The 144179-nt window shown below is 38.3% G+C and overlaps 2 protein-coding genes across 2 annotated transcripts; one reads left to right on the forward strand and one right to left on the reverse strand.

Annotated features, from left to right (window-relative positions):
- Positions 1–15170: 15170 nt before the first annotated feature.
- On the forward strand, positions 15171–37379 carry BIRC2 (baculoviral IAP repeat containing 2). Its single transcript, XM_046685524.1, has 9 exons — positions 15171–15545; positions 16746–18931; positions 19030–19129; positions 22092–22170; positions 22783–22831; positions 33401–33643; positions 35978–36232; positions 36504–36545; positions 36653–37379. Exons 2-9 carry the CDS (start codon positions 18094–18096, stop codon positions 36844–36846), a joined length of 1800 nt encoding a protein of 599 aa, XP_046541480.1. The 5' UTR covers positions 15171–15545; positions 16746–18093; the 3' UTR covers positions 36847–37379.
- A 20668-nt stretch (positions 37380–58047) lies between these two features.
- On the reverse strand, positions 58048–111270 carry TMEM123 (transmembrane protein 123). Its single transcript, XM_046686046.1, has 5 exons — positions 110964–111270; positions 106632–106691; positions 64515–64826; positions 63192–63345; positions 58048–60629 (listed from the first exon to the last, which is right to left on the reverse strand). The coding sequence occupies exons 1-5, from the start codon at positions 111061–111063 to the stop codon at positions 60605–60607; spliced, it is 651 nt and encodes a 216-aa protein (XP_046542002.1). The 5' UTR covers positions 111064–111270; the 3' UTR covers positions 58048–60604.
- Positions 111271–144179: the final 32909 nt, after the last annotated feature.

The raw sequence follows: 144179 nt of genomic DNA on the forward strand, positions 1-144179 counted from the left end.
CACGCCAGCCCTACCCATTGGGAAAAGCCCCTAGGTTTGTTGGCACCACTTTGGTATTAATTCTGGGACTTAGAAAGTATACTGGTTAGCAGCTTTTGGAACCGACAGCTTGTCCTGGTAAATAAATTTGTTCTGTACTGTCTGTGCAGCAAAATTTCCCCCTTTGCATTAGTTTTTGGTACTTAACACGTCCAATTCATAATTCTCTATCCTTTGTTTCCTATGGAGTTATTAGGGCTTTAAAACTAGAAGTAACACTAAGAGGGGGAATATTTTGGGGAGACAAACAAAGGCCAACCATCTAAACCAGTTCTAGATATCTGTTAGGGTTCTACAGAGAAGGATTAGAAATCAAACAAGGAGGGAGAGAATCCATCTCTTCATTCTGATGCTGGGAGACTATTTCTTTGGGATGCAACTGATTTTGCCACTCTGTTAAAAGGTTCAGTTGGCTAGCCACATGCTAACCACAACGTCGTCCTGGGCAGCTAGGCTGAATTAATAGCAGTACTGCTTAGGCGATTTGTAACTCAGCATGGGTAAATGTTTAGACAGTATATACCCTTTTTGCAACATCTATTTTTTATCTGGTTCTTATTGCATGCTACACTCCATCTTTACTGTGAAACTCTTGTTCATTTCTCATTTTGGTAATACATAGCTAACATAAACAACTTATTTATTCAAATATTTTGTTATTTCCCTAAGTGTTAGTTAAATTGAAATTTTCTTTTAGAAAAAATAAATCACTGTAGATAATAATGGTAGCTCCACTTGTTGATTATATGTCAGGTATCGTTTTTGGGTTGATTTGATTCTCTCCAACCTCACCCTCCATCCAACCCGACCTTTAGTTCCCAGAATTGGGTAGATAATTTAAACCTCAATATACAATATATAATAAGTGTTATAATTCAGAACTTTGTAGTGGGCTTAATTTCATACTTAGGTCATACTCATAACTTCCATCAACTCTTTTTACTCATTTCCTTATATTCTTGGTACTATTAGCCATTAAGTTCCTTTGTGGTCACAGGCAATGTCATTCAACTATCTTTATCTCCTTTTGATGTCTTCCACATCATAGTAGATAGCGTAGATGTTTACTAAGTAAATTCCAGGCAAAACTATCAGATATGATGTTTAAAGGATTCACTATTTTAGAAGCAACATTAATACCCTTGAAACAGAGAGTATCAGTGGGTCAGTATTACTCATTCTTTTTAAAACTGTGCCTACCTTCACCCTTCTAGTCAAGAAGAATTAGACAAGATCTAATTTCCAGAGTTCTTACTGTGCAAATAATAGGTATCTTTTTCAAATTGCACAGTGTTTCTTCTCATTAGATTCTGACATGGCCCTGCATAGTTTTCAACCCCATTTTCTGCCACTTCCCTCTTGCTCACTATATTCCAGCTACCTTGGCACTCTTCACTTTCTAAACATGACACGCTCTTTCGCTTCAGGGTCTTTGACTGGAATGTTCTTTCATTCAGTCTCTCAATGGCAAATCCCTATTCATTCTTCAGGTTTTACTTAGCCTACATGTTACTTCCTCAGAGAGACTTTCCCTAACTTCCCCATCTAAATTATATTCCTTAGACTGTCTTTCTAATGGCCTCTTCATAACATTTATCACAATTTGTATTTATATATTTATTTGTTTAATGTCATATTCTGTCATTAAAATTTCCATGAAAATAAGAACCATGTATTTTATTCACCAACATACGTCTAGCACCTAGCACAGCCATAAACCAGAAGACCCCTTACAAATTCTTTAGCAATCTTCCTGCCACCAGGATATTTGAATCACCTCTATAAGGAACCTCTCAAAAAGGCCTCATCTGTCAGCTTTATTGGTCTTACTGCAATGGGGGTGGATACAACACAACAATTAAAAGTTTCCTTCAGGCTCCTTTATTGTCCCTGTGCTTGACTGTATGATAGCACTTATCAGTTTGTATAGGGCTTATTTATTGGTCTCCTCTGCTAGTTTGTGAGCTTCTGGGCAGGGACTGGTTTTTATTCTCCCTGTCTTTAGGATTTATGCACATGGTATGAATTCCACTTTTCTTAATTTGTTCAAGGCCATGTAACTCAAGGAGAAGCAGCAGAGATTAAAGGAAAACCTATTGTACTTTAACACGCAAGTTTTCTGCATTGTGACGTATTGCATAAACTTCAAAGACTAGAATGATTTGTTGTCATCTTTTTATAAGTATGTGTTTTCAATACTTAATATAATCTAGTTTACCTAAGATGTGAGGAGAACTCAAATTTCTAAGTCACCTAAAGTGTTGTTTATTTATTTACTGCACTTTTCTAAGACTTTTGAATAATTCTACTACAGATTCAACTGCTCAGAGTCACTCATGATTGCTTTGTGAAAAACCACAGGAAAAGCCATCCCTGGACTCACATAGCTTTTGTGGATCCTAGAAGTCTTTTATCTTCCCTCCCGTGACAGGAAATACACGGAGAAAGAACAAAGTCCCCTATGTCTTGTGTTTGCCAGCATGTTCTTGTGGTTATTTTTCTCCAATCACAAGACTCTTCCTTGTTATGAATTTGAGGATTTGGGGGAAAAGACCACAAGATGGCAGTAGCACACAAGGAGCTTTATTTTGGTGGCACTTGTCAGGTTGCATGTGAGGAGGAAGTCCCTCACAGCAGGCGACCTCCCCCGAGACAGAGGTGTAGGGCTCCACAAGAAGAGGAAGAGGGCAAGGGAACTCGCAGGCAAGAGGGGAACTCGAGAGGAGGCGCATATGTCTAGGTGATATTGCCCAACAGCTAGACAGGGAGTCTCTGAGCCAGGGAGCTCTGAAGGGCAGCAGCAGCTTAGGGTCTTTTATAGCCTAAGGGTTTGTCTTGAGCTAGTGGTTTGCAAAGCAGGGAGGCTCTAAATGGCTTAAACTATGGTTATTTGGGATATATTTAAAGCAATTAGATGTGGAAAAATTTGAGTTCGGCGCAGGCAAGCTTTTGACCTAATGGTCCCAGTCTTCTGTGAAGAAGTAAACAATTTGAGGCCAATACATAGGGGCCATCTTTAGCCTATTTATATAAACCTTTATCATCCTAACTTTTAACTCATTGATTTTTGAGATTAGAGCTGCTGAGCTTCTAATTTACATTAAACGATGAAAGTTCACTAAACTTGTAAATAACGTTTCTGAAATTTAAAAAATTTGACTTTTGATATAGACGACAAAATTTCAAAGCTGTCACGAACATTCAGATTGTCCAGAATATAACCCTAGAAATCTTTCCCACAGTTATTTTGGTCAAGTCCAACCTGGTGGTGTAATGGTTAAATTCACATGCTCTGCTTCAGTGGCCCGGGCTTCTCAGGTTTGGATCCCAGGTGCAGACTTAGTGCCGCTCGTCAGGCCATGCTGTGGCAGCATCCCACATAAAACAGAGGAAGACTGGCACAGATGTTAGCTCAGGGCCAATCTTCCTCACACACACAAAAAAATAATAAAATAAATTTATTAAACCAAGTGAGTTTTCAGATTCTTCCTAGTTCCAAAATCCTAATGAAAAGGTTTTATGGAAAAAAAAATCCAAAGTCTTAAGACAGATAAAGTGATGTTTTTTCAACAGATGGAAAGGTAATGCTTGGAATGCTTGTAAGTAACTAAAAGTTGGGGAAGGAGTTGGAATGTGGCCAAACTTTCCAAGTTGTTAACGTGTTGGGCTCTGTTTGTTGAATTTTTTGATGAAATACTTCAAAAATTCAGGAAAGTATACATTTCATCTGTGTACTGAGGGGAACCGCCTCAAAATGAGCCTCTTGGCATGTGGTTTATTCTGAGCTAGAGGCCATTAAGCACTAGCATGAAAAGCTCTAAAAACAGGACACAATTTTTCCTTTCCTAAAAGAAATTTTACATTTATAAATTTCCATTTGTAGAGATGTCTCCCTCTTCAGTATCAGGAAGAGAAGGATTCTTAGCAACTCTTATCAAGGGAGAGGGCACGGACTTAAATCTGCCTAACAAACCTTACTGAACAACTCCTATTTTTTCCCAGTTTTATTGAGAAATAATTGACATACATCACTGTATAAGTTTAAGGTGTAAAGCATGATGATTTGATTTACATATATTGTGAAATGATTACTACAATAGGTTCAGCTAACATCTATCTTCTCATATAGATAAAATAAAAAGAAAAGAAAGCAGAAAAATAAAGGAAAAAAATTTTTCTCTTTGTGATGAGAACCCTTAGGATTTACTCTCTTAACAACTTTCCTACATATCACACAGCAGTGTTAACCATAGTCATCATGTCGTACTTTATGTCCCTAGTACTTATTTATCCTATAAATGGAAATTTGTACCTTTTGACCACCTTCTTTCAATCCACTCCCCACCTCCACTCCCATCTCTGGTAACCACAAATCTGATCTCTTTTTCTACAAATTCGGTTTTCCTTTTTTTTTTAAGAGTCCACATATAAGTGAGATCATACAGTATTTGTCTTTCTCTGTCTGACTTATTTCATTTAGCATAATGCCTTTAAGGTCCATGCCTGTTGCAAATGGTAGGATTTCCTCATTTTTTTTGGCTGAATAGTATTCCAATTGTTTGTGGTGTGTGTGTGTATATATATATATATATATATATATATACATACCACAACTTCTTTATCCATTAGATTGTTTCCATGTCTTGGCTATTGTAAATAATACTGCTATGAACATGGGTGTGCAGATATCTTTTTGAGTTAGTATTTTTATTACCTTTGGATATATTCCCAGAAGCAGAATTGCTGGACCACATGGTGGTACTATTTTTAATTTTTTGAGGATCTTCCATACTGTTTTCCATAATGCCTGTACCAATTTACAATCGACCAACACTGTATAGGATTTCCTTTTCTCCACATCCACACCAAACATTTGTTAACGCTTGTCTTTTTGATGATGGCCATTCTAACAAGCATGAGGTGATATCTCATTTTGGTTTTAATTTGTGTTTTCCTGATGAATAGTGATGCTGTGCATCATTTCATGTACCTGTTGGTCATTTGTATATCTTCTTTGGAGAAATATCTGCTCAGGTCCTTTGCCCATTTTTCAATTGGGTTATTTGCTTTTTTGCTATTAAGTTGTATGAGTTCTTTACACGTTTTGGATATTAACTCTTTATCACCTATATGGTTTGCAAATATTTTTTTCCATTCCATACATTGTCTTTTCAACTTGTGGATGGTTCCTTTTTGCTGTGCTGAAGCTTTTCAGTTTGATGTAGTCCCACTTGTTATTTTTTGTTTTGTTGCTTACGCTTTAGGTGTCATATCCAAAAAATCATTACCAGGATCCATGTCAAGGAACTTTGTTCCTGTGTTTTCTTCTAGGAGTTTCATGGTTTCAGGTCTTACATTTAAGTCTTTAGCCCATTTCGAGTTCATTTTTGTGAGTGGTTTAAGATAGAGATCTAATTTTATTCTTTTACATGTGAATATCTAATTATCCCAGCACCATTTATTGAAGAGGCTGTCTTTTCTCCATGGAAAGTTCTTGGTTCCCTTGTTAAATATTAGTTGCCTATATATGCTTGGGTTTACTTCTGGGCTCTCGATTCTGTTTCGTTGTTCTATTTGTTTTTACACCAGTACCATACTGTTTTGATGACTATAGCTTTATAGTAGAGCTTGCAATCAGAAAGGGTGATACTTCCTGCTTTGTTCTTTCTCAGGATTTCTTTGGCTATTTGGGGTCTTTTGTGGTTCCGTATAAATTTTAGGAGTGCTTTTTCTACTTCTATAAAAAATCCCATTGGAATCTTGATGGGGATTTCATTGAATCTATAGAAGGCTTTTGGTAGTATTGACATTTTAACAATATTAATTCTAATTAATGAACTCGGGATATCTTTGAATATATATGTGTCTTCTTCAATTTCTTTCATCAGTGTCTTATAGTTTCAGTAGAGATTTTTCACCTCTTTAATTAAATTTATTCCTACTTTATTGTTTTTGATGCTATTATAAATGAGATCAATTTCTTTATTCCTTATCAGAAATTTTGTTGTTTGCGTATAGAAATGCTACTGATTTTTGTATGTTAATTTCATATCCTGCAACTTTACTGAATTCATTGATTAGATCTAACAGTTTTTTGATGGAGTCTTTAGGATTTTCCATGTATAAAATCCTGTCATCTTCAAATAGAGACAATTTTACTTATTCTTTTCCAATTCTATCTTTTATTTCTTTTTCTTGCCTGATTGCTCTAGCTAGGACTTCCAGTACTGTGTTTAATAGGCACGTGGTGAGAGTGGGCACCCTTGTCTTGTTCCTGATCTTATAGGAAATATTTTCAACCTCTAACCATTGAGTATGATGTTAGCTATGGGTTTGTCACACATGGACTTTACTATGTTTAGATATCTTCCCTCTAGGCCTAATTCGTTACGAGTTTTTATCATGAATCGATGTTGAATTTTGCTTTTTCTGCATCTATTGAGATGGTCACGTGATTCTTTTCTTTCATTCTATTAATCTGATGTATCACATTGATTGATTTGTGTATGTTGAAGCATCCTTGCATCCTAGGGATAAATCTCACTTGATCATGATGAATGATCCTTTTTTTCTTTGGTGTGGAAGATTGGCCCTGAGCTAACATCTGTTGCCAATCTTCCTCTTTTTTTTCCTTCTTTTCTTTCTCCCTAAAGCCCCAGTACATAGTTGTGTATCATAGTTGTAAGTCCTTCTAGTTCTTCTATGTGAGATGCCACCACAGCATGGCTTGATGGGTGGTGTGTAGGTCTTGGCCCACAATCCGAACTGGTGAACCCCAGGCTGCCAAAGCAGAGCACGTGAACTTAACCACTATGCCACCAGGCTGGCTCCTGAATGATCCTTTTAATGTGCTCCTGAATTCGATTTGCTAGTATTTTATTTAGAATTTTTGCATCTATATTCATCAGGGTAGTTTTCCTTTCTAGTAGCAACCTTTTCTGGTCTTGGTATTGGGATAATGCTAACCTTAAAAAACGAGTTTGGGAGTGTTCCCTCCTCTTTGATTTTTTGGAAGAGTTTGAGAAGGATTGGTGTTAATTCTTTAAATGTTTGGTAAAATTCACCAGTGAAACTATCCCGACTTCCTCCGTTGGGAGATCTTTGGTTCCTAATTCAATCTCTTTACTAGTAATTGGTCTATTTAAATTTTCTATTTCTTCCCAATTCAGTCTTGGTAAGTTGTACGTTTCTAAGAATTTTTCCATTTCCTCTAGGTTGTCCTGTTTTTTGGCGTATAGGTGTTCATAGTAGCCTCTTATGATCTTTTGAATTTCTGTGGTATTTGTTCTAATGTCTTTTTTTCATTGACAATTTTACTGTTTTGGGTCTTTTATCCTTTTTCCATGGTTAGTCTAACTAAAGGTTCTTCAACTTTGTTTATCTTTTCAAAGAACCAACTCTTAGTCTGTTTAATCTTTTCTATTGTTTTTCTGTTCTCTATTTCATTTATTTCTGCTGTAATCTTTATTATTTTTTTCTTCTGCTAACTTTGGGCTCAGTTTGTTCTTTCTAGTTATTGAGATGTAGAGTTAGGTTGTTTATTGAGGGTCATTCTTGCTTTTTCTTTCTTTCTTTCTTTTTTTTTGTTAGCCCTAAGCTAACTATCTGTTGCCAATCTCCCTCTTTTTTTTTTTTTTCTCTCCCCAAAGCCCCAGTACATAGTTGTATATCCTAGTTGTAAGTTGTTCTAGTTCTTCTATGTAGGATGCTGCCACAACATGGCTTGATGAATGGTGTATAGGTCCACACCCAGGATCCAAACTTGTGAACCCTGGGCTGCCAAAGCAGAGTGTGTGAACTTAACCACTTGGCCACAGGCCCAGCCCCTCATTCTTGCTTCTTATTGTAGACACTTATTGCTGTGAACGTCCCTCTTAGTACTGTTTTTGCTGCATCCTATAAGTTCTGATATTTTGTATTTCCATTTTTGTTTGTCTCAAGAATATTTTTTAATTTCCCCTTTAATTTCTTCTTTGATCCATTGATTGTTCAGGAGAGTACTGTTTAATTTCCATGTGTTTGTGAATTTTCCAGTTTTCCCTTGTTATTGATTTCTAGTTTCATGTCATTGTGGTCAGAGAAGATACTTGGTATAATTTCAATCTTCTTGAATTTTCTAAGACTTATTTTGTGGCTTAACTTATGGTCTATCCTAGAAAATAGTCCATATGCACTTGAGAAGAATGTGTATTCTGCTGTTGCTTGATAGAATGACCTGTATATATCTGCTAGATCCATTTGGTCTATAGTGTTGTTCAAATCTGCTGTTTCCTTAGTGATTCTCTGTCTAAATGATCTATCCATTGTTGAGAATGGGGTATTAGTGTCCCCAAATATTATTGTATTACTGTTTATTTCTCCTTTAAGCTCTGTCAGTTTTTACTTTATATATGTAGGTATTCTGATGTTGGCTGCAAAATATTTACAATTGTTATAACAATGTACTGACCCCTTTATCATTATATAATGACTTTGTCTCTTTTTACCATTTTTTAGTTTAAGTCTATTTTGTCTGCTATAAGTATAGCCATCTTTGCTTTTTTGGTTTTGTTTTGTTTTTGTTACCATTTGTTTGAAATGGATTTTTCCATTCCTTCACTCTCAGTCTACGTGTGTTTCTTGTAGGCAGCATATTGCTGGATCTTTTTTTAAATCCATTCAGCCATTCTATGTCTTTTGATTGGAGAATTTAATCTGTTTACATTTAAAGTAATTATTGATAGGTAAGAACTTACTATTGCCAGTTTGTTAATTGTTTTCTATTTGTTGGGAAATCTATTGTTCATTGTTTCTTATCCTGCTGTCTTTTTCTGTGTTTTGATGTCTTTTGGTATCAATATGCTTTGACTTCTTTATTGTGTTCTTTTGTGTAATTACTACAAGATTTTCCCTGTGGTTACCATGAGACTTACATAAAATATCTTAAAAATATAACACCCTATTTTAAACTGATAACAAGTTAATTTCAATAGTATTCATATACTTTACACATCATCTTCTCCTTTTCACTTTTACTGCTGTTACAATTTACATATTTTTTCTATTGTGTAACTAATAACAGACTACTGTATTTAAGGTTATTTTTGTTTGTTCCTTTCTTTTTTAACTTTTAAACTAAAGCTATAAGTGAGTTACACACCACTATTACCACATTGCAGAATCTAATCATGTCTCTATATTTACCATGCTATCTTTTTGTGTTTTTATGATGTTAATTAGCATTCTTTCACTTCCAATTAAAGATCTCCCTTTAGCATTTCTTGTAAGACAGGTCTTGTGGTAATGAATTCCCTTAGGTTTTTTTTGTTCAGGAAAGTTTTTATCCTTCCTTTGTTTCTGAAGGACAGCTTCACTGGGTGTAGAATTCTTAGTTGACAGTTATTTTCTGTCAATATTTTGAATATCATCCCACTCTCTTCTGGCCTGAAAAGTTTCTGTTGAGAAATCCTCCAATAGTCTTAGGGGGGTTCCCTTGTGTATAACGTCTCTTGTCTCCTGATGCTCTTAAAATCTTTTATTTGGCTTTGACTTTCGACAGTTCAATTATAATGTGTCTCAGTGTAGCCCTATTTGGGCTCAACCTATTTGAGGTCTTTTGGGCCTCATGGATCCGGATGTCCATTTCTTTCCCCAGGTTCTGGAAGTTTTGTGTCATTATTGCTTTAAATATACTTTCTGTCCCTTCCCCTTTTTCTTCTCTTTCTAGAATTCCCATAATGCGAATATTGTTTCTTTTCATTGTGTCCCAACATTCCCATTGGCTTTCTTTACTCTTTTTCATTCTTTTTTCTTGTTGCTCCTTGGAATGAGTAATTCCCAATGTCCTATCCTGCAGGTCACTGATTCTTTCTTCTGCATAGTTGAGTCTACTTTTGAAACTCTCTATTGAATTCTTTGGTTCAGTTATTGTATTTTTCAACTCGAGGATTTCTGTTTGTTTTTGATGGTTGCTATTTCCTTGTCAAACTTCTCATTTTATTCATGCATTGTTTTCCTAGTTTTGTTTAGTTTCCTGGGTTTTCTTATAGTTCACTAAACTTCCTTAAGAGGATTATTCTGAATTCTTTGTCTGACAGTTCATAGATCTCCTTTTATTTAGGGTCATTTATTGGAACTTTATTAGCTTCCTTTGGTAGTGTCACATTTACCTGACCCTTGATTCCTTACATTGGTATCTGTGCATTTGAGTAATGGGGCTCTTCTTCCAGACTTTACAGGTTTGCTTTGGCAGAGACAGTTCTTTACCAGTCAGCTCAGTTTGGGTTTCTGAGTGTCTGCTGGTAATGTCTTTGGGTAGGTGGGACCTGCTAATATGGTCTATTTTGGGGTGAGGCAACTGTTTGAGACCTGAGGACAGGGATGGGGATGTGTGGTACTGGCTGAGAACAGTTGGATAGGACTGCTGGCTTGGTTCTCTACCCAACTGAGGCTGTAGGATGGGCACCCTTGTTGCCTGAATTTTCTGGTCAGGTTTACTAGATGGTAAGGACCAGGTACTATATTCAGTAATAGATGGGACTGTGAATTAGCTCCCCTGCCCCAGCAGGGCAGCAGGCTAGGGCCCCAGGCTTGTACAGCTTGTTGTTTGGGGCCCTGAATCAGGCCTGAATGTGCACTGAATTCCTTGGTAAGGTGAGGCTACTGGTTTTGCTCTCCAGACAGTGGGAAGCCATGAGCTGTGCTCTGTGTTCTGGTGCCACTGTATGTAGGGCTGTTGAATGGGCTGTGCAGCTTCCTGTGTGCTCTGGCTGGTTCCCTGGTTGGACAGGCTGAAGGCTATATTCAGCAATGAGCAGGGCTATGAATTAGATTCCCTGCCCTGGTGCAGCAGGAGAAGCAGCTCTAAAACCAGTAAAGCTCTTTATTTGTTGTCTTAATTCAAGCTGACCACACCCCAATTTCCCTGGTTGAATAGGGCCACTGGCTTTGCTCTGCAAACTATTGGTTCTGTCTGCCCTCCTCTTAGCTAGCATGCTGCTGGGCCACATAGCTTTCAGGGATTTTCAACAGCCCTTCTGGTCAGATAGCATTGGAAGACACACTCCACAGGAGGTGGGGCTATGTCTCAGCCCCCTTGTCTGAGCAGGGGGAGGGGCCCCTCCAGGCTACTCTCCATTTCCCAAACAGGCTTTCTGGTTGGGAGAGGCCTGGAGCTATCCTCAGCCTTGTCTACTAATTAATTACCCTGCCTGTTTGTAGCTTGGGGAGCCTCCATGCTCAGTACTGGCTTTGCTCTCACTTGTACATGTGCAATACACATGTTAATAAACTTCTATTTGTTTTTCTCCTGATAATCTATCTTTGGCCAGTCTAATTTACAGGACCCCAGCTGGAGAACCTAAGATAGGCAGAGGAAGAGATTTTTCCTTCCCTATAGTATATACTGATATATGGGAGAAAAAATAATTTTCTCTCTACCCTTCTGAGTTCTTGGCTGAGATACCCATAATAAAAAACAGATTAAGAAGAGAAAAACAAACAGAAGTTTAACATGTATACCTCATGAATACATGGGAGATACCCAGGGAAAAATGAGTAACTCCCTGAGGTGAATTAAGCCACAGTTCTAAATACCATCTTCAGCTAAAGACAAAATAAAGAAGAGCGTGGGTAGGCCAGTTATGGGGAGGTTACCAGGAAAAGTATGGTAAACAAGGGTAAAGTTTGTCATGCAGATTTGTCAGTGCCTTCTCCATTTGTCACCTCCCACCCCATTTTTGGCCTACCTAGCCAGATCTTAGCAAGAATCTTGCTGTAAGTCAGGTTAGTGAGAATGCCCCCACCCTTGCTATCTGACCAAATTCTTTATCTTCTACCTTTGATGTGTAAGCCCTTGGCCTATAATCAGCAAGAATCCCCCTGCCCTTGATGTCTCCACTAAGTGATTTTACATCCATTGACTCCCCTCATTCTGCTGGCTGGCTATAAATCTTCAGTTATCTTTGATGTATTTAGAGTTGAGCCTGATCTCTCTCCCCTACTGACACAGTCCTGAATAAAGTCTTCCTTCTGTTGTTCCTTACTTGTTGACATTTTAACAAGTGTCAGAATAATTTTTTCTTTAACAATATCACATAATCAATTCTAACATTCTTTTATACTTAATTTTTTAAAGTAAATGTTACACATGCAATTGATGCACATGAAAAGATTTTCAATCTCATTCATAATAGAGCAATGAAATTAAAACTACCCTGAAATACCATTTATCTAATAGACTGGCAAAAATTCAAAAGTTTTACAACATACTCCCATGGTGAAGCTGTGCAGAAAAAAGGAAATTACACATATTGCTGGCTGGATTGTAAAATGCTAACATCCCCATGGAGGGGGAGGGGTATTTGGTTATATTTAACAAAATTACATATGGAATTTACCATTTGACCTAACAATCCAACTTCTGGGAATAAATCCTAAAATAAGATATATGTCCATGACTATCATTACAGTACTATTTGTAATAGCAAATGATTGGAAACCACCCAGATGTCCATCAGTAGGGAAGTAGTTGAATACATTATGGTACTAGTTGAATATATTATGGTACATCTACACAGTGGAGTAGTGTGTAGAAATGAGGAATATCTCTCTATGTATACTAGTACTGAGTGATCTCCAGAATTTATTATTAAGTGAAAAAAGGTGGGAAAAGAATGCTATCATTTACCTAAGAAAAAGGAAGATGTAGATAAATATAGATAATTAACTGTCTTTTAAAGATTAAAAAAATGACCATAACAAATGTTTAAATCATTACCTACGGGGCAGGAAAGGAGTAGAGGTGAGAATAAGGATTTTTCAGGGTGAAGGGAGGGAGTTACAGATGTACAATCAATGCGGTTAAAAACCTTGAATTCCTTAATCTGAATTGGAAGAGTTCATGATACATTTTATTAAAAAAACAAAAAGCAAAACAAGATCATATTACTCAGCTCTGTCCATGGAACAGGTTACAAAAACAATACAACTCAATGACAATTAGTACCACAAACATTCAGATTATGGTCTTTAAATACTATTTCCCATTAAAAGAAACAGGGCACTTTGAATAAATGGCTTAATATAGGTATGGCGTAAGAAATGTACAAAACCAGCCTGAAAAGCAATCAAAGACTACTAGGGCCATGTCAAAGGGACTCAGGAGCCAATGTGAATAAGCTCCCATTGGCCTAAGATAAAACAACTTGGGCACCAATAATGACAATAACTGCAATAGATTATAACTCACAAGATATGTTTAAATCCTCGGATTCATAATGGTAGCTGTTCACTTTTAGAGTTTTTATGCACCAGGAATTGTTTTAATAGTTTAAGTCATGATGTAATTCTATTTTTTATTAGAATAACCACTTACTTGACGTTACTTATTGACTAATCCTTTTGAATATGTAATATCAATGTCATATATCAAATTCATATATATATGTCTTTTTTATGAGCTCTTTATCTTGTTCATTTGTTCATCCATCTTTGTGCTAATACAATACTGTCTTAATTACTATGGCTTTATTATATAACTCGTTATCTGGTGGACAAGTCCCCTCCATCTTAGTTTTGTACCTCAAAATTGTCTTGGATCCTGTAAATATTTTTTTCTACATAAATGTGAAAAATATTAGCATGCCAATCTCAGCAGAAATATATACCTTTTAAAAGATCACCAGCAACTCTACACTCAAAATATGAAAAAAATTAACTGAATAAATGAAACACCAAACTACAAGGTTATACAAGGCTAAAAGTTATAAAGCAGTAATATACATGGAAGTTATTACACACTTTTTGGGAAAAATATCTAAGGCTTTTGGGTTTTTGAAATTTGAATTTTTCCCAATACTGAAGTATATTCATTATCTTACTTTTTGGTCAGGACAAGAACTAAAAAAGAGAAATAATCTTGAATTCGGAATGAACAATTCTTGCTATATGTATTTTCCCACATATATAAGGAAGGTCCTGTAACTTTCCGAGAAAGAGTGACTTGGACTAAATACTGAACTACTATCAAAATTCATGTGCATATTTGGAAGTTTTAGTCACTGGGAGCCATGGCATTTCTTTTCTCTGTATCACCAACTGTTACAAATACTTTCTTTTTACTATTATCACTGGAACAGAAGACCTCCTGTTCTGTGACGGACTGGCAGGCCGAAATGACAGGGACAGGAAATGGGAAATGGTTCAGGGTCTTGGAATTCCCCTGGCTGCCTAATTAAGTAGCTTGTTATTTGGAAGTTTTTGAAATGTTTGCCCCCTGGAGATCCCCTGAGAGAAAAAAGCATCTGATTTCATTGACAAAGAGTGTCTTCACAGACATAAATTAAAAAATTCTTTTCCTGCAATACAACACACACACACTGCATGCCTCTGCGGCACGCAGAGAGGAGGGACACGAAACGTCCTCGGCTGGTAAAACCAAGATTTTTTATTTACAACTTTTCTATCACTTAACTATTTAAAATATCATTGATCAGTGGGCTCCTCTGCGGCACATGTACGTTTTATATATACGCATGCATATATGTGAATGTACACATTCCATTTTAATCACATTCAGAAAAAACTGGGAGCGAGACCTGGCCTAAAATACCCATTCATGTTGCTAGCAATGAGCTAGCAATGATCTTTTGAAAAATAAGGACACTTTTTCGTTAGTGCATATGTCTCCAGAGCAGAAAACCAAATGCTTAAAGACAAACAAAAATTTATAAATAAAAGATATACTGATTATAAAGTGGCTATAATCTCATCCTCAAAAGATGATAAAAATCAAGCCTTCAAAAAGAAGCTCCTGACGCTGTTGTATTTGCCAACACTCGGCTTTGTTTCGTTTCCACGCCTGCTACTGAAGGTTGATGCTGCGCAGCTGAGCTCTGAGGCAAAAACGGTTTCAATGGTTTAAAACGGTTACAACTGTTTACTTAATTAAAGCAAAAATGCCACCAGGTTGACTTCATTCTCAAACGCTGTCATCTAAGACGAGCGGAGGTGTCACCCTAGAGGAATTTTGACCCGGGCTGGATCAGAACTCGGAGGTGACGCGGGGGCAGAGGCGCAAACCCCGGGGCAGGGGCGTTTCCGCAGGGTTTCCCAACCTTCAAACTCCACGGCTCTCCGTTTGCCACGTCCCCCTCAGGAGAATGTCAGGGACAGAGAGAGAACGAAACGTCAGCGCGCTCAAACCGCAAGGGCACAAATCGAAACGCCGAGATGATGTGGACCGTGCCGTCTCGCCCGGCGGGCTGGCCCACTGCCCGCAGCAGGGCGCGCGCGCCGTCCGGCTCGGCGACCGCAGACTCCCCGGCGCCCCCGAGCGGCGCTGACGCGGGGCCCGGCAGGGCGCGCTGACGTCACCGTGCGTCAGCGTGGGCCCAGCTTGGGCTGGGGGCTTCGGGAGCGCTGGAACGAGCCGGCCCGGCCTCTCTTCCGTCGCCGCCGCTTCTCCAGCGTCTGTGGAGGCCGCCAGGCAGCCGCGCTGTTTCCGCGTTTGCTGCGCCGGCACTGCGGTGAGTGCAGCTCTTCCGGGCCCGGGCGGCGCGGGCCCGCGGGGACCCATTTCCCCGAAGCGGCGGCCGGGCGAGGTGGCAGGGCTTGGGGCCCGGGCCGGGGGGCGAGGGTCGCCGGGAGCTCTTTGCATCCTGCTCTCTACTCTCGCCGAGGCTTTAATTTAATTCGGAAGCCCCAATTCCAAGACTTGAAGTCGGAAATAATTTTTTAAAAATTGAGCTGTCGGCACGCCCGCCCTGGCCGCCGCCCACTTTTCGCCCCTGGCACTCTGACCAAGATGTTTTCTCATAGTTTTTGCAGGGTTTTAAGGTAACCCTCGGTATGCCTTAAATTTAATGTAACGAAAACAGTTGTGTGGCGGCGAGATCTCGTTTTTTAGGCAGTTCCAACTGCGGTCCGCCGCTTTAGTGATCTGTTGTGAGAAGTAACTCCGGGAAATTAGTGAGTGAATCCCATAGTTTCTCTTCTTTTCTAATCTATCCCCCCGCCAGCTACAGTTTGCATACAGACGGCAAAATCCACAGTACGGTGCTTGTAGCTACAAGTCTAAAGATAGGCTGTCAAGTCCTGGTGGAAGGAAAACATTTATGCAAGTGGTCACGTTCCCAAGGCCAGTGTTTCGCAGCCCGTTGTGCCATGTTTTGTTTTCGAGTTGTTTTCTGTGGTTGTTGCTGGGGAGTTGTGAGGGAATTGTAGAGTTTAAGGGTTTATATTGAGTTCTTGATACGTTTTACGCTGACTGGTCAGTTTGCCTAGTCCTGGAAAGGTTTGACGCTCAAAAAATAACGTTATTGCCTAATTATTGCTGTCCTGTTGCTGATGGGGTGTAGTCTTTTTCACCACTGTCCTCTTTTGCTTCTAGAAAACTGCCAGAGATGTTATCTTTAAACTTTTAAAAGTTGTCACGAAGAAAGGGGAGGAGACCAAGGACACAATATTTTCCTATTTGAAAATGTCTGTCTTCAAAGTTGTATGTTTTAAAAAAAAATGTATAGTTAGTGCTAAGGGGAGTATATTGCATTTCTTTTAATTAAGAGATTTTCAAGTTAGAAAGTTTTCGTGACAAAGTGTTGAAATTAAGATGTAGTATTATCTAAAGTGTAAATCATTGTTAAGAGTTTACTGAATAAATTGAATTTGTAAGTTCTATTTAACATGAAAATAGTCTTCTAAAAGTAACTTTTGTTTTTTCTTTTCAGATTTACAGCCCCGAAGAGTCTACTTTTTTCCCCTTATTTTTTTTTCTCCTGCAGTAATAAATCCCATTATGGAGACCCAGAAACTGTATAAAGGGATATAGTTTGAATTTTGTGGAGTGTAATTTTGTGTATGAATAGGGTATTCAGAAAGAAGGCTAGAAGGGATAATTACTGGTACATTTTGCAGAAGCAGTAATTCTGTTGGTAATACAATATTTTGTTAGGCGTTTGTGGTAACATAGAAAGGATAAGCTGTATCTTGATAAATTGATTTATCTTTAATTACCAAATGAGTATATAGTAGATGCATGACCTTAAATGAGAGACAGGTTATTTAATTTTTAAATGGAGTATAAAAAGTTTCAGCTGTGGAAATTTTATGGTTAACTAGTTAAGTTTATGGAGAAAAATACTTCCGTTGATCAGGTGTAATAAAGTGGTATGCAAAGTTAGGAAGAAAGACAACATAATAATGGTTGCAGGAAATGGAAACAAATATAGACAATATTTAACAAAGATGGAAGAGTTAGCAGTTTGTGAGATTTAAGCAAAATAAATTTCATTTGACATCATACACACTATAAGAAGCGTAAGTTCAGTAAAGCTTGTGGGTGTTTACGTCCCCAAAAGTTGTTAGCTGAAGCTAGTATAACCCACTTACGTAAATACTATGATGATAAGCTATATGAAGTTAGCCTTTAGATAATGTGACCATATATAGCCTAGGCAAGGTGGTTTTTTCTGATATCATATTAAAGTGCTTGTAGGGAAAGAAACCTGAATATAGGTTTTTCCTCTTATAGCATACTTAGTAATTGGCTTGGTATCCAGGCTTTGTAGCTTATAATCAAAAGCAAATTAAAGGCATAATTTAGATATTCTGTAGTTGTTTGGAATTTTGGGAATATAAATCCCCTTGGAAAATCAAGGAATTTTAACTTATTTTCACAAGTGTGTCAACTTAATTCAGGCCCTTAGGTTAGTATTGCACCAAATAATGAGCAAATAACACTTGAGTTACCTAAAAGAGTTAATATAATCCCCAAGAGTGCTAAATACTACCTAATACTAAGTACTAAGTACTAAATAGTCTCTTGGTAATTTAGGAGAGGGATCATCCTACCTGAGTGTAAACTCAGGTATAAATCCAGTAAAGAAGGTTTAGTGAATTTTACATAAGTCGGAGCCTATCATTTGATTCTTTTTTATGGTAAAAATCTAATTAGTGTGAAGAGATGAGAAATTTCATGTGAAGCTTTTTAGCCATCCAAAAGTAAAATCACTCATGCACAAAACTACCTCCCAAAGACTTGTCCCAGGTCCCTAATATCAAAAAATTAAGAGTATAATGGAAGATAGCACAATCTTGTCAAGTTGGACAGTCGGCAACAAACAAAAAATGAAATATGACTTTTCATGTGAACTCTACAGAATGTCTACATATTCAACTTTCCCCACCGGTGTTCCTGTCTCAGAAAGGAGTCTTGCTCGTGCTGGTTTTTATTACACTGGTGTGAATGACAAGGTCAAATGCTTCTGTTGTGGCCTGATGCTGGATAACTGGAAACAAGGAGACAATCCTATTGAAAAACATAAACAGCTATATCCTAGCTGTAGCTTTATTCAGAATCTGGTTTCTGTTACTAGTCTGGAATCCACCTCTAAGAATACTTCTTCTCCAATGAGGAACAGTTTTACACATTCATTAGCTCCCACTTTGGAACATAGTGGCTCATTCAGTGGTTCTTATTCCAACCTTTCACCAAACCTTGTTAATTCTAGAGCAGTCGAAGACTTCTCCCCTTTGAGGACTAACCCCTACAGTTATGCAATGAGTACTGAAGAAGCTAGATTTCTTACTTACCATATGTGGCCATTAACCTTTTTATCACCATCAGAATTGGCAAGAGCTGGCTTTTATTATATAGGACCCGGAGATAGGGTAGCCTGCTTTGCCTGTGGTGGGACTCTAAGTAACTGGGAACCAAAGGATGATGCTATGTCAGAACACCGGAGGCATTTCCCCAACTGTCCATTTTTGGAAAATTCTCTGGAAACGCTGAGGTTTAGCATTTCAAATTTGAGCATGCAGACACATGCGGCTCGACTGAGAACATTTATGTACTGGCCACCTCGTGTACCAGTTCAGCCTGAGCAGCTTGCAAGTGCTGGTTTCTATTATGTGGGTAAGAAACTAATATTTAGCTTTACATTTTATCTAGTTCATTTTGATTTACATATCAGAATATGTGTATATTCAGTTTTAGTTTTTTGTTTTGTTTAGGTCGAAATGATGATGTCAAATGCTTTTGTTGTGATGGTGGCTTAAGGTGTTGGGAATCTGGAGATGACCCATGGGTGGAACATGCCAAGTGGTTTCCAAGGTAATTGTTTTGAAAGGTATTTCCACACAAAACTCTACTTAAAAGAAGTAGGCATACTTGCATGATTAATTACATTTCACTATAACAGTTGTTTTACCATTGGGGAATTAACCTTTTAAAATACCAAATTTTAGCATTAATTATTTTGATGAAACATGTTGTAGAATGTCCTGTGTTTTCTTCTTTTGTAAGCCATGTATGCAGGATATAATTTAACTTATTCTTGATGACTCATTTACAATTATGGTCATACATTTCAATATATTTCCCATTTTACTTTAAAGAAGACTTAAGGATTACAAAGATAGGTAAAATAAAACAAAAAGAACCCAAGTTAGGAAAAAGAAAGAAGGGAAAAGGAAAACAACAAGGGACATAAAATGGATCTAGGAATAAGACAGGATATAAAAATGCATATAATATAGGCTGATTGTTAAGTCTGATTATAGCCATTTTTAATTATAGAGTTCTTTGGCATTACGTACATTCACATTGTTCCTCAGTCATTACCACTGTCCATTTACAGACTTTTTCGTCTTTTCAAACTAAAACTTGTACTTATTACGCTAACTCTTCAGTTTCTCCTCCCCCCAACCCCTAGCAACCACCATTCAACTTTCTGTCTGTACGTTTGACTACTCTTGGTACCGCATATAAGCGGAGTTGTGTACTATAGATAATGTTTTGACATGTGAGTGCCTTTCACAATAATGAGGAATCTCTTGAACCCCTTCAGAAAATTAAAAAATTCTTTTGTTGTTTTTGTATAATATAAGATAAAAAAGAAGTATGAAGTAAGAAATATTTTATTACGGGTTAGTACATTGTTAAAAGTTGTGTTTTAAAATTATGTCTTTAATATTCATAATATATCAAGATAAATTTTGACTTTAACTCTGGAAAGTAACATATTTTGTTTATTTTTAATTATGTAGGAAAAAGCATGTTTATTGTCACAATTTTAAGTGACCTGATTATGCCTAGTTCTATGGGATTCTCTACATATCATTTGAAATTTAACTAATATTGTGTCAAAGAGACCAAAACAGCTTTCCAATTTTAGTGTTTGAATTGCTGCATTTTGTCCTTTATAAAATAAAACAAAACAAAATCTTGGTTTATTTCTGTAATTTGTGTTTTGTTTTAAATACTTAAATAAGGGAAAAGGCTTAGGGGTGCTTTTTGTAATCACTTCTGAAAACAACAAATTCAGTTGTGGATAATCTTAAATCTCAGTAAATGAAAAACCAAAATAGATAATCATTATTTACTATATTTTTACACAGTTTATTTATTTATCAAATATTTGGGTGCCTACTGAGTACTATTTTAGATGCTGGGGATGTAACAGTGAATAAGACAGACAAAAATCTGTGTCCTCATAGAATTGATTGGAGAAGAGAAATATGGGGCAGCCAGGATTTGTTATACTTCCTGTCTTTAATCATTATGAATATAAGTTAATCAGTCCCAGAATAAAAATAATTTAAGACTGTATAAAGATCAGGAGCACAATGACAGGTAGCTATGTTATCTGGGTGATAAACTTGAGTCTTGAGCATGATTGTATGATCTCTACTAATTCTACCCATTCACTAGTTGAGGGACATTTGGGTTATTTCCAGTTTGGAGTGATAATGAATAAAATCACTATGAACATTAATAAACATTTGTGGACATGAGTTTTCATTTGCTTGGATAAATATTTAGGAGTGGGAGTGGTGGGTTGTATGGCAAGTTTGGTTTAACTGTGTAAGAAACTGCCAAATTGTTTTCTGAAATGGCTGTGCCATTTTAAATTCCCACTGGCGATGTATGAGACTTCCAGGTGTTCCGCGTTTTTGACTGCACTTGTTATTGTCAGTCTTTAATTTTAGCCATTCTAATAGATGTGTGGCGGAATCTCACTGTGATTTTAGTTAGCATTTCCTTAATGATTAGTGATGGTGAGCTGCTTATTTGCCTTCTATATATCTTTTTTGGTGAAGTGTCTTATTCAAATCTTTTGCCCATTTTAAAGTTCTTTTTTTTAATTACTAGGTTTGAAAGTTCTTAATATATTCTGGATTCAAATCCTTTATCAGATGTGTTTTGAAAACTGTCAGACTGTGGCTTGTCTTCATTTTCTTAACACTGTCTTGATGAACAGAAGTTTTTAATTTTGATGGTGTCTCTTTATCAGTTTTATCTTTTATGGATTATGCTGTTGGTCTCTTAGCTAAGAAATCTTTACCTAACCTAAGGACAAAGAAGATTTTCTCCTATGTTTTCTTCTAGAAGTTTTATTGTTTTCGGTTTTATATTTAGGTATATGATTCATTTTTGTATATAGTATGGGCCTAGGTCAGGGTTCTTTGGTTTTTGGATATGGATATTGAGTTGTCTAGCATCATTTGTTAAAAAACAAAAAAGAGTGATGTGGAAACAGATGTTACGTGAACTTCCTGGAACACCTTTGAGAAGTTCTAGTAGTTTGAAAACAAGTATTTGGGAAACACTGTCACATTATGTATAGATGAAAATATTTGATTCAGTATTTTTGGAGGGAGAGTTTATGCTTCAAATGTAATGAAAGAGTGGACACTGGGGAAAGATGAGCAGTTATTATATTGTAAAAGATCACATTTTCAATACTGAATTAGTTTCTGAAACTATGTTAAGCCCCAAAAGTAAATTGTCTAGAATAGCATTTTTCAAGCCTTAGCTTGTGCTCCTTTTATTGTTGTTATTATGTTAATGCATTTAAGTAGAAAATATCAGAATGCATCAACACATAGTTAAGAGTTTGTAGTGTTTTTTTGAGAATTTTGTTCCTGTTGGATGTGTGTGTGCGCCAGCTTGTGATGTAGAACGTTTATACTATGGGATACATCAAAGAGTTGGAAAGCCAATTTTCTAGAATGGTCAGGTTATATTTTGGTATAAAAGAATTTTTAAAAATAATTTTCCTCTTGTGTTTTAGATGTGAGTTCTTGATAAGCATGAAAGGGCAGGAGTTTGTTGATGAGATTCAAGCTAGATATCCTCATCTTCTTGAACAGGTAAATAAGTTTTTATAATTGGCAACATTGAATGAAATAATACTTAAAAAAAATATTATTAGAAGTGACATTTATATCTGTTTCCTTATTAATTATAGTTACATGTTTTGTGTCCATATTAATGACACCTTTATTTTTGTTTTTGTAACCACCTTGTTTGTTCAGGGCTAAACAAAAAATTGTTTTCTATTTTTAGTTTTTTGAAAAATCACTCAGCTTGCCATTGTACAAATTTATGTTGAGGTGGAGGAGGATCTTTAGTGTCTCCTCCATCTTTTCCAGGAAAACCATCAAAAAATAACTTGTTAGGAGTTTAGAACTCCTGAGAGTGATCTAACTGAAATATGACCTTCTAAATGGAAAAAGAAACTATTAATACTTTTTCCTACTTTCCTGAAACTAGAGAAATACTTGAATTTTAATTTGGAAGTAGGTAGAGTTCAAGGAAATTTTTGTGATGATTAAGGTAAAACAAAGCAAAATGAAATATGTAAAATACCCAGTTTTCAAAACAGTATGTACATTACTTAAGATAAACTTATCTAACTGTTGCTCTGTTCAGGTTGTTTGAGATTTCTGATTTTACCTATTAGTTTTTCTTCTGTTTCCTAGCTGTTGTCAACTTCAGACACTCCTGGAGATGAAAATGCTGATCCACCAAGTATGTTTGAAAATATTTCAGATATGGAATAGGGATTTTTATAAGAATGTTAAGAATGAAAGTATGTAAATAAAGGATTTCTGAGGTCATAGGAAAAAATGCTAGGAAGTTAACTGATAAATATTATGTGTCTACCAAGATTCATGACATTTTTAGAGGATTCTACAAAGTATACTAGTCTTTGTTCTTAAAGTGCTGATGTTCCAATTGGAGAAAGAAGAAACGTGTAAAAGAAAACCAACTATAGCAAATAGCTCAAAGAATAAGAACTGCAAATAATAAGCCCTCCAAAGAGCAAGAGTTTGCTATAAGCTAGCATGTGGGAAAAGGCCCGGTTCACTTATGTTTTAAGAATTGGTCTAGATGTTAGGTATTTGTCAGGTGTACAGTATTTTAGTGCAATGATAGGAGGTATAGCTTATGGCTAAAACTTAATTTAGCCACATATGGCATTTAGTTAATGTATGTAATGTACGTATGTTATGGTGTCCAAAATAGTCCACTGTTTTTGTTTTTGTTTTTTTTTTAAAGATTGGCACCTGGGTTAACAACTGTTGCCAATCTTTTTTTTTCTTTTTTTTTCCTGCTTTATCTCCCCAACCCCCTGTACACAGTTGTATATCTGAGTTGCATGTCCTTCTAGTTGTGGGATGTGGGACGCCACCTCAACGTGGCCTGACGAGTGGTGCCATGTCCACACCCAGGATCCGAACCCTGGGCTGCCACAGCATAACGCGTGAACTTAACCACTCAGCCACGGAGCCGGCCCCAACACTGTTTTCTGCACTGCACTAGAAAGAGGTGTTCTATTCTTGGCATCCCATTTCAAAGAGGGATATTGGCAGATTTGTAGCAGAACCAGAAAAAGATGACCAAGATGTCTAAGGGTCCCAGAAACTGACTCAGGAGGATTGTTGAGGGTTTGTTATTATTTGACTTGGAAAAGGAAGAGTTACTTGGGTACATGATAACTATCTCCTGGGTAATAAAGCTGGAAAAGACAGTATCTTACTTACTTGATTGTTCTTACTTTGAATTTATAACTACAGCTTTCTAGTGAGCTGCCTTGCAATCCTGCTGCAGTTCCCTAATAAAATCACTTTGCTAAACTTCCATGTGACTGTTTCACGTTTTCTCTCTTCATAAGTTTAACACTCTTTCCTACCTTGTTCCCAGCTCTTAACCTTGCTTCACTGAGAAAATAAAAACAGGGAAGAGAGGACTACTTTATCTTCTCACCAGGAAAACCACCAGTTTACATAATGTATCCGTATACTTTCCTTTCTCTTGTTTTATAAAGAATGCATTGTCCTTCCCTTGTGTAAGGCCAACTCTTCCACTTGTCCTCTGTCCTCTGAATCTCATCCCTTACCGTCAATCTAAGGATTTTTCTTTGGCAGTGATCTACACTTTTTCACATCATCGATTTTTCAATCTGTCCAAATCATTTATTTCAGCATGCAAACAGAATGTACTATAGCCAATCCTAAGAAAACCTTTCCTTGAACCTGTGTCCCCATCCAGCTATTGTCTCGTTTCTCTGCTTCCCTTGACAACAAAATGCCTAGAAAGCTTTCTGTGCTTACTCTCTTCTTCATCTTCCGTGCTTTTTTTTAACTTGTTCTACTAAAAACTGTTCTTGTCAGAGTCACCAACAACCGCCATCCTAGCAAATCCACTACTTGACCTGTTTTCAGCATTTGAAATAGTTGACTGCTTTACTCTTTTTCTTCCCCCAAGCTTTATTGAGATATAATTGACACATAACACTGTGTAAGTTTGAGGTGTACAGTGGCCTGATTTGACACACATATATTGCTAAATGAGTACCACATTAAGGTTAGTTAACACATCTGTCACCTCACATAAATAGAATTTTTTGTGTGTGATGAGAACATTTAAGATTTATTCTGTTAGTAACTTTCAAGTATATAATTCAGTATTGTTAACTATAGTCACCACGCTGTATATTAGATCCCCAGAAATTATTTATCTTATAAGTTATTCATCTTATAAGGTCCATCCATGGTGTCACAAATGGAGGGATTTCCTTTTTTTTATGGATAAATAATATTCTGTTGTATATGTATATTATCACATTTTCTTTATCCACTCGGCTGTTGATGGATACTTAGAGGTATTTTCCATGTGTTGGCTACTGTGAATAATGCTGCAGTGAACACGGAGGTGCAGATATCTCTGAGACAGTAATTTCATTTCCTTCGGATCTGTACACAGAAGTGAGATTGCTAGATCATTTGGTAGTTCTATTTTTAATTCTTTGAGGAACCTCCATACTGTTTTCCGTAATGGCTGCACCAATTTACATTCCCACCAACAGTGTACAAGGGTTCACTTTACTCCACAGCATTGCCAACACTTATCTCTTGTCTTGATAATAGCCATTCCAACAGGTGTGAGATGATATCTCCGTGTGGTTGTGATTTGTGTTTCTCTGGTTATTAGTGATGTTGTGCATCTTTTCATGTACCCATTGGCCATTTGTCTGTCTTTGGACCTATGTCTGTTCAAATTCTCTGCCCATTTTTTAATTGGGTGGTTTTTTTGCTGTTGAGTTGTATGAGTTCCTTATATATTTTCAATGTTAACCCCTTAGCTGATATATGGTTTGCAAATATGTTCTTCCATTCTGTAGATTGCCTCTTCATTTTGTTGATTGTTTCCTTTGCTGTGCAGAAGCTTTTTAGTTAGATGTCATCCCACTTGTTTTCTCCTTTTGTTGCTTGTGCTTCAGGTGTCATATCCAAAGAATCATTGCCAAGGCCCATGTCAAGGAGATTTTTCTCTGTATTCTAGGAGTTTTATGGTTTCAGGTCTAAAATTTAAGTCTTTAACGTATTTCAAGTCAGTTTTTGTGAGTAGTGTAAGATAGGGGTCCAATTTTATTCTTCTGCATGTGAATATCCAGTTTTTTCAGCACCATCTATTGAAAAGACTTTTTTCCCCATTGAGTATTTTTGGCTCTCTTGTCAAATAGTAGTTGACCTTATATGCCTGAATTTATTTCTAGGCTCTTTATTCTGTTCCATTGGTCTATATGTCTGTTTTTATGCCAATACCAAACTGTTTTGATTACTATAGCTTTGTAATATAGTTTGAAAACAGGAAGTGTGATGCCTCCAGCTTTGTTCTTTTTTCTTTCTTTTTTCTTTTAAAGATTGGCACCTGAGCTAACAAGTGTTGCCAATCTTTTTTTTTTTCTTTCTGCTTTATCTCCCCAAATTCCCCCAGCACATAGTTGTATATCTTAGTTGCAGGTCCTTCTAGTTGTGGCATGTGGGACGCCGCCTCACCGTGGCCTGATGAGTGGTGCCATGTCCGTGCCCAGGATCCGAACCAGCGAAACCCTGGACTGCTGCAGCAGAGCCCGTGATCTTCACCACTTGGCAACAGAGCCAGCCCCATGTTCTTTTTTCTGATGATTGTTTTGACTCTTTGGGGTCTTTTGTGGTTCAGTGTGACTTTTACAATTGTTTCTTCTATTTCTGTGAAAAAGTGTTGTTGGAATTTTGATAGAGATTGAATTGAATCTATAGATGGCTTTGGGTAGTATGGTTATTTTAACAATATTAATTCTTCTAATCCATGAACATGGGATATCTTTCCATTTATTTGTGTCTTCACTTTCTTTCATCAATGTCTTATAGTTTCAGTGTCCAGATCTTTCACCTCCTTGGTTAAATTTATTCTCCAGTATTTTTTTTCTATTGAGATACAATTATATTTTAATGTTTTTGATAACTATTGTAAATGGAGTGGTTTTATTTATTTCCTTTTCTGATATTTCATTGTTAGTGTATAGAAATGTAACTGATTTTTGTATGTTGATTTTCTTTTATCCTGCAACTTTACTGAATTTGTTTATTCTAGCAGTTTTTTAGTGGAGTCTTTAGGATTTTCTATATATGAGATCATGTCATCTGCAAATAGAGACAACTTTACTTGTTCTGTTTCTGTTTGGATACTTTGTATTTCTTTTCTTGTCTAATAGCTCTGGCTAGGACTTCCAGTACTATTTTGAATAAAAGTTGTGAGAGTGAGTAGCCTTATTCCTATTGTATAGGAAAAACTTGCAGCTTTTCACTACTGACTATGATGTTAGCTGTGGGTTTGTCATGGCCTTTATTATGTTGATGTATGTTCCTTCTGTACCAAATTTGTTGAGAGCTTTTATCATGGAAGGGTATTGAATTTTCTCAAACACTTTTTCTGCATCCATTAAGAGGGTCATATGATTTTTATCCTTTGTTCTATTAATATGGTTTATCACATTTATTGATTTTCATATGTTTAACCATCATTGCATCCCAGAGGTAAATCCTCTTTGATGATATGTGTGGTCCTTTTAATGTGCTGTTGAATTTGGTTTGCTGGTACTTTATTTAGAATTTTTGGATCTATATTCATCAAAGATATTGGCATGTTGTTTCCTCTTTGTGTAGTATCCTTATCTGGCTTTAGTATCAGGCTAATGCTAGCCTCATAAAATGAATTTGAGATTGTGTCCTCCTCTTCAACTTTTTGAAAGAGTTTGAGATGGATTGGTGCTAATTCTTTTTTAAATCTTTGATAGAATTCACCAGTGAAACCATCTGGTCCAGGGCTTTTCTTTGTTTGAAGGTTTTTGGTTACTGCTTCAATCAGCTTAGTTGTTATTTGTCTATTTAGATTTTCTATTTCTTCATGATTCAGTCTTGGTAAGTAGTATATTTCTAGGAATTTATTCATTTTATCTAGATTATCCAGTTTGTTAGTGTATAATTGTTCAAGGCAGTCTCTTTCTATTTTTGGTGTGTCATTTGTAATGTCTCCTCTTTCATTTATAATTTTGTTTGAGTCTTTTCTCTTTTTTCTTAGTTTGTCTAGCTACAGGTTTGTCAATTTTGTTTACTTTTTCAAAAAACCAACTCTTAGGGACTGGCCCCGTGGCCGAGTGGTTAAGTTCGCGCGCTCCGCTGCAGGCGGCCCAGTGTTTCGTTGGTTCGAATCCTGGGCGCGGACATGGCACTGCTCATCAGACCACGCTGAGGCAGCGTCCCACATGCCACAACTAGAAGAACCCACAACGAAGAATACACAACTATGTACCGGGGGGCTTTGGGGAGAAAAAGGAAAAAATAAAATCTTTAAAAAAAACAAAAAACAAAAAACAAAAAAAAACCCAACTCTTAGTTTCATTTTTTTTTTCTATTGTCTTTGTAATAATATCATTTATTTGCTCTTCACTATTTCCTTCCTTCTGCTAACTTTGGGCTTAGTTTGTTCTTTTTCTCTATTTTTGATGTATAAAGTTAGGTTGTTTATTTGAGATCTTTCATTTTTCTTAATTTAGGCATTTATTGCTATCAACTTCCCTCTTCTGACTGCTTTTGCTGCATCCTCTAAGTTTTGATATTTTGTGTTTTTATTTTTGTTTGTCTCAAGATATTTTCTGATTTCCCCTTTGATCCATTGGTTGTTCATGAGTGTGTTGTTAAATTTCCCTGTATTTGTAAATTTTTCAGTTTTCTTCCTGTTACTGATTGCTAGTCTCATGCCATTGTGGTTGGAAAAGATACCTGATATGATTTCAGTATTGTTAAATTTGTTGAGGCTTGGTTTGTGGCCTAACATATGCTCTATCCTGATGAATGGTCCATGTGAGTTTGAGAAGCATGTGTATTCTGGTGCTTTTGGATGGAATGTTCTGTGTATGTCTGTAGGTCCATTTGGTGTATACTGTTATTCAGGTCTGCTGTCTCTTGTTTTCTGTGTGGATGATCTATCTAATGATGAACATGAGGCATTGAAGTCTTCTACTCTTTATTGTATTGCTCTTTATTTCTCTCTTTACTTCTGTTAGTATTTACTTTAAATATTTATGTGCTCCATTGTTTGGTACATTTTTAATTGTTATATCCTCTTGATGAATTGACCCCTCTGTCACTGTATAGTGACCTTCTTTGTCTCTTGTCACTGATTTTGACTGAAAGTCTATTTTATTTGATGTAAGTATAGCCATGCCTCATCTCTTTGGTTGCCATTTGCATGGAATATCTTTTTCATCTCTTTACTTTCAGCCTGTGTCCTTAAAGCTAAAGTGAGTCTGTTGCAGGCAGCATGTTGTTAGATCTTGTTCAGCCATTCTGTCTCTCTTGATTGGAAAATTTAGTCTATTTACATTTAAAGTATTTGTTGATATGTAAGGACTTACTATGATTTTGTTAATTGTTTTCAAACTGTTTTTTAGTACCTTTGTTTATTTCTTCCTCTCTTGCTGTCTTCCTTTCTATTTTCTGTGATAGTATGCTTTAATTCCTTTCTCTGTATATTTTGTGTATCTACTATAGGGTTTTTGCTTTATGTTTACCATGAGGCTTACATAAAACGTCTTATAGATATAATTGTCTGTTTTAACCTGGTAGCAACTTACCTTTAATCATATACAAAAACTCTACACTTTCACTTCTCACGCCACATTTTACACTGTCATATTTACGTTTTTTATATTATGCATCCGTTAACAAGTTACTGTAGGTATAGTTAATATTATTGTTTTTTAACTTTTTTACTTGAGATATAGTTACAGTATGGAATATTCTCAGTTTGGTACATATTTACTTGTACCAGTAAACTTTATACTTTTATATGTTTTCATGTTGTTACTTAGCATCCCTTTATTTCAACTTGAAGAAATCCCTTTAGCATTTCTTGTAAGGCAGGTTTAGTGTTGATGAACTCCCTCAACTTTTGTCTGGAATGTGTTTATCCCTCCTTTGTTTCTGAAGGACAGTTTTGCTAGTATTATTGGTTTGTGGTTTTTTTCCTTTAGTACTTTGATAAAGCAAGTCACTCTGTCTTGGCCTGCAAGGTTTCTGTGGAGGAATCTGCTAATAGCCTTAGGGAGTTCCCTTGTATGTGATGACTCATTTTTCTCTTGCTGCTTTTATAATTCTCTCTTTGTCTTTGGCTTTTAACGTTTTGACTATAGTGGGTCTTGGTGTAATCTTTGGGTTGATCTTGCTTGAGGTTTTTTCAACTTAGTGTTTTTGGATATCCATTTCTCTCCCAAGATTTGGGAAGCATTCAGCTATTATTTCTTTAAAGAAGCTTTCTCCCGCTTCCTCTCCCTCTTTTTCTGGGACTCCCGTGATGTGAATGTTCATTTACTTGTTGTTGTCCCATAACTCATGTAGGCTTTCTTCACTCTTTTTCATTCTCTTTTTTCTTTGTTCCTATAACTGGCTGATTTCAAATGATCTCCCTTTGAGTTCTCTGATTCTTTTTTCTGCATGATCAAGCTCTCTATTGAATTTTTCAGTTCTGTCATTGTATTCTCAGCTCCAGAATTTCTGTTTGGTTCTTTTTTATGGTGTATATTTCTTTATTAAACTTCTAATTTTGTTCATGTATTGTTACCCTCATTTCATTTAGTTGTCTTGTTCTCTTGAATTTCATTGAGTTTCTTTAAAATGATTACATTGAGTTTGTTGTCAGGCAAATTGTAGGTCTCCATTTCTTTGGGGTTGGTTCCTGAATCTTTATTAGTTTCCTTTGGTATTGTCATAGTTGCCTGATTTGCATGATATTTGTAGCCTTGCCTTGGTGTCTTTGTATTTGAAGGAGGAAATGCCTCTTCCGGTCTTTGTGGACTGGTTTTGGTGGGTAAAGACCTCTTTCTGTTGGTTCCCTTGGCTGCTGGGATTACCTCAGAAATCACAGTTGTGCTTAATTGAAGCTGGTGACAAGGCTGTTGCTGAGTCTGTGGTGGGATACATGGTTGGTGGGCTTGTCACAAGGGGCTCAGGCTGGCATGGATCCTGTCTCGTCCCTTGATGGATAGGACTGACTCCAGTACATTGTTTAGCAGGATGTTATTGAGACAAAGGTCTGCTTCAGGGTCCACAGTTTAGTCCTCAGACAGCAGGCCCGTGACCAGATGTGCGGATGGGTATGGCTCCCTCTAGGTCCCTGGGAAGGCTCCTGTCTGATCACTGATGGGTCCCTTGATGGGTAGAACTGGCCCTGAACTGTGGCTGAGAGGGGCTGGAATGGAGCCCCAGGGCTATTTCATGTGCTGCAGCGAAGATTGAGGTCTGTGGACTTGGCTCTGGAGGCACAGATGGGCGTGTCTCCTGCCAATCTCTTTGGTGGACTAGGCTGCTCCCTCACTGTGGTCGGAGAGTCTGGAACTGTTTCAGGATCTCCTGAGGTGCAGACATGAGTGTCTCCCACCGGCTCCATGTGCCAGCAGTACTGCTTGTGGACTGTGGCTGGGATGGACTGGAACCAGATTTAGGGTCCTTTCAGGAGCCTGTGGTGCACAGCCAGAGTGTCTCTTGCTGGGTTCCTGTGTCAGCAAGACTGTGGACTGTATCTGGGGTGGTTGGAGCCCAGTTATGAGGCCATTTCAGAATCTATCGTCTGACTGAGTGTGGCTGATTTACCTCCAGCGGCTCCCAAACCCTGGCTGAATCTGGTTCACAGGCAACTTCAGTGTCCATAGCTGGTCTGAGGTCTGTGTGCCTGTCACCCAAAGCATGGACTCCTTCCCATTCCCTTGGTATATGGCGTTAGTGACAGGACCAAGCCAAATGGGGCTGTAGTCAAGTCCTGAGAGGTGTGGAACTGTTTCTGGGTCTGTAGCCAGGACCATGGTCAGTGAGTCAGCCACCTGGGTATGGGCTTGTCTTCTCAAAACGTCTCTCCCTGGTGTTGAACTTCACTGGGATTTCATAATCTACTCGGATCCCAAAGCTCCCATGAGGCAGTTTTGCCCATGGATGGATTCCAAATTGTTGTTGAATGGAGATACAAGCAGGGGACATCTTATTCAGCAATCTTGGCTGACATCAAAATCCTGCATCCTTCATAAGACATTTTCTTCACTTCCTGATGCCACATTCTTGGTTTCCCCCATTTCCCTGCTTGATCATGAATAGTCTCTTTTAGAGGCTACTCCTTTTTCAAAATTCTAAATGATGGAGTACCTGTCAACACTCAGCCCAAATTTATTTCTCTGTTTCCTGGGCTCTAGGCTGGCATGTCCAACTACCCATTTAAATCTCTACTTGGCTATAACAAGTATTTCAGAGTTAATATGACCAAAGCAAACGTTTTCTTCTTGTCCTTTATCCCCCAGATTTGTTCCTGCTCTGGTCTTCCCCATCTCAGTTAATGGTACCCACTTGCTAAGGTCAAAAAGTTGGCTCAAGTTAGGTTAGGCATCATCCCTGATTCCTCTCTTTACTTTATATATTTAATCTGTTCTAAGTCCTGATATGTCCCAAATCCTACCATTTCTCTCCATCTCCACCACTATCAACCTAATCCAGACTGCCATCATCTTCTGTCATAATATCCTAACTGGTCTCTCTGATTCCATTTTGCTTCATAAAAGTTTGTTACAGAGCTGCCAGAATAATCTTTTGAAAAGACAAATCAGGTTTTTCAGTCCTCTGCTTAAAATCCTCCTAGAATATTCTAGCAAACTTAAAATATGAACTCCCAAGACTCTACGTGACCTGGGCGTCCCCCTCGTCTCTGACTTTCTACCATCTTCTTTCTGTTTCTTGAATATATCAGACTTTTCTCTTGACTTAAGACTTTTATACTTGCTATTCTCTTTTCCTGGAAGACTTCTCTCAGATATTCCCATAGATCACTCCTTATCATTAAAGTGTGTGTTCTGGTGTTATCTATCAGGTAGTGTTTCCACTTATGTTTGAACAAGGGAGCACAGTACACATTGTAGCCATTGTATATTTGTGTGTTTATTATAACAGCTTTCCAGCAGATGGCAGTAAGGTATCTTAAAGAATGATGTCTTTATCTTTTTCACAGAGATGCCCTATTAGCCAGCATTGACCCTGTTATCAGAAAATGCCTCCCTGATTGCCCTGAGTTGTCCTCCTGCCTCCTAGTTTGTTGTAATCACCTTACACTGCTTTATTTTCTTCAGAGCATCTGTTGTTGTCTGAAATCACATTACTTTACTCCTTTAACCACATTTTTAGACATGTCTTGCATGAATTAGTTGTCCATTTTACTGTTCTTCCCTTCATGTTATTCTCTCTGCTTTATCTATCCACCTTTCCTAGATTCTGCTCTTGTCCATCCTTCAAGTCCAAACACTAATGCCATCTTTTCCATGAAGTCTTTGTTGATTTCCCCAACTTTCCTGGCTGAAGTGAGAAATTATCTCACTTCTCACTATCTGAATTTGTGTGGCATATTGGTTTTCAAAACTGACTGTACATTAGAGTCATTTGGGGAATTTTTTAAAGATACAGATTCCTAAGCTCCATCTCTAGAGAGTCTCTTATTAAGTAGGTCTAGGATGTAGCCTTGGAAGTTGTATTTTTAAAAAGTATAGCATACTCTTATACTTTGATTTGATCCTTATCAAAAGTTCAAACTTTTGTTGGAGTTATAAGTAATTGGTGCATATGGCTCATCTCCCTTACTAGGATATAAGCAGCATGACATAAAAGATTGTGTCAAAGTAATTATTTTTCTCCATATTTTATGTTTGTAAAATTTAACATGGGTACATGTCTTTTCAAATAGTTGTTCATTTTGGACCTGGAGAAAGTTCTTCTGAAGATGCAGTCATGATGAATACACCTGTGATTAAAGCTGCCTTGGAAATGGGCTTCAGTAGAAGCCTGGTAAAACAGACAGTTCAGAGTAAAATCCTAACAACTGGAGAGAATTACAAAACAGTTAATGATATCGTGTCAGCACTTCTTAATGCTGAAGATGAAAAAAGAGAAGAGGAGAAGGAAAGACAAACTGAAGAAATGGCATCAGGTATTTGGGAGTGTTAGTCACCTGCATTATTTCTCAGTGGGGTTCATAGGACTGTCTCACATGTTGCAGGACAGCTAGCATCCTTGTCTGTCCCCTAACTGCTGATAGCAGCCACCAGTCATTTCCAGACTGCATATTCCCTTCTCCACTGTGGGCAATGTACTACTCTAGTTGAGAACCGTTGACTGCAGCTTTTTTCTATATGCTTATTTTCCAATAAGATCCCTGATTTATGCTAACCAGAGGATTTTAGTATAACTCTTTTCTTGAGCTGTATTGCATTTCTTCCTCACATATAACAAATTTAAATTGGTTTGAAAAAGCAAGATTTTAAAGTTGGATCTAGGTCTTGTTTCTACTTTGTTTTTCTTTTAAGTTCCTTCAAATCATATTCTTAATACGGTGTTTGACTTTCTAAACACTTGCTAAGTGATTCTTATACAAAAGATAGGAATGATGATGAAATCCTAGAGCTTAACAAGTAAGTAGCCCCTGCCCAACCCAAAGATAGTAGGGAACTGATTTTGGTATTCATATCAGTCTGTTAAGCCTCAGACTCCCAAAACAAGTCTTTTGAGTTATCATTCCTTCAGCAAATATTAATTGAGTGTGAGCACCTATGTCAAATACTGTACTGATCATGGTGCTTGCTCTGAAGAAGCTTATAGACTGGTTCTGGAGACTAGTGTACCAAAAGGCATGGTTAAAGAGCCAAGTGAGGTGAAGTTTGCATATATAGTGTGAATTAGGGTATTTGGGCTGGAAGACACTTTTTCTGTTTAAGCTCGTAAGTAATGATGGGAATAGTTTAAGAGAACCTTATTGTGGGGCCATCTAGCAAAATGTTTAAAGTCTGACTTCTAGATTGAGACAGATTTGTGTTTAAATCCTGGCTCTGACAGTTGCCTGTTTGGTAGTTTATTTAACCAGACCTCAGCTTTCTTTTTTTTTTTTTTTTTTTTATTAAGATTTTTTTATTTATTTTTTCCTTTTTCTCCCCAAATCCCCCAGGTACATAGTTGTATATTCTTCGTTGTGGGTCCTTCTAGTTGTGGCATGTGGGACGCTGCCTCAGCGTGGTTTGATGAGCAGTGCCATGTCCGCGCCCAGGATTCGAACCAATGAAACACTGGGCCGCCTGCAGCGGAGCCCGCGAACTTAACCACTCAGCCACGGGGCCAGCCCCAGACCTCAGCTTTCTTATCATAAAATGGGGAAGGAAAATGGACTTCTCTTTTTACAACTTATTTCTCACTAAACTTGTAAATATAGAGATGTACTGTTTTTTTTTTTTTAAAGCTTAAAAGAGGCAATTAAATGTTATGGTGATTGGGACAGCAAAAGAAGGAACTTTTTGAAGGCTATCTCAGGAGTTCATGCCCATATTCCATAAATGTAGGGAATTTAGCATGAATTTTATGTGATTTGGGGTTAAAGGAGAAAACATTTGCTTTTATAAAAAGATTAGGCTTGATTCATATGCAGTTTGTTTTTTTTAAATTGATATAAACCTAGACATTTATAAAATAATATTGGTAGCTAGCTATGTGCCAGGTATTGTGCTAAATACTTTTAATGTATTATCTCATATAATCCTTGCAACTCTTTGAGGAAGGTACTATTATTATCTTATTTCACAGATGAGGAAACTGAGGTAAATGGAGGTTAGGGCACATAGCTGGTGGTAAGTGGCTAGGCGGGCATAGGGCTCTAGGTCTGTCCTGACCTTACACTCAAACTTTTCAACGCTGCAGTACTGCTGCTTAAGCACGGAGTTGAAAAGAATGCTAATCTAGGAGACCTCATTCTGCAACTGATTCTTTCTGTGACCTTGGACAGGTCACTCATTGTTTTCTGAGTCTTTTTCTCCCTATCTGAAAATTAGATGCCTTGTTTAATTGACAGGATCTTTGTATCAAGTGAGACAATTTACTTGAAAATGCTTATAAAAGTAAAGTGATATAATACAATTAGAAGTCAGTATTACTAATGGCATGGGGGAAAGTACAGAGGTGGGAAATTTTTACTGTCCTCTAAAATTCTCTGCTTACTTTCAACAGAATAGAGCAGGGTTTTAAGGTATGTAAATATATAGACTTTAAAAAGTGACGAAAACAGAAACCATGTATGTATTATATAATATGCCGTAGCTAAATATTCTGCAAGTTTTCCAAATGCCAGACATTAATGTGCAAAGAAGTAATTTTGTTCTTTTTCGAGCTCCTGTTTGTTGAGTGCCTAAATTGTTTGTAGGGTTAGTTGTTAGTGACTGTATGAGTATAATTGAAGCAGTTTAAAATCTAATGGATTTTTTCTTTTTTTTTTTAAATGAAGATGATTTATCATTAATTCGGAGGAATAGAATGGCCCTCTTTCAGCAGTTGACGTGCGTGCTTCCTATCCTGGATAATCTTTTAAAGGCCAATGTAATTAATAAGCAAGAACATGATATTATTAAACAAAAAACTCAGATACCTTTACAAGCAAGAGAACTCATTGATACCGTTTTAGTTAAAGGAAATGCTGCTGCCAACATCTTCAAAAACTGTCTAAAAGAAATTGACTCTACTTTATATGAGAACTTATTTGGTGAGTTTGTTGATAAAATTATTTTAGAAATCCTTGGGATTATGTTTATCTTTGTGTTTGACAAACAAATCCAATTAGTGGACTGTAGTCTATATGTTGTTGTAAAAAAGTGAAATCCTTTATTGCCCAAGTAGTATAGCTAAATAAAACCTGATAATATATAGCTAAAAGCTATGTCCTTCAATAGATGGTGGTGGAAAAAAACATGTAGTAGGTGAAGCAGTCTTGTATTTGGTAGAGTGATGCTTTTCGTATGTTTTTCTTTCCTCAGTGGAAAAGAATATGAAGTATATTCCAACAGAAGATGTTTCAGGTAAAACAAAATAAAGACTTAAGACCAGCATGAAATATTCTTTTTTTTTTAATGGGAGGTAAAGTAGAAACTGAATTTCACTAAAGTTTTTTTGTTGTTGTTACTAGGTCTGTCACTGGAAGAACAGTTGAGGAGGCTCCAGGAAGAAAGAACTTGTAAAGTGTGTATGGACAAAGAAGTTTCTATTGTGTTCATTCCTTGTGGTCATCTGGTAGTATGCCAGGAATGTGCCCCTGCTCTAAGAAAGTGTCCTATTTGCAGGGGTATAATTAAGGGTACTGTTCGTACATTTCTGTCATAAAAGAAAAATAGGCTATATATTAGCCTATATGTAAAAAAGTCTTTAAAATATTGTTGAACATTTGAAGCCCTCTGAAGCGAAAAAAGAATTGTGGGTTCTTTAATAAGTAGCATTTGTATTCTACTCTGCTTTGGTACCAGTAATCTTGTATTAAAAAAAAAAAAAACCCCAGATAGTCTCATATATTGTATTTAATCTTAATCTCTGTTTAATGAAAGAGAGGATTTATGATTGATTGAGCTATGTTAGTGTACATGTGTAAATGGGAGGAATTAAAGGAGGTGTCTCAGTGCTATTATGTGTCATTTCAGGAGAGACTGGATTTGGCATTCTTTCTGAAAGCTTTGATTACTAGGTAAGAGTGTAGTTTAAAAGAACTGGAAACCAGGATCTCTGGAGTTTATCAAAGTTATGGTGTCAAGTTCTCTGGTGTTTTTTCACTTGTGTTATAAAATAAGGATTTTTCTCTTACTGATAAAAAGCTTTTCCCTAATTTGTGAGAAACGTCTTAATAAAGTTCTTTAAAAAGACTACATCATCAAAAATTTCTTTTCTCCTGATTTAAAGAGTAATTTCCATATGTTTTCATAGGGTTATAAGGATTAAATGAGATAATGTACACATGCAGAGTACCTGTCACATCGTTAAGTACTCAGATGCTAGCTATTAAATAAAAAATTAAATTCATGCAACAAATTGCTAGGAAGTGTTTTTAATAGTAATGTGATTTATGAGAATTCCTTTAGATGACAGTATCTATTTAGTTGCTTTGTATATTATAATTTGAATTAAAAATCTGTATCAGGAAATTATTAACAAATAAAACTAGGTAAATCTGTGTTGGGATTTTCAAAAAATAGTGTAATTGCTTTGTTGCATAGCTGTTGGTGAAATGCGGGGGTAGAATACAGGCAATGGTAAGTATCTCCTTTTTGAGCCCACTCATATTTCATCTTTCCCAGATCAGGGTCTATGGCAGACTTCTGAGGCCAAGGGGAAAGGAGGTCTAAAATGAAAAACTCTCCATTTTCTTCTTATCCCACAACTCCTTTAGAGCCCTTTAAATAGAGAAGACACTGGAAGAGTGACAATTTCTCCATCGTTCAATCTCTTTTCTTGCCTTTATTTCCATTCTAATGTGCTGTTGCATTTATGTAAGTCCAAATGCATACTTTTAGGTGCAAGACCTCCTGTCAGTGAATGTGGCTTCCTGCCATTATAGAAGGAAGGTAAGGAGGGAATTAAATCATTTTAGAAACTGTTCTCTTTTTTCTTTTTGCTTAATAATAACTAGTATGTATTGAGGATCCACCATATGTCAGACACAGTGCTAGATTCTTTCACCTATTAAGATGTGTTAAGGGCTGAATTGTGTCCTCCGCCAAATTCGTATGTTTAAGTCCTAATCCCCAATACCTCAGAATGTGAATGTTTCTAGATAGAGACTTTAAAGAGGTAGTTAAGGTAAAATGAGGTCATATGAGCCCTAATCCAAAATGACTGATGTCCTTATAAGAAGTGATTAGGACACAGACACCCAGAGAGAGGATCATGTGAAGATACTGGAGGAAGATGACCATCAACAAGCCAAGGTGAGAAGTCTCATGAGAAACTGAATCTTCTAACATCTTGATCTCGGCCTTCTAGCCACCAGAAGTGTGAAAATACATTAGTGTTGTTTAAGCCACCTGATCTGGTACTTTGTTATGGCCTTCATAGCAAACTTCTACAAGGTGCTAGGTATTTTAAAGCACATTCGCTCTAATCCTTTCAACAACTGCGAAGTAAAATTTGAACATGGGCCTATCTCACTCCTTAGCTTATGATTTTTGGACAAGTTGTTTTATTAAGCTGTGTTAATGTTTTTAAAAATTTCATGGGTTGTCGCTCAGAGGAAATATAACCATTTTTATTTGAGTTCTGTTTGAGAGTTTATCTTACTTGGCTTTATTCAGCTAGTCAGTTTTAACAATGTATAAGAACTTGTTTTTTTTGCATTTTGTAAAAATATTGCATAAAATAAAGTAAATGGTCATGTAGTTAGTATCTTAACCACTTGCTGAGTTGTCATATGTACCTTGATCAAAGTAGGGTTTTAGTCCCTTATCCTTTTTGCCCTCCTAATGTTGATAATCAGTGTCATGACAGTTAATCCTTATTGAACAAATACAGTCATGTGTCATTTAAGGATGGAGATACATCTGAGAAATGGCATCATTAGGTGATTTCATCATTGTGTGAACATCATAGAGTGTACTTACACAAACCTAGATGGTATAGCCTACTACACACCTAGGCTGTATGGTGCTAATCTTATCGGACCACTGTCGTATATGCGGTCCATCGTTGACCCAGTGTTACGTGGTGCATTACTGTAGATGAGTGGCAGATGCTTTGTTAGGTTTATTTATTGCTTTATTTAATCCTTAAAGCCCCAGGAGACGTTATCCCTTTTTTTGTAAATGTGGAAATTTAGGCTCAGTGAAATGATAAAGATTGCTAGAGATAACAGGTGGAGGATTGTATATGGTGAATTGTATATGGTCCAGGTGGGAGTGACTGCAAAATGTTTACCTTTTTAAATTTTAGTCTCTTGTTAAACTGTACTTTTGAAGTTTTTTACTTTTCTACTTATGTTTAGGAATAATATGTCTCTATTTCTTTACATATGTTCCTTCTTGACATAAATGGGGGGAATTGTGTAATTTATCACTTGTTAGGCCTCTTATTTCTGCCTTGGTAGTTGCGCATGATCTCTTTGAAGAGAGCACAAGTACTGGAGCTGAGCAGCAGGATCTCTCTTCTGCTTCACGCTAACAATTTAAGAGGACCTTTACTTTCTTGACTGCCATTCTGTAAGGCGAATGACAACTGACTGTCAGTTTTGAAGACAGACCTAAATATTTTTCCAGAAGTATAACATTTCAGTCAGTATCCCTACCATATAGAAAATAAACCTATTACAGTGTATAGTAGCAGTTCTTAAACATTTTGGTCAAACCCCCTTTTACAATCCTAAAACGTTACTCAGGATGCTAAAGAGCTTGTGTTCATGTGGATCTATTGATGTTTACCATGTTAGAAATAAAACATTTAAAAATATTTATTCATTTAAAAATAAACTGTTTTTTAAAAAAATAAAGCAATGTGTATTACATGTTAATGTAGCATTTCTTACAAAATAGTTATTTAAAAATTTAGTGAGAGGAATGGCATTGTTTATGTTTTAGCAAAGCTCTTTGATGTCTGGCTTAATGGAAGACAGCTGGATTCTCCTATCTGCTTCTATATCTCATCTTTTGTAACATGTTGATTTGGTTGAAGTATATGAAGAAAATTCAGCCTCTCAGAGTATGTATTTGGAAAAGAAAGGAGAATTTTTCATATAATTGTGGATATTCTTTTTTGATGGTACACCAAAACTTGACAAGTGGTAGTTTCTTAAAGGTAGTTGGAGTGGAATCTAAAATCATACCAATGATCTTTTTTACAAACTAAATTTTAAAAATTTATTAATTTATACATTTTATTTTTTTAGAGCAATTTTAGGTTCACAGCAAAATTGAGCAGAAAGTACAGAGAATTCCCCTATACCCTCTGTCCCTACATGCACAACCTCCCCCAGTGTCAACATGCCTCACCAGAAGAGTACATTTGTTGCAATTGATGAACCAACATTGACACATCAGTATCCCCCAAAGTCCGTAGTTTACATTAGGGCTCGCTCTTGGTGGTGTACGTTCTATGGGTTTTGACAGATGTGTCATGACATGTATCCACCATTGTAATATGCAGAGTAGTTTCACCGCCCTAGAAATTCTCTGTGCTCCACCCTATTCATCCCTCCCTCCCAGCTAATCCCTGGCAACCACTGAACTTTTTACTGTTCGATGATCCTTTTGTTTTCTCTTATATTAGGATCCATTTGTGAACTTTGCACTGTGAATGGATCTTTTACCCGTGCATAATCTTGTACCATCATGGATTGGTCATTTGGAAAATACTCATTTACTGAATTACACAGACTCCCAAATGTTGACACATTTCATTACTCAGTATCAAAAAGTCACAGCTGATCTCACCACCAGTATCATCAGGGCAAGTGTAAGTCTTGGGAAGCTCTCAGACTCATAGTGGTGGATACAAGTGTTCTAAAATTTTAATTTTTGTTTAAAAGCTTGATTTTTATCATTATAACACTTGTTTTTTCAGACTTGCTTCGAGAGAATGACTGCCACATACTTGTCTGTCGGTAATTTTTTGTCAATCGTTCTTTTAAGTAAAAATGCTGTTCCATTAAAAAAGCAGCTAGTTCAGCTTGCAGTTCAATCACACAAATGCTTTTCCTTGAGATAATCATTGTACTTTTTTTTTAAGATTGGTGCCTAGGCTAACAACTGTTGCCAATCTTTTTTTTTTTCTGCTTTATTTCCCAACCCCGCCCCCCACCCCCATACATAGTTCTATATCTTAGTTGCAGGTCCTTCTAGTTGTGGGATGTGGGACACCGCCTCAACGTGGCCTGACGAGCAGTGCCATGTCTGCGCCCAGGATCCAAATCTTGGGCCGCCGAGGTGGAGCATGCGAACTTAACCACTTGGCCACGGAGCCGGCCCCCTCATTGTACTTTTGTATGTAGCATAAGTACTTGTGTGTACTTCCCAATTTGTCACATAATATTAAAATGATGTCTACTCAAGGGCCATGTTTAGTAAAAATTTACTGCTTCATCAAGAATATTCTTCATGCAAGTGACAATTTTTTCACTGTGAGTACGTGGCAGTGATGGTATACTTGATGCCACTACCTCCATTCATGCTAGGATTTCAGTGGTTTTACCACCATTGTATTTGCACCTTCAGTGAAAATGACACATAACATCTTAGTATTATCTTTGAATTTTCAGAGCCCCCAAAGGGTCTCAGGGACCGTCAAAGATCCATGAACTGCCCTTTAAGAACCACTGACGTATGGTAACCGTTAGTCTTATTCTTTACAAAAGTTAATCCAGGGAGAATTGTATTAAGGGAGAACCTTTAGTCCCCTCTTTTGAGGTTTCCTTTGGCATAAGAGGAGTGCTCTTTGCCCCTGCACTTACCTTCTTGGTGCTTTTGGGAGAGAAACTTGGGTAAGCCTAATAGCTCAATCCTATCTTTCCTCTTCTCTCACTTTGGGAACCAGCCTGCCTGCAGAGAATGCTCTCTGCTCCTCTGTGATTTTGACATCTCAGGGGCCTGCCTTGGTTTTCCAGTATTTCTGGTGACTGAGTAGTCCAGCTTTCTGTTTCCTTCTGGGATTTGGTATTAGGAAATCTACACCTAAGTGTGTCCTCCACAGCCTCTATCAGTAATAAAGCTGAGATTTCATCTGTGTGTCATGACTCCTTTTACCCTTTATTGGTTCTGAACTTGGGTAAAAGAAGTGTTACTTATTGGGCCCCACAAACCCACGAGGGGTTGTGTTGCCTAGTTGGTCTGTTGGGATATGTGTAATTAGCTTAGTAGAAATGGAAAAGTCATGATGATTATGCCAGGTTCTGTTATATTTCTGGTAAAATAGTGTGAGTTTTTTAAACAGTGAGTCCTTCGAGCTTTTAATCCTTAGCATGTCTGACAATGAGGGGTAGTAGGCTTGTTGAAAGCCACATGACTGTGTTGCTTAGCGTTGTTTGTGAAAGAGCCCGGAATTTCAAATCCAGATGCTTTGCCTCTAAGCTCACTTCTACCACTTAATAAAGCTTTTGGCAAGCCTTTTGTAACTCCTCCTGATCCTCAGCTTGTTATGAAGGTCAGTTTGTGCCCTTCTTATTCCTTACAAGATTATAATGGGGTCTGATGTAGGACTGCACATGAGACTTCTGTGTTCTTCATTAGCAGGCTGTGCTAATGACAAATGTCATTGATCTGACCCCAAGTAGCAAGCATGTTGTTTCATCTCTGACTTGGATAAACTGTGTCACAGCATTGTGTTCCACTCAGTAGTGTCGTTATTTCTTTAGAGGCCAGGTAAAACTTGAATAGATACTTGTAAAAGATTCAAACAAGTATGTAGAGTGAAATGTTTAAGTCCTCTTTAATTTTTCCCAACCACTACTTTGAATCTCCTCCCCAGTGGTAATCACCATTAAATTTGCTATATGTTCAATGTGTGTGGATGATATATACATACATGTGCGTACATGTGCTTATATGAATGTACTTTGTCACTCAACAGTATGCCTCAAAGATCTTTATCTTTGTCAGTAAATACTCAGTGATTTTCTATAAAAATAGAAGTCATAATCTCAATTTCAAAGTTACAAGGGAACTAAATGTTTTTCTCTGTCCTTATCTGGTATATTTAATCTCTACAGCATTTCAGATGATTACACGTACAATCTGTTTCCACTAGAATTCACTGTTTCTTGAAGCTCTTCCGTTTTGAGGCTATTGTGATTGCTTGAGTAATTCATACTATAGTGTAATTTAGAGTAGTTGGAGTATATTTTACAGACAGCAAAGGTGAAAAAGCATGGGGGCAGGTATAGAGATCTATGATAGGTTTGGCATGTGTAAAGGCACAGAGGAGCAAAAGAATAAGCATTGTCAGAGAACAGAGAGATGTCCTATAAATTAAAGCATATTACTCCTGTTTTACAGATATGAAATACTAAGGTTCTGAGAGAGAGATTTTAATCCAAAGTAGAAAATAATAGCCATAAATGAGGTTCCTATAAAGTGCTGTGGGGATTTTTTCAAAGAATTTTAGCTGAGGTAGTAATCAATTGGGTATGGAAGATTGAATAGGTTTAGAGTATTCAAAGTTGGAGAACCAGAGGTATTGGGAAATATTTTCTAGGTAGGAGGAAAAAATGAAGAAAGACTAAAATGCATGAAGCGTATTTGGAAAAAATGAGTAGTTGTAGGATAAATGAAGGTGAATAATGGGAAACAAGGTTGGAAAGGTAGGATGGGGACCAGGTTTAAGAGGACTACAAATTATGGGCTTTGCTGTCTAGATGTCATTCTCTAGGTAAAGAGGAGCTATGCATTTTTAAGCAGAGGAGTTTTAGCTGTTAGTGGAAGAACTGAATTTCTATATAAAAGGAGTTTGGGAAGGCTAGTTGATTGGACTTGAAGTTAAATTCATAAAGCACCATAAGCGATTTTGAAAAAACATCAGTTTTGTCAAAAAATGGAGAAGGGGATGCAGATCATGAGGATGGCCAAAGCTCCCTTAAATAACCAATGGCCCTGCTGCTGCTGGGGATAGCAGTGTGTAAAATGTATGGGACTGCAGAAGGATAGGAGTAGGGATCTACACAGGGATTTTCACTAGTTCCCTTTGTGTTAAATCTTCCTTCTCTTCTATTTCAGCTTTAATTTCCTAGAAAGGGTGTTACAAACCTGAGAAAGGCTTTTGCTTCATACCTCCCACTCCCCCTTTTAAAAATTGAGATGAAATTTTAATAACACAAAATTAACCATTTTAAAGTGTATAATTCTACAGCATTTAGTTCTGCAATGTTCTGGAACCCCATCCCCTTTTATCAAGTTCCAAAACATTTTCATCATCCCCCCCAAAAATCCCACACCCATTAAGTAGTCAATGCCCATTGCCTCTTCCCCATCTTTCCTAGCAACACCATTTGCTTTCTGTCTCTGTGGATATACCTATTTTGGATATTTCATATAAATGAAATCAAACAATATGTGGCTTTTTGTATCTGGCTTCTTTCACTTAGCATAATGTTTTTGATACATTGTAACATGTATCAGTACTTCACTCCTTTCTTTGCATGAGTAATATCCAATTGAATGTATATACCATTTCGTTTATCCATTCATCTGTTGATGGACTTTGGTAGTTTCCACCTTTTGGCTATTGTGAATAGTACTGCTCTGAATGTTCCTGTCCAAGTATTTGAGTACCTCTTTTCAGTTATGTTGGGTATGTAACTGGGGGGGGGACTGGAATTGGCCACCCCAAGATGTGTCTGTTTGGCATGAGGATTATTTTGGCCTGGTTACTTTTAAAAACTGCAGACAGGAAAGAAACTCTGAAAAGTAGAATTTACTTACCCTTTCTTAAGAGACATTTACATTTGTAAGGGAAATCTCCATCTGTAAAGGTCTCTCCCTCTCTGTACCAGGAAGAAGGGGGATGGCCTTATCTCTAGAGACTCTTATCAATGCAGAAGATGGGACTTAAATCTGCATAATAACCTTAATTGTTTACTGTGCTTTTCTGGTAATCTCCCGTAACTGACTCCCCCCACCCCCAACATCCTCCTTTGCCTTTAGCTGAAGATGATATTTAAGGTGGTGGCTTCAGCCATTTGGGTGAGTTGCTCAGTTTGCCTGAGCCTCTCCCATGTATATGTGTTATAAAGCTTTGTTTAATTTTCTCCTGTAACTCTTATCTCATGTGAATTTAATTCGTTTTCTGGCCAGAAGGACCCAGGGCAGGTAGAGGAAATGTCTTCCTCCCCTACATAACCTAGGAGTGGAATTGAAGGGTCATATGGTAATTCTGTTTAACTTATTGAGGAACTGCCAGACTGTTTTCGACAGCGGCTGCACCATTCATTTTACATTCCCACCAGCAATAGACAGGGGTTCTCATTTCTCCACATTTTCTGCAACACTTGATATTTTCTTTCTCTTTTTAAAATTATGGACATCCTAGAGAATATGAAGTTGTTTCTCATTGTGGGTTTTGTTTGCATTTCCCTAATGGCTAATAACCTTGAGCATCTTTTCATGTGCTTTTTGGCCAAATGAATATTTTTGGAGAAATGTCTATTCAAGCTCTTTGTCCACTTTTTAATTGGGTTGTCTTTTTGTTGTTGAGTTGTAGGAGTTCTTTATATGTTCTGGATACTAGACCCTTTTCAAATATATGATTGCAAATATTTCATTCTGTAGGTTATCTTTTCACTTTCTTGATGTCCTTTGGTGCAAAAGTTTGGCTTTTAATTTTGATGAAACTCAGTTTATCTAGTTTTTCTTTGGCTGCTCATGCTTTTGGTGTCATATTACAGAATCAATCCATTACCAAATCCAAGGTCATGAAGATTTACCGCTATGTTTTCTTTTAAGAATTTCATAGTTTGGCTTTTATGTTTAGGTTGATCTATTTTGAATTAATTTTTTTAATAGTGTGAGGTGAGAGTCTAGATTTTTTTTTTTTTTTGGCAGATTTGTGCTGGGACAACTGGTATTTGTTGAAGAGACTATTCTTTCCCCATTGAATGGCCTTGACACCCTTGTGAAAAATCAACTGGCTGTTGAAAGAAACTAAAGAAAAAATAAATGGAAAGATATCCTGTGTTTATGAATTGGAAGAATTAATATTGTTAAAATGTCCATATACCCAAAGTGATTTACAGACTCACTGCAATCTCTATCAAAATTCCAATAGCATTTTTCACAAAAATAGAAAAAAAATTCTAAAACCTGTATGGAACTACAAAGGATCCTGAATAGACAAACCAATCTTGAGAAAGACGAATAGGGTTGGAAGTATCACACTTCCTGATTTCAAGTTAGATTACAAAGCTGTAGTAATCAAAACAGTAAATATCGTACCGGCATAAAAAAAGACACATAGACTAGCAGAACAGACTAGAGAGCCTAGAAATAGACCCAAGCATATATGGTCAACTATTTTTTGACATGGGTACCAAACAGTATCTGGGAAAAGGATAGTATCTTCAATACAGGGTGTTGGGAAAACTGGATATCCACATGCAAAAGAATGAAACAGAACCCTTATACGCCATACACAGAAATAACTCGAAACAGATTGAAGACTTAAATGTAAGACTTAAAACTGTAAAACTCCTAGGAGAAAAAAAAAATAGGGAAAAAGCTCCTTGATGCTGGCCTTAGCTATGATTTTTTAAAACTTTTTATTTAAAATTTTATTTTTTCCATTTATGTTTTTTATTACAATGACATTGGTTTATAACATAAATTTACATGTGCATCATTATACATTTCACTCTCTGTGGATTACATCATGTTCACCACCCAAAGACTATTACAATCCACCATGGGTATCTAATCACCCCTTTTGCCCTCCTCCCTCCCCCCTTCCCCTCTGGTGACCACCAATCCAATCTCTGTTTCTATGTGTTTGTCATCGTTTTTATCTTCTTATGAATGAGATCATATGGTATTTGACTTTCTCCCTTTGGCTTATTTCACTTATATATACCCTCAAGATCCATCCATGTTGTCACAAATGGCCAGATTTCACCACTTCTTATGGATGAGTAGTATTCCATTGTGTATATACCACATCTTCTTTATCCACTTGTCCCTTGATGGGCACCTAGGTTGCTTCCAAGTCTTGGCTATTGTGTATAATGCTACAATGAAGGTAGGGGTGAATGTATCTTTACGCATTCATGTTTTCATGTTCTTTGGATAAATACCCAGCAATGGAATAGCTGGATCATTTAGTAGATCTATTCTTAACTTTTTGAGGATTTTAATCCATACTGTTTTCCATAGTGGCTGCAGGCCAGTAATACTGATGAGCATCAATGCAAAAATCCTCAACAAAATACTAGCAAATTGAATAGAACAATACATTAAAAAAGATCATACACCATGATCAAGTGGGTTTCATTCCAGGGATGCAGGGATTGTTCAACATCTGCAAATGAATCAGTGTGATACACTGTGTTAAGAAAACGAAGAATAAAAATCACATGATCATTTAAATAGATGCAGAGAAAGCGTTTGACAAGATACAGCATCAATTTTTGGTAAAAACTGTGAATAAAATGGGTATAGAAGGAAAGTACCGGGCTGGCTCTGTGGCTCAGTGGTTAAGTTCGTGCAGTCCGCTGCGCTGGCCCGGGGTTCGGACCCTGGGCGCGGACATGGCACTGCTCATCAGGCCGCGTTGAGGTGGCGTCCCACATCCCACAACTAGAAGGACCTGCAACTGAGATATACAACTGTGTACAGGGGGGGTTGGGGAGATAAATCAGAAAAGAAAAAAAAAAAAAAAAGATTGGCAACAGTTGTTAGCCCAGGTGCCAATCCTTAAAAAAAAATAAAAAATAAAAAAAGAAGGAAAGTACCTCAACGTAATAAAGGGCATATATGGCAAACCCACAGCTAATATCATTCTCAATGGAGAAAAACTGAAAGCTGTCCCTCTAAGAACAGGAACCAGACGAGGATGCTCACTTTCACTACTCTTATTTAACTTAGTATTGGAAGTCCTAGAGCAGTCAGGCAAGAAACAGAAATAAAAGAGATCCAAATTGGAAAGGAAGAAGTGAAACTGTCATTTGCATACGACATGATTTTGTATATAGAAAACCCTAAAGAAGAAGCCACTAAAAAACTTTTAGAAATAATAAATGAATATGGTCAAGTTGCAAGACACAAAATCAACATAAAAACATCAGTTGCATTTCTATACACTAACAATGAAGTAGCAGAAAAGGAAATTATGAATACAATCCCATTTATGATTGCAACAAAAAGAATAAATTACCTAGGAATAATCTTCACCAAAGAGGTGAAAGATCTGTACACTGAAAAACTGTAAAACATTGTTGCAAGAGATTGACGAAAACACAAAGAAATGGAACGATATTCCATACTCTTGGATTAGAAGAATTAACATGGTTAAAATGTCTATACTTCCTAAAGCAATCTACAGATTCAATGCAATCCCTATCAAAGTTCCAATAACATATTTCACAGAAATAGAACAAAGAATCCTAAAATTTATGTGGAACAACAAAAGACCCCAAATAGCCAAAGGCATCCTGAGAAAAAAAGAACAAAGCTGGAGGTATCACACTCCCTGATTTCAAAATATACTACAAAGCCATAGTAACTAAAACAGCATGGTACTGGCACAAAAACAGACACACAGATCAATGGAACAAAATTGAGAGCCCAGAATTAAACCCACACGTTTATGGACAGCTAATATTCGACAAGGGAGTCAAGAGCATATGATGGAGAAAGGGAGTCTCTTCAATAAATGGTGTTGGGAAAACTGGACAGCCACATGCAAAAGAATGAAAGTAGACCATTCCCTTACACCATGCACAAAAATCAACTCAAAATGGATTAAAGACTTGGATGTAAGACCTGAAACCATGAAACTTCTAGAAGAAAACATAGGCAGTATGCTCTTTGACACCAGTATTAGCAGCATCGTTTAAAGTACCATGTCTGACAGGGCAAGGGAAACAATAGAAAAAGTAAACAAATGGGACTACATCAAACTAAAAAGCTTCTGCACAGCAAAGGAAACCATCAACAAGACAAAAAGACAACCTAACAATTGGGAGAAGATATTTTCAAACCATGTATCTGATATGGGGCTATGATTTTTTTAGATATGACACCAAAAGTTCAGGCAACAAAAGTACAAATAAATAAGTGGGATCAACCTGATAAGCTTCTGCACACAAAAGAAACAATCAACAAAATGAAAAGGAAAAAAATATTTGCAAATCATATATCTGACAAGGAGTTAATGTCCAAAATATATAAGACGCTCATACAACTCAATAGCAAAAACAAAAGAAAAAAAACCCCAATTTTAAAAAGGATAGAGGAACTGAAGATATTTTTTCAAAGAAGACATACAAATGGCCAACAGGTACTTGAAAAGGTGCTCAACATCACTAACCATCAGGAAAATGCAAATGAAAACCACAATGAGATATAATCTCACACCTGTTAGGGTGGCTGTACTAAAAAAACCGAGATAAGTGCTGGGGAGAATGTGGAGGAAAGGGAACCCTTGTACACTTTCAGTGGGACTGTAAATTGCTATAGCCACTATGGAAAAACAGTATGGAGTTTCCTCAAAAAACTAAAAATAGAAGTACCCTATGATTTAGCAATCGCTCTTCTGGGTATATACCCAAAGGAAATGAAATCAGTACCTTGAAGAGATATCTGTACTCCCATATTCATTGCAGCATTGTTTACAATAGGCAAGATGTTGAAACAGCCTAAGTGTCCATTCAATGGTGAATGGATTAAAAAAGTGTGATATATGTGTGTGTGTGTGTATTCTCATATATATATATACTCATATGCATGTAGATATACACCTACAGATATATGAGAATATTATTCAGCCTTGAAAAAGAAAGAGATCCTTCCATTTGTGACAACATGGATAAACCTTGAGAACATGAGGGTAAATGAAATAGGCCAGGGGCCAGCCTGGTGGTTTGGTGGTTAAGTTCATGTGCTCTGCTTTGGCAGCCCAGGGTTCGTGGGTTCAGATCTCAGGTGCAGACCTACACACCACTCATCAAGTCATGCTGTGGTGGCATCCCATATACAAAATAGAGGAAGATTTGTGCAGGTGTTAGTTTAAGGACAATCTTCCTCAAGCAAAAAGAGGAAGCTTGGCCGTGGATGTTAGCTCAGGGCCAATCTTCCTCACCAAGAGAAAGAAAAAAAAATAAGCCAAACAAAGAAAATAAAAACATGATCACACTTATATGTGGATCTAAATAACTCAAATACCTAGAAGTAGAGAGTAGAATGGTGGGTACCAGGAAAGAAGAAGTGGGGAAAATAGGAAGATGTTGGTCAAAGAGCACAAAATTGCAGTTACGTAGGATGAAGAAGTCTGGACAGCTCAGGTACAAAATGACTATAGTTAATAATGTTGTATTGAATAGTGGAAATTTGCTCAGACTAGAATCAGGTGCTCTCATCACAAAAGTATGATGGTAACTGTGTTTTTTATTTAAAATAAAAATTTTTTTAAAAATGGGCATTTACCCTCCAGTGTACAGAAAAAAAAAAAATTGACCAGTACCACACTGTTTTGATTACTGTAGCCTGGTAGTGAGTTTTTAAATTGGGAAGTGTGATCCTCCAACTTTGTTCTTATTTTTCACGATTGTTTTGGCTATTTGGTGCCCCCTTCAATCCCGTGTGGATTTGAGGATGAAGCTGTTGGAACTTTGGCAGGGATTGCACTGAATCTGATCGCTTTGGGGAGTATTACCATCTTGACAATGTTAAGTCCCCCAGTGCAGGAACACGGGATCTTTCCCATTTATTTGGGTCTTTAATATCAGCAATGTTTTGCAGTTTTCAGTGTACAAGTCTCCCACCTCCTTGGTTAAATTACTTCCTAGATATTTTATTCTTTTGGATGTTGTAAATGAGATCGTTTTCTTAATATCCTTTGGGACTGTTCTTTGCAAATGTATACAAACACAACTGATATTTGTGTGCTCATCTTGTACCCTGCAATGTTGTGACTTTATTAGCTCTAGATTTTTTATGAATTTGTTGGGAATTTCTACATGTAGGAGTATGCTATTACACATGGAGGTCCTTTGACTTCTTTTCCAGTTTTGAAGCTTTTTCTCTCACGTAATTGCTTTGGCTGGAACTTTCAGCACAGTGTTGAGCAGCAGAGATGAAAGCGGGCTCATCCTCCTGTGCCTGTTCTTAGCACGAAAGCTTTCAGACTTATGCCTTTGAGTACATTAATTGTGGGTTTTTATATAAGAGCCATTTGCCGGGTTGAGGAGATCACTTCTAGTTCCAGTTCACTGAGTGTCATGAAAGGATGTTGGATATTGTCAAATACTTTTTCTGCATTGAGATGATCACATGTTTTCCCCCCTTTGTTCTATTAATGTGCTATATTCTATGGATTGATTTTGTTATGTTGACCCACCTTAGCATTCCCTGGATAAATCTCATTTGGTCATGGTGTATAATCATTTTAATAAGTTCTTGGATTCACTTTGCTACAATTTTGTTGAGGATTTTTGCATTTGTATTCAAAAGGGATATTGGTTTGTAGTTTTCTTGTGGTGTGTTTGTCTGGCTTTGGTATCAGGGTAATGCTAGCCTTATAGAATGAGTTAGAATTGTTCCATCTCAGTTGAGTCTTTTTTTTTTTTTTTTTGAGGAAGATTAGCTCTGAGCTAACATCCGTGCCCATCTTCCTCTATTTTATATGTGGGATGCCTGCCACAGCATGACTTGATAAGCGGTGTGTAAGTCTGTGCCTGGGATCCGAACCAGCGAACACGGGGTAGCTGAAGTGGAGGGCAGGCACTTAACTGCTAAGCCACCGGGTGGGCCCCTCAGTTGATTGTTTTTTATATCCGTGGGTGCACAGCACTTGAAGTTCCCATATAAATTTCCTTCCTGATTCCACAGCAAAAGCAGCAGGACAGGACGACATGTCCTGAGAAGACTTCTGCTACGTGCCTTCCTCTCAGCTCTTGGAAGCAGCAGCACCAGGAGCAGAGAACATAGAATAGGAGAGACCAGCTTGACAGCATGGGAAAAGTTCTACATAAAAGAGGTGGCACTTTAACTGGTTCTAAAGAAATTGTGAAAGAGTGCTTGTGATAAATGCTTTATTAATAAAAATAGGCAAGGCCTTTGAGTAGTTGGGAGGTGATAAATCTAGACACTTTTGGGCAGAAGTCCGCCTCCTCCTGAGATGGAAAGGAAAAGGCTTATGCTGGATGGGGGTGTGAGGGGAAGGTGGGTGTGTAGGGGAAGGTAGGTGTGGTGGTGGTGCTGTGGGAAAAGGGCAGGAAGCCCTATTCCTATTCATGGTAGAAATCTTTCAGGGCAATTTCAGGTCTCCGACTAATTTTCTTCTTAGTTGTCAGCTGTTTATATTCCAAAGATGTCTGTTAAATTGTGTTCTCCCCTTTACTACAAACCTACAAATGAATCTATAAGATCATGCAACAGCAGAATAGGCATAGATGTTAGTATTTATCAAATGTTTCTTTTTATTATGTATTATTTTTAGGAAGTTGTCAGTCACTCTGCATTCCTATATACAATACTTGCAAGCATAAGAATAACAAACATTTCTTTTGAAGTATTTTTCAAAGGATATATTGAAAGACTTTTTTGCTAGGAACCTATTTAATGAAAATAGTTTGTATATGCCACCTCCTATTTCAATTACAGACAGTTCCTTGCATAGAACAAAAACTTAATTTTCCTATATTTATCAAAAGTGATTAAGCTATGGATTTGAAGAGATATATTTGCACACATATGACTGACAAAGACATCAAGGATATATAGGAAGTTAAAAATCAATAAAAAGGTAGAAAATCTATTAGAAAAATGAGCAAGAGACTTGAACAGGGACTTCACATGAATACAGCCAAATGGCCAACAAATAATCAAAAGGTGTTTAAATGGCCAACAAATATATGAAAAGGTGTTAAACCTTGTTAGTTATCAGAGAAGTGTAAAGTAAACCCACAGGGGGATACCACTACACACCTGCCAGAATGACTAAAATTCAGGAATGACAAATCAAGCACCAATTAGAACACGAGACAACAGGAACTTTCAGGCTACCATGGGGGTGCAAACTGACTGAATCACTTTGAAAAACTGTTTAGCATTATCTACTAAAACTTCACACAAACATAAACCCTATGACTCAGCAATTACAGTTCTAGGTATACACCCAAAAGAAATGCTTGCAAATTTGCAGCTGCAGCCATGTACAAATAGTTCACATTGGCATTACTTGTAGTGAAGAAATACTGGAGACCAAATATGTGGCAGATGAACAAACTGATACATTCACAATGGAATACTATACAGCAGTGAAAATAAGTCAATGACTACTTAAAAAATGTGAATGAATCTCACAAACATTGAGTGAAAGAACCTAGACACAAGAGAAGCATGATTCCATTGTATAACATTCTAAAGCAGGCAACACTATCTATGGTGTTAGAAGTCAGGTGGTAGTTACCTGTGAGGAGAAGGAGTGTGGTTGGGAAGGGGCATGAGGGGGACTTCTAGCGTACTGGCAATGTTCTAGTCTTTGACTTGGGTTGGGGTTAGATTTGTTCACTTTGTGATAATTCATTGTGCTGTACATTTATGATTTATGCCTTTTTTCCAGTTTTATTGAGATATAATTGACATACAGCACTCTAGTTTAAGGTGTACAGCACAATGTTTGACTTAGATCTATCATGAAATGATTGCCACAGTAAGTTTAGTTAACATCCATCATCTCATATATAGATACAAAAGAAAAAAATATTTTTTTCCTTGTGATAAGAACTCTTAGGATTTACTTGTAACGACTTTCCTACATACCATACAGGAGTGTTAACTACAGTCATCACATTGTACATTACATCTCTAGTATTTATTTATCTTATTAGTGGAAGTTTGTACCTTTTGACCACCTTCATCCAATTGCCCCTTCCTCCCAGCCCCACCCCTGGTAACTACAAATCTGATCTCTTTTTCTATGAGTTTCTTGTTTGTTTTTTAGATAACACATATAAATGAGAAATACAATAATTTTATTTCTCTGCTTATTTCACTTAGCATAATGCCCTCACGGTCCATCTCTGGTGTCACAAATGAGAGGATTTCCTCATTTTTATGGCTGAATAATATTCCATTATCTATCTATCTGTCTGTCTATCTCACAATTCCTTTATCCATTCATCTGTTGATGGTCACTTCAGTTGTTCCCATGTCTTGGCTATTGTAAATAATGCTGCTATGAACATTGGGGTGCAATAGCTCTTTGACATAGTGTTTTTGTTTCCTTTGGATGTATTCTTAGAAGTGAAATTGCTAACTCATATGGTAGTTATATTTTTAATGTTTTGAGGAACCTCCATACTGTTCTCCACAGTGGCTGTACCAGTTTACAATCCCACCAACAGTGCGCCAGGGTTCCCTTTTCTCCAAATCTTTGCCGGAATTTTTATCTCATCTTTTTGATGCTAGCCATTCTAATAGGTGTGAGGTGATATCTCATTATGGTTTTGAATTGCATTGCCCTAATAATAGTGATGTTGAGCATCTTTTCATGTACCTGTTGGCCATTTGTATATCTTCTTTGGATAAATGTCTGTTCAGATCCTTTGCCCATTTTTTAATTGGATATTTGATTTTTTGCTATTGAGTTTTATGAGTTCTTTATTTGGGATGCTAACCCCTTATCAGATATATGATTTACAAATTTTTCTTCCCATTTAGTAGGCTGTCTTTTCTTTTTGTTGATTGTTTCTTTTGCTGTGCAGAAGTCTTTTAGTTTGATGTAGTCCCACTTGATTTTTGCTTTTGTTGCTTGTGCTTTAGGTGTCATATCCAAAAGACCATTGCAAAGACCCATATCAAGGAGCTTTCTTCCTATGTTTTCTTCTAGGAGTTTTATGGTTTCAGGTCTAAAATTTAAGTCTTCAGTTTGTTTCAAGTTAATTTTTGTGAGTGATTTAAGATAGGGGTCTACTTTCTTTTACAAGTGAATATCCAATTTTCCTAGGCCATTATATTGAAGAGACTGTCTTTTTTCCATTGAATAGTCTTGGCTCCCGTGTCAAATATTAGTTGACCATATATGCATGGGTTTATTTCTGGGCTCTCAATTCTGTTCCATTAGTCTATGTGTCTGTTTTCATGAGAGTGCCATATTGTTTTGATGACTATTGCTTTATAATATGGCTTGAAATCAGTAAGTGTGATGCCTCCCACTTTATTCTTCTTTCTCAGGATTGCTTTGGCTATTCAGGGTCTTTTGTGGTAATGTATACATTTTAGGATTTTTTCTACTTCTGTTAAAAAAACCCATTGGAATCTTGATAGGGATTGCATAGAATCTATAGATGGCTTCTAGTGGTACGGCTATTTCAACAATATTAATTCTTCTAACCCAAGAATATGGGATACCTTTCCATTTATTTGTGTTTTGATTTCTTTCATCAGTGTTTTATAGTTTTCAGAGTATAGATATTCCACTTCCTCTAAGTATTTTATTGTTTTTGATTCTATTGTAAATGGGACTGTTTTTTCTTTTTCAGGTAATTTCTTGTTAAGTGTGTAGGAACTCCACTGCTTTTCGTATGTTAATTTTGTATCCTGCAATTTTACCGAATTTGATTAGATCTGTTTTTTGGTGGAGTTTTCAGGATTTTCTATATATAAAATCATGTCATTTGCAAATAAAGACAATTTTACTTCTTTCTTTCCAATTCTGCTGCCTTTTATTTCTTTTTCTTGCTTAATTACTCTGGCTAGGACTTCCACTGCTATGTTGAATAGAAGTGGTGAGAGTGGGCACCCCTGTCTTTTTCCTGATCTTAGAGGAAAAGCTTTCAACTTTTCACCATTGAGTATGGTGTTAGCTATGGGCTTGTTATATATGGCGTTTATTATGTTGAGGTATGTTCCTATTCCACCTAGTTTGTTGAGAGTTTTTATCATGAATGGATGTTGAATTTTGTCAAATGCTTTTTCTGTGTCTAGTAAGATGATCAAATGACTTTTCTTTCATTCTATTAATGTATCACATTGATTTATTTGTGCACGTTGAACCATCCTCACATCCCAGGGATTAAAATCTCACTGGATCATGGTGAATGACTCTTTTTTTGGTGCTCAATTCGGTTTGCTAATATTCTATTGAGAATTTTTGCATCTATACTCATCAGGGGGCTGTAGTTTTCTTTTCTAGCAGTGTCCTTTTCTGGCTTTAGTATTAGGGTAATGCTGGTCTTATAAAATGAGTTTGGGAGTGTTCCCTCTTTGATTTTTTTAAAAGAGTTTGAAAAGGATTGGCGTTAACTCTTTAAATGCTCGGTAAAATTCAGCAGTGAAGCCATCTGGTCCTGGGCTTTTCTTCGTCTGGAGATTTTTGATTACTGGTTCAACCTCCTTACTAATAATCAGTCTGTCCCCATTTTCTATTTCTTTTAGATTCAGTTTCATAGGTTGTATGTTTATAACAATTTTTGTATTTCTTCTAGAGCTATACTCAGCAGTGGACCAGGCTATGACTCAGCTCCCCTGCTTGGGAGGGGGTAGACCAGGCTGTAGGGCTGGTAAGGCGCTTTGTTTGAGGTCCTGAATCAGGCAGACCTGCAGCCCACCAAGTTCCCTGGTCTGTATGATTGATTCTGCAGATGAGTAAACCTGCTGGTTGTGATTGCTACACTTCATTGCTGCAGATAGGAACTCAGTCTGCCAAGTTCCGAGTACTGATTATTGCAAGCTCCTCCCATTTCTCCATCACAAGCAGATTCCCAGTGCTCAAGCTCTACCCCGACCCCACCTGGATAGCTCTGCAATCCCCATGGTCTGAGACTGGAGTGAGGGCTCCCAAGAAGCAATACACAATGCTGGGGCAGCTAGATGTTCACCCTGAGCTTTCTTTTCCCAGTGGGGTAACTGCAGGTTCAGGAGAGACCTCTTGGTGTGGTACTGCACTGGCCTGGGGGAGGGGCAACGTGGTCAACATGTAGCTGCTTCTCTTACCCTTCTAAGGCAGTCTGTCTTGGTCTCTGAGGTGCAGAGTGGTGCTTCAGCCTTACCCCCACATTCCAGGATGCTCTCAATAGTGTCTTGTCCATGAGTGGTTAGTTGTTCTTGGGGGAGGAGCAAAGTCAGGAACGATCTTTGCTGCCATCTAGGTGACGTCACTCTCTTTGTATGCATAACATACTTTAATTTTTAGAAAATAATTAGCTGAAACTTCAAAGGGTACATTTTGTTTTTCTGGACAGATGTAATGTTTATTACATCTACTACCCTACCATTGGGCCAAGAACAAGACACACACCCAAGCCTGAAGTTGGTGGGGGAGTAAACTCTGCTCAGAGTGAAGCCAAAGCAAGGGTGGGGAGGAAGAATTCTGTGCAAATAATACTATGAGAGGGTACTTTTTATTATATAAAGGATTTCCTGTAGACTGCACCCTTTCCCCTTGGTTGCCTCATAATAACAAATCTTTCAGTCATTCTCAGATTAATTATATCCAGTTGTAAAGAAAAAAAGACTGTTGAAAATACCATACATTAAGGCAATTGCAGCTAATTTATAGAGGGAATGGTAGTTTTTTATTTCTACCACAAATATATTTTTCAAGTTCTACCCAGCAGAATAAAGAAGTCGCTTCAAATGAAAAGCTGTTGAGCAGTGCTTCTCAAACTTTGGGGTTCATCAGAATCACCTGAGAGGACTGTTAAAATGTTTATTGCCACGCACCACCCCAGACCTACTCTGGCTCAAGAATTCGCACGTCTAACAAGTTTCCAGGTGATGCTGCTGCTGGTCCAGGAAGCCACACTTACAGGCCCAGTTAGCCTCAATAATCTGCCTTTTTATTTTGGGCTTTTTCTATTCTGTTAGTTTCTTTTGAGTTTGATGAAATGAAGTAAAACCACACACATAAAACTCTTAGGTGGAGAACAAAATTTTATTCTAAAAATAGATCTCAGTAACAATGAAATACCAAAAGCTGATCCTTATAATAAAAAGAAAAAAAACTAATAGGAATTTGCTTTAAATGTTTTTTTCTGAAAAATACAAAATGATCACTGTAATATGCTACCACTCTTATCTGTATTTGAATTATTCATTTTATGGATTATCCAAAGAAATTTTAAAATCATAGATTGGATTCTGCCTAATATTTAGACATACATCTGGATTGCTTTTATCTTCAAGTAAATACATTCTCAAGGACTGCAAACAAAATTGAACATTTGCTTAAGTAAACATAATCAGGAAGATACATTTATGCTTAGGAAATGTGCTCCAAAGCAGAATATTGGTTTGCATCACCAGTTCCCTCAATTTTTGCAGAGAACCAAAGAAACTGACTGCATTGAAGCACTGGTATTTGAAAATAACAAATTATACAATTTACATACAGAGAAAAGACATAACTAAATTATTTCAAACCCAAAGCACAGGAAACTTGAAAGGCAAATTTCGACATTTAGTACTTAAAAAGTGGTTTTATATCTTCAAAGTGCTAAAGAAGCAAGTATAGAAGAAAGTTTCAGGCCTGTCTACAAAGTTCTGACTGACTTGAAGTACTGAAATATCAAGAATGCAGGAGACAAAACAAGTTAAACTGAAAAGGCCCCATTACTATAAAATATATCTTAGTACGTTTTGCAAAGAAATGAAAGCAGTGGTTGAAAGACCAGCTAGGGCTAAGTTAGTAACAGAGAACTTACCTATCATCCCACATTTCTCTTTTGAACTAATATAAACAGGTTTCATAATATTTCCTCCACACTGCATGTGTCACATACATCCCATCATATCCATATTTTGGATTTTTATCATCCTTATTCATCATATCAATTGGCAATAATGCACAGTAAGTAAAATGATCCTTTTATATCAAAATTCCTGACATACGGCATTCTCTGCAAACCAAAAGCTGACCACAAAAGATACATTTAATTCATATTAATTGTAGGTACATGTTCATTAGGACTCCTTAGCTGATTTTTGGACTATCAGAAATTGGTGTGATTTACTTTGACCACCTAAGATAGAAATACTATCTCAGTATTCAGTATGACTAAATACATCTTTTGTCAAAACTTGACCCTGAGTTTTGTGTGTTGTAATATAAACTAAAACCGAAAACACTTCAAAATACCTTGGCTAATATTGGTATCCCTAAAATACTGTGCTTTTTCTCTCCATTAACATAATACATATGAAAATGCCTCCTCTTCAGCAAGGGAGGAAGAGGAGAGGGCTGAAAAATACCCAAATAAAGAAGCAGGAAGTTAAAAATTCTTAAAAATTCCTGTTTTAAAACTCCATAGGAATCTATTCCAAAATACACTGGTGCTTTAGTATAAAAATGCTGTTTCCCCAAATCTTTGAGTAAAATCGATGGTGCATGAATATGCAACATTTTCATCCTGTGGGTTTAGTAGCCTGAGGGGGGCCCCCACAATCCCTGGCTTGATAAACAGAGCATTAATCTATAGTTCTGTGTATACAGTTCTAAATGTTGTTTTGGAAATCATATAAGGGGCTCTTTTTTTTAAAGTTAGGCATGTTTACACTACATTAAACATTTCTAGATATTGAAAGCAGCTCTCTATCTCTTAAAAATATTCACTAAAGATAAAATTAACAGCTGAGTACGAAATAATTTCCAGTGGTGACAATATTCTCACAGTAGCAAATAATCTAACTTATTTAATACTAAGTTTTTAAACCATCATGTTAAACATTGCAATTACTGAAATCACATAGTGAAAAAAAGATAACCATATCAACTGCCACTGAAAGCTCAAAAGAAGTTATTAATAAACATACAGGCTCTCCAGTGGCTCTAACAGAGCTAAGCCCAGGGACTGTTTCTGGTTTCGATTTTTGGGGTGGGGGGGCATGCGTTTTGCTCCTAAACCAAGTACTAAGCTTTAAAACATATAAATTATTGATGTTTTCTGAAGAGACACTTAAACTAAAATTATGCTGAAGATCTGGTTTACTTGTATAATTTCTGCTGTGTGGCATTAGTAATTAGGATATATCCAGCTCTGAATAGCACTGAAGTTCTTTGTGTGAGCAACAAAGACAGTCAAAATCCTAAGTGTGTGACAAGCTCCTTATTTGTATGCCCAGATGGCATTGTGCCCTCAGTGATGATGTCTTCCGATTACTGGCCCCATGTGGCCAATGCCACGAAAAAAAAAGGAAACAGGACTTGTTTGTCTTACTATGTATTTTCGAAAAGTGAATATAACCATTTCACTAACTGTATGCTCCAAATGTTCATTAAAAAACCTAAACCAAATCTTTTTATCTTTAGTGATCATGAGGAATTTTTACACATTTATATAATACCTTGTAAATTATAGGCATGGCCTGTTTGTTCTATTTTCGAGGAGAGTATCATTTTAACCAATAATAAACCAAAACTAATTGATAGGGCTGCATCAATATTTCTTCTTTCCATTGGTCCTTGGATTTCCTTAAATGATGGCATCATGTTCATCACTGTAACAGATCAAAAGTCAAAATTACTCGATGTTTTGTATTTGTATCAAAACTACTTATATGTTCATATTTTTTAAGTAAAGTAACAAATAATTTCAATCTTTGGAATCAAAATTAATTCTCATTGCTTTGCATAAAGTTTCTTAAGTAAAAACACCCAGTAACTGTTGTGGCTAAAGATTCAAATGCTGGTTCAGGTTGTCAAACAGACCTACACTCAAATCTCCGCACCGCCTCTTAGTGACTGCGACTTTTCACCAGTTAGCTGTTAGAACCCTCTTTAAAGAAGAAACAGCCAAAACAACCATCATTTCTTGAGCATTTACTATGTGCCAGGTGTTACACTACAGACTTTACATCCAGATCTCATTTAATCATCACAGTAACCCTATGCACAGGGCATTGTTAACGATTTACTTACTTTATTTACTCATTATCCTGTTTTACAGAGGATCAGAAGCTAAGCAAGCATGTGAACTCTCGTCTTGACCACTGTGCGCTGTGCAACATCCTTCATTTAAGCATGGGAAAGCACCCTGCTGGTCCACAGTAGAGCCAGACTCAAAATGAAGTCTGTCTGACCCAAACCCCATCTCTTAACCATTTCACGCCACTGTCTCTTCATGCAACTCTAAGAAATATAGGAGCTAATATTTCAATCAGTGTTATTATCCACTAAATGAAAACTAGAAATGATCATTATTACTAGATAATAGAAGGTCTCAATTTCCTTAATAGGACAAACATTAAGTCCTTATTTATGGAATCCCATTTTTTATAACTTCAAAGGAACTACTGGCGTTAAAATGCACTATTTTTTTTATGTAGCTCTAAGAAAAACACAGCCAATTAAATTACAGCACAATGCTTTCTCATCCCACAGACTGTAAGCTACATCTCAATTTCAGAGGTCTTAAAATGTGGAAAAAAACAAAACCAAACGTGTACTTAGATTCAACTAAATATGGTATTTTCACCATATACTGGTTGCTATATGAATAAGACTCCTATTACTGTCAAACTCTGCCTGTGCCAGCATAGTTCCCTTATAGGCATGAGGATTCTGGACTCTGACTTCCTCCACAGGGCATGCAACCTTATGTGGTCATGTATACGTGAAAAAAAAATGAGCCCGTAAAGCTAAAATTACATACTTCGTAGTTAAGGCAGTTTAAAACGAAAACAGCACATTTTAATTTAATTCCTTCACTATTTTATAACTTCAACTACATCAATAAATATTAATATTATAAAAAAAATGAGCGGCATTTCCTATAATCGAAATGAGTCTTCTGTTTAACTGGTGAAATTTACCAAGGAAATAGATGATAAATATTTCTAGAAACACACAGTGGTTTTAAAATATATTTCAAGTTTTAATGCATTTCCCAAGTTAACTGTATTTAGTCACAGTTCCCTTCATGTATCTTTTTCTTTTATAGGTTGATCTAAAAGAGAAAAGAATGCATGTTTTTGAAGACAATTTTAATCTGGCCAAACACCACCTTGATATTCTTTTAAAAGTGAGTTTGATATGATGAATATATGGAAGCTAACTTTCAATTTAAAAACAATTTTTTAAAGTCTGGTTTTTTCAGTTTGATGAAAAATTTGAGAAATATTTTCATACTATATTCCCCTCCTGGAAATTCATAATGCACATCAACATATCAAAGGCTTAGAGAATTCTTGTAGTAAAGAAACCTGTTCCATTTTGCTTTGCTCAATCAGTATTTCCCAAATGTTACTGATGTGGAAACTCTGTGTAAGATACATATGTATTGACGACTTAAACAAAATGAATTTTGGAAAATGGTCATCTATTCTTTGGTATTTATATATATTAACAATAAAAAGAATGAATTGGCTCTTGCATATCTAAGACTCAAAAAATAAAAAAAAAAAAGAACTTTGTTGGAGTAACAAAAGTCAGGAGATGATACCTCCAAAAAGCCTAAGGCCTACAGAAGTGCATGAAAGGTGAACACGGTTTGTTATCAGGACTTGTTGATAAAGCTCATTTGAAAAACACAGGTTTACAACAGGTAAAATGATAATCTATATTACTTCAAACAACCACTCATTGGTATAGTAAATTATCAGGAAAATGAGGCTGTCAGAAGAATTTCCATAGTTGGTCTTTGTCATAGAAAGCAAAAATCATGTTTTTCACCAAGGATGTTATTTTGTGTGTCATGTTTGTTGGCAGCACTAAGTCAACAGCCTCATGAGACCTGATATGGTTATTTCTTACGATTAGGGGTAAAAGCAAGTGAAAAGGGTTGGCTAAACTTGGGTCTCTGGTAAAAAATGACATTAATAAAATACAAACAGTTTTATAGGTATATACACCCATTTTCGTTTGCAAATAATTATCATCACAAGCTTCTACATAAGCAATTTACTTTGGATACACAAGATTAATAGGAATGTAACTATAAATCTATGAGTTATTCATCCCTGAGATGAACACTGGCCCTACCACAATATTTTGTCATGATATTTAAATAAAGAAATACAGAAATAATAATAATTAAAAAGTTCTGGATAATTAAAACTCACATGGTTGTATACCGAATGCCCCTTCTTGAATAATATATTTTGCATCCCATGTAAAGAATAGATAAAATTCCCAGTGTTAATACGATACCACCAACAAAACTGCCAGTATCAAATTTTGATCCTTTATTTTCTTTGGAATTAACAGTTGCTGTGACTAGAAGAAAACAGAACAAAATAAGCTTTAGCACTTTTAAAAACCATTTTAAATACGTTAAAACTTTCTGATTTTCTATATAACAATGCTCAATGGGGGATGAAGGGGATTCTAAGCATAGAAAGTTGCTCTCTAGCCTCCTTTGTGTCTAGTGACGGCCTGGCTCTAGTTTCTTCAGTTTCTCCAATGCATCCCTTAAGGAAATCCCCAGGGCCTGCAACCCCAAGATCTTAAAGTGGTCCACGGTACTGGACTTGGGTGGACTACCAAAACCTCAGAGGCAGCACGATTTGGGGATTTTTTTCCTTATAAATCCTCTTAGGAGTTCATGCTTTAAGAAAAGGTCAGGGTAACACAGCTGTAATCTTGAAACTGGACCCAATTTGAATAAATGTTTCTAACTGAAATTTCTCGTGAATTTTGAATAAATTGGGAATTTTAAGTATTTTGATTTTATCAAGAGCCCCTGAGACATTAAAGTTAATTTTAATACACAAATTATTGTAATAGAGAAAATACACTATATGGAGTAGAAATAATATAAAAACACACAAAAGAAACCATAAAGTCTGCTATTTGTTCTGATAAATGTAATCATTAGTTTTTAAATAGAACTTCAATTTTGGATAACCTAAAAGAAAATCATCTTAAGGTTTCTGAGTTCATGGTTTCACAGGCATTCTATTTTAAACAAATGCAAAAAGTAAGGAGTGCTGAGACTCTCATACTACATATGTGATTATATCTAACACTGTTTAAAAATACCTTAACGGCACCAATGAATTAAAACCAAAGTTCACCACGATTTTGGTTTAGAAACCATGTAGACTGAGCCTGCCTAATTCCTTTCTAGAATAAGGTACAAAGAGTTAAAGGTATGACAAATTTTCAAACCATGTAAAATAAAATTCTCTATTAGTATAAATTACTTATTCACAGATGGTTCTTATACAGTCATTATTTGGCATGATTAATTTGGAAACTCTTTTTTAAAGGGACAAGAATACTGGGTCAATTGACTCTTTTCCTAATCTCTACAACTAATTTACTTAATAGGAAGTCATTGTCTAAATTTCTGTGTTTATTTTTGCAGAATGGAATAATGATGGAAATGTGGCATTTAACGACTATTCTCAGCATAAGAAAAACAGGTCCATTTTCATACATACTAGTTACTGATGAAGAGACAGATGTCACTGAACCATTGTGGGTGGTAGTCATCATGGAACTATTGTGGGTTGTGGTCATCGTGGATGTTGACATCTGGGATGTGTTTTGTGAAACACTTGTTATTTTGGGTGTAGACTTTAAGGTGGTGGAAGTCATTTTTGTTGAGACCCCCGGTGTTGTCATTTTAGATGTCGCTACGGGTTTCAAAGTGGTGGTTGTCATATTCTTTGAAGAAAATGGAGTTGTTGATGGTTTCACAGTGCTGCTGGAAGATGCATTTATATGGCTGGAAGACACATGTGTGGTAGTCCCTGCAAGAATATCAAGAAGCATTAAAACTGGAGCTATGAGTTAGGGAATCAAGATCCCACTTCACTGTGACCTTCATGGTCACGCATAAAGAGGTCTAAACAAATAAGCGGCATGAAAGGTATTTATCAGTCCATTAATACTTTGCACTATACGGCAATAAAATATCTCAAACTAGTAAAATACAGGAACCAAGCCTAGATTTACATAAAATTAGAAATTTTTGTGAAGAAATAAAAAAAATAAAACCCAGAAGATTGAGTTCCTTTAATTCAAGAACAATGTCTTAACCATTTCTGTGTCTGAACATCTTATCATACTTCATGTCACAAATATTAGTTGGATGGATGAATAAACTAATGGATATAAAAAGGGTTTTTAAAGTGAAAAGTTTAAAGTTTCTCTGCCACATCCTTTTAAAGAGTTTTGAGGACAAACAGGAGCTACATGTTTCTAAGCCCCCAGCGGATGTTTCCTTAAAACACTCCTAAAAATAAAAATAAATTTCTTTTGATTCCCATTTAGAAAGGTTTCTAAAAAAAAAAAATATATATATATATATATATATATATATATATAAAATATGCCCTATGACCAAAAGCAAACCTTTCCGTCTTAATAATATTATTTCATACTCTATCTTTGTTGTAACTCCAGAACTCAACTGACATTTACAACTAAGGGTACTTTAGTATAATTGACTGTACACTAAATTATTATAATTTAGTATACTCTGTCTAGGGAATGAAAAATTTTATATCTCTTTGCCCTTTTAATATGATGTAATTTCTTTCTGTATTTGTTTCCTGTTCTCAAAGTTTATCTGCACATTTACTAGTTTCTTATATTGCCTATATAATCCCATTTTCCTCCTTATGTCCAAGTACTAAAGTGGAAAGAATTAACCACCTGGCTTGCCTTCTCCTTTCCCCCAGGGAGAGCAGAACGATGCCTTCAGGGACCCTGCCCCACCGCTGTTGTCATACACCAAGAGTGATTACTTCATATATTATCACCCTATCTTCCACAATTATTTTGGACTTTTTCTTGGAAGACTTCCAATACTTATTTTCAATTTAGCTGTAAATGTGGGTTTTAACAGCACTGCTTATCTACATATCAACTTTTACTACTCAAATTCCAATCACATTTTCTCAACTTTGAGTCTCCTTTGTGTGGTCTCTTCCACTGAATATTATCTAATTAAAAAAAGAAGACCAAAGGAATTAATACTTTTGTACTATATAGACCAATAAATTATAATTATTCAAGTAGATGATACAAATGCCATGAATTTCAACTAATCTTTTATTATTAAATTCTGAATGCTTTATATAGAGATATAAGTAATACACTTTAGCACTGAAATAATCACCTTTTATTTTAAACCAGTGAATGAATTCTATTGTAATGAAATTAAACACAGCAAAGAACCATCGTTTATATCATATCTTTAGAACAGAATGATCTTTACAGAGTAAAACAATGAACACAATGCTGCTTTGGATTCAACACACACACAGCCTACTCCCCTCTCCCTGTCATAATAAGAAATTCTTCAGAGATATTGTACAAACTCACATGGGCAAAAATAGGGAGCTGTAACAAGTTAGTTCTCCACTAAGAAAGTCCAAATGTGTTAAAGAAACCACTGAGCAGCCAAAAATTTCTACAAATTGACAAAACAGGCAAATAAGTTTTGTATTCAACTGTCTTTCATGATGTTTAAATGTGTAAACTGCAATGCAAGGATGCTCTCTTCAAGGTCAGAACTCACATCTGGTGATCCAATGCCTCTGTCTGTAATATAAATGAATGGTCATTTGTGCACTTCTGCAAATGATACCAGCCCACCACGGAAGTCTGATGTCTTCCCCTCCTTAACTGTTCAGACACTGACTGGTGCCTCCAGGGGTGGCGCAGTGAGCACCTGCAGAGACGTCAGAAGAACAGACCATCCACGCAGGGTTTGCAAAGCGTTAAGCCCTATCTGACTTTGCCCGTCTCAGCCAGTCTCCTCCAGCCTCTGAGAAGCACAAATTGTAAAGGTGTGGGACGTGGGCAAAATGGGTCAAAGTGGTCAAAATGTACAAGCTTCCAGTTATAAAATAAATACGTCATAGGGATGTAATGTACAGCATGGTGACTATAGTTGATAATATTGTAGTGTATATTTGAAAGGTGCTAAGAGAGTAGGTCTTAAAAAGTTATCACCAGAAAAAAAATTTGTAACTGTGTGGTGATGGATGTTAATTAGACTTATTGTGATCATTTTGCGATATATACAAATACCGAATCATTATGTTGTACATCTGAAACTAATATAATGTTATATGTCAATTATATCTCAATTTTAAAAAAGTACTAAAAAAGAAATCAAAACAAGAGAAAGAAGTTGTAAGAGCCCGAAGAGGGTATGTTATTGGAGAGTGTCAGTGTGCTGTGTCCACTCGCACCAATGCCCATGGAGGAAAAGAGGAGAATGCGACTCCTCACCTTAAACCAAGCTGGACCGGCATCGAGGGAACCACGTGAAGAGCAGAACCAGTATCTCCTGGACTTGAAGGAACAGAGAGACTAGGACTTGACTCAAGCTGAAAGGTAAGTCTAAAGGTGAGATCCTGTGACTGAGCTGTCTACCTGTCAGCAGAGTTTAAAAGGCTGCACTGGGAGTAGACGCTGCTTCCCCTGACAGCAAAGGTGCTTGTCTTCCATGAACCAAATCAGGCCCCCAGGAGGAAAGCTGGCACGGGGTTGCCTTAAAAGACAGCCTCCCAAGAGTTCTGCAGAGAGGGATGAAGATGAGTAGCAGAGAGGTGGAACACCAAAGCTAGAGGCCAAGGGTGTACAGTGAGAGGGTCAGCTGGAGGAGAGGCCCCAGTGCATCAAGGGAGCCAAAGGGGGAGTCCCAGCAGGAGGATCTCCCAGGAATCCACCAAAGAGAACCACATCTGCCATCTGGAGGGCACCGATGCCAGATGGAAACATCCCAGCTGTCACCCAACTGTATTTTTCCCTTAGTCCCCTTTAGGCCTGACCCTATAAGGGTCAAAACTAGCAGAAGGGAGGGAGAGAAAGGCAGAGCAAGGAAGGAAGCCAACAATGTCAAATTTCCCACTGCAGGCATCCAAGCCCTTGAAGCAGGCCCAGGCAGGCAGAGGGGAGAAATTCCAACTTCGAATCACTGCGGAGTTTTATTAATTTGGTATTATTCTGGAAGGGAGACACACCCTACTAAATACAACTCATTCAATAAACTGGACACTCCACCACTAACACCTCAGCTAGTGTAGGTGGGAGGGTGGAGCTGCCAGGGGAATGGGGGCAGGCAACACCCAGCTGTCGATGCTTAGTGTCACGGGTTGAACTTTGTCCCCCCCCAAAAGTCACATGCTGAAGTCCTAACCCCCAGTACCTAAGGCTATGACTTTATTTAAAGACAGGATCTGTACAGAGTAATCAAGTTAAAATGAAGTCATTAGGATGGACAGGCCTTATAAATGAGGAAATGGGGGTTAAGTAACTGGTGTCCTTATAAAATGGGGAAATTTGGAGACAGACGTACATACAGGAAGAACACCATGTGAAGACGAAGGCAGAGATCAGGATGTGCTTCCATGGGCCAAGGAACGCCAGAGACTGCCAGCAAACCACAAGAAACCAGGTATGACGCATGGGACAGATTCTCCCTCACGGCCCTCAGGAGGAAGCGACCCTGCTGACAGTCTGCTCTTTGACTCCAGCCTCCAGAACTGAGACAGTAAATTCCTGTTGTTTAAGCCACTCAGTTTGTTGTCTGTTGTTAGCGCAGCCCTAGCAGAGTAATACACTCAGGTTTATGGTTTTTTCGTTTCTAACAAAATGTGCGTCTGGGCAGCTGTACAACTGGCACTTGCGAGTGGTTGTGCTGAGCTGGTTCCTTTCACAGATCTTTGAAACTAATCACTGAGACGAATTCAGTCAGTCAATACTTGTCGAACCACTCTCAAAACTTGTTTAGATAAAACTGGAGATCATCTATAGATTTCAGCGAGAACTAAGAGTTTCTTGACCATAACTCCTGGTTTCAACTAACATAGTTACAGGAAAATGAAGTGAGGGGCTGTACTAACGGCCTCCATGCACCATCCTTCCCAGCAGCTGCAGTGTTCAGGAGGAAAAGAAGAACGAGACAAAGAATGTACATACCAATATGCAGGATGTTTTGTCACTGCTGTAAAAATGCTCAAGACGGTCCAGCCAGCTCTCCATTGCTGTCCTGTGGTAAGAGAACTACTCCTCGAACACAATTTTCCTATGCTAGAACGAGAGCTCCATTTACTGAGCTCCTGTCTTTACCAAGTGCTGGCGAGGTAGGCACGGTGGATACAAGCTCAAGGTCCAGATCACCTCAGCCATTTAACTTGCTGGGTTACCTTAGACAAGTTACTTAACCTCTCTGAGACTCACTCTCCTTCCTCATCTATGAAAAGGGATATCACAGGCTTTGGGAGAATTACCTGAGAAAACTTGTGCTGAGCACTTAGCACAGTGCCACTATAGAACGCCTACTCTTTGTTTTAGCATTTGTTTTATTAAATATATCTCCCCTGAAGAGGCTGAGGAGCAGGCACTGTCAGAGCTCCTATTTTCCAGATTATCATCACTGCCACCTGAATAACATCACATTGAAGAGGATGCTCTTTTTTTTTTTAAGATTTTATTTTTTGTTTTTCTCCCTAAAGCCCACCGGTACATAGTTGTATATTTTTACTTGTGGGTCCTTCTAGTTGTGGCATGTAGGACGCTGCCTCAGTGAGGCCTGATGAGCGGTGCCATGTCCGCGCCCAAGATCCAAACCGGCGAATCCCTGGGCCACCAAAACGGAGCGGGCGAACTTAACCATTAGGCCACGGGGCTGGGCCTGAAGAGGATGCTCTTGCAGGTATTTTCAGTTCATCGATGTAAATATCCCAAAAGAAAAAAAGCGATGCCCCAGGACTTTTGCTATTAACCTCAGCTGGCCACCTTCCTATCACAGCAGGACCAAGGACATTATGAAGCAGCCTGCTTTCTCTAGTACCAAGGAAAGTACTCACCCTCTTCAAAGTCTGGGTTCGTTCCAACTATCTTTGTATAACTGCTCTGTTGAAATAACTTTCCTTACTCCTATAACCTTGAATCCAAAAATATCCAAGTGCCATTTTTTCCTTTAACCTAAATATTTCAAAGGGTGACAATTTGTTTTCACAAGGGCAAATACACACTTAAACCAGAATTGAAAATACACATCAATTTTTTAAAATCTCAGTTATTTTTAAATAGGATGCCAGTAGCTTTTCATTTCCTGTTATAGTTGTCTGAGCATTTTAAGGCATGGACCATATATTTCTGGTGCCACCGAGTTATTTTGAGGGGCCTGTGATTCTAAGAACAGTCTGTAGCTTGAGCAAATTAAAGAATAGCTAATCTTGTGTTTAACTCTGGGAATATTTTTAAACACTGAGAACCTCTTTCCTATAAAGAAACTAAACATCAGCGTAATCCCAGAAATATTCATTTTTTAGAAAGCAAAGAGGCCTTTCCTCATTGCACAAAGTCAACAGAGTCATGCCAAAATTTCTTCTGAATTCAAATTGCCTAAGGACCAAAAGTCTACAAAATTGAAAAATCTAGATTACAGAAAGTCTATCTTAAAAGTTACCTTTTAAAAATCTAGATTAAAAAAGAATATAAAACTGGGCTTTTTAAAAAAGTACCGTCATCAACAAAAACTGTCCATTTTCTGAAAATCAAATATATTTTAAAAGTTCCTAAATTTCTAAATTCAAAAATTAAAATTTCAAAAAGGAAAAATAGCTGTATATATGTATACACAGGAAAATAACAACTGGAGTGTTTTAAATAAGTTACAGCATAAGTGTAATAAATTTTATGTCCATGTTTTAGTTATACCATCTTTCGCTCAACCTAGATCTTTTATTAATATAAACAGGCAAGAAGTGAAAGAGGCACTTTCAGTCGAAGTAATTATCTGCCATAAGGACAGCGAGAAGTTACAACTGTGTGACGCAGTCCAGGTTTGTTTAAGGAGATTCGGTCTGAAAGGTGCTCCTGTTCCTCCCCAGAGCGGCACGGAGAGCCACTGAGCCGGAGCCCAGCGTCCGAAAAGCAGCATGGAGTTCCAAAGCAGTCGATGCCGAGACCAGGCGTGCGCTGGCTGGGGCTGTTAGACCAAGTCTAGGCTTGGTTATGCTTTTGCCCTAGGCCTCGCGCATTCTATTCCATTACCACAGACTCAATCCACAACTAGTAACCCGGGCTAATTACAAGAAAGGCATGAATCACAGTCATGAGGGCATCGGGCAAGACTGATAGTTTCCCTGTCCTGCTCAAAACCTTCCAAGCCTCTCACCGGGCACTCTCCAAGCAACGGAATTCACTCTACCCGCTCTTGTTCCCCAACACACTCCAGTCAGCCTGGCTTCATGCTGCCCAGGAACCAGCCATGCTCACTCCTCCCAGCACCTGTTTAGTACCTACTCTGCACCAAGAACTACGCTAACAGGCTCTGCAGACACAGAAAAGATGCAATCCTTACTTGCAAGGAGTTCGTGGTGTAGTAAGGAAGACGAGGAGACAACACCGTTACAATACGGCGTGTCAGAGGCCAATTCCGTTTCACCACCTCCTCGGGCATCTCCCCTTTTATCGAACACCTATTTTTCATTTTTCTAAGTTCTTAATTGTACTATTAATATTACTATTAAAAATTAAGATATCTTGTTTTATCTTTTCAGTGGAATTAGCTGGATTATTAATTGCAAGAACTACATGATGTATTTTCATTTTACTCTATGAAATTGCCAGGCACAGTTTTGGGAGAACTTGATCATTTCTAGCATGTGCTCCAAACTGTGCAGGGAATGAGATGGAAGACCCGAAAGCTGTCTGACTCTTCACCAAGACAGACAAGGCCCCCGTCCCCACTGCTGCCCAGTCTTCGCCACTCCCTTCTGCCCAGCAGACCTGTCTCCTCCCCTTCCCCCCGGCCTGCAGTGCATTTCTGCTTCTGTTGCTTTGTTATATTGCTTCCTCTGTCTGGAATGCTTCCCACCCATTCTCAGCCTGGTGAGATTCTATTAAACGTTAAGATACAGAAAAGGTGAAAGTATTAAAAGTGAAAGTACAGAAAAAGTTATACAATTACTAATCAGAAAAAAGGGATGAATGCTTTTGGTTCAAGATGGCGATATAGGAAGATCCTAAACTCACCTCTACCCTCAGACACACAGAATCTACAGCTACATTTGGCACAATTTCCTCTGAAAAAAAAAAAACTCCCCAAAACTAGTTGAACGACTCCTACACATCAAACAAATGAGGAAAAACCTACAGTGAAGAGGGTAGGAGAGGCTGAGACACAATCTCGCCATAAATTCCACCTCCGGTGCAGCAACCCACAATTGGGAAGCAACTCAAACCCTGGAGCTTCTCGCTGAGGAGCGAACTCCACATTGGGCACCCCCGACTGTTAAGACCTCATCTAAGAGACAAGCCCCCCAGACATCTAGCTTTGAAAGCCAATGAGCTTGCATCCACGAGAGCCACAAGGCTATAGTGACTGAGAAATGGCTCTTAAAGGGCTCGCATGATTGGACAAACTCACCCCAAGGACCAGCACAGAGGCAGTCAACCGAGAGGCACCCAGTCTTTATGTGAAAGAGGCTCATTTACTAATCTTAAAGCACTGGCCTGAGTGGCAGGCATCTAATTTAACACACATCTGGGGTTCTACCGGGGTCCTCTCTGGGGACGGAAGCTGGAGGGCACCATCTTTGTGCTCTCCTTCTGCCTCCCTCCAGCTCACTGTTATCTCCTGGAAAGGAGCTTGTACCCTCCTCTGGAAAGGACCCTGGTTTTTATGGCTGCCACCAGAGGACACCTCTAGATCGCCTGGCTCTGTTGGCCAGCAGGGCATATGCTCACGGGTCCCACAGGACTGTAACCAATGGAGAAAGAGCTCTTATCCAGCTACCACCCCCAGGGCAGAGCAAGAGGCAACAGTCTGAGGAGCCCAGTTTTTCTGTGAAAGAGGCCTATTAGTTTATCTTCATAGCTGCGGCCTGAGGGGCAGGCTGTGTGTATTAAACACATCTAAGGGCCTCTTTTCCCGAGACTTCCGAGGGGAGGTGCTACTTTGTACTCTCTCTCTGCTGTGCTTCAGAGTGCCAGCATATCCCAGAGCGGACCTTTTACATTCATCTGGTGCCCTAATTTTCGTGCTGCTACCCAGGGGGTGCCTGCCCCTTGATTGCCTGGCTCTGATGGCCAGGGGATCTTGCATTCCTGAGTCCCATGGGACTGTAACAAATGGAGAGACAGTTTTGGTCAGCTGCCATCCCGCAGGAACTGCGCAGACAGCAGACTGGAGCACACCCCTAGACTTTCTGTAAAAGAGGCCTGTTTTCGCTTGTTCAGGAGCATCAGCCTGAGGGGCAGGCTTCTGGTTTGACACACATCTAGAGGCTACGGAGATGCTTTCAGGGAATGCAGGCTGGAGCGGGGTGAGCCATCTTTGCATTCTCCCTCTGCCTCACTCCAGGTCACCGGTATCTCCTAGAAAGGAGCCAGTACAATTGTCTGGCACCCTGATTTGTGACTGCCACGCAGGGGTCATCTCTAGACTGCCTGCCTCTGGAGGCCAGCAGGACTTAGGCTTGTGGTCCCACAGGACTGTATATATTTGCATACTTTAAAAGCTGTTGCCTGAGGGGCGGATTTCCACTCAGCCTGAATCTAGGTGCTGAATGAGATCCTCCCCCACACTGACAAGTCTTGGCACACCCGCTACTACTGGGAACCATTAAAAATAAAACAGACTGCTTAACAGTCACAAAAGTTTGAGAGACAACCAAGCGCTAGAGCAGGGGTGAATGATAAGGTCCATCTCCTACACTTGGCAACTCCTTCGAGACTGGGAGAGGTGGCTGTTTTATCTAACGCATAGAAACCAACAGAGAGAGTCAACAAAGGAATATAGTCCAAACAAAAGAACAAGATAAACTCTCAGAAAACCTCCCTAATGAAACAGAAACAAGTAATTTATCTGATAAAGAGAACAAAATAATGGTCATAAAGATGCTTACCTGACACAGGAAAAGAATGGATAAACATAGTGAGAACTTCAAAAAAGAGATAGAAAATTTAAGAAAGTACTGAAGAGATTGTCACATATTGACATATGTGGGGTAACTATTTGAGTTCAAAACTGGTTTGTTTTGAACTAACAAGACTGACTTATGGCCCACCACACATACACTGTACATCTGCTGAACATTAAACTGAAGAATGCATTCTCTTAAGATAAGAACGCAGACTTGCCCTCCTACGCCCTATTGGTAACACCCAGATTAGTCCCTTTCCTGACATCAGGGTCATGTTGACCTGCTAATTTGCAACTGAATACCACTTTGAAATTTTGATGGAAATATATCCTTGGTGTGTTTAATGTATGTTCTCTGTTCTAAAAAGATATAAGACTGTACTGAAACCTCTGCTTCCCTGGAACACCTTCTCAGGCCTTCCTCGGTTATAATCCTCACTCTGGCTCATAATAAACTCACTCCAATTTTGATTTGTAGGTTGGTTATGGATTATTTGTGTTAACATTTCCAAACAGAAATCACAGAGCTGAAGAAGAACTGAACTGAAAAACACACAAGAGGGGTTCAACAGTGGACTAGACAAAGCAGAAGAAAGGATCAGAGAACTCAAAAACAGCACAGTGGAACTCGCCCAATGAGAGAAGCAAAAAGAAAAAAAAAAGTGAAGATACCTTAAGGGTCTTATGGGACAACATTAGGCAGATCAACACTTGCATTACAGGGGTCCCAGACGGACAAGAGAAAAAGGGGCAGAAAATTTACTAGAAGAAATAACGGCTGAAAACTTCCCCAACCTGGAGAAGGACATATGTCCAGATCCAAAAACCCTAATGAGTTCCAAATAAGATGAATGCAGAGAGACCCACACCAAGACACATTATAATTAAAATATCAAAAGTTAAAGACAGGAAAAAATCTTAAAAGCAAGAGAAAAACAACTTACTATGTACAAGGTGACAAATAAAAATGGCAAGTAATAGGATATATTAGAGTATATGAGGAAGCCATTTGATGTAAACCTAATTCGGCCTGACCTTGTCTTTCTAAAAGGACCTGAGCGTGGCCGTTGAGCATGCATTGCATATCTGCTTTAGATATTCCCTATGACAAGAACAAAGGCCCTTGAGATAAAGGTGCAACTTCCCTCCCCCTCCCAACATTGGCATTTCCTTAAGGATTAAGCATCTTTCCTTAGGCTAGGAATTGATTGCTGGGCTCACCTGTGACCACCCAGCTTGAGACAATAGACTTGCCTCCTGCTACGCCCACCGAGATAGCAGACCCACTACCTGCTGTGTCCATCAAGCTCTGTGCCAACAGGGCAATCTTATGACTATTGTGGGAGGGACATTTCAATCATATGTAAAACATCCTGTTTGGGGGTATATAACCACTCTGTACACCTCACTTCTTTGGTGCCCTTTCTTCCTTCAGGAAGAAAGGCCCCAGGCCATGGTCCTCAGATTTTAGCTCAGAATAAACTCTCCCAAATTTTCATTCATAGATTGGTTATGGATTATTTTTGTCAACAAAGGGAACCCCCATAAAACTATCAGCAGATTTTTCAGCAGAAACTTTGCAGGCCAGAAGAGAGTGGGTTGATATATTCAAAGAGCTGAAAGGAAAAAACTTCCAACCAAGAATACCCCTTCTGGACAAGTTGTCACTCAGAATTGAAGGAAAGATAAAATACTTTCCAGAAAAGTAAAAGCTAAAGGAGTTTATCACCACTAGACTGGCCTTACAAGAAATGCTAAAGAGACTTCTTTAAGCTGAAATGAAAAGGTGCTGATTAGTAACAGGAAAACATATGAACTAATAATCTCACTAGTAAAGGTAAAATTCAGAATAATCTAATCTTGTAAAAGTGGTGGATTAATCACTCCTAGAGCTTAAAGATAAAAGTAGTAAAATAACTGAAACTACAATAATTAGTTGAGGAACACACAGGATGAAAAGATGTAAATGTGACATCAAAAACATAAAATGTGAGAGTGGGGGAGAGTAAAAACACAGAGCTTTAGAATACATTCAAACTTAAATTGTTATCAACTTAAAATAGACTTATAAATTTAAGGTTTTATATGTAAGCCTCATGGTAAACACAAAGCAAAACCTGTAGTAGATACACAAAAGATAAAGGAATCTAAGCACACCACTAAAGAAGGTCATCAAACCACAAAGAGAGCAAGAGGAGAAAGGAACAGAGGAACTACAAAACAGCCAGAAAACAACAAAATGGCAAAAAATCCATATCTATCAATAATTGGCATATTATTTGGTATCAATAATTAAATGTAAATGGATTAAATTCTCCAATCAAAAGACACAGAGTGGCTGAATGGATAAGAAAAACAAGACCAATCTATATGATGCCTACAAGAGATTCACTTCAGATATAAGGACACACAACACACTGAAAGTAAAGGGATGGAAAAAGATATTCCATACAAATGGAAACCAAAAGAAAGCTAGGGTAGCTATATTTATATCAGACAAAATAGATGTTAAAATAAAGACTGTGATAAGAGACAAAGAAGGGCATTACATAATGATAAAGGGGTCCAATCCAACAAGAGGATATAACATTTGTAAAATTTATGCACCCAACATAAGAGCAGCTAAATATACAAAGCAAATATTAACAGACCTAAAGGGAGAAATAGACAGCAATACAGTAATAGTAAGAGACTTTAATACCCCACTTTCATGAATAGATAGATCATCAGGACAGAAAATCAATAAGGAAACATAGGTCTTAAATGATATGCTAGATCAGATGAACTTAACAGATATATACAGAACATTTATTCCAAAAGCAACAGAATACACATTCTTCTGAGGTGCACATGGAACATTCTCCAGAATAGACATATGTTAGGCCTCGAAACAAGTGTTACAAATTTATGAAGCTTGAAATCATATCAAGCATCTTTTCCAAACACAATGGTATGAAACCAGTAATCAATTATAAGAAGAAAACTGGAAAATTCACAAATATGTGGAGATTAAACAACATGCTACTGAACAACCAATGGGTCAATGAAGAAATAAAAAAATACCTTGAGACAAATCAAAATGGAAATACAATATATCAAAACTTATGGATTGCAGCCAAAAGCAGTCCCAAGAGGGAAATTCATAGTGATAATTGCCTATGTCAAGAAATGGAAAAATCTCAAATAAACAATCTAAGTTTACACCTCAAGAAACTAGAAAAAGAACAAATGAAGCCCAAAGTTAGCAGAAGGAAGAAAATAACAAAGATCAGAGCAGAAATAAACGAATTAGAGACTAAAAAACAGAAAAGATCAATGAAACGAAGAGCTGGTTCTTTGAAAAGATACACAAAATTGACAAACCTTTAGCTAGACTCACCAAGAAAAAAGGCCTTAAATAAATAAAATCAGAAATGAAAGAGGAGGGACCAGCCCCATGGCATAGTGGTTAAGTTCACATGTTCTGTTTTGGGAGCTGGGGGTTCACCAGTTCGGGACAAGACAAGGATGCACACTCTCACCACTTTTATTCAGCACAGTATTGGAAGTCACAGCCAGAGCAATTAGGCAAGAAAAAGAAATAAAATGCATACAAATTGGGGAGGAAGTAGTAAGTCTACTTGCAGATGACATATTATATATAGAAAACTCTAAAGATTCCACCAGAAACCTGTTAGAACTAATAAATTCAGTAAAGTTGCAGGATACAAAATCAACATACAGGCATACCTTGGCGCTATTGTGGGTTAGGTTCCAGACCACCACAAGAAAGTGAGTATCATATTAAGCAAGTCACATGAATTTTTTGGTTTCCCAGTGCATACAGAGTTATGTTTACACTATATTGTAGTCTACTGAGTGTGTAATAGCATTATGTCTAAACAATGTACATACCATAATTAAAAAATACTTCATTACTAAAAAATGCTAACCATCATCTGAGCCTTCAGCAAATCATAAATTTTTTGCTGATGGAAAGTCTTGTTAAAAAACACAATATCTGCAAAGTGCAATAAAGTGAAGCGCAATAAAACAAGTAAGTATGCCTGTACAAAAATCTGTTGTGTTTCTACACATTAATAATGAACTATCAGAAAAAGAAATTAAGAAAACAATCCCCTTTACAAGTGAACCAAAAAGAATAAAATACCTAGGAATAAATTTAACCAAGGAAGTGAAAGACCTGTATACTGAAAACTATAAGATGCTGATGAAAGAAATCAAAGACACAAGTAAATGTGAAGATATTGATGTTCATGGACTGGGAGAATTAATATCGTTAAAATGTCCATACTACCCAAAGCAATGTACAGATTTAATGCAATCCCTATAAAAATTGCAACAGAATTTTTCACAAAAATTAGAACAATCCTAAAATTTGTAAGGAACCACAAAAGACCCCAAATAGCCAAAGCAATTTTGAGAAAGAAAAACAAAATTGAAGGCATCATGTTTCCTGAATTTAAACTATACTACAAAGTTACAGTAATCCAAACAGTATGGTACTGGCATAAAAACAGACACACAGATCCATGGAATAGAAGAGAGTGCCCAGAATAAACCACATATATACGGTCAATTAATTTATGACAAAGGAGCCAAGAATATACAATGGGGAAAGGACAGTCTCTTCAATAAATGGTGTTGGGAAAAGTGGACAGCCACATGCAAAAAGATGAAACTGGGCTACTGTCTTACAGCATACACAAAAATTAACTTGAAATGGATTAAAAACTTGAGTGTGGTTAACATAAAACCTGAAACTATAAAACTCCTAGAAGGAAACGTAGGTAGTAAGCTCCTTGACATCCACCTTGGCTATGCTTTTTTGGATCTAACATCAAAAGGAAGGGCAATAAAAACAAACAAAAAAACAAGTGGAACTATATCAAACTAAAAAGCTTCTGCACAACAAAGAAAATCATTAGCAAAATGAAAAAGCAACATACTGAATGGGAGAAAATATTTGCAAATCATATATCTATTGAGGGGTTAATATCCAAATTATATAAAGAAGTCATGCAACTCAATAGCAAAAAAACCCAACAGTCGAATTAAAAAATGGGCAGAGGATCTAAATAGACATTTTTCCAAAGAAGACACACAGATGGCCAACAAGTACATGAAAAGATGCTCAACATGACTAATCATCAGGAAAATGCAAATCAAAACCACAATGAGTATCACCCCACACCTGTCAGAATGGCTATTATCAGAAAGATGAGACATGACTAGTGTTGGCAAGGATGTAAACGGAATTCCTACTAGTGGTGGGGTTGCAAATTGGTGCAGCTACTATGGAAACAGTATGGAGGCTCCTCAAAAAATTATAAATAGAACTACCATATGATCCAGCAATTCTCCTTCTGGGTATTTATTCAAAGAGAATGAAAACACTAACTCGAAAAGATGTATGCACCCTCATGTTCACTGCAGCATTATTTACAATAGTCAAGATAAAGAAACAACCTAGTGTCCATTGATGATTGAGTGGATAAAGAAGTTGTGGTATACATACACAATAGAATATTATTCAGCCATAAAAATGAAAGAAATCCTGCCATTTGCAACAACATGGATGGACCCTGAGGGCATTATGTTAAGTGAAATAAAACAGACAGAGAAAGACAAATACTGTATGATCTCACTTATATGTGGAATTTAAAAAGACAAACACACAAACTGAGCTCACAGACACAGAGACTAGACTAGTGGTTGCTAGAGGCAGGGGGTGGGTGAAATGGGGATGGAAGGGGAGGAATGAAATCGATGAAGGGGATCAAAATGTACCAACTTCCAGTTACAAAATAATAAGTCATGAGGATGTAATGGAGCATGGTGACTATAGTTAATAATACTGTATTGTATATTTGAATGTTGCTAAGAGTAATCTTCAAAGTTCTCATCACAAGAAAAAAAATTTGTAACTGTGTGGTGACAGATGTTAACTAGACTTGTGGTGATCATTTCACAATATATACAAATATTGAATCACTATGTGGTGTACCTGAAACTAATACATCAATTACACCTCAATAAAAAAAGGAAATACCTTTGTATATTTTAAAGTTAAGTTTTATGCAGCATGTTTATGTAATAAATTAAAACAAAAAATTAAAACATACTCCTCTCCCAACCAATCTTGCCACTTAAAAACATGCTTAAGATTATAATCCAGTAGTTTTTTTCTGAGGCTTCTTATATGTTCAAGTCCAGAAAAGCTACAAATGAGGGCAGAAAACAGTTGTAATAATTTAAAGGAATAATTAATAAGTACCTGCCATGAATGAACAAAACAAAACAAAAAGATAAGACAACAATAATACGAGCCAGATTACACTTGTAAATAAAGTTTTACTGGAATACAGCCACTCATTGGTTTACACATTGTCTATGGCTGCTGTCGTGAAATGACAGTATTGAGCAGAGCTGCTATAGAGACCATATGGCCCCCAAAGCCAAAAATACTTACTATCTGGCCCTTCACAGAAAAAGTTTGCTGGCTCTTGATAAAAGTTGTTGGTTTGTTAAAATGTGTTAATTATTTGTAAAGGTTCCTGTGAGAATCAAACACATAAAAATTACACACTACCAGATTCTTCTCCAACAGAAGAATTTGTGGTTTCACATCATGAAGTATTATTACAATAATTGTAGCCTAGAAAACACTCACCTTGGCCATAAACTTTCTTCTTGGGAAAGTACTCACAGCACATGGAGCTCAGAGCTATACAACTCCCTGATAGTCCCTCCAAGATAAACTAGTTGCAAAATGTACTTGCAGGCCTCTAGGTGGGGAGACTTACTGTATGGCAGTGGTTCTCAGCCCCAGCTGCACTTTAGAGTCACCCGGGCCAGGTGCCACCCGGACATTCTTATCTAATTGCTCCGGGGTGGAGCCGAGGTGATTCTAACATGCAGCTAGTGTTGAGAACATTGCTGTATAGGATTATTAGTTATAGTAAGCCAATTTATAAATCAGGAAGCATCTACCAGAAGTGATTACTTTGGTTTTAAAAACATTTATTTGCTGCTGTTCATTCTGGCAGAATCAGTTATATACTATGACCATTCTAGGATAATGATGACAAAATGATGCCATCTACCTAAAAGAGAGTGCTCAGGTATTTATTCTAACAGGAAGCATGCATCCAATTCCTCCCAAAGGGTACAAAATTTTGAAGAAACAATTTCAACAGAAAGGGAGAAGAGTGAGGATGGAGCAAGAGACATACGCCTACTACACTCAATTGCAAATTACTGTCTGAAGCATCAAGAGATCTCATCCAACCCTGGCCCTTGCATTAGTACTAAGTAAGACACAGGGGTTTTTTTTGAGCACCTCCAGCAATTTAGCCCATAATGTCATTCCTAACCAGAGGCAAAGGCTAAATAAAAAAGGTCATACAATCTGTAAACCTTCTGTATTGTCCCTGGTAGAGTTTTCCCATAAAGTGGTACAGGCGACAAGAGTAGTCAAGAGAGGAGTAATGGTGCTTAATGTCCATGTACTCTTGGAGTAAAACATTCATTTGAAAGGGCTTGTAAGAAATGCGCATATATTTTAGATGGAATCTATATAGTAAAACTAAATATAATTTAGGGAGGGTAAAGGGGTTGCCCTTTTAAAAAATGGGATACACAGTGATCCAAAACCAACCACTTCCGTAAAAATGATAAAGGTAAATAAGTTAGAAAGGATCAGCGCCTCCGTTTGGAGTGGCCGTGGAGTTGCGTGCGACATCTTCCCTGGGAGATCTAGTTAGCTCAAGGTTAACAAACAGGAGTTCAATATGACGGAGAGTTTTTAGATCCAGAGCCTTGTCTAAGAACAACGTGGGATCCAGAGCATATTAGTTTTCTATTGCTGTGTAACAAATTACCACTAACTTAGAAGCTTAAAACACCACTGCTTCTTAGCTCCCAGTTGTGGAGGTCAGAAATATGGACTCTCTCTGCTCTGTGCTCCCAAGATTGCCTGCATTCACCTGGCTCCCTCCATCTCCAAAGCCAGCAAGAGCATGGCCTTCTTACGTTTCAAATCTCTCTGATCCCCTCTTCTGCAACCACCCAGAGAAACCTCTTTGCTTTTGAAAGGCTCATATGATTATGTTAGGCCCACCTGATTATCTTAAGCTCAACTGATTAATGACCTTAGTTGGTTTTTACAATCAGTTTTACATCTGCAAAATCCCTTTTGCCAGGTAAGATAACATAACCACAGGAATGATGTCTCCTCATATTCACAAGGGAGGGAATTCTACAAAGGGTGAGGGTCACTGAGGTGGGGTCGGGTCGGGGTCATCTTAGAATTCTGCCTACCACAGAGTTTTGGGTGAAGTTGATCTTGCTTTGTAAATCTGAGAAGAATAAATTCCCAGCCATCAAATGGAAGAGAGCATGAGCAACCTCTCACTAAATTCAAAGGCTGAAGTCAAGAAAACAGAATTGGCCACCACCCATAGGCAAACTAAAGTTCTCCTATTCGGATTTATTGAACATACTCTTTCTTTTTTTTGGAGGTTATGAAAATTTTCCAGTAGGTTTCCAACTTAATAAGAGGCATGTTTCCTCACGTCCTGAATACTTACTTATTAGCTAGCTAGAGCTAATTCTGAAACCAGGGTTAATCATGTCCCTTGTGTACCTGGACGCAGAATTAATCCAATGGTGCGAGGCAAGAGTATCCTTCTCAAGGCCCCAGGGGGGAAGTTTTACATGGTCTTCTAGCAACAAATCACCAAGAGAATTAGAGAGTCCCCTCATCCACCATCTTTTAACTTCAACTCCCCAGGGCAATGGTGTGCCCACTCTGTGAGACAATAGTCTCTTTTTAAGCATTCTTTTTTTTTTTCCTGCTTTATCTTCCCAAACCCGCCCCATTCCCCCGCCACTCCCCCCTACATAGTTGTATATCTTAGTTGCAGGTCCTTCTAGTTGTGGGATATGGGACGCTGCCTCAACGTGGCCTGATGAGCAGCACCATGTCCGTGCCCAGGATCCGAACCCTGGGCCGCCGCAGCGAAGCACACGAACTTAACCACTCAGCCACGGAGCCAGCCCCTAAGCATTCTTTTAACTACTTTTCTCATGCAGTATATTCCATACCAGCATCACCCTCCCTTGAAGATGTAAACATTAGAGTGGGCCCCATGGTGCTCTACTAGAAGAACAATGAGATAACTGATTTAGAAAAAGATTTATTAATCTAAAAAGAGAATTCAATTTATGTATTTACAAAAAGAAATTATTGGTATAGATTAGAAGCATTAGGTATAAAGAGTAGGGGGTAGTTTTGCTGGCATTTCTACCTTGGAGGGAGCATTATCAATTCTATCCATCAGCTTTTCACCATTTTCTACCATGCTTGGAATGGCTTTTCTGGATTAGGCAGAAAATGAACTGTTTCTCCCATGAGTCTATGAATCATGTCATCTGCAAACAGTGAGAATTTTAATTCTTCCTTTCCAATTTAGATACCTTTTACTTCTTTTTCTTGCCTAATTGCTCTGGCCAAAACCTCAAGTACTATGCTGAATAGGAGTGGCAAGAGTGGGCACCCTTGTCTTGTTCCTGTTCTCAGAGGGATGGCTTTCCACTTTTCACTGTTAAGTATGATGTTGGCTGTGGGTTTGTCATATATGGCCTTTACTATGTTGAAGTACTTTCCTTCTACACTCATTTTATGGAGAGTTTTTATCATAAACGGATGTTAGGTCTTGTCAAATGCTTTCTGTGTGTCTACTGAGATGATCATGTGGTTTTTATTCCTCATTTTGTTAGGTGGTGTATCACATCGATTGATTTGTGGAAGTTGAACCATCCCTGCATCCCTGGTATAAATCCCACTTGATCATGGTGTATGATCCTTTTAATGTATTGCTGTATTCAAATTGCCAATATTTCGTTGAGGATTTTGACAGCTATGTTCATCAGCGATATGGGCATGTAATTCTTTTTGTTGTCCTTGCCTGGTTTTGGGATCAGGGTGATGTCAGCTCATAGAATGAGTTAGGAAGTGTTCCATCTTCTTCAACTTTTTGAAATAGTTTGAGAAAGATAGGTATTAACTCTTTTTTGAATGTTTGGTAGAATTCTCCAGAGAAGCCATCTGGTCCTGGCTTTTGTTTTTTGGAAGGTTTTTGATTACTGTTTCAATCTCTTTGCCTGTGATTGGTCTATACAGATTCTCTATTCTTGATTCATTTTTGGGAGGTTGTATGAGTCTAAGAATTTATCCGTTTCTTCTAGGTTATCCAATTTGTTGGCATATAGTTTCTCATAGTAAAGAATGGCTTTTATATAGAAACATGCACATACATATTATATGTGCACTACATATAAATATGCACTAAGACACTGTCTTGGAAACCATGATGTACATTCTCTGTTAGTCCCTCCAGATTCCCTCTCTACCCTCATATTCTCTGCTCTCTGCCCTGAGAGGGAACCTTTATGAGTTGTACTGATGGGCTCCCTTGCCCCACTAGGCTTCTGGTTTGGTTTGGCCAAAGGGAAAGCATCATTTGTTAAGGCTTTATATTCCTTCCTATTCTTACTAGCCTAACTAATTTGATGGAAAGGACAGTGTCTTTTGCTGTTTGGGGACAGATCTGACCTGGAATGAGCTCACAAAGCTGAGCCCAGTCCTGTGTGCTCTATAGCTATCTGCCTGCCTCACGCATATTTACTTAACAAATGTTTAAACACTACTCATTCTGAGCCAGACACTGTTCTAAATATTTTATAAATATTGACAATTTTCATAACTACCCTAAGAGGCAGATGCTATGGTCATCGCCATTTTACAGATGAAACTGAGACACAGAAAGGTTGAGTAACTTGAGCACAAACTAGTTAAGAGAAGGAGCCAGGATTTGAACTTAGGCAGTTTGGCTCAAGAGTCTCTCTTCTTCATCACTACGTTAGGCTACCAGTCATGAAAAGCAGTACCAACAAATCAAAAAGCTTTTGGCTGGGATGGGTGAGTGATTCTGTCATTGCCCCACTATCAACCTTCAACATGTTGCTGCTAAGAATAAGCTAGTAAATAGATTTTAGGCAGAAAAAAACACAACAGAAACATTCTCAGAATTACTCTAAGTATCTAATAAACCTCAGCTGGGTACGTACCAAAAACTTTTGATGTTCCACGTTCTAGAAATCTACATACAAGAAATACTACCAGTCTGTCTCCATAGTGAAATCCACATAAAACAATAACACTTATCATACCCTGAAATATCATTTCATTCTGCCAGGAGGGCTAAGTGTGTGAGAAAACATGTCTGAGACATTTTGAAATAACATTATTAGAGCTATATTTACAAGCTCAAAAGGCTGTGCAGGTGGTGCTGTCACTCAGTTGCAGAAGATTTATGGTCTAAACATGGAGAATAAGCATGTGTAATGTGCAGCTGCCACATAAGAATTTGGTCATTAACGAGCTCAAAGCACCACAACAAAGAGAGATTCAGTCAGCAAAAAAACCGTCTGCTCAAATGTCAGCAAAAACAAATCCCTAGAGATGACAACTGTACAGTTCAGTATCCACCGGTAAATATTTTAATTCCCTGTGTAAAGGCATTAGAAAATTGAATATTTAATACTGAACACTTTTCCTTGCAAGACAAAAGAAAAACGTGAACTTTGCAATTACTAAAAAATACGTACTTGCTTAAATACTAGAAATGATTCTAGAATCAAGATCCTAGTAATCTGTGGGAGTAGCAAGAAAATATTGAAACTCTGCTGTGTGCCAGTCACTATACTGGGTGATTTTCATATTTTTAATTTTTTAAAAATCTCATGTGATCTGTATAGCACTGAGAAGTGGGTTGGCTCCCAGCAATTTACAGATGAGAAAACTGTGATTCAGAAAGTTAAGTAAATACCTCAAATTGCTGTCATATATGGTAGTGAGCAGACCTAAGACAGGTCACTGGCCTCCTCTGAGCCTGGTGATCTTTTCACTGCTCTGGCTCATTGTTTGCTGATGAAAATCCACCTGTATCCCAGAGCCTACTATATTTACTTTAGCTATTAATTTTACCACTATCTTCACCGCACCAACACCATCAATAAACAAATGTATATTTTTCACACCAAAAGTCGAAGCTAAAATAAGAGCTTCTCAGATTTTTCAAAATTTAAATTTAAAAATCAAGAGCCTCTCATTTTTGTTAGGCAATACTGAAGACATATAAAAAGGTAAAAGAGTAATACAAACATCTATGTTCTTACCATTCTGATTAAGAAATAAAACTTTGCCAATTGAGAAATCCCCAAAAGGTGTCTCCTCAATTGCAGTCCTGTCAGAGTAGCCACTATCCTGAATTTATCAAAGATTTCTTTATATTTCTACTTCACATTATTTCTAAGCAAAAAATGACTTTTTTCATAGGCTTAAATTTTATATAACTAGCATCATGTTATAGGTATTTTTCTGGTCTTGCTTTTTGTACTCAACATTATGTTAATGAATTTCATTCATGTTGACCTCTATACCTCTAGTTCGTTCACTTCATAATATCTAAATTTTTTTTATTCTGAGAGATTATGTTTTAAAATGTTTTCTGTTTCTGTGAGTCCTATTATATGCAATGACTAACTCCAATATCTTTCTGAATAATCTACCAGAACACAGCTGAAAGGCAAAACACGTTTGCACACATTCAGGCTCTTTAGTTAAAAGATCTCTCACTCAGAACCCATCAATTACTGACCCAACAATCCCACTTCTAGGAATCTAGCTAAATCCTAGCTCAAGCTGGTAAAGGAGTGCATGTGTGTTCACTGCAGTACTGTCTAGAAGAGTAAAAATATCCACAAATACAGGCATGGCTAAGGAAATTACAGTACATTCATACCATGGACCATAACACAAACATGGAAATGAATGAGAGCGAGCTGTATATTCTGTGGTAGTTTTAAAGTATGTCCACAAATTCTTCGCTATCTCCCTTCAAAAGACGAAGCCTACTTTCACTTCCCTTGTATATAGACGTAACTTAGAGACTTGCTTCTAATAAAGAGTATGGAAGAAGTGATGCTATGTGACTTCAGCGGCTAGGTCATAAAAGGATAGCTTCTACCTGGCTCTTTGTAGGATCTAGTGATCTCTAGGATTGCTCACTCTCAGGGAAGCCTGCCACCATGTTGTGAATACTCAACTAGCCCTACAAGGAGAGGAACTCAGGCCTCCTGCCAACAGCCAGCCTGTGAGTTAATTCACCTTAGAAGTGAATCCTTTAGCTTCACTCAAACCTTCATGAATGCAACCTCAAACCTGACCCTAGCTAAGCCACTACCAAACTCCTGAACCACAGGAATCATGAGATAATAAATATAGTCCTAAACCCCTAACTTTGGGGCTTCTGTTATGGAGCAATAACCAATAATCTACTAACAAAGATCAATATTTCACAGTTTAGTCAAAAAAGCAAGTTGCAGAACATTAATGTATATGTCTTTTTTGTATATTCACACCAGTAAACATCGATTATTTCTAGGGAGTTACGGGGAAGGGAGAGGGAGGGCGGGACCAGAGTCTTTCTTTTTTTATTTCATATGCTTTTGCATTTCTTGAAAGATTAAGTGCATGCATTATTAACTTCTACAATTTTTTAAAGCCTATAAAGATCTAAAAAAATAAATATGAAAAAATCTTAAACCATTTGAGATAAATCAAATCTCTCACCCCTTGTAAAAGAACAAAATTGCTTTAATTTTAGACACATTGCTAACAAGTTCTATTATGCAGTTTCCTGGTTGACTGCTGATTACAATCAGCAAATTGAGGGAGGAGTGGGCTATTAGAGGGAGGGATAAGACCAACAAAGACATGACAGTTGAGACTGTTAGAAAAAAGGACACAGAAGCTAAAATAAGCCATCTGAAGCCACTCAAGTGTAGGAACAAAGAACCCTATGTATCGAGAAGCCTCAAGGATGTAACTGTCTCACAAGACTATGATTACAAAAACAATATTTATAAAGCAGTGAATAGCTGACAAAGTATTCCCTATACAGAATTTTATTTTATCCCACAATAAACCTCGAGGCATACAGTAGTACTTTTATTGCCATTTTACAAATTTGGAAACAAACCCAGGGAGTGAATGGAGCCAGGGCACAAAGACCCTGAATCCATTCTCAGAGTTCAAACTTGATTATATAGATGGTCTTATTTATCTGATCCTGAAAAAGGAGAGAGTCAATTTGTAGATGTGGGTCCTCAAGTCACTATAGCCAGAATGAGCATACCTGCCAGACCATCCCACTCTGCACTGACCACACGCACACAGCAACCTTTTCAGAAACAGTCTTGGTCAAAGACAAAAATATGTTCTTATCAGGGGTTTCTGGGAAATGCTGGAAGAGGCAGAAAACCTGTTTGTTGAAAATGCACAAGTGGGAAAAAAGAAAATTCTAATTTGTATCAATTTCTATTCTCAAGATAACAGCATGTGTCTAGTTATCTGTCAATCAATCAGCTGAGATTCTGAAGACCAGCCAGGTATACTGGGAAGAAACACAGGCTTTTGCATCAACCACTCCTGTGCTTCAAATGGTTGCACAGTCACTTTCTAATTGTACAACTTTTCCTCATCTCTAAAATAGGGAAACTAATACTTAACTCATATAGTTATTTTGTGGAATTCAATAACAGGGGTGAAATACCTGTACAACGCTTGGCAAGAGCATTATGTTCAACAAGTGGATACCATTGTTACTACCATCACCACCACCAGCGTCATTTTACAATAGGGTACCGTCCAAATAAAGGCGGCCTGGACCTTCCGCCCAGCACAGATCCACTTCCTTCCCCTATTCCTTTCTTCACATCCTGTCCTCCAATGACATGTCTGTTTTTCCTCACTCCATCTCTGAATGTCACATCCACTCAGACCTAATTCAAGTGCTGTTTCCTTCAACATTCACCTAACTGACCCTGTTGGAGGAAAGCATCCTAAGAATTTGTTTGGAAAACGAGGATTTTTGAGACATGCACTAACATTCTTCCTCTAGACTGTGTTTCCAAACTTTTTGATCTACAGATCCCAGACTTGAGCTGCAACATCCAACTGGATTTCCAGCCTCCAGCTAGCCCAGCTCACTCAGACTGGCCAGCCTCCACATTCCAAATTGACGTGAGCCTACTCCTTAAATAGCCCATTGCTACTGTTTCTTCGGGCTAATAGGGATTTTGTACAATTCAGCAGTTTTTGCATACTGACAAAAAGACTCCCTAATTCGAAGTCTCAAGTCCAGAGGAGATTCTGTCAGCAACCAAAGACCTCAGTTCAGTCCTGAACAGGTTTTTCCTCCAATTACAACCCAAAGTTTTACATGTCTTACTGTCCCTATAGCATTTACTTGTGCCACTAAATGCAAATGTGTATAGACAGACTTCTACCACCTCTAGATTCCCTAATTGTTTAATATATTCTACAGTCTCTAATATAGCACATTCTTAAAGCCATGCATTTATCTTTACATTTCAAAACTCTGGTCATATGGCCAAAACATATACTTATGCTATCTAATGGTGAAACTTAATGTCAGTACACTAAAATGTGAAAACTACATACATCCCTGCCCCCCTCCCCCACAAAAGAGATTTTCCTAACTGAAAGTAACCTCTCCCTCTTTGGAGCGCTCACTTATGTTTTCTGCACTTTCATTACTATACCTAGTGTATTCACCTTTTATTATAGCTATTCTTGTTATTGCCTTTTCGATGAAACTGTAAGCATCCTAAGGGTAGTATCTATGTCCAGTTATCCAGTTAAGTCTCCGTAGCTCCCACAGTACCTGGAACATTGCCCAACACGTATTAGGTTCAAAGTGAACATTTGCTGAGTGCATATAACAAAGGAACATCAAAGGCTTATGTGGAAGTATCACTAAACCTCAACAGGAAGTCAGCTGGATTTCTGTAGCTGAAGTCTAAGTAACTATAATAACCGATGAGAACTCTGACTTCTCCACTCTTGACCGCTGTATCTGGATCACTGCTAACAGTCACGAGCTAACACACACTTAGCTCCTACTGCGTGCCAGGTACCGACTTAAGTGCTTTACATGTATTGACTCATTTAATCTTCACAGCAAACCTACAGAGTAGAACTAGAAGGAAAGTGAGGCATAGAGATTTTAAGGATATATCATAATTCCTTTTCCTCTAACCATATAAGAAAAAGGAATGCTAAAAAAAACTCATATCAGTCAAAATAGGAGACAACAATTTTAAAAAGCTGTAATGACCAAAGAGAATTTATTAGGCACCGCAACACTCTTTACAGCTTACCTCAATCTTCATGAAACTCTCGTGGGTTTGGAATCAGTTGTATGTTTTCTTTTCCATTTTCCTATTCATATTTTAACGGAATTAGTGTTTATGCCTTTTTCTCCAAGGTAAGAGAAGTTTCTACTACCTATCATCTATAATCAATTCCCAGTAATCCACTAAAAGTGTTTTCAGTAACTGTAACTGAAATTCTAGTGTTTTCACCTCTAACTAAATAGTGTAAACATAAGCAAAACTGTCTCCCCATCTATAGGCACTGGACTTCCCGAGGAACTCACTTTACCTTAAGTCAACAACTTTACAGCTAACTAATAGACTGACAAAGCATGTACAATAAGATATTTTAAAAACAAAACAAAACAGTGCTCTAACTAAATCCCTTGTGAGTGGAAAATTATCTAAGATCAGCTTATTTACCATAATTTGTCCCTATTTAAAGAGGTTGCTATGTAAGATTTAGCTATCTCAAGGAAGTAATAAAAAATATCTTTGACTTCATAAAAATGGAAAAACCCTGAAAGTTTACAAGCAAATAAGGTATGCAAGGATTTTGGCATGCCTTTAGTTGTTGTTTAACAGTAAAAGCACATTGATTTACTAGAATATGAAGATAACAGTGGAATGAGCATGTGGCTTACTGTTTAAAAATGGTTTTATTCCCCACTTATTTATCAAAATCCACAACTGGCTAACACATTCACAATTAGAAAACTTCCATTTGATTTGGTGGCATCTTGACTATAGTAGAATATCAAATAACTAACTAATGTATATGTCCAGGCACAAAACTCTTTCTTAACTGAACAGCCAAGTTGTGGATAAAGTTTTGTTTGGGCATATACATCAATTATTTGATGTTCTATTGTACTAGGGATGTCACCAAATAGAAGCTTTCTAATTGTGAATGCATCGCTATCTACTGTGCTCTGGAGTTAAGTGGCAGAGTTTTTTGGCATTTTTCTTTGCGGGTTCTCTTTCACAACTTTTAGCCTGTTGTTGGAACACACTACATGTATCTTATTCATCCTCCATATCTAGTTAGCTTGCTGACAAACACTTTTCATTTCCTAAACAATATATGCCTTTTCTTTCTGTAAAAGTTTTATATGCACAGAGGAGGAAGGGGGTTCAGTCCTTTCCTCTTGGCAACCAGGATAATGTTCAGCTCCTCCCTCTTCCTCTTGGCACAGATGTGTGTCCCCACCCTGTTCGTGATGAACTTGAGGGACCACTTGTCCTTGGGGACCTTGACAGCTCCATGGCACACTGCTCACATAGGGCGAAGCCATACACCTCTGGGATTAGTCCCACATGAACTTGGTGTGCTTGGTGAGGCGCCCACGGAGGCGGCTGTGCCTCAGCTTGCACATGTTCCTGGTCACCTCCTGGCCCTTGCTGAGACCCACCATCATGGGGTAGTGCAGAGCCATGGCTGCTGCAGTAGAAGGCCAATATATGTCTTTAAATGTTAAATGGCACCACACTATCCCAATACACTTAAATTAATTCTTGTTCCTTGTGCTTTCTGTTGACTATGTTCAGTTTTACAAAAGAAGCTCAAGGTCCCTCCTGACATAGTACATGCCCAAGAACTACGAGGAACAAGGGGAGAGGGTAGAAGCGGTAGAGAAGGGACAGAGAGGGTATAAATCCTAAGGAAATAGACTTTAAATATAAACATTCTGCCAGTTCATTCACAAAGACAAAGAATATTATCTCTACGTTGAGATGTAGAAAAGAACACGCATACACCTTATGAGAATTATCATGATAATTTTCTGGCAAGATACTCTTCCAGGATAAGAACCTGCTGGGGAAAAAAATGAGATGCACATAAGAAAAGTGATTCTGGGGCCAGCCGGGGGTGTAGTGGTTAAGTTTGCATGCTCCACTTTGGTGGTCTGGGGTTTGCAGGTTTGGATCCCGGGCGTGGGCCTACACACTGCTCATCAAGCCATGCTGTGGTGGCTTCTCACATACAAAATAGAGGAAGACTGACACAGGTGTTAGTTTAAGGACAATCTTCCTCAAGCAAAAAGAGGAAGATTAGCAACAGATGTTAGCTCAGGGCCAATCTTCCTTACCTCCCCCCCCCCCCAAAAAGTGATTCTAGACTAATGTTACCCTTTATCAGAAATTCTTGATCATCTGGATAATGACTTTACAAAGCTAACTGGAAAAGATATTCTGAGATCCTTGGGAAAGGGTCCCTCTCCAGTTCAAAGTGGCACAACATTTTTGATACAGTTCACATATGAATACAAAGCTGACAAGAGATGTTTCTGAAAAGAAAGGAGTCTAATACCTAACGGCCACTTACTCTGGGTCAGGCAAAATCACTACTACTGATTGTGGCTACGTGGCCGCTACAGTGAACATCTGCTATTTTTTTTCCTGCCTAGCTCCTGTTCCTCCTTTTTTGTAAGAACTCCTACTCTTCCGTTAGGGGCCATCCCTCCCTCATTCCATGTGACTTGGAGGGATGGTCAACGGGCAGGTAAGTGATTCAAACCAGACCAATCAGACTCTCCCAGGAATGTGAAACTTGAGAGTACACAAGGATGGCAAACAGTCATTTGATGGCCACCTCCTAAAGAGATTCTCTGTTCATCCCTGCCCCTGGGTTCCCTAACGGCATTCGGTCTGGAGGTTCATTTTTTTTTTTGATTTTGTGAGTGACCCAGTATGTGTCCAATCTTTCCTTGTTTGCCTGAATTAGCTAGAGCTGGTTTCTGTTGCTTGCCAGCCAATCATTTTAACACTATGAAACTTAAATCTGGGGTGACATCTACTTTCTTCTTCCTGTTCTTTTCTCTTCATAATCATGCTTATGGTTTCTCTTCAGCTGTTTTTTTTTTCTTTCCAACGGAATGCACTTTTCAACAGGAAGTTATTATCAAAGGGCAAGTTTTGGTGGACAAACTGGAAGCTTCTAAAATTAGACTTTTCTCTGAAAAGGTCTTTGACACCCCACTATGAACTTTTGACTCTTGCCTTGAGAAAATATTTTCTAAAATTAACGAACATGAAAATATGAAAGGCTGTGTCTGTTGCCGCAATGTTACTATACTAACCCAAGCCAGCTAGACTATTTTTAGTTCAAAAGTAAACTGTTAAAATCATAGCATTCTACTAAGCAAAAGTTTTACATCTTATACATAGCACCTTTTACTGGTAAACCAGTAAAGATTTCAGATGCAGCCAAATTCACTGAATTTACAGGGACTTAGTATCTAAAACAGTCTAAAAAGTTTATTTTGGTTCAGAGTGATCTGGAGCCTAGAATCATAAACAGAATTATTCTCTATCAAATCTAGTATGTACGGAGATTAACTTTTCCTTTACAGAAACAACAATACATAAGCTGTATAGATGATGCCAAGTCTCATTAACACAATTATGCTGTAGTAAGCACCTATTAACCTTGATGTATCAGTTACTTACTACAGATTGCTGAATCTCAAGACTACTTCCTGAAATGGAAGGTCTATGAATAAAAAGGATGAAATCATGGCAAAATTTGGATTACACAACTCTTGCAAGAAAATTTAATACCTAGAACAGTCAAATTCAACTGCAAAAAAATCAGAAACTCAACTCTCTCTCTTCTATGTTTGCAGGTTCACTGAAGTAACTTTCAAATCCAGTTAAGCATTATTATAGTCCCAGCACAAATAAACAAACAAAAAAATCATATAACTAAGAGGAAGACAAGTGAAGTCTCCTGCTGACATCTTTTTCTAAATCCTGGGTCTCTCCATAACAAAACCCTGAGGAGTCCCTTGGATTCCACCATTACAACATTTGATGGGCATGACTTTCTATGATTAAATTTATACAACCTTTTCAGACACAGTAGGGGTTCACAGTTGATTGTCCTTGGTGGAGAGATTCCACAATGACTGTCATTTTTTATCTTTGCCCTGGTATCTTCTGTTGCCTCTATTTGGAGTGTTCTGTTCTTCTCCCAGTGAACTCCTACGGGTCTGGCAAAGTTAGTGACTTGTTTTTGTTTTCCCACTGGGTCTTGAGAACACACACCACTATGGTTTATATGTCTCTCATGATGATCTCGAAGAGGGTAGAGATTCCACCTGTTTCACTGTTGTATCCTGAACCAAGCAGTGTTCCTGGGACTTAGAAGCCACACATTAATTGTTTTCTAAATGTAAAAAGTCAGCTTCTCATATATAAAAGGAAGTAGGTCAATAAGATCTACATTTCAAAAACTTTAAAAATTCATCCCTTCCTTTTCTTAAAATTTCTAAAGTCGTACATGTAGATGAAAAGTAATTCAAATAGCAGTGACTGCATTATCTGTGTGTATTAAGAAATTATTGGTAGTGATGTCACCAAGATGGCGACATAGGACGTTCCTGATTTTGCTTTCCCTCACAAGAAGAATTAATAACTATTCATGGACAGGACGTCACTGAGAGAATCCTAGAACACGGGAGTGAGGCTGAAGCATCCCCTGCACCACAGAGACCAAGACAGACTTCATCAGAAGGGTAAGAGTAGGGGCTATATGCTGACCGCATTGCCCCTCTCCCAGGCCAGTGCAGCACCATGTGGAGAGGTCTCCTCTGCACCTATGGTTTGTCCAGGGGAGAAAGAAAGCCCAGGGTGGACATCCAGCTCCCTGAGCATTGTGGGTCACTTCTTGGGAGCCCCTACTCTGGTCCTGCCTCATGTGGACTCTAGAGGAATCTGTGGGGCTCAACCATTGAGAATCTGATTGTGATGGAGGAGGGGCGAGAGGCTTGCAACAACCAGCACTGGGATCTTGGCACAGAGTTCCTACCTGCAGCACCCAAGTAGTAATCCCAACCAGTGGCTTTGCTCATCTGCCGAACCAAGTTGGTGGTACAGTGTGAACAGGGAACTTGGCGGGGTGCAGGTCTGCCTGATTTGGGTCTTCCAATGAAGGGATCGGCCAGCCCTCAAGCCTGATCTGCCCCCGCCCAGGCAGGGGAGCTGAATCAGTCTGGTCCATTGCTGAGTATAGTTCCTGACCCCTCCTGACCAGAAAGCCTGATAGGGAAAACACGCAGGCTCCTTGGAGCTGGCCTTCTAGTCCTGCCCAGGGAGGGGAGCTGAGTCATAGACCCACCCACTACTAAGTGAAGCTTCCAGCCTTGCCTGACCAGAAAGGCTGGCGAGAACACCTAGAAGCTGCAGAGGCCAGTAATGCTTGGGCAGAGAGTCCAGTGGGCAGAGCTGACAGTCTGCAGGGCAAAGCTTGTGGATCCGTTTGGCCAGGGAGCTTGGGGCATGGGTTGGCTTGAGTCAAAATCACAAACAAAGAGCTTTTCTGACCTGGGAGCTCGTTCTCCCACTGTGCCTGGGCAGGGAAACTAATTCATACCCCACCCATTGCTGAATACAGCCTTCAGCCCACACAACCAGGGAACTGAGAAAGAGCACATGGGAAGCTGTGTAGCTCATTGGACAGCCATGCTTACAGTGACATTTGAACAGAGAGCACAGCTGGTGGCTTTTACTGTCTGCAGAGCAAAACCGGTGGCGCTGTCTGGCCAGGGAATTCAGTGCATAGTCTTGCCTGATTCGGGTCCCCAAATAATAAGCTATGCAGGTCCTGGAGCTCGTCCTACTGCTCCACCAGGGCAGAGAAGCTAAGTCATAGCCCCACCTACTGTTGAGTATAGTACCTACTCCTGATCGTCTAGTAAGCCTGACCAGAGAAACCAGGCAACCGTGGAGCCTATCCTACAGCCCTGGTTAGGCAGAGAACTAAGCTAGCAGTCCTACCCTGCTGTTCTCAGTCAGCCTACCCCCTCCCGCCAACCTCAAAGCCCAGGCAGTGGCATTGCCCAAAACAGACCCTGAGAATAAACCCCACCTGCCCAAAGGCATTATTAGCAGACACATCTAGAAACCCAAACTGATCTGACTAGTGAAGAACTGTTTCTGTCAAAGCAAACCTGTAAAGTCTGGAAGAGGAGGTCCATTATTCAAACACACAGACACGAATGTAAGGAATCAAAGAACACAAGAAAAACTTGTAACCATGACACCACCAAAAGAAATTAATAAAGCTCCAATAACTGACCCTACAGAAATAGAGATCTATGAACTCCCAGATAAAGAACTCAGAAGAATCCTCTTAAAGAAGTTTAGTGGACTACAAGAACACACACACAGACAACTAAACAGAATTAGGAAAACAATGCATGAACAAAACGAGAAGTTCAACAAAGAAATAGAAACCATTAAAAAAAAAAAAAAAAGACAAGGGCCGGCCCCATGGCTGAGTGGTTAAGTTTGTGCACTCTGCTTTAGCAGCCAAGGGTTACACCGGTTCAGATCCTGGGTGTGGACATGGCACTGTTCATCAAGCCATGCTGAGGCAGTGTCCCACATGGCAGAACCAGAAGGACCTACAACTAGAATATACAACTATGTACTGGGGCACTTTGGGGAGAAGAAGAAGGAAAAAAAAATTGGCAACAGATGTTAGCTCAGGTGCCAATCTTTAAAAAAAAAAAAAACGACCAAACATAAATCCTAGAGCTGAAACATATAGTAACTGCACTGAAGAATTGAACAGACAGCTTCAAAAGCAGACCTGACCTTGAAGAAGAAAGAATCAGACCTAGAAGACAAGACATTTGAAATTATCCAGTCAGCGGAGCAAAAAGAAAAAAGAATAAAAAAGAGTGAAGAAAGCCTACGGGACTTATGGGACACAATCAAAAGCAACACTACCTGCATCATGGGAATCCCAGAAGAAGAGAAAGAGAAAACACAGAAGGTATATTTAAACCAATAATGGCTGAAAATGTCCCACACCTGAGGAGAGAAATGGATGTTCAGATCTATGAGGCCCAAAGGACCCCAAACAGGTTGAACCCAAATAGGGCTACACTGAGACATATTATAATTAAATTGTCAAAAAATCAAAGACAAAATAAGAATATTGAAAGCAGCAAGAGAAAAGAGAGAAATTACATATAAGGGAACACTCCCATAAGACAATTGGTGGACTTCTCAACAGAAACGTTTCAAGCCAGGAGAGAATGGGATAATTTATTCAAAATATTCAAAGAAAACTGCCAACCCAGAATTCTATACCCAGCAACACAGATGTTATCCTTGGTAAAGACACACATAGACTGAGAGTGAAGGGATGGGAAAAGATATTTCAAGTTAATTGTATCCCAAAAAAAGCTGGGGTAACTATACTTATATCAGACAAAATAGACTTTATACTAAAAATGGTAAAATGAGACAAAAGAGGACATTACATCATGATAAAGGGGTCAATCCACCAAGAAGATATAACAACTCTAAATATGCACCCAACATCAGAGCATTCAAATATATAAAGGAAAAACTAACAGAGCTAAAAGGAGAAATAAACAGCAATACAGTAATAGTTTGGAACTTTAATACTCCACACTCTCAACAGTGGGTAGATCATCCAGACAGGGAATCAATAAGGAAATAGCCCATTTGAACAACCGTATAGACCAAATGGACCTAACAGACATATATAGAACATTCTATGAGACAACAGCAGAATACACACTCTTCACAATTGCACATGGAACATTTTCTAGGATAGACCATATGCTGGGCCACAACACAAGTCTTAGTAAATCCCTGAAGACTGAAATCATTCCAAGTGTCTTCTCTGACCACACTGCTATGAAACCAGGAATCAGTAACAGGAGTAAAACTTCAAAATTCATAAATACATGGAAATTAAACAGCACTCTCCTGAACAACCAACAGATTAAAGACAAAATTAAAGGGGAAATAAAAAAGCATCTTAAGACAAATGAAAATGGAAACAACATATTGAGACTTACGGGATGCGGCAAAAGCAGTTCTAGGAGAGATGTTCATAGCAACCAATGCCTACATTAAGAAGCAAAATGATCCCAAATAAACAACCTAATTCCACATCTTAAGTAACTACAAAAAGGACAAACTGAGCCCCAAGTGAGCAGAAGGAAGGAAATAATAAAGATTAGAGTAGAAATAAATGAAGTATAGAACAGGAAAACAAGAGAACAGATTAACAAAACAAAGAGCTGGTTCTTTGAAAAGATAAACAAATTTGACGAACCTTTAGCTAGACTAACCAAAAAAAAAAGAGGACCCCAAACAACAAAATTATAAATGAAAAAGGAGACATTACAATTGACACCAGAGAAGTGAAAAGAATCATAAAAGGCTACTATGAACAATATGCCAATAAATGGGACAACCTACCAAGGGCAAATCAGGAAGAAAGAGAAAATCTGAATATACCAATTACTAGTAAGGAGATTGAATCAGTAATCAAAAATCTCCCAATGAAGAAGAGCCCAGGACCAGATGGCTCCACTGGTGAATTTTACGAAATGTTCAAAAAAGAATTAACACCAATCCATCTAGAACTCCAAACAACTGAAGAGGAGGCTACACTCCCAATCATTTTACGAGGCCAGCATCACCCTGGTACCAAAGCCAGAAAAGGATACTACCAGACAAAAAAAACTACAGGACAATATCCTTGGTGAACATAGATGCAAAAATTCTCAACAGAATACCAGCAAACTGAATTCAGCAGCACATTAAGAGGATCACTCACCACAATCAAGAGGGATTTATCCTTGAGATGCAAGGATGGTTCAACATCCACAAACCAATTAATGTGATACACCATGTGGAAAAATGAAGCATAAAAATCATATTATCATCTTAATATATGTAGAAAAAGCGTTTGACAAAATTCAACATCCATTTATAATAAAAACACTCAACAGGGGCTGGCCCCGTGACTGAGTGGTTAAAGTTCCACGTGCTCTGCTCTGCTTTGGCAGCCCAGGGTTCACAGGTTCAGATCCCAGGTGTAGACCTACTCCACTTGTCAGTCATGCTGTGGAGGCATCCCATACACAAAGTAGAGAAAGACTGGCACAGATGTTAATGAAGGCTAATCTTCCTCAAGCCAAAAAAAAAAAGAAGAGGACTGGCAACAGATGTTAGCCCAGGGCTGATCTTCTTCACAAAAAAAAACCCAACAAAACACACTCAACAAAGTAGGTATAGAGGGAATGCACCTCAATATAATAAGAGCCATATATCACAAGCCCACAGCTAATGTCATACTCAATGGTGAGAGGCTGAAAGCTTTTCCTCTAAGACCAGGAAGAACACAAGGGTGCCCACTCTCACCACTTCTATTCAACATAGCAGTGGAAGTCCTAGCCAGAGTAATTAAGCAAGAAAAAGAAATAAAAGGCAGCAGAATTGGAAAGGAAGAAGTAAAATTATCTCTATTTTCAGATGACATGATTTTATATATAGAAAATCCTAAAGACTCTACCAAAAAACTGTTGGATCTAATCAATGAATTCAGCAAAGTTGTGTGAAACAAAATTAACATACAAAAAGCAACAGCATTTGTATACACTAACAATGAATTATCTGACAAAGAAATTAACAAAGACAGTCCCATTTTCAACAGCATCAAAAGCAGTAAATACTTTGGAATAAATTTAACCAAGGAGGTGAAAGATTTCTAGTCTGAAAACTAGAAGACATTGATGAAAGAAATTGAAGAAGACACAAATACTGGAAAAGTATCTCATGATCATGGATTGGACGAATATTTAGTCCATATTACCCAAAGCCATCTATAGATTCAATGCAATCCCTATTAAGAATCCAATAGTATTTTTTACAAAAGTAGAAAAAACCCTAAAATTTATATGAAACCACAAAAAACCCTGAATACCAAAGCAAGATCTTGCGAAAGAACAAAAAATCAGGGGCATCACACTTTCCAGGTTCAAATTATATTACAAAGCTATACTAATCAAAACAGTATGGTATTGGCATGAAAACACAAAGACCGATGGAATAAAAAAGACAGCCCAGAAATAAACCCATGCATATGTAGTCAACTAATATTTGACAAGGGAGCCAAGAATACTCAATGGAGAAAAGACAGTCTCTTCAATAAATGGTGCTGGATATTCATATGTAAAAGAATGAAACTAGATCCCTATCTTAACACCACGCTGAAAAATTAACTTGAAATAGGTTAAAAACTTAAACGTAAGACTGAAAACCATAAAACTCCTAGGAAAAAACACATGAAAAAGCTTCTTGACGTGGGTCTTGGCAATGATTTCTTTTCGCTATGACACCTACAGCACAAGCGGCAAAATAAAAAATAAGCAAATGGGACTACCTCAAACTAAAAAGCTTCTGCACAGCACAAGTAATGATCAGCAAAATAAAAAGACAACCTACAGAAACAGGAAAAAATATTTGCCAACCATCTATCTGATAAAAGTTAATATCCAAGACACATAAAGAACTCACACAAGTTTATAGCAAAAAAGTAATCCAATTAAAAAAATGGGCAAAGGACCTACATAGACATTTTTCCAAAGCAGATATACAAATAGCTAACAGGTACATGAAAAGATGCTCAACATTACGAATCATTAGGGAAATGCAAATCAAAACCATGATGAGACAACACTTCACACCTGTTAGAATGGCAGGACCACAATGGAAAGATATACATGCTGGCAAGGATGTGGAGAAACAAGAAGCCCTGTGCACTCTTGGTGCGATGGTAAAGTGGTACAGCCACTTTGGAAAACAGTATGGACACCCCTCAAAAAATTAAAAACAGAATTACCATATCCAGCAATTCCACTTCTGGGACTATATCCAAAAGAAATGAAAACACTGTGTCCAAGAGATACCTGTATCCCATGTTCACAGCAGCATTATTTACAATAGTCAAGACATGGAAACAACCTAAGTGTTCATGAACAGATGAATGGATAAGGAAGTCATGAGATAGATACACACACACACACACACACACACGCATACAAAATGGAATATTATTCAGCCACAAAAAAGGAGGAAATCTTGCCATTTCTGACAACATAGATGGACACTGAAGGCATTATGCTATGTTACATAAGCAGGCAGAGAAGACAAATAAATAATATATGATCTTTCTTACATGGGGACTCTAACAAAAAACCAAACTCATAAAAAAAACAGACCAGATTTGTGGTTACCAGAGGTGAGGGGTAGGGGTGGGGGCAATTGGATGAAGGTGGTCAAAAGGTACAAACTTCCACTTATAAGATAAATAAGTACTAGGGATGTAATGTACAATGTGATGACTATAGTTAATAGTGTGTTGTTTCATATATGTTATATATAAAAGTTGTTAAGAGAGTAAATTCTGAGTTCTCATCACAAGGAAAAAATTTTTTCTTTTCCTATTTCTATTTTTTTTGTGTGCAGGTTTTTTGGTATCTACATGAGATGATGGATGTTAACTAAACTTATAATCACTTCATGATATAAGTCAAATCATTATGCTATACACCTTAAGCTTAAACTATGCTGTATGTCAATTATACCACAATAAAACTGTAAAAAAAAAAAAAAAAGGAACTGTTAATATTTAAGTGTAATAATGGTATTATGGTTATGTTTTTAAAAAAGTATTCATGTTCCTAGGTGAAATATACAATCACAATACGCACACCTTTATGACAAAACCTACCGAAGTACTCTTTAAGACAAACTTTTAGGTCAATTTAATCATTTACACCTTTCTCCAGAGTAACATTCCATTACTTGTAAAGTAACTGTTTACTTTTTCTGTTTGTTTGTTTCTTTCTTTTTTGTCACACTGTGATGTAAAAAGAGCTAATGGGGATGTTTTAGCTTGGGATGAGAGTTAGCGTTCATGTCTCAGGAAATTTTCACAAATAATCCAAGAACAACTGTTAAGAATACATGTACCAAACTGATACAAGTAGAATAAAAAGTCTTATGAATGGACTTCTCAACTATTGTCTACAGCTATTCATGTAAATAAGTCTTCTGGTTCTGAAACTTCTCTCAAGGAAACTGTACATCTCTAGAGAGTTAGTGCCTATAATAGGCTTCTATCAAATTTAAACATTAAACACAGTAACAATATTGTACTACTAATTTCACGACTACTACTCTGTTCCCATCCCTCGCCCTCCTCCTCACCCCTTTTCCTGCAAATAATTTGTTCTCTGGATGATTGCAATGTCTTGTTTTAGGGGCTTTCATGGGATGGGAGGAGGATATCCCAAGATGAGAATCATATTTTCTGCATATCCCCACCAGTTAAGATTTTATAATTCTTTACCAAAAAAATTTTCTTTTTAAAAAAAACTAACCCTCACCACAAAAGCAGTTATGTTTCCCACCCACTCACCAAAGATTACTTAGAAATAGTGTCCCCCTTCAGCCACTCTCCAGGTCAGTGATTCTCAACCTTAGTTACACACTAGAATCACTGGGCATGTTTTTATGCTACTCACCCCACTCCGATTTAACTGGTCTTAAGCGGGACCCAGACCAGTATTTTTAACGTTCCAGGTAATTCCAGGTGCTACTAATTTTGAGAAACATTGCTCTAAGATTTCTTCCAGTTCTAAGGTTTTATAATTTTTAAAATTTAAGTGGAACAGTATAACTTACTAGATGAAGTTTCTAAGATTCCTCTGCAAGAAACCTCTTTAATAACTGGGTCATGCAGGATGTTAAAAGCACCTAATTTTTTCACTGTCACCCTCCATCTCCTATAGTCTGTATCTCCCCACCTGGATATAAACTTCACGAGAGCAGGAACTTATCGGTCTAATTTGCCACTATATGCCTGTGCCTAAACCAGCGACTAGCAGAGTGGGCAGTCAAAACAAACATCTGTTCTCTGAATAAGTGAATATAATTCTGCCTGATTTTCCCACTCTACACTCCTTGAGACAACATCTGATGATGTTAAAAATTACTAGCAATTTTCAAATGCAATCTCAAAAACATGAGTTGAACACAATAAACTGTTTTTGAGGAGTTGAAGCTGTTCTTTAGCACAAACAACTTCTTCATAGTAGTTATGGAAATTCTCTCCGACATCAAATCTTAGGTCTGTCTATCTATCTAACACTATTTGCATTTAAAGCAACCTGTCAGGCCAACTGGTTCCTGTCTTACAGTAGCTACAACCTGAGAGGAAGTTTCCATTTAATATTTCTTTCATACATAAAACATTTCACTCAAAATACATAGAAAAAGGCAGTATGGAATACAAGATTATGTACCTGATGAATTCTTTCCACTTCAGTAAGACTTTTAGCATTTCCCCTGGGGGTAAAAACTGGAATACAGAATTATTTGAGTAGGCTATTCCCAAATTTCCACTGCCTTCTTCTGCAGAAATCTAAGCCCAAGCCAGATCCATCTGCTCAAAACTGCTGCAGTCCTGCCATGTCTGTGGATAAAACCAACACTACCAGAGTAGTTCAAGTGACTGGAGCAAGGATGGGTCACCAGGCCAAAGGCAATCATGTATGGATGGAATATTAAGGGAGAGTAACTACTCTCAAAGTGGCTTGGTACAAATTATGCCCAAGAAAAGAACTTCAAACTGGAGGGTGGTACCGTGAACCGCCGAGATTCTTCTTGGGGAAGCCTAAGTGCTAAGTGATCAGGAGAAAGTCGTATCCTGAATGATACTGAGCTGTTGTTGTGGTTACTGATGAGACCTGCTGTCCATTCTGGACCACATCACATTCCCTTGTATCCTTGCTCAAACCCATTATGAAAAATAATCTGGGCATGTGTCTTCCTTGCACTATAAAGAATAAATTTATCCATCCACGGACCCTACACTATAAACTCTCTCACTATATAAGAAATGGGGGAAATTATTTCCTATATAAGCTGAAAATGCATCAAACAAGTCCCTGCAGAAAAGAATGTCAAAAGTATGCCTATCCTCAAATAATGATTAGAGCCTATAAAAAAACAGAACTGTTATATACAATTCAGTGGAACAATTGGAAAGTAACCTCAATTCCTGTTTCGTTGACCTCAAGTATCTATCTTACTCTATAGACGAAAAAAAAATCAGCTATAATAATGGATAAGATTGAAGCATAAAGCAGTCATGTCTGCAAAATGTATCTAGTGATTCTTTGATAAGGTTAGTTAGTAACTACAAAATATGTATTTGGTTCCACAATTCAGTTCAACCAACATGTGTGCACACCTATTACATACCAGGCATAGTGCCAGGTGCTAGGATGAAGAAATCATAGATATCACTCTCAAGGAACTTAGATGAAGGCTAAAAAAACAAAGAAAACGGAGAAAAAGGATTTGTTGAATCTACTGTGGTGAGTCCTATAAAAGTGACAGGCCGCTGATGTTGTAAGCAGTATTGCTGGCAGTCTCCACTTTTTCCAACAATACGTTCCTGGAATACACATCATATGAGCGTTTGCCAAAGAAAGATGTTACATTCCTTTTGGGATTGGTGCCAAATAAACTGCATTAAATAAATAGCACCAAATAAATTGTTAAACAATATGTTCAAAACACAATGTTTCAACAATTAGAAGGGTCTGTTACTATAAAAGAGAAAATATTAAGCATCATGTCCTACAAACATACACAAATTCAACAAGTTACATAAGGGTTTTCAAGATTCAAAGAGGATATAAGAGGAATATAACAGTTAGGGGAAGTGTTACACATGGAACAACAAAAAATTTTTATAATAGTGTATTATCCAGTCTCCTTAGAAAAAAATTTTGGGGCAATGATTTCTTTTTTTCTCAATAAATTTTCCTGGGCTAGAAGGGGCATCTGAAATCATCCCACTTACTCTGGAGCTGTTCTTAAAGCACAGCACTGATCTTTAACAAAGGTTCATGGTTGATGTCGGTGGTATTTCTTCACTGAGAAGCGGTTTTTAAAGGTAAGGCCACATGGCAGTTTTAGGAAGTGTGGTGAAGGGTCACAGGTTTTAGAATCCAAGAAACTGAGTTTCAAACTCTGAATACGCCATGTGATCTTGGGCAAGTTTCTCAACTCTGTGTTGGGGCTAAGTTTCAGTTTCCCCCTGTGTAAAACAGAACCACACCGGCCTCACCACTGTTCGATTATGAAATGCACGAGAAGAGTCTTATACATTGTAGGGATTCAAGAAACACTGGCTCTTAATACTATTGTTGTTATCTTTACCTTTCTTCTACCTCCTTGGTTTATACGAAATTAAAGTTCAGCAGTACAGAATGAGATTCAATAAACGTCAAAAGGAAAAAACACCTAATAATCTAATATTGAAAAAAAAAAAACCCTCCCACAACTGTCCAACAATAATCACTATTACATTTCAGGGTAATCTATCTATTCTTTTTCTCCCCCCAATGAAAATTTTTCTGTGGAATTATTAAAACTAAAATAAAAGTATATCCTGACTACCTCCAGCCAGAAACCAGTAGGGAAGGCAGAAAGGATGAAAAGCACAGAGGTAAACTGACAATATGAACTACGTGGAGCACTGGGACTCCCACAAGAGTAAAAATGGCACAAAATTGCACAACAATGTAAATGTACTCAATGCCACTGAACTGCACACTTAAAAACGGTTAACATCCTAAATTTTATGTTGTGGATATTTTTTCATAATGAAATAAAAAAAAACAAAAAATAACTCTAAAAAGTCAGGGCTTGGTCCGTTTTGTATCCTCAGCACCTGGAATGTGTCAGCACATTAGAGACACTCAATAAATGTGGGTTGAATAAAAGTAGAGAAAATGGGTCTAGTGATAGGATCTTGTACCTTTGGCTAGTTTCTACTTCAGTTAACTCTGAAAAATAAGGATAGTAAGAAGACAACCTAAATAATGCTTACAAGAAACATGTCTTGACGGTTTACTACTGATATTTATGACATCAGCCTGGTTCCTTTATCTTTCCATGCTAGTGAACTCAGAATTCCAAAGAAGAAAGCCATTTGTCCCACACTAAAAGCACAAGGAAAGCATCTCACCAATTGTTTCAACAGGGAAGATGGTGGGATGAAGTCTGACTGATGGTTGAAATGTAAGGAGGGTCTCCCTAGAGTTGGCCAAGGCAAATGAAGGCTTCTGTGGCTGACTAGCTTAGAGTGACTTGTTTCACCAGCAAGACCAGCAGACTTACATATTCATATTTCACATCTGCAGGCAGAGTGCAAAACCTTCACACCCAAAACTGTGCTTCAAAACTCAGCCTGAAATTCCAACATGCTTTTAGTTTTAGAATGTATTCACATCTTTGCTAGACTGAGAAAGACTGTTCATCCAGGGGACCATTATTTATGATGCCTAGTAAGGGCAGCCCGTGAGGTAGGCTTTAGGGACTCATGAGTGAGTAACTCATGGTTAAAACAGATCAGTGTACCAGCTTTCATGCACTTTCCTGGCTAATATCATTTCACGTATCCTAGACAGATGAAAATCCATTTCTTGAACCTTTTTAAACTCACCTGGTGATGTAGTACCGGTGTTCTGTGGGACCATAGATCTCACTGTGCTGCTTGAAAATCCTATAAAAATAAAGAAATATCCTGTGATGAAAGGACATTTAATATTAACCAAGAACACTAGCAATATGTTCGGAGGTGGTGGTGTGGGGGAGGGTAAATTATTCCACAGGAAGTTCCACTTTTGCCACTGTTGCTATGAAACGTACCTTGAAACTATCAGTAAATCTAGGACTGTATTGACAGATTTTCCAAGACAGAAAACATATAGCTTATGTAAAAAACACTTACATAGTACTATGTACCAGCCACTGACTGACTACATTAGCTTTTGCCAAGGTTCATTCACCCACATGAGGACACGGTGACTGGTAAGAGAGAAGTCGATTTCTGCTACTGACAACACTGCTCTTCTGAGTGGAGTGGACCATCCTGGGAGGGGCCCTTTTTATTCATGGGTGCCCCTAGGTCTTGTAGCACCAAAACCCCTAACTTGACACAATGGAGAGAAGACGAAGTGGGCAGGATTTTCATTTTTAATTGCAAGCCTTCTCAGTATGATTCTTTTAATTTTTAACTAATACCTTAAAATTTGGGAAGGTTTAGAAGAATTCTATGCCTCAGTTAAGCAACTTCTCAGAGTGGTTTATTCACCTTGGGTCTTTGTGTAATGGAAGATCAAATACATACACCACATAGGAAGAGAGCAAGTGTATCATTGTGTACTTTTCACAAAGACAGCCCTCTCCCACCAAAAAAAACCCCTCAAAGAACAAAGAAAAGTAAGCAATAGCAACTTGGAAGGATCCATCTCTACTGTGTGTGCAAATTTCCTCCTCTTGATGGAACTACAATCCATTTATCACAGAAGGATATGGTGTGAAGATTAAACTGGAAAAAGATCAAGATCAGTAGACTATTCAGATGTATCTAGCAGTAGTATCAAATAACTGATAATATTGTGAAGAGCTTACTACATGCCAGGCCTCCTGGGGAACATGTAACTTGTATTAGCTTACCTAACCCTCCCAACAATTCTGAGACAAGAATATAGTTCTGCAGTGACAGGAACTGAGGCCCAGAGAAGCCCACCCAGGCTAATAAGCGGCAGTCTGGATGTGGACCAGGCTGTTTGATTCCGAAGCGTGTACATGTGAGAGCCAAAACAAAACTATTGATTTTCTACTGTAAACCTGCTGTTCCCCCAGTCTTCCCAGTTGTTGCTATAACCAGTTGTTCAACCCTCAAACCAAGAGATCATCCTTTGATTCTTCCCTCTTTCTCACTCCACCACCCAATGCATTAGCAAGTGATTTCAGTTCCCTCTCTGTGAATAGATCTAGAATCCATGCACTTCTCTCTACATTCATGCACTATCAGCACTATCAGATCTTTCACCTGGACTACTACAAGAGCCTCCTGGTTCTCTCTCCCTGCTGTTATTACTTTTATGAGGGTTGATTTCCTGGCAACCTATCTTTTTCTTTTTTGCTTGAGGAAGAAGACAGAAGCGGATGACCTTTCTAGCTCTTTCTAGTGCTAGCACCTTTTCTCTTTTTTGCAATAAATACTTATGAAACACCTACTGTGGGCAGGCCCTGTTTTTGCATCCTAAGAGACAATGTCATGGACAACATAAGTATAAGGAGGCCGATGCTTTACTTGACAGAAAGACCAAGCATTAGAATAGAATGCACTGAATGGAAGAAAAGAAAGTTAAATTCATGCAGTGGCATAGACTTACTAAGGATTAATTTCATCTCCTAATTGACTACCCATTATGGTGGCTTTTGAAGCCTGGGACTCGCTTTAGAAAGTCCCTGTTATTTGGAGTCATGTCCACCTCACCCACCACCCCCGCTCCCCACAGCCTGAGAACACTTTAACCACGGCTTGCCTGAGATTTGATAGATGTAATCAAGAGAGCTGGAAGTGGCCATCTCCTGGCAACCTATCTGAATTCTTGAATACAGCATTTCTGAAGCCACCTTAACTCCTGGGCTTTTCAGTTAAAGAGTCAATACAGTCCCTTCTTTCCCCCAAGGTTGTTCAAAGTGAACAAGTTTCTGTCACTTGCCACCAAGAGTCCTGATTAATAGCCTCTCCTTCCCCACCCTTATGTCTTTCATTGTACTACCACAGTCTATCTTGTTTGCTGGTTTGCTAACTTGTTCACAGTCTCCCCACTCCTCCAGCTGAGGATATTTATGAAACTAAGCAGCAGACTGTGAAGGATATTTTAAAAGAATTTCAGTAACATTTTTACCTCCCCCCACAATATCCTGGGCAATGGTAGTATTGTGGGTTTAAGCATTGTCTACTTGAAGAGCCAACATCACCTAATGTGGCTTAGTGGCAAAACGGTTAATTGAGAGTTTGGATTCTGGTCTCTGAAATCCAACATGTATTAGTTGTTTTACTTTGAATAAGTTAGGTAACATCTAAGCCATAATTTCCTCATCTATAAAATGGGGATAATACTATGAGGCTCCAATGGGACCATGTATGACCTCAATTAGCATAGCATGAGGTACATGAGAAAAGTGCCTGGTAAAAATTAGCTATATAAGCTCTTAGCACGGTTGTTAAAAATCACTGTACCTCATAGTGACACTTTATACAGATTACACGCTGCATATGAAGACTAGGACAACATTTATTTGCTTTTTTGAGAAATCCTCTTCTTTTACTCTAGTTTCAAGGTGATATTATAGTCTGTAGAAATGGATTCCAGCTCCTGTTGGTTATACTAGTTCATGAAATGAAGGCTCTCCTATAGTAGAACATTCATTCCAAGTTTTTCAAATAGCACTACCTCTAGCGAGACATTAAGTGATAAACAGAACAGTCCAACAGTGGGTATTAAAATAGGGCAAAAAAAAAAATAACTGTGTTATGAGGGCAAAAGAAAGAAAAGCAAGGACACTCAATTTCTCTAATCAGTAATTCACTAGAGAAATAAAAATGTTTACTTTCACAAATTAACAAATTTTTAAAAATGGAGACCTCCTCCATAAAAATTGGTATAAAATTAGCACCAAGATATACTGTTTCATTCCAGATTGTTCAGTTTTACAATAAAACATCTCATAATACTGAAAAAATCATGGACATGATTTACTGATCATTCTTTTCTTAAATGATCTCAAAATTGTGTCCATAAAGCCAGTTTGTCACATGCACAATTCAGCAAAGCAAATAAAAAAAAATTCAGCAAAACAAAAATAGTTATTGTGTAATTCACCTAGATTATTCTAACAAAAGCAGGTGTTGTGCCTGAACCGTCTGGTTTTACAAACTGCTGTCTTTATCTCTTGCTAGATAAAACTAATCTAAGGCTAAATACACAGCGGATGGATAGAATTTAAAAACATGAAAAACTTGGGTCACTTAAAGTAACTTATCCTATTTACTGACCACTACCCAGTGACCTGACTTCTATAATAGCTGACAAAGAGAAAACGGAATTTACACAGCAAATCCCAGTTTTCTGGCCTTATCCAAAAAAGACTTTTTAAAGAAAAGGTCTAAAGGAACCACCACCCATCCCCCGCCGTGTCCCCCCCCCCCCCCCCCCAGAAATGTCAAAATCATTTTGTATGGCCTTATTGACGATAAGGTCGTGGGCTCCTGACGACCGTGAAGCTGTGACCTTAAGGCTGCACAGCTGATGCCTGTGTTTATGGCACACGAGGGGCGGAAGGCGAGCATCCACAGGGGCATAAGCCTCACCTGCGCCCAGGAGGGCAGGGTACGCTCCCCAAAAGCTCCCAACCAGCCACGTTAGCCCCAAAGTCTTAATTTTAAGAGTCTGGGGAACCTTAAGACTAGAAATCACTTGTGAGCTATTATACAGACGATAAAACGCCGGGGAGACGACTGAACGGTTCCCCAACTAACTGGTAGACATGTTTCCGCAGGAATCGGTAGACATATTTTTCAATCTACCTAATGTTGTTTACAAAAGGAAGCCTTAGATAAACTCGAACCTCCCAGAAAACATTAACTTCAGGCAAAGGCTGTAACAACTCATTTCAAACCTCCGCGGAAGGCTCATCCTTCGAGTAACTCAACAGGTTGCACGCACTCCTCCAGGCCTGCGACCACCACTTGCGGAAAAACTGAGGGGAAAGGACCGGACAATTTCTAAAGCAGGTGGTCAACCGGCTGGAGCCTCAGTTTCCCCCAGCCCCATCCAGTCACCTCCAGGTCTGCCCAGTGCAATTGGCTTAAGACATGCAGAACTTTCGGCACAACCAGATCCCAACTTGGAACTCCCGCCTGGCGGCGCGCCTCCTCCCTGGATGGGGACTGGCGACCCCCGCGGCCACTTACTCTCCTGGTCTGAGCTGTCCACGGCGACCTTCAGCAGGGCTAGCAGCAGCAGCGCCCCCAGCATCACCACGGCCCAGCCACCTCGCGCGCCGAGTCCCATTGTTCTGAGGGCAGGACGCAGCGGCCTCGTGGGTCCCCAACCAAGGTGGCGGCGGCGCTAGGAAGAGCGGCCCCTCTGCACACCGGGGCCCGCTCCGCGTCCCCTTCCGCCGCGCACGCCTCCCCTCGCGCCGCCTGCCCCCCCAATGACCTAATACGGAGCGGGAGCCGAGCCTGGACCGGGCGTCGCTCGCCAAGCCCGAGCTGCGGGACGGGGCGGGGCCGGCGCGCGGGGGCGGGGCTTGGGGCGGGGCCGGCGCGCGGGCAGGGTTTGCGGGGCCGGGCGGTGTGATTCTTCTCTGCCTCCGTCTCTGACGCGCGCCCCTGAGCCCCAGGACCCTCGAGCAGTTTCCTTTCTCTTACGAAATGGCAGTTTTGTTCTCTTGCATCAAAGCGAGTACCGCTGCCTTTCCGGATACCGAACATGTCGGGCTTCGCTGGGCCCGGAAGGAAGTCTTTGAAGAGTAGTTTTCAAGTGGGGCCCGGGGTTGCATGCGGCTCAGAGTGAGAGGGGAAAGTTGCAGGCGGGGCAGCAAAACAGAGAGGTCAGGGAGAGAAACTCGAGTGGATAGGATTTCCTCTGAGGGGTCCTGGCCGTCAGCTCTTTCCTTTCCAGTGACCCAGCCTAAGTGTGGAGGGAGGGCAACCTCGACAAATTCATTGCTTAAGTTCGTACGGGAAACACCCATGATCTCTATACCCCAAATTGTACCTCATCCTCTTCCACCGGTTACCTGCATCTCTAGATAAAGATACATTCTGTGCGCAAAAAGTAATGGAGTGGGTAGGGGTAGAGGGAGAACAGAAGAGTTGGTAGGTTTTCACACGCAAGTATGGCCACCAAGGTTGGGAGCACACAAGTCTAACCTAGCCTCATCTGTCCTTGGTAGCTGCTGTCCCAGTTCAGATGGAATAACCTGTTTTGCATAGTTTTTGTGTAAGTCTCTCTTAAGCCTTTGGAGCCAGTTCTACACACCTATCCTGACTTGATGTGCTTCTAAAGCCTGCATCTTGTTTCTGCTAAGAACTCTGAAGTGACCTGTAGCAACCGTGGCTGATGCAGAAGAGCCGCAAAAATTGAGCTGCGATGGCAGACAGAGCATCCAGGGCACTTAAAGTCACAGTGAATCCTCCACCTGCAGTGCTCTGAATGTTGCAGATCTTTGGCATCTGTCACAGACTTCATGATGTAAAGGCCACAATGTCACAGTTAAATTCCACCCAAAATGTTGTGAGAGACAATACTTTCTGTTCTCAGGTAAGTCTATATTAATATGGACATGACCGATCACAAAAGTCACCTGGGGCAATCTGTCCTAAATTTATAGACTTCCACCTATCGATTGAACCAAACCAGAGAACACTCTCTGGCATCCACCATGTGCGAAAAGCAAGCACTACGTATTTAGCTTTTGGTTACTCTTTAATTGGGGAATCTGGGTTAGGAACAAATTGTTCTGGTGACTGCCTTCCCTATTGTCCAAACATTTCACAATCCAGGCCCAACCTGTCTTTCTAGCCTTGGTTTGGCTGCCCGTGAATGAGAGTGCTTTCTGGTTCCTGGCATTTGTGTACAGTGTTCTCTCTTTCTGAAATGCCCTCCTCCATTCTCTTCACTAACCCATATCTAACGCTTCCTTTGTATCTCAGTATATGTCTACCTGGAAATCTGGGGTGGAATATGAGAAGTCAAATGAGAAAGTATGGAAGACAAGATGTCTGCTTGACAGTTTCTCCTGGGACTGACCTTGATGGAGACTGCTCAGATCTTCTCTGCTGATTCTTCTGTTGTCCACACCTCAGAGGTGAGTGGACGTGCCCAGCTTTGCTTTGATAGCAACAGCACAGAACTGTGGTTTGACCATGTTTTCTCTACTCTGAGGAGTGGGGAAAGGGGCAAGGAACTGTGTCTTTTCTGCCCTCTTAGGAACTCTTATGGGAGGTTTGGACTCCCTGGGAGAAGATCTAGCCCCCGTTTTGTCTCAGGCTCTGACCCCATCACTGCATCAACATTCTGCTTTGGTGACATGAAAAGTTAAAAGAACACCGTGGAAGGCCTTCGCAGTCTAGCTCTCTCCTGCCTTCCCAGCCTGTGTCTGAATCCCTCTCTCTAACTTCACCAGGCTACTCAAAGTTCTGCAAACATTCCAGGGCCTTCCATACCCCTGTGTCTTTGCTCTGGCTTTTCCCTTTGCCCAAGATGCACTCTGACCTCTGATACTGGGCAGTTTTTACTCATCTCTCAAGATTCACTTTATAGCTCACCTTCTCCCCAGCCCAAAGGGCAGATTTTAGTGCTCTTATCCCTCTCCTCATACTTTGATCCACTTGGTCGCCCCACTTCTACGCTCTTCCCCTATAATCTGTTCTTCACACAGCAGCCAGTGAGATCCTTTTAAAATATGTCAGATCATGCCATTCCCCTGCCACCTTCCCAAGTCCAAAATCACGCCCTGCAAGGGCCTGTATGACATGGGCCTTGGCTGCTCTTCCAACCTCATTTTCTACCCTCTCTCCCCACTCAGTTACTCATCTCCAGCCTCCTTGTGGTTTTTTAGAAATGCCAAACCAATGCGTGCTGTTCCCTTACATCATTTAGATCTCTCCTCTTCTCTCGGAAAAGCCTTTCTTGAATACCCTACCTCACAGTTTTATTTGTCTTTGCAGCATCTAGCACTATCCATCATTATACTCATTTATATGTGTATTTGTCTCTCCTACAAGGATACAAGTTCTATGAGAACAAAAGACTATGTCTGAACGCATGTTTCTGGTTTAGCTCCTGTCACATATTGCTACAGTACAATGGACAGTTGTCATATGGTTAACCATCATTTTTTGAATAACTTTCCTTTATTTAGAACTTAAATTTCCAGCCTCCCTTGCAGTTAGGCTCAAGAATATGACCTAGGCTCGGCCAATCGTCTCATCCATGTGAAACTTAAATTCAGCCATCAGCAACCAGGGGAAACATGCTCTGTATGGAGCTTACAGTTTTGCTGATACAAATAGCAGCAGAAGTGGCTAGCTTTGTTGGCAGCACTAACGGCAACAGCAGTTTCTCAGTGGTTGCAAGATTGAGTTGCTGATGCAGAAGTGGCATTGGTGGGGAGGTATAATGAGGACAGTTTCCTTACTGGACTTGTTCTGCAGTGGTTTCGTGCATTATTCCTGGAGGCTTAGCCTCTGTCATGATTCTCTACACCTTCCAACAATTCTGAGAGCTACACAATATCTTCAACATACTCCTTTCCTGCTACATCAGCAAGAGTCAGCTTTTCTTTCTCACTAAGGATCCTGACTTTATAGAGTTGATTGTGTCTTTTTCCCCCAGTAGGCTACAACCTCCATTGGATGATTTACCAACTATTTGGTCAATGCTTATTATGTGATGGACAACATCCTCACAGAGCTTCCAGTCCAGTGGCAAGACAGATACATAGACAATTACAGTAGAGTGTGATAGATGCTAAGATGTGATAATGGGAAAGCACACATTGGAGCCAGGGCCTGTGTCTTCATCTTTGTACCAGAATGTCTAACACACTTCCCATTATAAAGAAAGCATTTTCCATAGACTTTGGGTGGAGATAAACAGAGCAGTAAAACTCTGGTACTCTTCTCCCTCAAAGATGTCTTTTTTCATCCATCCTATATTTCCCATGTGTCTGTGTCTTTGACTAAGGGTCATGTAAGGGTAGACCAGAGGTTGGAACCATCATTCATTCATTTATTCAATCAGTCAGTATCCAAAAATTTATGAAACACATGACATACACCAGGCACTATAGTAGGTGCTGGGGAATAGCAGTGAATAACACAGATTTACTCCCTCTTAAAATGACAGAGCACAATGAGTATTTAAAAGTGGATTGGTTTCTAGATAGGAATGGCAGACGCTGCTTCTGTGATGACTGTACAAAAGATGTAGAGATTTCATGTTTTCCCGCTGAAACTTACTTATATCCCACAGTAAACTTTTATTCATTTAAAAAGAGGTAACAGATGGTTACTGGAGTTATTGTGACGATCACTTTGTAATATATGCAAATATTGAATCATTGTTATATACCTGAAACTAACATAATGTTATATGTCAATTATACCTCAATAAAAAAAAGAAGTGATAAAAGGAAGTTCAACTGGTTTTATGTTCACAGATAATTACCCTCTAGCTATGTATAAATCAATCTGTTGATAAATCAATATTTGCATGAGAAATGAATCAGAATCTGCTTGACTTTGAGATGGTGAGGTAGCCACAAATAAGCAAGACAGTGGAAAGATTTAACAAGAGTGTAAGTTGGCTTGTAGCCATTTCCCTGTTTCTGTCAATTTCCTGTTGACTTCCATTTTAGCAGAATGACATGTTATAAACTGTGATTAACTCTTCACAAGGAAAGGTGATTTATTGGGTTTCTTCCTCCTCCCTCTTCCATACCTCTGCTTTCTTTCTCCTATATTCTAAATTCCTTGATTTTCCTTGTACCTTCTTCTTCCCTCTCCTTTTAGTTTTTCCTTCTTGTTTCTTCCCTCAGAGTACAAACTTCAGCCAGAGTGTGACTCTGTTCAATTAATCCAAAAAATTTATTGAGTATCTATTTTATGTTCAGTACTATATAGGATTCTCAGATTAAGATATGAGCAGAAGTAAAAATAAAATAAGTAAAGGTAAAGGATAAATGAACAAAAATACACAGAACAATGAACTCTGTCACAATTGGATTTTCCTTTTGAAACAAGGAGGTCAGAAAAGAAAGAGTGCTGGGTGGACTAAAGATTTTAAGGAATGACTTCTCAAAAAGGGAGTGGGGCACTGTATCTGAATCTGAAAGATTTGGTTGGGAGAGAAGTGGTGATGGTGAGCACTCAGTATCAGTTCTGGGCAGGATTTTATTGTGCTCTGAGGACAGTAGGAAGATGAGATCTTAGTTCAGGGCTTTAGGTGGTGGCCCAGGGAAGCCCCATGGGCCTTTCCATTGTTAAGTCCCATGTTGTTTACCAGCTTTTACTTTGACTCTTTTTGTTTCTTCTCCATAGGTGGCTACAGGGATTCAGCCTACTTTCCTTTCCTGTTTCAAGTCACTGCCACCTACCCTATCTTTGGTGTTTTTATTTCTTCAAACCTTCATATGGAGTTAGTTGCAAGTTCCCAGGCCATTCTTCCTAGCTGTCCCAGAACATAAACACTTCTATGGCAAGAGTTTCATTGCTAAACACCACAAAAATTGAGAACTTGACAAAAGATAAGATAGCTATTGTGAGCATGTTAAAAAAAAAAAAAGAAAAAACTAAGGTCTTAGAGTCTTGATCCCTGTTCTGTATTTCCTATCTCACATCTAGGAAATGGAGGAGCAGGGCTTACCATTCATTCATTCAAGAAAAGTTTGAGCAATTGAAAACACACACATACACGCAGGAAACAACTAGAAATAAGTGTTGTGCCAGGAAAACACAGTAACGTGATGCAGAACAAATGAGTAGTTACTTTAGTATAAGTAGTCAGGAAGTCCTCTCTAAGAAGGTAACAGTTAAACTGAGTCCTTAAAAGGAGCCATGGGAAAACCAGGGGGAAGTACATTTCAACCAAGCTTGGTGTGTTGGGGGAACAGAAAGAAAGCCAGTGTGGCTGAGGCTTAGTGAGCAAGGACAAAGAAGTCCAAGATGAGGTTTATGGCTTTTCAGGTGAAGAGTTTGATTTTAATTTAAATATGATGGAAAGCCATTCAAGAGTTGGCAAGTGACATGTTATGATTTACATACTTAAAAGATTACACCAGCTGCGATTGAAAGGAACGAGAGTAGAAACAGGGCGTACAATTAGGAGGCTGTTGTGTGGTGGCTTGAACTAGGGTAGAAGTAGTGAAAATGGAAGAAGTGAATGGATTTGGGATGTGGATTGAAAGTAGAGTCAACTGGATGTGGTGGTTGAGGGAAAGAGACATTAAGGCTGACTCCTATAGGGGTTTGTAGCTTGAGCAACTGGGTGAGTGGTAGCTTCACATCCCATAATCCTAGAATACTCACACACACTTTCTGAGTTCTGTCCCACTGCCCTTGTGTCATTTCTGAGTCTCCTATAGCAGGTTCCATCAAGAATGCACAGAGATAGCCAAGGTAGAATGAAAAGTTTCAATGATCATCTGTTGGAATGTGCCTGATCACAGGGGTAACTAAGCAGTATTGGATGGTACCTGTACTGAGGGACGCGAGGACATAAGAAATACAGTTAAATAGAGGAAACTGTTGTTTTGGAGGGTCATCATAATGTAGAGGACATAAAACAGAAAGACTCCAACAAAGACCCCCCTTTACCGATAGAGAATAGAGAGGACATAATTTTAGTATTGGGTTAGCATTATCAGTGATAGCATGCATGTAAGGTAACACAAAAGTGACAACAAAGTCTAGAGAGATTTCACACAAATTTATACAAAAAAGTAGAAGAGATAAAAATGAAAACTTATCTGCCTGATAGACAAGAGGATGTACCTTGTGATTGTCTCATTATACCTATGAGAGATCTCTGAGCTAATTTCAGAGTAAGTGTTTATGGTTTCAAGGATTGGAAGGCCCACAACTTTGTTTTGTAAGATCAAAAAGTCAGACCATTGTTACAAGGCTTATTATGTTCTCAAGGTGACACCCTAAAGAAGAGAAGAAGAGAAGATGGGTAGCCAGGGGCCTCCTTACTCAAAGAAAATTTAATCATTTTACCCTTATAATTGCCACAATTTTTTTTCCACCCTAAGTAAATGATATATGAAAATTTCATTGTGTAATGAGAATAAAAGACAAGATATGACATTATAAGCATTTGTGATTTCTCCTACCTCCTCCCCTCCATCTCCCCTCAGTCCTCACTCATGTTTCTCCATCCAAGAGGGAAATGACTGTGCCAACTCTATTCCTGGGCTTTCCTGATGCAGAATCAGAGACTGAGGAGAGTTGGCCTGAGCTGAAGAAACAAGAGTGAATGCCAAGAAGATGCAAATGGCTGTGAGTTACTGGCAGGAAGGAAGAAGGGATAGAAGTCAAAGGAAAGGGGAAGAAAAGCAAAACCAAGACCCACAAGGGATGAAGTTTAGAGAGAATTTTTGGTGATGATTTTGAGATTGGAGCTTTGAGTCACCTGTGGACTTGAGACATATTAAAGCAACAGGAATGGGGCCAAGGAGGTTTTAAAGAAGTGCTATTATGGGTTACAAGTTGAATTCCCTTTAATATTCTTCCAGTAATGGAAGTAAAGATTCAAGTGACTTTTAAATTACCTTTGATTACTGAGTCAGTTTCTTAGAATGTGAAGCCCTGCCAAGACAGCCCTGCAGGGCCTGGGTTGGATTTATCCCTTACGGAGACTCTGAAGAGTGTTAACCCTGAAGATGATATGAAATAAGTAAAAATCATCCCCAAGTTCTTTACTGAGCATCTACTGCATTTGTAGCGCTCTGTGAGGCATGGAGGAAGAAACAAAATAGTATAACATGTGGCCAAGCCCTTGAAGCTCTTATACTTAGACAAATGATACATTTATATACAGATAGGTAAGTAATAACATACCACCAAAGGGGATGTCACAGGACTAGGAGGGTTGTGTGTTGACAGGAAGGAACACTAACTGTATTTTGGGTGTATTCCTAGAACTTCATATCTATTTTTTTCCTTATTCTGTTTTTTAAGCTTGCCCCCAAATTGTAATAATTTTCTTAAGCTTTCAGATTCTATAATTTCAACCATTTATACCAAAGAAAAACACTTTTCTTAGAAAGAAAGCCTGGAAAAAAGTACTCAAAGGTTAATAGTTATTTTTCTGGTTCACGGCACTCTAGGCGATCCTATTTTCTTTTTCTTTTCCACTGTTCAGAATTTTCCAATTTTTCTAAAAGGAGTATTTATTGCATGTCAAGAAATTTTTTAAAAATCCCTTATTTTAGAGTTGTGAGTCTAATAATGATTAAAAAATGTGTCTCTGACTATTCTACAATTATTCTACTCTGCTAAAGACAAGTATGATTCTCTTAGAGCTTAGGCCTGAAGAAGAAAAGAATAAAACAAATTTCTCTGCATGATGGAGAGTGAAATCCACAACTCAATCAAATTCCTTCCCCCGGATATATCAAGTGATCTGTTTCCAATTGCCCAGTCTTTATCTAGACATTGCTGCCTTTTGCCTGATCCACTGAATTAAATCTTAGTGGAGTTAACCTTGGAAACAGGACTGTACTGTGAGTCAAAATACCTGGTTTCTGATGTCAACTCTGCACTTGACTTTCTGTGTATATGGTCAAGTTGGTTAACTAGTTTTACCCTTGATTTCTTCATCTTAAAAATAAGAGATTTACATACATTGCTGGTGGATATGTAAAATGGTGCAGCAGGTGTGGAAAAGAGTTTGGCAGTTCCTCAAAAAGTTAAATATAGAATTACCATATTACCCAGCAATTGTACTCCTAGGTATATGCCTAAAAGAATAAAAAAATGGACTCAGATATTTTTACACCAATGTTTACAGCATCATTATTCTCAATATCCAACAGGTGGAAACAACTCAAGTGTCCATCAACAGATGAATGGATAAACAAAATGTGGTATACATATACAATGAGATATTATTCAGTGATTAAAATGAATGAAGTTCTGATACATCCTATGACATGGAGGAACCTTGAAAACTTTATGCTAAGTGAATGAAGCCAGACACAAAAGGACAAATATTGTATGATGCCACTTATATGTGGTACCTAACATAGGGAAATTCTTAGAAACAGAAAATCGATTACTGGTCAGTAGGAACTAGGAGAGGGAGGAATGAGGAGTTATTGTTTAATGGGTACAGAGTTTCTGTTTGGGGTGATGAAAAAAATTTGGAAATAGCTAGTGGTGACGGTTGCCTAACATTGTGAATGTAATAAACACCACTAAATTGTACATATAAAATTGGTTAAAATGGCAGATTTTATGTTATATGTATTTTACTACAATAAAAAATGAGAGATTTAGTGAGGTATTTCTAAAATATCTTTGTACTCTAATGTTCTATAATACCATGGCCAAAGGCTAACGGAAGAAGAGGAACTGATCTGGTCATGAAGGATGTGTTAGAATTAGTCCACTAGAACTCTGTGAAGACAGTAAAACCCAAAGATGGCAGATGGGCCAACTCCATCTGGGAGATGTGTTTAGTTTGGCTTTTGCAGTGTTTATCAACATAGCATTTAAGATTTTAAAAAATTAATTGCTGAAATGTAAAACCTTGGAGTATTGCTATTAAAAATTCTGATTTCTCTTGAAATATTGAAAGATCTGATAACAGCAGATCCATCCTCTCAACTAGCAGGAGTTATGAAATAGCTGCTCCCTTAGGCAGTAGGCACTCTCCAAACAGTCCCTTTGGTCCTTAGTGTCTTAGTCCCAACAGACCTCATTAATCTTTCTTACTTTCTTGTTCCGTGGTATTTGAATTTGTGGCCCCTAGCAAAAAACGATGATCAGGTGAATTGTTTCTGAGAGCCTGCGTTGTCAATTTCTTTAAAGAAAATTGTTAATTTCTTTTTCTTTTAGTTCCTTTCTGACCTCATTTACAACGTGGAAATTACTGTTCTCTGCTACCACATAGGGTTTCAGGTTTCTGTAACCACACAGATATGTGTGAATAATTTTTTGAGCATAGAGTTCTAAAGAATACTTAAAATAAAGAGATTATTCAGGCATGCAGTGCCTGAAGTTTGATCACCGCTGCCTGGAATATTTAAACATTTTATAACTATTTTTAAGCTCTCTAATTTTATTGGGTTTATTTCAAAAGAAGTTAAAAGTATCACTTTAATGTTGAAAAAAATTTTAAACAATATGAGGAAGTACATAAAAGGATAGTTCCTTCCTGTTTGACCTCCCGAGGGGTAACCACAGTCAGCAGTTGGGTGTTTCTCTTTTTGGACCTTTGTTTTTGTCTGTATATTTGCTTTTGTTTTTGTTTTTGCACATACAGTTATATAGAAATGTGTACATGTATTTTTATGAACATAGAAACATAGAACATGTATCTTTTTTCCTGCAAAAAAGGAATTATGCTACATTTATTGTTTTGTAACTTCCTTTTTTTTTATTTGACAATATGTTGTGATTATTTTTCCATATCTACACATATGGCTTCATTCTTTGTGATGGCTACGTAGCATTCAGCATACGGATGTAATATATTTAAACATCTCACTTTCAACAGATATATAAGTTATCTCCAATTTCTATAAATATAAATTTATGGCACTGTGAACATCTTTCAGCTAGTATCCTGGCAATAGGGAAAAAGTAATTCTCAAGAGTAGATTCTTAGAAGTGGGATTATTTAGTCAAGGGATAAGTGTTTTAAAAATTTTGATCAGTATTTTAAAGTGCCCTTTAAAATTTACGTTTCCACTGTTGCTGACACTGAACGTTATAAATCTCTTTGGCTTTTACCAATGTATAGGCAAGTAATGATGTCTCATTTTGTTCGATTTGCATTATCCTTTTTATTACCTGAGGGGGCACATCTTTGCCTATTTTATTAGCCATTTGTATTTCCTCTTCTGGGAATTATCTATTTATATCCTTAGTTGCTTAACTCTTATTTGAGTTATATACATGACAATATGTAATCAGAAAATAAATCCGTATATCTATATAGTAAGAGATGTTTCGAAACCTTGCTCCTGGCTTGGAGTGTATGTATGCTCTTGTTCCTTGCTAGTGTGTCAGCTTCCTCTTGTTGTGGCTTGTAGATATTTGAGTCAACCAGCAGACAAGCAACATTTGTTCTTTGTCCAAAACAACTAGCTGGGTGCAGTGTGTAATTTAAGAAGAAATAAGTTAAAAGATATGGCAAGGGTCTCTTACTGGCCTTTAGAAGTTCATAATCTAATAGATATGAAATGTATGTGGGAGCAACTACAGCAAAAATAATGAAAATCACTTGTCTTTGATCAGTGCTTTTCAGTTTACATTCTTTCGATAAAGAAGACGTACATAAATAATGAAAACATTAGGTAAAAAAGGTAAGTACCATAACATTGTAACAGGGGTTTGAGGGAAGTAGAAATAAGATGGGAATGTGGGAACTGGTATTATGGAATAGGAGAAAATTCCAAAAAGGACGATGGAAAGATGAAGGATGAGATGGACAGGATTTTCACGGGTGGAAGAAAACTGTGAAGAGAGGACAAAAGGGTACGGTCTATCTTGGAAAGAAAGATCAGTTTCCTTTGGATTGAACTTGGCATTTGGAATGCCTGGGAAGTGACCATAGGAGTGAAGAATTGCCTGTTAATTTTCTTCTGAGCACCATACTCCTGTTAATTCAATCTCGAAGTTATATTGTAATTTTTTTTTTATCAGCCACATCTCACTTCTGCTTTATATTGAGTTTGAGATAAACTTAAATTTTCTCATGTTTCAACATAAACCTTCTCTGTGACTACAGAAGGGAGATGCCACATCTGAATCATTCTGTCCCTGACCTTCAGTCACAGGGACATCCATTAACTCATCGATTCCTTCATTCATCTAACCATCACAACATTCCAAAGATATGTATTGTCCACCCACTACGTATGAGGACCATGCTAGGGTCTGGGGAGACAAAGATGAACATGTCAAGTTCCTGTCCTTGTGGAACATACGGCTTATCACAGGCTGGAATGAGTGAAGCTCTTAGGTACTTAAATAGCTAGAACACATGAGTATGCCAGTCTCAGAGATAGCATGTCCAGATCTGAGTCAGTCTGAGGACCTCCCCATCTTCACTCTTGTTACTGAGGAGTGGCCTTACTGGGAGGGGCTGCCGAGTGGTCTGCTGGTGCCTGAGACTCAAGGGACTGTGAGATGAGCTAAGTATGGGAGGTGGGAACTCACATTCTCAAGCAGGGCAGCCCTGGTTTTAATTTCTACTGTATTTTGCTATATCTGTTCACAGAAAATGAATATGCTCCAGTGGAAAGAGGAAGTTTTACAGAGGCTTAACAGATATTTCTTTTGTTAACCAGTTGGCTCACCTGACCCTCTATCATATTAGAAAGGTGGTGTGACTCTAATGATGGTGGCATTATAATCTAATCTGATTAAACACCTGTTACTTCTTTGAAGGTACTTTTGTTCAAATTGCTTGGTTTGTATTATCCTGTTTTATTGCTTGCTATAAATCATAAATGTAACAATAATAAATGTATCTAGTTGAAAACATTGTCAACTTGCTGGGTTTCCATATTAATAAAACAATTTGTATTTCCCTCATATCTAATAATTCAGATGGTTTATTTGTAAAAACGTCAATAAAAAAAGTCTCACTTCAGGATAAAGCTAGGTATAGTGATTGAACACTGTTGTTAAGTGTTAGAAGGTAGGGCTTCTGGCCTCATTTCTGCCACTTCCAATTGTGGAGCCCAAGTCACAAACTTATAGGCCCAATTTCCTCTTAGGTAAAATGGGGAGGATTCATTTGACAGAGGAGTCTTTAATGTCCCATCCAGCTGCCAAAAACAACAACAGCAACGTGGAACCAAACCTGTGCATTCAAAGGACACAAGCCTGTGCTAATGCCAGAGATGCGTGGCTGCCCACCTTCCTGCTTAAACATACTCACTGTCTGCCCAACAGCCTGACTATCAATCGATCCCTTCCTCCACCTACAAGCCTAAGTCAGTCCCTTAGCTTCTTGGAACTTCCAATTCTTCAAGTGTAAGTTGGAGATAATAATAGTCCATGTGTCACGTTAGATGTTAGAAAGAAGAAATGAGATAATTCATAGAAAATCCTTACTGTTGTGCCTGGCACAGTAAGTGTCGGTGTTAATTCTCTCTTTATATAAAATGCTTAGATTTGGTCTAGTTTCCTGAAGGTTCATATGCGCATGGCTTTCATATGGTTTCTCTAGCCAGTGAAGCACAAGCCTCTAGGATTATGTGAAAAAGAGTTACTAATTTATAAATGTTGTCACTGACAGGTGCCAGGTAGTAATAATAATTATAATATTTTAATCATAATGATAATTTTAATGGCATGAACACAATATAGCACTTACTATGTGGCAGGCCATGTCCTAAGAGCGTTACATATATTAACTCATTCAGCCCCTAACGAGGAGGGTACTATTATCATCATCCCCATTTTATACATGGGGAAGTTCAAGGCACAGGGCACATAGCTAAGTGGCACTGAGTGTTTGAACCCAGGAAGTTTGGGTCCAGAGCTCATGCTTTTAACTCTTCTGCTTATTATTAGTATTTTATAAAAAATGACATGTAATCCTGAGCACTTATTTGCTTTAATCAAACGTTAGAAAGTTTTAAGAAGTCTGGGAAATTTTAGACAAATTAACCATGAAATACAAGAAGAAAGATCAAATAGACTAAAACATTAAAATATTCTAAAGTAACAAAGATAGAAAACACAAAATAAATATTTTTGAAATGAAAACAGCGAAACTCCATAAGAACAGTAAAGAGAACTATCAGTCAGAGGCTTGTGTCTCTGGCAATATGGCCCAGATATCTTGGTTGACTCTCATAGTGAAAACACGTAAGAATGCTGGATGAAGGATAAAAGGACATTTAGAAAACAAGACTTCAATAAATTGATGGGGAAGTTAGGAATTTTTAGAGGCTAAAAGGTAAGTGAAAGTATAAATATAATAAGGTCAGAATTGGTTTTCATCATAGGGACATTTGCCAAACCAAGCTTTGGTTTTCCAGTGATGAGATCAGGACACGCTATCCCAAAATACAACTTTTTGACATATTGAATATTTTAAACTGAAGGAGCTTGAGAAAAGGGCAGAATATTTTAAGCTGAAGTTTGAGAAAATGGTCTCTCTGACCTTCCCCTGACACTTCTCCCCTGAAGCAGGTCATGAGACCCTCAAGTGAGACGTGCCCTCCCTATACTCGGAGGAAAGGAGCATCCTTATCTCCAAGAGGAGGCAGACGAATCCGAACAAACAGGCCTCGCTAAGTTTCCTCCGTTTACTACGCTTACCTCATACCCTTTGTCCTATCGTATTTCCCCATGACTGTCTACTCTTCGTCAAACTCTGCATAAAAACATTCGGGTTTAACCATTTCTTTAGGTCTTCATTTCCTGATAAAGGCTCTTATCTCACGTAAAACTTACATTACGTAGATTTATGTGCTTTGCTCCTATTAATCTGTCTTAGTCAGTTTAATTTTCAGAGCCAGCCTAGGACCCTAAGAGAGTCAAGGAAAACTTTTTTCCTTCCTATCATAAGTCCTTGAGGGACCCGGGTGACCAGGTGCCAGGGGCCTCCAACAAATAGCAAACTCTTGTCAAATCTGGAAGACCAAAAGGCTGGAAATCTTGGTGTCCTCTTACATTTATTCCTCTCCCTTTCCTTCTGGAATCCAATTATTCACCAAGTCCCATCCATTCTATATCCCAGTCGTGGCTCCTGGCATTGAACCCTTCAGCCATTGAATTCCTCATTGATAACCAATAGTCACTGAGTCTTCTAACAGCATTAGGTCTCTCTCCCTCCAGTTGACTCTGTGCTACAGCCTTCTCTCCTGTCTCTCTCTGCTGTCCGTGTTCCCTGAATGCTGGCCATATTGGTCAGGATCCTCTATGACTCTGCCTTTGCTCCTGCTGTCTCTCCCCTGCCTGTGATGATCTTACTGCGTCTATCCTTCAAGTTCAGCTCAAATGTTACCTCTTCTGTGATACTTTCCCTGACTTATTTTATTCATCATTCATTTACTAAGCTTCTTCATTCCAGGCTTTGTGCTCATGGAAAAAAATAAAAGGTAAATAAGACAGAGTTTCTACTAGGGTTACTGACAAATCCTGGATAGAGTTAGTTAGATTCTTCTCTGTCTTCCCATGGAAGAGAAAGGAAACCAACATATTCTGAGCACCTACCAGTGCTAATTCATTGTACTAGAAGCTTTAGAGTGATTCTATTTAACCTCCCAATTTATTCTTTCATATGTTGTTTTATTCAATAAATTTTATTAAGTGCCTAGTTTGTGACGAGTGGTTAAGTGCTGGGGACATACCAAGAAGGATAAGCATATTTCCTGCCCTCCTAAAGGCTGTAGTCTAACTCTAGGCGGGGAGTGTTTTTGTCCCCAGATTGCAAACAAGGCAAATGAAGCTCAGAGAGGCTGAGTAACTAATGGTCATACGATTACTAAGTGGAAAAAACTCGATTTATCTCAATCTTTAGCCCTTGCTCTTCCTACCACACTAGGCTACTTATCGATGATTTGTGTTAGTGAAGTCTCTTGGGTTGCAAGTGACAGAAAAGGAACTTAAATGACCTAAACCAAAACAGGAATTTTGTTGGTTTATAAAACCCAGCCCCAGACAGGGAAGAGAGGGTGTTGGCTTCAGGGATGGCTTGGCTCTCCCCCCAGGGAATCCCACAGTGTTGAGTCTCTCCCTTGCACTCTTGTTCTCATTCTTATTCTATCCATCTCTTACGTCTCTCTGGATTTTGAATTGATTTTTTTCCTATGTCAGATGGATAGATAGAGTTTTCTCCTTGTACTGGGAAGTACAGCTATTGGCAGTCTGTACCATTTCCTAATGACTCACAACAAAGAAAAAGGGGCAACTTCCCTGTTATCTATAGTTAGAGCAATTCTGGGGAAAACTGATTTATTCTACATGGGGCATGAGCACACCTCTGACCTGTCACTGAGACCAGAGGGGTGAGATATTCTGATTGGCTCTACTTGTGTCACCTACCTATTTCTGTAGCCAAGGATGACAAAGCCTGTTGTCAAAAGAAGGGGAGGTGGCACAAATGTGGCCACTGAAAGGACTGTGAATGGTGCCAACACTTAGTAAGTACCTGATAAATGTTACCCAGAGAACGAATTCTTCTAAGTGTCCCATACAGCACTTTTGCATCAATATTTACTAAGGAGATTGCATTCTGAGTTTCACGTGCTAGATTGATCAGGCTTGTTCTACTATGGTGGCTTCTAAAATTAATTAGGAAGCCTGTCCTATCTTATTCTTGTCTAAATAACATTTAATATATATGTTCCTTGGCAATTAAAAAAAATTTACCCATAAAAACACTGGGGCCTTGTACCTTTTGTGGAGTAGGATGCTACTATTTATTTAAAGTTCTTTTCTGGGTATTGGGTGTATTTAAATTTGCACAATTAATAGCATATGGTAGGCACTCAGAATATCTTAGCTTCCCCTCTCTTCAACTGGACAACAGAGGATATTATAATGCTGAAGATACTTGAGAAACAGCAAAATATATTGAAAGTAGAATTTTAAGAAAATTAACGTGACAGTGTTGAAAAAGAAAAGCATTAGAGAAGTCCTTTAGACGGTGCTTCTCACACAAATTTGCGATGAAGAACCAGTTTCTTTTTTTCTTGTTTAAATCTATTGCAGATCATTTGTAGGACACAATTACAAACTACTAGAAAACTAAAATTTAAACAACTGGTATACAAAATACAAGCCCGAGTTCTATTTTTAGATTAATTCAATAGAAGTAAAATTACGCTTTCAAATTGTCATGAATGTTTCTGAATGATAACTTTCAATTTCTGTACTTACCTTGAGCTGGACTGGGAACACACTTTTCATGGAAGGGTGCTGGTCCCTACAGACTGGGAGATGGTACAATAATCCCATCCAGTCCAAGACCACCAGGAACACAGCTGCTCCTAAGCAAGTTGGGTTGTTAGTCAATGTAGCAAGGGAGACTGCACACCCCGCAACATCTTAGTAAAAATTAATTAGAAAGGATTTATTTTAGGGTTTGGGCTCGTGTTAGGTAATATTGAGACATGGGGCTTTGTCCAGGATTGGATGCTGTCAGGAAACAGGGGCAATCCTATGATTGGATATCTTAACTAATTTTATTAGAATGGGGCAGGAATAAACAGAATCTAAAGCTTTAATTGGCAAAGAGGTGATGGCCACTCATGTTAGCTAGGATGAAAAATATTTTAGCTATTTTTGTGGTTTGGACATGTTCCTGTTTTTGTCTGGGTTCAGATGTGATCATGGGGGGGTCGTGTTTTTGTTGTGATCACAGAGTAGCCTGGTCTGATGGTGTTCTGTGAAACTGTTTATGTTCTCCACCAAGGCCCAGCTGTGAGTACCAGGCCAGCTCCCAGATGTCACAGACTACTTTTCTCTTTCACAGCTCTATAAGGTGACAAGGGCCTGTTTAAGGGTAAAAACATTTGAAAGATAAAGGAACAGGGTATGCTGAGTTGCTATCACAATTCAGTGTCAGTCCTCAAACTTTAACGTGCATCAGAATCATCTGGCAGCCTTGTTAAGGCATAGTGTGCTAGGCCCCACCCCCAAAGTTTCTGATTCAGTGGATCTGGGTGGGACTCAGAATTTGCATTCCTAACCAGTTTCCAGGTGTTGCTGATGCCGCCACACTACACTTTGAACATCACTGAAGTAGATGGAAGTATCAAAAGTGAGGATGATTACAGGGAACGAAAGAAGACATGTTATAGTTAGCTGCAATTCCCAAGATAAAAATCTAGAAAATTCTCCTGGTAATACTCAGACGCAATTCTAACACCGGACTGCACTGTGCACTTTCCTATTCAAATTACCAGTCTTTGACGGGGAAGTTCACACAGGAAGAGTGTCTCTAAAATAATTTGTGCAAATTGCTGACTACTAAAGTTTGTAATTAATGTGGAAGTAAAATACATATGTTTATTGTCCGCTTTCCAGAAAGTTCCCAATTATGAATAGGCAGATCCATTTGGGTTAGAAAACCAGCTCTTCAACTGGATTATTTGCAAATAGACATTGTACCTATTAAATGCAAAGTAGTCCTTGCAATCCCCCTTTTAACGATTCTACTCTGTCAATATTAAGACAGACTTCCTTAAAAGGTCTGTAATTGTCCCTGCTTTTGAAATACTTAAATGTTTTTTACTAAACATTTGACGTTCTCTATTTGATTTTGTTTGTTCTTTTCTGGTACAGTTGGTGAAAAGAGAAAGTGATAAATAGGGATGGGAATGGGTGATCCTTGCTTGTTCTGAAAAATTGCTTTTAATTTAATTTCCTCTGTATTTGCCTGAATATGGGATAAAAGAAAAGAAGTGTGAAATGGACATTTTTGTGGTTCAGCTGCATTGGCTCTGTCTTATAATTTACACTGAGATTCAGTTAACTCTTGACCTAAAAAAAATTTAAGTGTCATACAAATTGTCCGTATAAGAACTTAACGTGATTTTTTATAGCTCTTTTGACAAGTTGTAAAGTATTTTATTAACTTTCTTCTTAAAAGGCTACCAAAAATTTGCTAATTCATGAGACATAGATCAAATGACTGTAAATTATTGCTATAGAAGTAAGAAACTTGGCCTTTTTTCTAAAATCATTTCATCATCTCTCCAGAGAGAATAGTCTTTGGCAGGGCGCTAGATCTTGCAAATCTAATAGGAGTTTTTCAGTTTTGCATCAGAATAAGAAATCAAATAAAACAAGATGATTAACCTTAGGGTCAAAGTGGGTCTACCTCTGATTAGCTACTAGACCAAGAGCAGGTCTTGCTCTGATGAGGACTTTAACTTCGGTTTCTTTGTTTGTGAAGTGAGGAGCTGAGACGAGATAACCCATAGGGATTCTCTGAAGTCTTTCATGCTCACGTTGTTATACTAGGCCTACGACTGCAACCTTTAATTCAGTATGTTGTACTCATCTCTCTCCCGGCTCTTATTAAATATTTTTTCAGTATCTGAAGGATGTTGACAATAACAGCATTTTTGAGATGGCAAAGGGTCTGGGATCAGATTAGGAAGAGTTGAAGGAACTGAGGATGTTGAGCTTAGAAAAGAGGAAGTTCAGAGTGGGAGAGATACGAGATCTCTCTGAAAAAATATGTGGAACCTGTCATGGGAAGAAGGTAAACATGTATTCCAAGATCAATGGTGGAAATTAGAAGGAGAGAAATTTTGGTTTAATCTCTGGAAAAACTTTTAAGCTATTCATTTAAACATTACCAAATATTTATTGAGCACCTCCTCTATGTCAGCCACTGATCTAGGTTATGGGGATCGGTCAGTGAAAAAAACAGAAAAACTCTTGCCCCAAAGAGGTGTACATTCTAGTAGGGTAGCCTTATGTGGTAGTCACTGGAAGTTTTTGAACAGAGATGGAGTGATCGTAGGGAATACTCTGGTCAGGATTCCTATCTCTACTTCCATAACTTCCATAGTCTCTAAAGTCTTTAAAGTCTCTAAATGCAGGAACATTTAATCAGTCAACAAACATTTATTTATTAAACAGCTTCTAAGTGCCAGGTATAGCTCTGGTCACTGGAAATGCAAAAATGTATAGACAGATCTTGCCTTCAATGAGCTCTCAATCCTGTTGGGGAGAAAGACATAAATAATGTGGAAGTTGGTAATAGAAATGTGTAACGGAACAGGAGCACACCAAGGTGAAAGAGAAACTCAGCTTGAAACTCAGTTCTGAAAGAGGGGACACCTGAGGTAAGTTTTAAATGACGAGGCGGACTTCACCAGCAGAAAGACCTCGTGAACAAGGTCGTGGAGGCCATAGACAAAATGGTGCCTGAGGTGAATGTCTGAGACGGAAAATGAATGTCTGAGGTGGAAAACCTCAGACAGTTGGATGATTCTAGTTCTGCTTCTAATTCGTTATGGATAAAAATGGGATGGAGGCCATAGTACTTGAGATATACAAGCATCCATGCCCTTTGAGGGTGGATCCCAGGATTTGGTAAGGTAGACTGATCATATATATTCATTTATTCATGCATTCTTTCAAAAAGATTGAGTACATATTATGTACTACATACTCCATTACACTGACTGGATTACAGACAAATCTTAGACCAAGTCTTTGGTCTGAAGGAAGGGCCAGTCTAATGGAAGGAAACAGACACAATAAACTAGGTAGAATAAGGTGTCATAGGTACTGTGATAGACACTTGTGTAAGGCATTGAGGCCACAAAAATTAAATGAGAAGGAAGGATGGAAGAAGAGAGAAGCGAGAGTAGGAAAAGTTTCAGAGAGGAGCTGACTTTGGAGTTGAGTCTTGAAGATGAGAGGATTCCACCAGGAGGATGGGCAGCGAACGGGAGGCAAGTCCATGGGAGTTAGTGGAACAGCAGAGTGCACTAGGAGTCAGCCTAGTTAGTGTTTGTCTTGAGTGTGGGGTGCAGAGGCACTATATCATGAAGAGGCTTACTTATCACACTGGGGATTCTAAATGTATCCTGAGCAGGCCTGTGCTAACACTGGTGGGGCCCAGGGCAAGAGCACAAGCAGTTTCCTAGCTGGTACCCCTCTCTTCCTATTCTCTCTCTTGTAACTCAGAGGACCTCACACACATGTGTGAACAACCCAGACTGCATGTCCAAGTTCTGTTCCATCTTCCTCTCAACATCTGTCTTTCAGCAACTTCTAAGGCCAAAGGGTGAGCCCTCGCAACAACTACAGGTTCTTTGGTTTGGGAATTCTAGGGGTACTATCTAGAACAGAGGTGGATGCAGGCTCTGGGTGGCACAGCCCTTTGGACAGATGGGGTCTCCTGGCTGAGTGGGGAGGGTAGTAGTTGGAGGAAGGCCATAATGGAGCTCTTTAAACTTCAGAGGGAGTAGCAAACTTTTTCTGTAAAGGGCTAGATGTAAATATTTTAGGCTTTGCAGGCTACAAATGGCCACTGTTGGATATTCTTTGTTGTTTTCTTGGGTTAAAACCCTTTAAAAAAAATCCTTTCTTAGCTTGAGCACCATACCAAAATAGGCTGCAGGCTGATTTAGCCGGGGGCCATAGTTTGTATGACATGGGACAGCAGAGGATGGCAGCATCACTGAAGGATATTAACAAGGGGAGTGGCAGTCACTTTGTGTTTTAGAAAGACCAGTCTGGCTTTGTGGAGAGTATATTGGAGTTGGACAAGTTAGGAGGCTGTTGTAATAACCCAGGCAGGAGATAATGAAGTCCTGAACAAAATCAGGAATAATGGGACTAGAGAAGTTGGAGAATTAAGAACATTTTAAAAGAGTTGATGACTTTGGGTTTCTGATTAAGGCAACTGGTTAGTGGTTCTAATCATTAAGATAGGGACACCTAAGGGCAGGGTGGCATGAGCTAATGGGTTCTATTTTTAGCATTTGGAACTTGAGTTCTATGTTGGACACTCAAGGGAATGTCTGGTAGGCTGTCACACATGCAAGCTGTTATTCTGCAGTGAGGACAGGGCTGGAGATACAGATTTGAGAGTCACCAGGGTACAGATGGGCACCCAGAACATTTGGAAAGTAAAATTGAAGAGGAAAAACTCCTTCTGTTCTCCAAGTGTCTCTTTCCTGAGATAAACCAGATCAAGACAGGATGAGTGAGAAGACACTACCTTGCCTGGGACACCTGGCCCAGCTTCTGGGGGTGACGATAGTTGCTGAGGCTGTTGAGCAGTGTGGTGCCAGAAGGTGAGGCTTGCTTAGAGTGTGGCAATAATATGTGTGAAAAGGTGACTAAGGAATGGTCAACAGAGAGATCTTTCCTCCAGGGGATAGTCTCCCAGCTACTGGATTTACATCCTCAGGCAGAAACTACTGTATTGTAAACAGGTTTGAATCTAAGACCAGAAGGTCAAGTGTGCAAGAAACATTAAACTTCTTTGTGAACCATGGATCAACCTAATTTTGACTCCAAGCTGCCATTCCATTGGGCTGGTAGGAAGGTGAATGTAAGTCATTCTAGCAGCTTTGCGTCTGCACCTCAGCCATGCTCCCTCACTGTGCCAAAGTTCTGGAGTCCTTTCCTTGTCATGAGTCATCTCTCCAATCCAGTTACTGCTGATCTGCCCGTTGTCTGTGTCTGTACAATCCTGTCAAGTCTGGCAGCTTCTGGCAGTTTCCCTGACACATTTAGGACACTAGAATATTTGGCAAAGCTCTGAAACCCAGTGCCTAGGGCTCTGCTTCCCCAGGCAAACCACATACCTCCTGTCTGGAGTCTTGCTGCTTCTGGGGATAATGACTCGGAGCAGAGCCTGGCTCTCTCGTGCTTCTAGACCCACGGACCTCTTTTCCTCACCACCTCCAAGTAATGTCTAGTCTGGGAAGTTCCTCCCTCGTGCTCTTTCATCATATACTTTAAGTTTATTAAACCCGTAACTTGAAAAACATGTTCTTCTTTGCTCCAGGGAAGGGAGGGCTTACCTTGCCAAGGTGAGAAAAATATTTGCATTTCACTTTCTACTGCATCAAAGAGAAGGAAGGAAAACAGAAACAGGTAAGATTATGCATTGACACACTGTGAACATTTACATCCTGCCACATGGTGGTGGAGAAGAGATTGGCAACTGCAAGGAAGAACCAGGCCTCTCAAGGACTGGATGAATGAGACAACTGGTGGGACAGGTGATGGGGACAAGGAGTGACTGAACGTGATGTTTTTGGACTTGGCTTTCCCTGATTTTCAGAATGAGGTATTGCGGGGATCCTGTACTCAGGGACCATAGATCAAACCTAGAATATCCCCAGTCACCTAGTGGTTAGGGTTGCAAGTGGTGGGGGATGGGGGCTGAGCATTGGTGTGGGAAAAACACTCTATCTTCCTCCTGTGTTTTTCCTTTACTCTCACACTACTATTATACTCACAACACCTCTGACATCAGATGTGTGGGGATTTTTCCCACAACAAGCAATTCTCTGCAACCCCAGCTGGATGTCCTACAATTTAACTCAATGCTGACACTATCTACCTGGAGATAGTGTTAGATCCCACAGGTTAAAGGTTCAGTCCCAGGAGACTGCCCCCCACTTCAGGTGTCAATCTCAAGGAGTAGATCCCCAGGTTACTCACAATTTCTGTCCAACTTGACTACAAATTGTAGGTTCTCATGATCCCCCTTCTTAGATTTGATCATTTGCTGGAACGGCCCACAGAACTCAGGGTAACACTTATGTGTACCGCTTTATTAAAGATATGATAAAAAATACAGATGAACAGCCAGATAAAGAAGTACATAGGGTGATGTCTGGGAGGGTCCCAAGCGCAGGAGCTTCTGTCCCTGTGGAGTTGGGGTGTGTCACCACCTTGGTACATGAATGTGTTCACCAACTTGGAAGCTCTCTGAACCCCCTACTTTTGGGATTGCTATGGAGGCTTCATCACGTAGGTATGCTTAATCATTAACTCCGTTTTCAACCCTTTCCCTTCTCAAGAGAATGAGAAGCAAGACTGAAAATTCCAAACTTTAATCATGACCTGGCCTCTCTGGTGACCAGTCCTCATCCAGGAGGCCCACCCAGGGTCCCCTCGTTAGAACAAAAGACACTCCTATCACCCAGGAAATTACAAGGGTTTAAGTAGCCCTGTGTCAGGAACCAGAGGGAAAGACCAACTATTAGAACAAGAGATGCTCCTGATGCTCCTCTCACTTAGGAAATTACGAGAGTTTTAGGAGCTCTGTGCCGTGACCTGGGGGCAGAGACCAATACTTGTTCTTTTCTATTATCTCACAGTGGTGTAGCTTCACATAAACTTTCTTGGAATTCTGTTTTTGTTGAACCTGGGTGCCAGGATCCTTGTTATAATCTTTGGATTGCTGGGGATGGCTGGTACCGGCATCAACTATCTTTTATTTAAAAGTTACGAGTTTACCCGTTTTATTTCATTTGGGTCTTCAAACTACCCAGTGAGGTAAACATTATAATTTCCATTCTGCTGATGGGAAACCTGAAGCTCAGAGAGACTTTAGAATTTACCACCGTAATACAGCTAATATGTAGCATCAAATCCATGTCAGTTATTGTGGGTTCACCCTAGTGTGGATAATTTATTACCCAACAGTGACATTTTGAGAATGAAAGGGGTTGCTATTAATAATCATGCCAAGATGGTAAGTGTAAAATGGAATTCTCCTGGGCAGACTGGGATGTGTGAGCAACTGGTCATTTCTCTATTTTCATTAACTTTTTAAAGGAGTAAATTGTAATTTTGGTAATCATTTCTACTTTAAATAGTTATCTATTTTATTGATGTATAACCTTAGTTTTATTATATTCTTTCTTTAAGAAAGAAAGCTTGCCAATTCCTTTCATGAAGCCAATTTAACCCTAACATCAAAACTTGTAAAAGCAGTACAGTGAAACTGGATTACAGTCCAGTTTCATTTTGAACACAGATGCAAGAATCCTAATGCATATTAATTAACTGAATTCAGTAATGATTAAAAGAACATAATATATTGTGACCAATTATGGTTAATTCTTAAGAATGCAAAGAGAAAACTCTACGTTAGAAAAACCTCAATGTAATTTCCTATACTAACAAACTAAAGAAGGAAATACTTATGAACATTTCAAGAGATGAAGAAAAAGCATTCATTAAAGTTCTATACTTATTTACAATTTAAATTAGTAGAAAACTAGAAGTAGAAAGAAACTGCCTTAACATGATAGAAAGGTATTTATGTTTTTACCTGGAAAAACTTCAAAAGCATTTGCTTTAAGATTAGGAATAAAACAAGAATATGTACTATTGTAATGTTCTACACAGCACTGGAAGCTCAGGCCAATGTAATAAGATAGGAAAGAACACCAAGAAATATAAAGATTGGATGGGAAGAGAGAAAATTGTCATTTGCAAGTGTTATGATCATTTACATAGAAGACCAAAGAAAATCAACAGACTCTTAGAAGTCATAAGAAAGTTCAATGTTTGCTGATTATAAGATCAATATACAAAAATCACTAGCATTCCTCAATACTAGCAATAATAAAATCAAAAAGATAATAGACCATAAGATATCATCCAAAGCAACAACAACGAAACTGTAAAATATCAAGACTTAATAGAGAAAAATTCACAAGTCCATTATAGAAGAACATTTTAAACCTCTACCAAAGGGCATAAAGAGAGAGCCGAATTAATAGTGAGATAAATCGTCTTCATGAATGAGAATTCAGTGTTTAAACATAACAATTTCCCCTCAATTTAATGCAATTCTAAGCAAAGTCGCAGCCACTTTTGGGGAGATCCTGCCCCGCTCATACTTTGAATGATCCCTCCACTGAATGAGTCTTGGTGAAGGCAGGGCCCTACCTGTTTTTTAAGCCTGTTTCTCTAGCCTCCTTCCTGAGAGCTCCTGTGAGCTCTCTGATATCTTCTCCATTCAATTAATTTCTGCATTAAATTAGAAAGAACCAGTTTCTGTTGCTTGCAATCAAGAACTTGGAACTGGGAACCTTGCTGAAATGATTCTGAAATTTATGCAGAAGAATACAAGTTCATGAGTAACTAAGATCAGGGGTCAGCAAACTTTTCCTGTTAAAGGTTAGATACTAAACATTTTAGGATTGGGTGGCTGGATGCAGCTACTCAACTCTGCTGTCACAGTGCTCAAAAGCAGCCATAGACACGGTGTAAACAAATTGGCATGGTTGTTTCCAATAAAACTTAGTTTACAAAAATAGTCAGTTGGCAGAGTTTGGCCCACAGGCTGATCCCTGATTAAGACAATCATGAAAAAGAAAAGCAAAAAGGAGACAGACTCACCCTATGAGATATTACTCAGCCATAGTATGGTACTGGTACAGGAACATACAAATGGATCGTGGAACATAATACAACCCAGAAAGAGGCACATGAGAGTTTGAGTTATTGAAGTATTTTGTAGGAAAAATTGGTTCATTATATGGAAATAAGTAAATTAGGTCCAGGCAAATATATAAAAATATAGGCAAAATATAAAAATAAAAATAAATATAAAAATATAAAGGCAAATATATAAAAATAAGCTCCAAAATATGAAAATAAGTAAGGAACTGAATATGAAAGATTAAAATTACTAGAAGACAATATGGAATATCTTTAGGACTTTGGGATAAGGAAGAATTATGATTGTTAGGTCAACATTAAACTCTTTTGCGTTCTTGAAGGACATATCAGCAGAGAAAGTGATTGCATTATAAGAGCAAGTTAGCCTGGAGCTGAAATCTGTGTGGTTAATTTAGGTGAGAACAGTCTTATTCAAAGAACCAAGGACTGGCTATGCATTGGTGGCTGAACGATTGTCACGGGCTGTGAAAAGAAAGGAAGGCCAGGCTGAATAGGGAATGAGTGGCTTTTGTATTGACAACAATGATGGGAAACTGAAGGGGCAGAATTTGGAGCCAAAAAGCAATAAGAGACCCCAGTCGATGATTCTATAACCAACATGGCTTTCAAGGACAAGAATGAAGCAAGTGACCATGTCCAGAAACAAAGTTAGATATCCAGTAATTTTGTTGTTTATTATTTTGTATATATCCTTAATGTTATCTTATTGGAGAGGCAGTAAAAAAAAGACCGGAAACATACAAACGTGCTTTCAAATCCAAGTGCCATCACTTACTAGCTGTGAGAATTTCCTCTTTTATGAAATACCTAAAATAATATCTACCTTTCAGGACTGGTAAAATGATTAGAATGTAAGCACGTTGAGTGGATTGAAGATGGGTACACATTCTTCACCATGTTCTCCCACTGAGAAATGGAGTTTATTTTCCTTCACTTTGAATCTGGGCTGACTGGCACTGTGTCTGCTTTAACCGATAGAACTTGGAAGAAGTGATGCTTCTGCTTCTTCCTTCTGAGAAACAGGAGGTCTGGGGATTCAGCCACTGTGTAAGGAAGAGACCATTTGGAGACAGAGAGGTTTCAGCTATCCAGCCACCCTGCCAAGCCACCAGGCATGTGAATGAAGCCACCTTGAACATTACAGCCCAGCCACCACCTGACTGAAGACTTATGACAGACCCTAAACAAGACCAGCAGAAGAACTACCCAGTCAACCCACAGAAGTGTGAGTGATAATAAATGATTGTGGTAGTTTCAAGACACTAAATTTTGGATTTGTGTGCTGTGTAGCAATAGATAACTAAAAGAGTATATTAAGAATATAGAGTATTCTAAGCAATTATTCCAAGCATTTACATGTTGGCAATTCCTATCCCAGTGAGCCCAGAGTATGGAAAAATCATTCAGGAAAAAGTCAATTTCTAGTCAACGCTTTTCCAGGCCACTAATTTATACATTAATTAATTAATTCCTTCATTCAACAAATATTAAATGGGTGCCTCCTTTATGTCACATGGTCATTTAGGTGCTAAACACAACAGCTAAATTTCCTGCCTGAAAGTAATTAAGATGATATCCTTTAGTGTTTGTTGGCGATATGATGGTTATTAAGATAACCAAAATATTTGGGTTTACCTCAAAATGCCTAATTGTCTGATATGAACATGTAAGAAATGGAGTTAAAAGGAATTCTGTACTAAGTTGTAATCAACATCTTCCTAAATATTAATCCTTAACAAGCTGAATAGAAAGCATCTAGCTATTTCAAATTTAAATTAGCCTCTATCTCACCTATCATTCTTGATTTATACCATCATCTTCTAGAAGATGTCTAAAATGAAAATTTTAATTGAGCAAATTAACTCAAATATTCATTCATTCATCCAGCCATTCAACAAATATTTATCAGACAACTTCTATGTGCCAGTGAATGTGCTAATCATTAATTTTCTTACTCTGAACAATCAGACACAGACTCTGCCTTTTCTGCCAAGAACTCCATTTTTCATGTCAATATCATGAGAAAGGAGAAGCTTAAAAAAAGTGCTAGATTAATCCTGTTTTCTATACCAGAATGATTCCTTAGATTAGGAGGCTGTAATCTACTTACTTTGAGGTAGATTCTTCCCTGAATATGATCTAGTTATAGATAACTGAGAAAGTATAATTAGGTGTTAAGTTTGAATTAAATTTCAATCCACTATTTAATGTTCCCAACTTTTCCTATATAGTTGCTTGCTTTTATTCAGGGCTAGGTAAACTTGCCAATTTGAGAGGCAAGAAAAAGAAACCTTGAAAAAACATTCATATGATGCTGAGGTAGTTCTCAAGGTCTCTTTCAAGTGAATGTTTAGCCCATACAAATGAACACAAAATGAACTTGACAATCACCGTTATGAAAGCCTAGGAGAGCAAGTCCACCCTTACTTTGTAACCAAGGAGAACTTGGTCCTGAAGTCTACAGTCCTCAGGAAGCACCTCAGCAAAAGAGAACAGGGATAGAAGATCGTGGTGTTCCTTGAACTTTAACCCCTTATCCTTTGGTAATCATAACGCCATATCTCTCCCTCACCAATGAAAGTTGCAACAGTAGATCTCAGCTGTCCCTTAGCTGGAGGTCAGGCCAAAGTGCAATTTACCACCTTCCTTATGCTTGTGAGTAATCAGAGTTACTCTTTCACACATTTAGAATGATCAGTGAATGTTGCCTGACAGCCTTCCATACGTGGAGAACATATAAAATTTACCCCCAAAGAAACCAGGGTCATGGTCTATAGATTCATGTCACTTGAACAGTAGAGCACTAACTCTGAATTACTTTTTGTTGGTTGAGGCACTGAAATCTGGGCTGCGATGCCAAAAGAAGGTGCAAACTAGAACTCGTTTTTGCTGAGCCATACAGCATTTTTATTGTAGCAAGTACACTTTCAGTTGCAATTAATAAATCTCGTCTGGTTTAAATGATAGATGGTTTCATAAGAGAAAGGGTGACCCCATGTGGCAGTTTTAAAACATGACTGCAAATTCTTTGGCACTTTTTGTATCAAGGTAGGATGTATATCTCCGTATCTTTACTCTGGATGGGCTTGTGATTAGTTTGACCAGTAGAGCGCAGCATCGTGATGCTATGTGACTTCTGAGGTTAGATATAAAAGGCTATAAAGCCTCTCATTGCTTGTGGGCAAATGTCATCTTGGAGCCCTGAGCCTCCATGTGTAAAGTTTGATCACCTTAAGATCCCCATGCTGGAGAGATCATATGTAGGTGATGTGGTTGACAGTCCCAGCTGAGCCCAGTTTTCCAGCCATCTACACCAAGATGGCAGACAGGTGAGCGAAGCCATCTTGGACCCTCCTAACCAGCCCATCTGCCTCATGAAACAAAAGAATTACCCTATAGAGGCTTGCCTGAATGCTTGACCCACAAAATCATGAGATTTAATAAAATGATTGTTATTTTAAGCCACTATCTGGGTAGTTTTTAATGAAATGATAAATAACTGAAACACCTCTTGTAGTAGCTCAGGTCCTTCGAAGAGCAGATGCTAAGAAGAGGTTAGATGTGCAAGAGATTTATTCCTAGGTCTCCTTCCTATAGGATAGGGTGGAGTGGGTAGGGAGAGCCTTCAGACCATGATGCAGGTCTGGAGTCTGTGAAGTCTTAGGATACATCACAGTTCTAAGAAAGTTTTGACCAGGCTGGTAGGATGTCCCAAGCCTGTTAGAGAGATCTTACTTCTCCAGAATACTTTATGATCAAACTGGAGTTTTGGACTTCTGAGTTATCTGTGATATGCTATAATTTGTAGAATGTATCTCAGAAACTCATTAAAATAATTTAGAATCCCAATATTAGGGCTTTCTTTCTCTCATATTGCACAGTCTTTTATTATAACACTCAAAATATAGATTATAATTTTTTTTTTTCCCACTGAGGAAGATTCACCCTGAGCTAAGACCTGTTGCCAATCTTCCTCTTTTTTTCTTTCGTGTGAGCTGCCACAGCATGGCCACTGACAGATTGGTGGTATGGTTCCAAACCCAGGAACTGAAACCAGGCTGCCGAAGCAGAATGCATCAAACTTTAACCACCAGGCCGTTGTGGCTAGCCCAGACTTTGAGATTCTTGAAGGCAAGTTCTATGTATTTTTCACTATTGTATGCTTCTTTGTTCCCCAAGTTCCTGACTCAGTGAAAGTTTGTTGAGTGGCTAACTGAGAATAATGGTCAAATTATATTTTCTGTGTGGTTCTCAGAATAAATTGTAATTAGCTGATTTATTTACAAGGATTTGTTGTTGATGAAATATCTGAATGTTAATTACCTCTTTTAAAATATGTTGTAAGTAGAATTTTAAATAATCGTGGTGAAGAAAATCACATGTGACCTAGAAATTTTATTTTTTTATGGCGCATTGCTATTCCTACCTTTGTAAATGCTTTTTATGGTCTTGTCAACTAGTACTTTTCTGAAGGATTATGGATAGGAGAGTTCATAATTCATAGGGCAGACTTTTTAGTTGACTTCCTAGAAAACAAACCTCATCTTGTGAGTTCCTTACCTAAAACCTTCCCTGTCTTTGTAGCTATTGCAGTGGTTTCCAGATTTTTGGATTTTATGGACTAGTATCATTTAAAAAAATTGGGGCACTGACATTTATTTTGTAAATTAAGAACATTAAAAAAATCTATCAACAATTAGTGCCATCATTTTACAAAAGAAAGAGTATTTCCTTAACAAAAAGTAAGAAATCTTCTTAGAACTTAAAAATGAATGAGATAGATTACAAATTTATTATATGATCTTTACGATTTTTTTTTTTGAGGAAGATTAGCCCTGAGCTAACATCTGCTGCCAATACTCCTCTTTTTGCTGAGGAAGACTGGCCCTGAGCTAACATCCATGCCCATCTCCCTCTACTTTATATGTGGGATGCCTACCACAGCATGGCTTGCTAAGCGGTGCCATGTCCGCACCCAGGATCGGAACTGGTGAACCCTAGGCTGCTGAAGCGGAATATGCAAACTTAACCACTGTGCCACCGGGCCAGTGCCTGATCTTTACTATTTTTCATTCCTTTGCAGATTGGTACCAGCCTAGGTACCCAAGTTTGGGAACCACTGGTTGCAAATTAAAATTGCAACTTTTTGTTTATTCAAGTCTCTCCCAGTTAGTTGTCGGCCTATGTCTCCAGCTTCTTTTCACCCCACTCCCCATACCCGTCAATTATAATTTTACAGACATTGGGAAGGGGGAATGAGAAAGTCTAGGAGAAAATGCTTGATTTTTAAGAAGACAACCCAGAAGCTGCACACATCACATCTGCTCATATTCCACTGAACTGAACTTGGATACATGAACACACCAGGGAGGCTGGGAATTCTGGGCTGTGGCTGTTGCTCATATGTTTAGCTAAAACTTGATGGTTCTATTATTAAGATAAAGGAGAGGATGGATACTGGAGAAAATAATGATTCTTCACAGTTCACTCCTCTGGTCATTCATGTACCCGTGCTGACCTTTCTTCCTACCAGCAGAGCATAATCACCACCTCCTAATCTCAACTCCTGTCCAGGTGCTGCATCCATCTCAAAATCCAGATCTCTAGGTGATGTGCTGTCCTCTCCATCAGGTACAGGATGCCTCTTGCCTCCACACCTACATCCAACATGTAATGATAGAGTAGAATGATATATCTACAATGAAACCTCCCTTTCAGAAAATGGAAGAATCGGAAATGCTCTGCACTCAATGGTTTGCAATAATGGTGAATTCCTACTGAGCAGGGAAAAGACATTCCCTACCCTAGAAATTCAGTAAATTCTTGGTTAGACCTCATTCTGCTTTCTCTGAGGAATTTTTTGTCTATTGTCCTTTACCTGTTATTCTCTATTTTATCGGAATATATGGGTGTTGGAGATATGTTCTCTTAGGGGGCCATTTCACAGCCCTCTTCCTGCTGTTTGTAAGGTTGGAGTGTCTGATCTGTCTACTATATGTATGAGTTAGAGTGGGCCAGAGACTCTGAAATGTAATGGCTTAAAGAAAAGTAGTTCATTTCCTTCTTACGGAACAGTCCAGGGCTGGGGTTCCATATCAACGGTCGTCCTGCTCTATGAATGAGTTTCTGCATCAGGAGGGTATAAGCCAACTGTCTTTAAAAAATGGACCTAAGAATGCAGTGGCTTAAACAAAATATAATTTCATTTCTCTCTTTATATCCCTGACTATCGGCTGGAAAACAGACAAATGGACAACCTTGGGAGCCTTACATTGAGCAGACCTGCCATACTAGCTCGGGGCTGCTCACACTGGACTGTTAGATGAAAGAGAAATAAAAGTCTACCTTGTTTGAGCTTTCTTCAGCATTTCTTCCAGCCAGCATTGGAGGCTGGAAGAAAAGTAGAAGACCAACAGAATCACCTCCCTTTAGCTTTCCTAGAAATCCTGCATAACATTTCTGTACACGTTATCAACCTCTGCTTACCTCCTGACTACACAGGAGACTGAGAAACGTCGTCTTTGATTCAGGATGGCAATGTGCTCAGCTTAATATTGGGATTCTCTAAAAAGGAAGGGGCACATGCATGTTGGAGTAGGCATCTAGCAGTCTGTGCCATACTATCTAAATACCTGGGGAAGATTACTTACTTTGTCTGATGTTAGTATAGCCATGCCTGCTCTCTTTTGGTTACTATTTGCATAGAATATCTTTTTCCATCCTTTCTCTGTCAAACTGTTTGTGTCTTTGGATCTAAAATGACTCCATATAGACTGTCTGTAGACAGTATATAGTTGGATCATATTTTTTAATCCATTTTGCCAATTTCTGTCTTTTGATTGAAGAGTTTGATTTATTTACATTTAAATTAATTGCTGATAAGGAAAGACTTCTGACATTTTGCTGTGTGTTTTCTATTTGCCTTCTAGGTTTTTTTGTCCCTTATTTCCTGAATTACTGCTTTATTTTGTGTTTAGTTGGTTTTTTGTAGCAAAACATTTAAATTCCTTTTTCATTTCCTTTTGTGTATATTATTTAGCTATTTTCTTTGTGGTTACCATGGGGATTACATTTAACATCTTAAAGTTATAACACTTTAATTTGAGTTTATACTCACTTAACTTGAATAACACACAAAAGCTTTTCTCCTTTAACGCCTCCACCTCCACCCCTTTCAGTTGTTAATGTCACAGTATTACATCTTTGTACATTGCATGTCCAAAAACATAAACTAGTAATTTTTAAATGCATTAATCTCTTAAATTAGGTAAAAAACAATGCGGAGTTACAAAAATACTGGTTTTAGACTAATAATTAAAAAAATTTATTAGTTTCTTAAATCATGTACAAAACAAAAAGTGGAGTTACATATTGTTGTTACAATAATGGTAGCTTTTATAATTGGCCGCATATTTACCTTTACTGATATCTTTATTTCACCATATGGCTTTGAGTTATTGTCCTTTAATTTCAACCTGCAGGACTCCTTTTAGCATTTCTTGCAGGGCAGGTCCAATG

Source organism: Equus quagga, chromosome 14 (assembly GCF_021613505.1).
Source record: "Equus quagga isolate Etosha38 chromosome 14, UCLA_HA_Equagga_1.0, whole genome shotgun sequence".
NCBI classification, from domain to species: Eukaryota; Metazoa; Chordata; class Mammalia; order Perissodactyla; family Equidae; genus Equus; species Equus quagga.

Bases quoted from the DNA above. Each gene is read 5' to 3' on its own strand.
- BIRC2 (XM_046685524.1), top strand. From the start codon at position 18,094: ATGGAAGATAGCACAATCTTGTCAAGTTGGACAGTCGGCAACAAACAA. The intron at 33,644-35,977 runs GTATTTGGGAGT...TTTTAAATGAAG, and splicing joins AACTGAAGAAATGGCATCAG to ATGATTTATCATTAATTCGG. The intron at 36,233-36,503 runs GTGAGTTTGTTG...TTCTTTCCTCAG, and splicing joins TTTATATGAGAACTTATTTG to TGGAAAAGAATATGAAGTAT.
- TMEM123 (XM_046686046.1), bottom strand. From the start codon at position 111,063: ATGGGACTCGGCGCGCGAGGTGGCTGGGCCGTGGTGATGCTGGGGGCG. The intron at 64,827-106,631 runs GTGAGTTTAAAA...ATATTCTTGCAG, and splicing joins CACCGGTACTACATCACCAG to GGACTACCACACATGTGTCT. The intron at 60,630-63,191 runs GTGAGTTTTAAT...GATCTGTTACAG, and splicing joins GGCATTCGGTATACAACCAT to TGATGAACATGATGCCATCA.